Source organism: Periophthalmus magnuspinnatus, chromosome 7, assembly GCF_009829125.3.
Source record: "Periophthalmus magnuspinnatus isolate fPerMag1 chromosome 7, fPerMag1.2.pri, whole genome shotgun sequence".
Classification (NCBI taxonomy): domain Eukaryota; kingdom Metazoa; phylum Chordata; class Actinopteri; order Gobiiformes; family Gobiidae; genus Periophthalmus; species Periophthalmus magnuspinnatus.
This window is the reverse complement of record NC_047132.1, coordinates 18,889,215-19,010,162: the sequence shown is the minus strand read 5'-3', so window position 1 is coordinate 19,010,162 and position 120,948 is coordinate 18,889,215. Positions and strand designations below refer to the sequence as shown.

General features: G+C 38.9%; 8 protein-coding genes across 13 annotated transcripts; 1 reads left to right on the top strand and 7 right to left on the bottom strand.

Moving 5' to 3' along the window:
• The first annotated feature begins 5,909 nt into the window (after positions 1 to 5,909).
• tns2a (tensin 2a) lies at positions 5,910 to 54,613 on the top strand. Of its 4 annotated transcripts, none has more exons than XM_033970331.2 (28): positions 5,951 to 6,403; positions 24,867 to 24,972; positions 25,373 to 25,410; positions 39,768 to 39,806; positions 40,167 to 40,208; positions 40,638 to 40,687; positions 41,120 to 41,303; positions 41,713 to 41,763; positions 42,082 to 42,204; positions 43,337 to 43,401; positions 44,225 to 44,308; positions 44,645 to 44,757; positions 44,962 to 45,022; positions 45,296 to 45,371; positions 45,536 to 45,665; positions 46,573 to 46,638; positions 46,837 to 46,953; positions 47,032 to 48,495; positions 48,803 to 48,968; positions 49,043 to 49,968; positions 50,489 to 50,620; positions 50,738 to 50,833; positions 51,055 to 51,132; positions 51,319 to 51,396; positions 51,516 to 51,684; positions 51,821 to 51,889; positions 52,086 to 52,115; positions 52,800 to 54,613. In XM_033970331.2, the coding sequence occupies exons 1-28, from the start codon at positions 6,275 to 6,277 to the stop codon at positions 52,936 to 52,938; spliced, it is 4,821 nt and encodes a 1,606-aa protein (XP_033826222.1). In that variant the 5' UTR covers positions 5,951 to 6,274; the 3' UTR covers positions 52,939 to 54,613. The 4 variants fall into 4 exon arrangements, with proteins under 4 accessions (XP_055078910.1, XP_033826222.1, XP_055078912.1 ...); XM_055222937.1 differs by lacking the exon at positions 5,951 to 6,403 and adding an exon at positions 13,388 to 13,500; XM_055222936.1 differs by lacking the exon at positions 5,951 to 6,403 and adding an exon at positions 18,898 to 19,043.
• A 268-nt stretch (positions 54,614 to 54,881) lies between these two features.
• Positions 54,882 to 59,036, bottom strand: tmem106c (transmembrane protein 106C). The gene is made up of 8 exons (XM_033970332.2): positions 58,826 to 59,036; positions 58,346 to 58,577; positions 57,880 to 57,943; positions 57,640 to 57,799; positions 56,561 to 56,701; positions 56,429 to 56,478; positions 56,295 to 56,348; positions 54,882 to 55,960 (listed from the first exon to the last, which is right to left on the bottom strand). Exons 2-8 carry the CDS (start codon positions 58,557 to 58,559, stop codon positions 55,834 to 55,836), a joined length of 810 nt encoding a protein of 269 aa, XP_033826223.1. The 5' UTR covers positions 58,560 to 58,577; positions 58,826 to 59,036; the 3' UTR covers positions 54,882 to 55,833.
• An 85-nt stretch (positions 59,037 to 59,121) lies between these two features.
• On the bottom strand, positions 59,122 to 63,186 carry LOC117374152 (PTB domain-containing engulfment adapter protein 1-like). Its single transcript, XM_033970333.2, has 6 exons — positions 62,964 to 63,186; positions 62,822 to 62,893; positions 62,503 to 62,601; positions 62,276 to 62,413; positions 61,509 to 61,613; positions 59,122 to 59,242 (listed from the first exon to the last, which is right to left on the bottom strand). Exons 1-6 carry the CDS (start codon positions 63,009 to 63,011, stop codon positions 59,165 to 59,167), a joined length of 540 nt encoding a protein of 179 aa, XP_033826224.1. The 5' UTR covers positions 63,012 to 63,186; the 3' UTR covers positions 59,122 to 59,164.
• A 790-nt stretch (positions 63,187 to 63,976) lies between these two features.
• sars1 (seryl-tRNA synthetase 1) lies at positions 63,977 to 70,232 on the bottom strand. The gene is made up of 11 exons (XM_033969727.2): positions 69,976 to 70,232; positions 69,045 to 69,115; positions 68,897 to 68,977; positions 68,616 to 68,774; positions 67,620 to 67,763; positions 67,302 to 67,457; positions 65,914 to 66,135; positions 65,690 to 65,819; positions 65,452 to 65,609; positions 64,694 to 64,823; positions 63,977 to 64,605 (listed from the first exon to the last, which is right to left on the bottom strand). Exons 1-11 carry the CDS (start codon positions 70,109 to 70,111, stop codon positions 64,448 to 64,450), a joined length of 1,545 nt encoding a protein of 514 aa, XP_033825618.1. The 5' UTR covers positions 70,112 to 70,232; the 3' UTR covers positions 63,977 to 64,447.
• A 460-nt stretch (positions 70,233 to 70,692) lies between these two features.
• Positions 70,693 to 77,111, bottom strand: si:ch211-207e14.4 (interleukin-17 receptor D). Its single transcript, XM_033968854.2, has 12 exons — positions 76,937 to 77,111; positions 75,591 to 75,675; positions 74,933 to 75,091; positions 74,115 to 74,233; positions 73,409 to 73,532; positions 73,142 to 73,180; positions 72,613 to 72,767; positions 72,461 to 72,535; positions 72,199 to 72,253; positions 71,989 to 72,132; positions 71,739 to 71,917; positions 70,693 to 71,668 (listed from the first exon to the last, which is right to left on the bottom strand). The coding sequence occupies exons 1-12, from the start codon at positions 77,060 to 77,062 to the stop codon at positions 71,138 to 71,140; spliced, it is 1,791 nt and encodes a 596-aa protein (XP_033824745.1). The 5' UTR covers positions 77,063 to 77,111; the 3' UTR covers positions 70,693 to 71,137.
• A 229-nt stretch (positions 77,112 to 77,340) lies between these two features.
• Positions 77,341 to 87,230, bottom strand: fam50a (family with sequence similarity 50 member A). The gene is made up of 13 exons (XM_033969421.2): positions 87,006 to 87,230; positions 86,627 to 86,711; positions 85,411 to 85,510; positions 84,303 to 84,427; positions 84,155 to 84,231; positions 83,747 to 83,813; positions 81,951 to 82,012; positions 81,359 to 81,435; positions 78,959 to 79,013; positions 78,776 to 78,824; positions 78,623 to 78,693; positions 78,143 to 78,253; positions 77,341 to 77,487 (listed from the first exon to the last, which is right to left on the bottom strand). Exons 1-13 carry the CDS (start codon positions 87,114 to 87,116, stop codon positions 77,479 to 77,481), a joined length of 999 nt encoding a protein of 332 aa, XP_033825312.1. The 5' UTR covers positions 87,117 to 87,230; the 3' UTR covers positions 77,341 to 77,478.
• Positions 87,231 to 89,854: 2,624 nt separating this feature from the next.
• cav4b (caveolin 4b) lies at positions 89,855 to 91,869 on the bottom strand. The gene is made up of 4 exons (XM_033970361.2): positions 91,708 to 91,869; positions 91,156 to 91,370; positions 90,464 to 90,651; positions 89,855 to 90,098 (listed from the first exon to the last, which is right to left on the bottom strand). The coding sequence occupies exons 2-4, from the start codon at positions 91,363 to 91,365 to the stop codon at positions 89,912 to 89,914; spliced, it is 585 nt and encodes a 194-aa protein (XP_033826252.2). The 5' UTR covers positions 91,366 to 91,370; positions 91,708 to 91,869; the 3' UTR covers positions 89,855 to 89,911.
• Positions 91,870 to 91,982: 113 nt separating this feature from the next.
• arhgap4b (Rho GTPase activating protein 4b) lies at positions 91,983 to 120,559 on the bottom strand. 3 transcript variants are annotated; one of them, XR_008648731.1, is made up of 25 exons: positions 120,396 to 120,559; positions 111,067 to 111,342; positions 108,713 to 108,884; positions 107,530 to 107,692; positions 105,946 to 106,008; positions 105,694 to 105,867; positions 104,965 to 105,093; positions 104,304 to 104,525; positions 104,109 to 104,210; positions 103,789 to 103,974; positions 103,620 to 103,704; positions 102,943 to 102,970; positions 102,706 to 102,802; positions 101,153 to 101,213; positions 100,998 to 101,075; positions 98,474 to 98,602; positions 97,600 to 97,705; positions 97,150 to 97,377; positions 96,944 to 96,999; positions 96,281 to 96,452; positions 95,424 to 95,513; positions 94,683 to 94,787; positions 94,492 to 94,594; positions 93,447 to 93,864; positions 91,987 to 92,739 (listed from the first exon to the last, which is right to left on the bottom strand). XR_008648731.1 is itself a non-coding variant. In XM_033969566.2 (24 exons), the coding sequence occupies exons 2-24, from the start codon at positions 111,134 to 111,136 to the stop codon at positions 93,658 to 93,660; spliced, it is 2,826 nt and encodes a 941-aa protein (XP_033825457.1). In that variant the 5' UTR covers positions 111,137 to 111,342; positions 120,396 to 120,559; the 3' UTR covers positions 91,984 to 93,657. The 3 variants fall into 3 exon arrangements, 2 of the variants coding, with proteins under 2 accessions (XP_055078915.1, XP_033825457.1); XM_033969566.2 differs by having other exon boundaries at positions 91,984 to 93,864; XM_055222940.1 differs by lacking the exon at positions 120,396 to 120,559 and having other exon boundaries at positions 91,983 to 93,864; positions 111,067 to 111,160.
• Between the last annotated feature and the right edge of the window lie 389 nt (positions 120,560 to 120,948).

Genomic DNA, 120,948 nt, shown 5'->3' with positions numbered 1-120,948 from the left:
TTGATACTTAGATTAATTGATATTAAAATGAGCATGACATTTTCAGAAGTTTATCTAAGAGCATATATCAAGTATATCAAAGAAACAAACTGTCTGTTGTAAATGACATCACAGTGCCTAAAAAAAAACTTTGACTCGTGGTATCAAAATCAAGCCGTTCCCTTAGTATCACAATCGAGATTGAAATTTGCATCATAAGAACACTGCTGTACATTTTGTACACTGTACAAAGAAGGATATTCTCTCTCTAATACCAATGATATTCAGGCAGGACTAAGGAGAAGGAGCACTTAAACTATGTGTTTGTAGGGATGTACTGATATGATTACTCTTGCAGCATGAATCATAGCTGGTCCATTTTATGTCTTGCATCCACATTTGTACCTATCAAAAACTATTGGCAAAAAATCCAATCAAAATTTCACTTAACGGGTGTATTTTGTGTTGTGTGGTGGCTATTCTTTTCTACTGTCAACCTCTTTCAGTGATAGCTTCCTTACATATAAAACAACATAAAGTTATGACAAAGTTGTCAAAAATGTGAAATGTATTATAGTTTTAATGATTTGGACATAAAGTGCTCCAGTGTGGGGACACACCGTCCCATTGTCCAGTACTTTCCACAGGGATTGACTCTGTCCTCTCATTAACTCTCTTCCGTTTCACTGACTTTTTATGTCTGTTCCATGATGACTCCTGTGGAAGCAGACAGTGAGCTTCCTGCTTTTGTGTCAACATCGCTAACACATTTCACTCATTTGAGGTCATTTACAGTACTGTAAAAAGTGTTTCATACATTTTATTAGCCCCTACTCATTTCAGGATGGTAGAGAATAAAAATGATATAAACTGAAAGCTGAGGGTCTGTGTTTTTACTACAGTTACAAAATCATCTAATGTGTTCTAATTTGCACATATAAGTCCAGCATAATATGATGGAAAATGTATCTTTTAATGTTTAATTTATATTTTAAAAATACATTTTAAACTATTCATATGGGTTGGTTTTACACATAGGTTTGGTGATCATTTTTACCACTTTTTACTGAGGCTATGTACAAAAGTAAGAATAATAGTTCTTTTGTCTTCACAGTTTACTCAGTGAAGAAAAATGCTAGATTAGTATTTAATAAAGCAATTTCCAGTGGTTAATATGCACAAACTATTTAGACATTTTGAGAGTATATATTGATGGCCACCCTCTGGACAGTTTCTCAAATTACAACAAAAAATGTGTTTGAAAATACATCTCACAGACATTTAGATATGTGAAGCAGCTCAGGAATTTCAGGCCACAACTTTTGAGTAACCAAATTTCTGATTGTTAAGTCTTCAATGCAATCTCCTGTTTGTATTTTCTCCACAAATATGCATGTAGAAAAATGCACCACAATATGTTAATCGAAAGTATTTGTTTTGACTATATCATATATCACCATTAGAGGGCAGGCGGAGCTCAGATAAACTTCTGTGTAGTCAAGTCATGTTCCATCAGTGCAGTTAGTATATGGAATTCCAGTGCTCCATGCTGTTGCCCTCTAGTTGGCACTGTGCTTTTCCCTCTTGTTCGGTCTATGGTCTGTGGCTTCACACTGACTATAGCTGTTCACTATAAACTCCAGCTGCACTCGGAGTCTTGCCACAGAAACAGATGCTTGGCCTCACACAGGGGCCAAAAGCAGGGTAAGGACAGTTGTTTACTATAAAGGGATGCTAATGTGTATACAAGTTCACAAACTTCGAAAAAAAACATCCACTACAGAAGGTGCTGATAAAAAAATGAGGCCTTTATACAAACAACCAAAGCACTGTCCAGTCTATGCTATAATGGTATGGGATAAAGATCATTCATTTTTTTTATACTATACTATACTATATCTTTTTTAATCTGATCATTGGATAACTATAACCCAGCACATTTCACCTTGTTAACAAACCTTTCACAACTGCCTATATTCCTCTCAATATGAAACGTTATGTTATGTTATTTTCTCCCATTCAGCCTACTGTAACTAAAGATGTTTGTTACACATGGTATTTTTGAGTAAGTACACACATGCCTAAGTATGCTCCCTTTGGCTTCCACCATAATAATGGCATCCTTATAATGCAATACCTGTGATAATTCAGCAATAACAGTGTCTTATGGGGCTGGATAAAAATGCAATACAATAGACTATAATACAATCAAAGAAGAGACCAAAAATATGCAACAGCCCAAAATCTCCATCAGTGATAATAAACCAGAGTGCAGATGTACCAACACTAGGCACAAGGTAAGGGAGATGAGGTGCCCTGGTGTTCAAAATGGACACTGAAATATCACCCATCCAAACAATTCTGGAGGAAACAATCAAACAGAAAGAGCAGCTATTCAAGAATGTTGGCTCCTATAAGTTGTACACATCGTAGGTGAAGGGGTTCTAGAGAAATGTTTGGAGAAGAGTGAGAAGTACAGCAGGCCACAACCTCCACTGGCTCCCAGTCCCTCAGCGCATACACTTCAATATCCTTCTTATCACATTCAAAGCTCTCCACAACAGACCTGCTCCACCACCACACTCCATCTCGCTCCCTCCGCTCCTCCAGCTCCAACCTCCTGTCCCTGCCCTGTAGGACCAAGCTCCGAACCTGGGGGGACAGAGCCTTCTCCATCGCTGCCCCCTCCCTCTGGAACTCACTACCTAAACCCCTCCGTGACTGCTCTGACCTCCCCACCTTCAAGAAAGAACTCAAAACTCACCTGTTCAAAATCGCTTTTAATGTTTGATTTTATGTTTTGGGATATTTTATTATTGTATCTACTGTGAAGTGACTTTGAGAGTCCTGAAAAGCGCTATATAAATAAAATGTATTATTATTATTATTATTATTATTATTATTATTATTATTATTATTATTAGGCCACCAAGCTGAGGAGATGAGGAGGAGCAAAGGTGCCAACAACAAGAAAACTCCTTCAACCACCTACACGTATTTACTATAACATGAGTCGTTTTGGACAATAAAACAAAAAAGTGATTGTTTTAAGTATGTGTAGTGATGCAATAATGCAATGCAATAATTTAGGTTTTATCATCTATGGTTGCGTAGATCTCCGTTTCCATATGGGGACCCAATTGGCAAGGATGCATACTAAAATAACTATTTATTTTGAGCATTTTAACTTAATTCAATTCGATTCAAATTAATCTCAATTCTTCAGATTTCTTCAATTTCATGTCATTTCTGTGAACAAAAAGAAAAGACCTATTTACAAATACAGAAAGGTTTACAGAAAATTGCCATAGAACCACCCTAACCTCATCACCACTGGGGCAGTTCCTGTAGCTCATTGTTTTTTCTGGATTACACATCCCTCTGTTTCTCCCTTTGGCCATGTTTGGTCACACTTTATTTTGTCTTTCTCAGATCCTCTTGAGATGTTATCATTTCTAATCCGTTCTTACTCATTTAATCTCTCACTATTAACAGCCATCTTCAGGAAACGCTCTTTCCAAAATAAATCTGATCTTGCCAGGTCCACGAACTATATCAACCGCATTTGTTTGACCACAAGGACAAAAAAAAAAAAACTGTCCTAAAAACATTACATGGTTCAGTGACAAAAATTGGACAGGATTACTGTTTAAACACGATGCCAAAATATTTCTTTCTGAGGGAAAATACCTAAATCTGAGGATCCAAAACGGCATAGTTTGCATTGGAAATTTGAAGAAAGAACAATCTGAAACACATCAACCCACAGTACACTCCTGCACTGTTGGCCAATTTGATGTTGTTTTGCATTGTTTCACATAATAACATATAGTGATAGAAGACAACAAAGCAACCAACCAGCCTTTACCAGCAAAGTCCATTTTTGTCCATGAAAGATTCCCTATTGGAGAAATTATTGCTTATTCCAAAAAGCAGCATAACAGATCCAGATCCACATACCAAAGATGTCCTTGGCGAATTCACCTTGCTTTGAAAATATGACTACAAATTTAGGTTGTATTTCAACTTGAAAAACAACAAAACAAACAAACAAAAAAAACACAAGAAATAATATTTCTATTACCCATAAAAAAGTTGAAGATGCACTGTGTAACTTTATTTGTTGAACTAATACATTCACACTTATCACCTGTTTGTCTCAATGGAGATCTAAACAGCCTTTATTTGTCCCTGTAGGGAAATGGCTTTTGCACTTTCATACATGACACATAAAAAAAACAATGCAACACAGAATACAAGTTAAGCACAGTTATCGCACCAGGCTAAGTTACAGGTCAGCTCTGTGGAGATGAGACCCTGCTCCACAATAAGAATGCATGTTTTTCAATGTATTTTACAATTAATAGTGCAAGACAGATACCGTGGAACATTCTATTCAAAGCAATAACATCCCCATGGAGACAAGCATGTTGTGGACCCCCAACCATGCTACATAGTGGACCATAAAGCTTTGGAAATATTTTTGACTGACAAGCAAATAGCTGAAGGCTTCTGTGTTTTGCCTGGCCCTAGTTTGTCAGTCTGAGTTCACCTTTCTGCAGCCCTGAAGTGTGGCTCTTACATGTTCCAGGTTGATTAGAAAGAGTTAATTTCATGGCGTGTAAAGCAGGAGGGGGGGTGCATTGTAAACACCGCCTGTAGAGTGAGCTCATGTCTGCAAGTGGTACATATGGCACGCATCGAGTCCAAGAGAAAACAAGGTAAGGGCTGATCTGAGGGGCCCCGCGGACACGAGAGAGGGGCCGGTCTGAGCACGGCTTGGTTTGGGACAGCTGGAGCGTGGAGAAGCCAGCTAACAGCGTATAGGTGTGCTACAGAGGAAGGACACCTGGTAGGAGTCTGTCTGGGGCAGCATGCCTATAATAATACTCTGGCTGGGCTAAAAGAGAGAGAGAGAGAGACAGGCAGAAAAAGTGAAGAAAACAAAGGGAAAAGGGACCGTGATACAAAGAAGGGGAGGGGGCTCTCTGGAGGAATATCAAGAATTTGCCTTTTAAGGGGTACGGCCCCACTACTCTGAGTTTGAGCCACACTATAATGCCAAAGCACTCAGAAAGGAGAAATAAACAGAAGAAAGAATAGGATTTTTACAAAGCGTAGTAACTTAAGACAAAGTACATACTTTTAACATCACAAATAAAAAAAGTTAAAGCTGTAGTGTGGAGCATTCCAGGTTATACACTCCCAAAAACAAGAGCGCTACTACATAAACAACCACCCAAGCAATACCAAACATTTCTTAAGGCACTACTCACCAACAATAGTATATACAGACCAAGTTACAAGTTAGATTAGTGCAGAGACGAGCCAACTCACGGTAAAGATGCATATTTTTCAATGGTAAACAATACAATAGTCATTGTAGCACTTTTCAAAACACTTAATTTTCAATATAGAGCACTAATGTGCACCTCTCCAACCACTACAAAACACATTGATACATTGAGGGATCAAGGAATCAAACTGTGAACCTTACAAACAAAATTTTTCATCCCCAGAACAACCAATACTAACACATAATTTCTTATATGAAAAAGGGCATAATCAGGATCGACAGACTTATTCTAATCTCACAAGTATCCAGCTGTCACAATACAATATGAATGATTACAATATAAAACCCAGTCACCCTCCCTAGCTCCTCTCTTCTAGGTCACATATTATATTAGTTACAGCTGATAAATGAGCCAGTGTTTACCAGCTAACCAACTAGAGCTTTATAAAGAGGCACAGGTCTGGGGTTCTGACTCATCCTGTGCCGTCACTTGTTGTGGTAGTGTTTCATTTGTTTTGTGGACAATACAGAGCATGTGCTTAGGAGCCCGCTCTCAGGAAGCAGTGGAGGGGAGTTGGGGAGGAGAAATCCAAGAGGGGGGATAACAGAGGGGTGATTGTGTATGTTAAGAGTGAGGCAACCTAGAGCACAGAGAGGAAGGAGCAGGGTAGTAGGGACGGCAATGGACTGACTTGGAATGGGATGGAGAAAGTTAGGATCAAGTTTGTAGAAAGTGTTTTGCAAGTGAGAAAGAAGTTAAAGGGAATGTTGGAAGTGCAAGTTGTTATGGAGTTTTAAAGTTAAGTAAAGGGGGGCAGGGCAGCAGCGTGTATCCTTCCCTTCGAATCGAGGCTGAACCCAAGCCAGGAAAAGGGGCAGGGCTCCTTTGGGGCTTCCAGCTGACAAAAACAGCAGTCCGGAGAGGAGCTGGAGAACACAGGCAGCATAGAGCGTGTAGCCAGGCCAGAGGAGCACGCAGAGGGGAGGGAAGCTTCTCTGATGGGGTGCGTCCTGGGCTCCGACTGGTGCGGAGAGGAAGAGGTGCCGGTGGCCCCCGTGGTGCGCAGCTCGTCCCTGAAGAGAAGGAGCGTGGAGAGGAGTGAGAGTGGGAGGATGAGGCTGATGAAGGTGAGTGAGCGTGGGCTTAGTAACAAATATAGGCATTCTTAACATAACAGGGATTGCAAAGGTCCACTTGGTCTTTATGTTGTTGTATAGAATGGTGTTGTGCAAAAGACATCATATTTAATGTTGTCTCCTGTGTGAAGATGTCAATTATATGCCCCTGAGTAAACATGGAAGACATACCCCCATTCATACTTTATATGCAGTTATTTTAAAGAGTTAAGCGTTAAGAGTTGGTAATAATATACTTATTGGTTCAATGTTGCTTTGATACATGAAAGACTTTCTCTGTTTTAAAGGGTCAAAGGTTCCCTCAGATGTCAGATGACATGTGACATAACTGTGTGTAATTAGTCCACATACCACATTCAAGTGATCCAATAAACTGCATTTACAAATCTTAAAACTTAGCATCCTATATCAACATAGCAATAATATAACCGTTAACACATAGGTATTTTAAAGATTTTCGGGTCTGGAGGTCAAAGGTCAGGTCAGATTGAGGCCAGAGACATGACCATTACTAGAAGCACATGATGACTCAAATAAAATGTGAATAATATATGTGCAATAGAATAGTTGCTGCTTTGTAAAAGTCACTATAGGTCCAAGTTGCCAATGGAAACAGATGAGAATAGAATAGTTGCTGCTTTGTAAAAGTCACTATAGGTCCAAGTTGCCAATGGAAACAGATGAGAACAGTAGTAAAAAAAGGTAGATACAGAGACACAACATTAAACTAAACGCTAAAGCAATGATAACCTGATATATTTTTTATACAACCTATAGTCTATGCCTATGCCTATTAAAAATACACAGAAGTTTCTCCATTAAATTCCTCATCTGCTTTGTCATATGGCTCTGATGTGATGCACTACTGATGAAAAGAATCCTTGTTGCACCCAGCTGCAATAACAGATTCTATACTAAACAAGCCTTAGGGTCATTTAGTCTCTCCTTATCAGGTTTTAATTCTTGGGTTCTTTACATTCTCAACCCACTGCCTTCTCTATGAATCAAGCGCTTTCACGTTTGTCCATTGTTGACAGCATTTAGATATTAGGTCTATTCTTAATTCTATGCCATTAGGTGATGTTGATTTTATGGACTTATTCATGCTTGGCCTTGATTTTGGTTGGCTTTTGCACAGTATCATCACAACTGAAACACAACTGTTTCTTTGTTGATCTATGAATAATGGGGTGGTTGAGTATTTAAGTTGTACTGAGGCCATGGTGTTAAAAGTGATGTAGCTCCTCACAGCTAAGCTAGCTCCACAGCACTGATACAATGAGAGTGTTGTGCCCACTGTGCTCACACTGCAGACCAATTAACATAGTGTAAACAGAGGCTGGTGGCATCAGGAGAGACATTAAGAGACCTGACCTTTGACCCCAGCCTCAGATCACCTTTCAGATACTTCAATACCTGTACTCATTCCCAAGTGCTGCTATGCACTTTCACATAATGTGCCTATATTTGGAAAACATGCAACTGAGATGTACTCATAACAGCCAAATTTACAACTTTTAGCAAGGAGTCAGTCATCTGCACACCACATATTATTGTCCACTTCCACCAAGAAATGATCATCATCATAAAAATCCTTTGCCAATGATGCATACGGTACAACTGTATTACTTATACTGTAATTATTAGTATTGCTGACAATTATGCAGTCCTAGTCCCTGATGTGATGCCTGAGCTCAGTATCACATGTTGAGCAGCGTGGGAACACAGAGCCCTCTGGTCCGCGTCATCTACCACCAACTGACCCTCTACATGGGTGTGGGAACCACTCCAATCCCACTGGTTATGCAAGATGGTCCCATCTATTTATGGTCATTTTTAGAATCGTGTTTTCACATGTTGTTTATCACATTCCAGTTGTTCATTTCACTTATAGCACAGGGATGTGAGATGCTCTTAGTCACAGTTATTGTAGAAAGCTGCCTGTTATATGACTGTGACCTCATATATCAGGAACTAATAGCACATACACACCTGACCGGGGCCAAGCACTTACTGGAAAAAAAAAAAAAAATACAACTTGGCAACTAAAATTTATATTCCACGTGCAGCGCTCAGAGCCATTACATAATTTGTTTATGTCTGTATGAGAAACATGGAGAAGGGATGTTAGAGTGCAGTTTGAGCTGTTAGCTCTGTATATATATGTGTGCGTCTGTGTGTGTATATAACATAACTTTGAGGTTTGAGGAGTTTGAGAGTATAACTTTCAGCCAACTTAACAACTTAACTAACTTAAACTACTAGATAGGAGATGCAAAATAATGCAACTGGCAGTAATGACAAGAGTCTGATTGAACAAAAGGGGACAGGCAAATCTAATACAAGCTCATTCAGTGGCCTGTTTGTGTATCGATCAATTCGTGTTTTTAGTGCAAAAATAAATCCTTGATTTGCCTATAATGCCTTTGATGGGGATAGAAGATCAGGATTGCATGCAGAGAACAATTCCCTATTTGTAGGTTTCAACTTATTGTTTATACATGCCATTTTTTTAGCTTTCACAATTCAAAAGATCTAATATTTAGTTTAGCATTGTTAATTGCTGTAGCCGACGGTGCTAATTTACACTCTTAAACCCATAGATATATTAAATATATGCTGTAGAAACATCCTTAAATATCTTCCCAGCAGAGCATTGAATGTTGTATAAACAGTAAGCAGTACTTGTAAACTTTGATAACATTTATATGATGTGCTTGAGCTAGTGACTACTGCCTCATGTGATACTCATTGTTTTCTAACCCAAAACTGACACAAATGCCAACTGTATCATCTGACCAATGTCCACAACTTTGTCGTCGTCTATTCTGGATCAGTAAACAGACTTTTATTGAACAAAATTCCAGAAAGAGCAGTTCATCCCAGTGGAACTTTTAGATTGCACCTCATATGGTTCTTTTTAAAAAGGAAAGCGCCAAACTCTGAAGTATGAGGCTGAGTCCATGTGGGACGAATCAAGGCAGGCCAGTCTCAGATTGGAGTCATGAAACTGCCATCACTGCCATCATTAGTGTTGAGAAATATTTTTCTGATTACAGTTTGTGTGTCTAACCACCATCAATAAATGTGCTCAATGATCATTATTATTTAAACTACTAGAGTATATTTACACATTTGGCATGATGTTTATCTAAGGCTGTTTTCAAGCCCATTTTTAAAGGTGCACTATGTAACTTTTCTGGTGAAGGACACACAACAAGCTTATCTCCATGAAGATGTTATTGCTTTGCCTGGATTGTTCCAAAGTATGGCATTAAACATATCTGTCAAGCATTCATTTAATTACAGGTAGCGAGATCTGACCTGGAATTTGGCCTGGTAGCATCTCTGGCTTGTCTCCATTGAAAAAAAGTCACACTGTGGAACATTCCAGACTAAGAATTGCCAGAGACCAGATAGTGAGAAAACATCAACCAGAAAAGTTACATTGTGCACCTTTAACCAAACTGATGGAGTTCGGGACAAGTGACTGCTAGGCTCTCATGTTATTTTACCATCAGCCATAGCAAATGTAACTACAGGTTCACATGGTATGAAAATATAGTTTTTTGCACACAACCAAGTTTATATTGGCCATGACCAATCGAAACGCTCTGAACCACAGGCATTCTCTGTGAACACACACCCAGCACAGGAAACAACACTGACCGGTCAGGGTTAAAATTAGCAATCCTTTCAGAACTGAAAATAGATTTAAAAAATAAATAAGTAAAATGGTCTCAATTTCTCATTATGATTTCTACGAGTTTATTTGTCAGAGGAAATATGTTGAAGATCAGATCAGCGTGTTTGAGACATTGATAGCAGACATGACTAGTAGTTCTTGTTTTTCTGTAGTGGCGCATGAAAGCTGATCGAGGGACCAGGGAAAGACATAAACTATTTCCTCTCACAGCAAGTCTGCAATTCTCCAACAAATCCCAGTGACGCCCTTTAAAAAAAAGAACTGCTCGCTTACAAAGAATGCAGCACCATATTTTTCCCTTCAACGCAAAAATCTACTTGATGTTTATCCAAGTCACAAGAGGCCTGTCCAGGAAGTGTGTTTGGGATTTTGGATGGTACAGAGTTTATGAACAGCATTGCCTCTGTGCACTGGCAGCCTTACTCTTTCGCCCACCACTTTTCTACTCAGCCCCTACTCAAGCTACATGGCCCCCTCTCCTCACTTCCTCGCACTTCTCATTTACCTACCTCAGAGTGAGCCAATCCTTCTCATGTTGAGTTTCCTCTTCTCTGGATAAAAGCAGCACACCTGGTACCTGAACTTAGGGGGTGCAGCCTGGAGCCTACAACTACAAGGCAAGAGACAGTAACTTATGTGAAGTCAGACGTACACTGACTTAATAGAACTAAACTGATGACTGTTTGTGAAGCTTGTAATAAAGGAGTGACAAGATAACATTCACACCTTGAGTCATCACTACTATTATTACTACTATTGCTGCTGTCAGTCAATACAATATCCTTGCATATGTAGGTTTTGTACCTAGAGCCCATTGGTGCCACCCAAAAGCTGAAAGTCAGTCATTTTATTTTAATGATAACAAATCTCTCAAGTTTAGAAAGCTGGCCCTCAAAAGGCATCTTGCATTGCCCCCACAAAATTAAAAATGCCTCTTCTATCAATGGTAACTTGGCAATTTAACAATCTCGGAATGTTCCCAAGAATGACATTAAACGTATTTATCTCAATGAAGACAAGCTGACCAAGTTACAGGTGAGATCTGTGGAGAGAAAAGAGAGAAGCCCTCAGAGTAAGAATGAAAGTTTTAAGGTAGTTTTAAGCAATAAAAAATGAGTTCAATGCAATACTATGGAACATTCCAGGTAAAGCAATGACATTTCCATGGAGACAAATAGGTATAACTCTCCACCCAAAAATTGTATTTTACAACTGAAAAACTGTAAAAAAAAAAAAAAAAAAAAAAAAAAAAAAAGTCATTAACACATCAAATCTGTGCATCTGTGTTTCTTCTACATGTCACGTTGAACATCTGAACATACGTGACCCTCCCCCTGACTCCTTATTTCAGCCCCAAGCACCACTTCCTGTCTCTCATGGACCCTCACAATTTTTTTTTGTCTCACATGTGCCCCCTTTAGCCTATCCTATTACCTTTTCACCTTACCACTCCTTTTCTTCAACTTATTCCCCAAATCAGTGCTTTCTGTCTCCCGCATATCTGCCATCTGAAAAACACAGGCACGTGAGTCAACACATAATCAAACTGCCATTAGTCTAATCTACACATTTCATTACATCAGTTTTATGTTTCATGAGTCAGAAATTCCTCATTTAAAAGCACCAAAATTGGCAGCATTACCACACTTGCTGCTTGTGGAATTACTCATATAGTGAATATGTCATTGCTGAAGGTCTTAAGCACTGATTGATTCGACTATGTATATCCTTTGTTTTAGCCCTGTCTGTAACACATGGAACTAACTAAAAGATAATCTGCAGACTGTATTAGCAGACAGACAGGGATAAGTCTACTTGGAAGCTTTGAGACAAGGGAACATATCAGTCAGTAAATATATATAGAAAATATACAGAAATCACAACCATCCATGAGAACTTGGCAACTATTCAAACTTTTTGGCTGCTATGTAAAACAAAGGCCCTCGCTGCCTATTTAAATTATAATCAAGAGGTCTAGGCTGCTGTGTGGCTTGGCCTATGAAACCAAAACAATCAAGATTTGGATCTGCAGCCCCATCTGCTCCGTCAGGATAGTTTCATAGAATAGCTTTTTAAATCCCCAAAGACGCTGATTCCCGGGCTTTAACTCTGGGCTCTAAAGATTCACTACAGTGCATATATGATGTAAATGCAAAACATCTGCTGCAGGTCTAGTTTTTCACCACTAGGGACTGCTGCTGCTCTGCTCCAATGGCAGTGCAGATGTTCCCACAGTGTTCATAGGGAGGGTTTTTAACAAGCAGAGTTCCCCCAATACATGGTTCTGCTTACATGTCTTCTACTATTAGACCCCAAACGGTGATGTTGGCTTCAAGTACTTATATTTGGGTGGTAGTCATATATTTTTATGGCACCATCTTTTCAAATAGCAGCTTTATTTTCATCATAACTCAGGCATACATTGCTATACACTTACTTGGAAGAAGAAATTCATATTACTTGGTGGTCATGTCCATGTGCTGGTGAATAACTGCGAGATAATAAGCATATAATTAAATTTGTGACAATAAACAATATAATCTTACAATAGTTCAAATAGCATATATTAATTCTAACATAAAAAATCAAGACACAGGCCAAAAATATCAGTATCATACATTTTAGACCATGCAGTTATGCCCTATATGTGACTAGTGGTGTGTACTATATATATATACCTATCCATTTCAAAAGGATGAAAAATTTGGACCATTCCCAAAGCCATTACCAATTCAAAACTAAATATTAGCCTATATCTTTTGAAAGAGAAAAAGTTATTTAAAGTTGCATATAACAGGAGGCTGAAAGTCATGATTTGGGATTATATTAACAGCAATAAAATGGAAAAGTACATGATGTAATGTGATGTTAAACTTGATAATTCATTCAATCATCATCAGGGCTAGTCTACTTGTGGTCTGGGAAAATCTCCAGGCAATGCAGCTTTGGAATACACTGCCCAGCACGCTCAAGAGATCTTTAATGACTATGCTTATCTTACTATATCACATCATATATCCACCACCAATTCTGTGAGATATCCACGACCACAAAACCGGCTCGACGTTAATATGTTAAGGTTTTAGTGAGACCACTTCAATAAGACCAAATCCTACTTAGAATAACATTAAAACCGACCCAATCAGAGGTGAGTATGGCTACGCTCCCCTCTCAAAGGTGACCAATCAGAGCACTGTACTTCGAGTAACACTATTCCCCATGCTTTCGGCTGCGTGGAGCTCCACCCCACAGCCCCTGAGCCGAGGGTGGACCGGACTAAAGAAAACAAGTTATCTCATACGAGTCCTGGCCATGTTATTGATGTCTTTCTGAGAATGGGCAGCATTAACCCGGGGGAATGATAAGCGGGAAAATGAGTAAGGTAAGGGCAAAAACACTGGCCAGAAAGAAAAAGTTGTAGCTACTTTTTGTTACTTTTAAGCTGCTATAGAATTGCTTAGTAACTTAATAGTTTCTGTCTGAGTGGATTGAAATGGATGGATGCTGAGACTTCATGTTGCGCACTTTGCCAAATGTAGCTGTTAGCCAAAATACTCGCGTTTAGCGTTTAGCATTTAACGTATTTTCAATTTACTATTATACAGAAACTTATAAACTACCATGTTTTAGATAACCACACAACCCACTTTGTTTACTGTAAGGCGCTGCTCCTCTTAAGAGTTAATGTACTTGCTAGCTAAATGCGTAATGGGGCTTATCAACACGTGAGTCTGGGAATAAAAGTTTGACGGGACTTACTAGCTCTGTGGGAAGTTGCACGATACGTCGTAGTTGATTTCTTTGACGTAGCAGAGCGCTGTGAAAAGGGTCATATGATGCATTAAGCCTCTCCATCACCCGGTTAGAGCCCCCATAGCCCGCCCGCCGTCACTTCGGTTGACGTCGCAGAGTCACGCTGCTGAAAGAATGTTCCAGGTGGGCGCGCGCGATGCTCTGTCGTTGACGTTAGCTTTAGCATCAGGTGTTTAAATTAAAGAGCAACTACAAGGAATATGGTGTCTTGTAGCTAAAAGGATGAAAAATCTAGATAGGGAGTGGGTGTAACTTCTCATACATTACATTTTTTTTCATTTATTTATCCAGTCCATATAGTTGTGCACACTTGTAATCATCCTGGGAATGTATAGGAACTGTTGTTTTTACATTTTGGTCATATAGCCTTATCATACAATACAGTGAATATGATTTTTCAGTTTAGAGTCATTTACCAATCATCACACTATCCACTTACCACAGATGGATTTGTCCTCCACATGAATCATGATTTCTATAAAGATAAACATAGGTCTTAAAGTCTGGGTAATTTGGCCATTAATAAAAATCTTACCAACCACATATTAGGTTATTCCGCTCCACCTAGCTGTCTGACTCATGAGACCAAATATCTTATCACTGTTACACATTAAAGCATTATATTCATTGTTTACTCTATTTTGCCACTAGATTTCAGTTATTGTTTATAGTATTTTTGCATTGTACTGTGCAGTGCAGCTATATTTCACGCTCCTAGTCTGCACAGTTGGACTGTCAGTTATTACATTGTGGTTGTTACTACTTTATTCACAAAGTAGTTATTGTTGGCTCCACATCAGGCTGGCTTGTCAATGCTCGTATCCTGCTTCATAAAGTAAAATTAGAATCCATGCGTCAACAACGAGATAACATTGTCCAGTGGCCCCAACCTTTCCCTTCGTGATAAGTTTGTCCATTAAAGCAATTTCATCAGCGGCGGACATTTTTCATTGAGCCCAGATAAGCTGACTTCTTCTCACCCGAATATGACAGGCATTTGTAGTGATGGCTTTGGCATGGTGGGAAAGTGACTGCATAATACAAGCTAAGAATGGATTTCTTAGAAGAGAAATACTTAATTACCATTTAACAAGTGTTTCAGATCTCCAGTTAGAAACTGATTGGTCAATAACTCACAAATGTCTGCTGTGTTGCATAAACCAAGAAGCTCAATGAGGGACTGCGTCACATTCCTTTGTAACACATCAGGGGTCCCAAACATCTGGAACATCTGAAAGTTTAACTGTGGAAATTGGGAAGTGATTGTAATGTTTGACCTTGATCTGTGACCGCGACATATCTTCTTGAGATTCCCTGCAGGTGTTACTTTTGCAAATTTAATTATGAGTTTTATATATTGGAGTCAAACCGCCACTCCTCCATGTCCGGCTGAGGTAGCTCTAGCATCTGCTTCAGATGCCTCCGCTTGAAGCCTCCCTGGGAACACCTCGGGGTCCCCCGGGAGGAGCTGGAGAAATGACCGGGGTGCGGGAAGTCTGGGTGTCTCTGATTAGACTCCTGCCTCTGCGACCCAGCCCTGGATAAACAGAAGACGATGGATGAATTTTATATATTTGAATACGCATCTTTTCTATCACACAGGTCAACCAGATGCACAAGTCCTGTTTTTTATTTACAAATTAGATTATTACAAGGAGTGGACAATGTAAACATATACATATATTTTTGAAAGTTCCAATATTACACAAAATTGACTTAGCCATGTTAGAATGTTGTTACTTCATCAAAAAACATACAAGAAATTATGTTTTGTTTCAATCACACATGTTGGAGTAACCCTGTATTATTTGTTTGTCTACTTCTCCAAAGCTCAAAATACTCTGTTCCACCTTGGGATGTCTTGAAGCAGTAGTTTTCAAGTTAACAGCTATCTTTACCTTTGTTTAGTGGAGATTGGCAATTCCAGGGCTTAAAATTTCCAAATGATTCTAGTAAAGGTGTATGGAGTTTAAAAACACAGTAGAGCACCTTTCTGTATTACCATGTGACATCACAAGGTGGAACAGGGTGTTTTCAATTTAGTTTTTTTGTAAAGCCAAAAATCATAACAGCATTTATCTTCTAGGGTTTAGCAGGATTATTGATTTAATCAACAGAAAGTTAGAAAGTCAAACAGACATTGGTCAATAACAGACGAGCAGATTAATCAGATTAATAGAAAACAAGCAAATGGATAACCGTCCCAAAATATCTCCTGTTCTTAGACCCTCCTTCTCGACAAGGAAAAACTATTAAAAAAAAAGAAAAAACTGTAGGAAAACTCAAGAAGGACCACAGTAAAGGACAGATCCACTCCCCATGGATGAGCAGGCTGCAGATGGGTCCAGGACTAACTCACATGCATTTGCACATTAAGTTTTCTTTTTAAGAAAAGAACTCAGCCTAAATATGCAGGGTTTGTGTGTTAAACATGTATGAATGAAACAAAACACAACTCTATATATGTTTTTGATGAGGAAACAGCATTATAACATAGATCAGAAAATAACGTAATATAGGCCCTTTAATATGCCAGCCTTCTTATTTTTATCCATTTAGAATCCATAGAGCCATAGTTAGATGACTCAAAATCTCATACAAGCTCGCTTAATTATTTATATTGCCAGTAAATACATTTAAACTCAGGTTAGCCTAGGCACATGGACTTAACATTACAGTGGTACTGTTAAAGCCATAGCATTGAAACTACAATGATTCTCATGCCTTTCAGTTGTTTCAAAAGAGAACACAACAAGAGTTTCTAACTAACCATTACTTAATCAACAGCTGTATGATGTCATCCACTTAGTGAGGCCTATGCGATGGGTGTACTGACGCAAAACAGATGGGCTGTTTAACCAGTAAATATGAAAAACAGTGACAGGGCTGTGGGCGAGTGAGAGGTGCATATGTGGATGGGAGAGAGTTAAGAGCACAGCGAGGGAGCGGAAGTGCAGGACGGCGAGTGGCACTGACCTCAGTCCAGGAACAGGCGCACTGTGTTCTGTAACCTGTCCCACCCTTTGGACACATGTGAGCACAGAGCGGCCTTGGTCCACCGCTGAGGCAGGAACTCAGAGAGGAGGCTGGGGAGGTACAGACTGCTTTTATTTATGTTGAACATGTATAACATTTCCAAAGAAAAGCACATTACATTCACTGGTGGTAAAAAAAACAAAAAAAAAAAAACATACATAACTCCTGACCTTGGCCCTAGAGTGATTTGCATATTAATCTATTACAATAGTTTATCTTAAGTTAAAGCTTATAACAAGATGATAGGACAAGGCTGTGAAGAGCATCTCATCTGCTTAACATAACTCTTCAGGCAGTCATGCTATCACAACACTGAAACACATTCCTTGGTGATAATTTGCAGTAATCATGGCATCTGTGTGAGCCAATCGGAGGAGACTTTGAGGAAAACAGGAAAAATGTCAACTGTACGGCATGATAGACACATTATGTAGGTGTTGTCATGAGGGTGGTTGGTGATTAAGGATGTTTTGCAAATGTCTCAGTAGTGTCTGTAGGAAATGCAAGATATGTCTTAGTGTAAAAGATTGTTTCTTGTTTTTTAATTTTTCTTTTTTTTCCAGACTCTTTATTAGTCATCATTATTAATTTTATTACAATGAATTTATACTAATACGATGCAGCTGTTATGTTGGCCATACAAATATCTTTATCACACCTTCTGAGCATTTAGGTATCTCCAGGGACTGTAAATTCCACAGTGAGACTGATCCTTGGAACAACCTGTTTTACTATCTTTGGACTCCAGATGTGGTTAGTCTGTTATCAACCAGCACCCTGTCCAGTGGAGTGCTGAGGAAAAGATACCTTAGGGTCCAAGTGCCTTGTCTGTCCACACTAATACATTTTATTTTTATTTTCAAATGCAAAACGTCATATACACACTACTGTCAATGTAAAGAATGTGCTGCTATCAAGAGTTGGAAGGGTGTTACTTCAGCACAATGGATGTGCACTTGACTTTCTGACCGTTCCCAAATATTTGTGCGCTCCATGCACAACTCGGCCCTCATCATGTTTCAATGTACTTTTCAAAGATGCTCCTGGTCTGTTTAGAATTCCACAAATACCAAGAGCGGGATCCAAGTCACTGTATCTTCAGCAGTGGACCCTCTTCGACATTTCCCCTATAATGTGTAGAAAGTATAGACTTCACAAGTCTTCTACAGAAGTCAATATGAGCCCCTTAATGGTATTGCAACTAAAATTACTATGTGCTTATGATTTTTTATTTTTTGAACACCTTAGCTTCTGAATTCAATTTTTTGTGTATGTAAAATATTCACCTTTTGGTTTCAGACAGAGGAGTTAAATGAACCTCAAAAACAGTTGTGTAGAAACTTTGACAGGTCAAATAATCAGAATGAGTTTGGTGAAGGTCTTTGGACTTTCAAAGCACAGTGGAGCACCTCAGTTTCCTCCAAATGACATCACAAAGTAGAACCAAATGTTTTAGCTCTGAACAGGTAATTTAGCATAATGCAGAACCTTTAATACGCCAGGAGTATTTAAGGACACTTAAGGCCTCTGTCCCATTCGACCATCTGCACCAAACTGGGGTCAGCAAGTCCACTATAACTGTCCCTCTCCCACACAGAGCCCATCATTGTCCAAATATCAACTCTATTTATAGACCACATTAAGACTCGGGGTTTCCACAGCTCTACGCATATGTTACAGCACACAGACCAATCCCTCTGTTTCTGTCAATTTGTTTTTACATTTGTAAGTGTGTGCAACCCCTCCCGCGCTCAATCTAGCCTCTGTTTGGGACGGCTGGCAGGCGGGATGCTAGTAAAGGGGAGGGTCTCTGCACAGAAAGCAGCTCTTTGACTGGAACGAACCTCCGCGATGAGTTCTGCCAGCAGGGTTGAGCTGGGGCAGAAAAGGCCTTCTTGTGTGTGACAGATGTTCCAGGGAGGAGGGTTCAGCAGAAGTGGACCTACACGTGTGCAAGTGCGTGAGTGCAGAGCAGAGACACAGGTAGCTGTTTACTACGACTGACAGGAGAGTGGAGAGAGGCTGGACCAGGTTTGTTGTGGGCTGCCAGGAAAGATGGACGTGAAACAAAATGAGGTAAAGGTTTTTTTGTTGTAAGGGGAAAGTTATGATTTGGCTAATTATAAAGTGGACAGGCTGGTGCTGGTCAGTGGAACAACCTATGGAATTGTCATGTGGTCAGTGATCTGTTATGGGCACTTGTATTGGTTGTATAATAGAAAAAAGGCTATTCTTATAGGCTAAAAGAAGACAATCTAGTGAAGTGTCTTGCGTAGGGACAATGTTATGGCATATGCTGTAGGTATGATAACATTTATAAGAGATAGTGAATGCATCTCCACTATTCACATTTGCAAAAGGGTGGAGACCTCTTTATATGAAAACTTCTTGAACTTTTCCTACTCAAGTCCTACTCAATAACAGATCATGGTTTTTGTAATGGTTCCTCAGCTAGACTGTTGGATGTGTTTGTGCATAGCTCCAGAGATTGTTTACCAATAGTTCTATGCTCTGTTTTCTGATGGATGTTTTTCAAACTCCATTTATATGTAATATGGTCATTTGCTTCAGCCCTTCACACAATGTGTATCATGCTCTTTGCTTTTGTAATGATGAAATGTGTCATGTTGATTAGACAATGTGTCCTGTAATGAGATCATTAGAATTTAAGCACTAGTCATGTTTCTGTTTTGGCATACTTTATATCTTTCTACACTTTCTTCATAGCACATTCTCTTGTCGGTGGACAGAAGTTTTGCCAGAAAGATTTTTGTGTTGATCACGTTGGAGACAGTAATTACTATCCAGGGACAGGCTCAGTGCTGTCAGACTCAGACCAGCTGTTCTGTGCTCTGCTGTAAACCCAGACCTCCAAGTGGAGCTGCCTCCATAAAAGTGACATGGCATATTTGTGTGATCAAGGACCTGTCGAGGGTCACAGTAGATCGTATTCAGGGAATACTATTAATAAGAACAAATGTTCATGTTATATAACATAGTTAAAAGACTTTTTTAAATGTTCCATCCTTTTCAGTAATTGTGGTCTCTGACTCATTTTATCTGGGTCTGATGAGTTGGTATTTTAAAGCACCCACAGTGCTGCAATGCTAGTATATCTGTCTACAATCTCTGTCTGATTGGATGAAGGCAGCATCATGGCTGAGTGGATAGCCCTCAAACTTCACAGCAAGAAAGTCCTAGCTAGGTTTGACTCCTGGACTATAGGTTGTGCCTTTAAATATGGAGTTTGCAATATTGTTCTCCACAGTTTGGGGATGGCCTCCTCTGGCTTCCCACATCCACCTAAAAAATACCAAACAGACAAAATCCTCTAGCTAAGTAGTTCTGACCAAGCCATGCTCAAGATCTAGTGATGTATCCTTCTACTGACAGGTTGCACCAGTGCTACAGAAGGATGGGTCAGTGCCGAGGACAAATGGGAAGACTGGCACAATAAATTTGAATTGTGATTTGATCCCTGTCACAATCTTCTATCTTGGTAATATTTTGTGTTGTGAACTCTCAGAAAAAGCAGATGACCTCAAAGGCAATATAAAGATACCATAGTGTACATGAACTGTTATAAAATTTAAATTGTTACTTGGCTAAAGTTAGGAACGTTAAAAATTAGGAACGTTGCTATAGCATCCTGAAAATAACACCACATAACAGGAAGCTGGAATCCATGAATACCTAATCAATCAGCAATAGCTCAGAGGAGATCCTCCATTTATACACAGCCAATTGCCATACTGTACTTTCAATAGCGGCTTGTCTGTGCTATTATGTATAATCATAGACACTAAATTAGTAATGACAATGACACAGAAGGTTATGACAACCTTCTCACAGGAGATTTTAAGATTTTGAACTCCCATCCCAAGCCTTGTAACTGTCTTGGGGCTTCACTGACAATGTCCAATGTCAATCACTGTTTGTGGCTTGTTGCAACAGGAGCAGACAACAATGTAAAAACTTGCTCAATTACTTTACTATTGACCTACCGTTACAACCACATTATACTTACTCTTGTCTTACTTCTTCTCATTCTCACCTCATTCTGTTGTGTTAGTTCACCTCACCCAGAGCGCTGTACGAGTCTTGCAGTGCTGTCTGACCATGATTGGCTGTGGTCGCTTTGTATAATGCTCTTAATTGTGTCTGGACCAGGAAGAATGTGGCAGTACCTCCTTCATATGTTTATCTCTGGGCCCACATCACCACTGCGGTTAGCTCAGCAGCTTTTTTAGGTTCACACAACATGGGCTGCTCTCCTGTGACCAGTATAACCTACTCATGCATGCTGTAGAATGGATGTTACTAGGGACATTTAAGGACAGGGGCTAAAGCTGCTACTGTTTGCTGTTCTATTGTTTATTTGCAGAACCAGGGCATTTGGTGCACTCTTGGATAGAGCTGTGGGCCAAGATAATTAGGGATGTCAATTAGACGTGTCAGATTAAAAGGTATATCTGGTAGAAAATTGTGGTTCAAGTCCCATTAGTGGTAGATGGTGGGCATCTTTTTGTTCCTGTTTTGGGGTTTTGGTTACAGTACATTACAGAGACCTAGATCTCTTGTGGTCCTTCTCCTTGTTCTGTCTTGTTTTGACCTGGTCCAGTTGTTGTTTTTATAAGGTCTCTCATATATTTTTTAATGGGGTATACTATGTAAATGGACTTTTATGAGGTTTTTACACATGTTATAACGGTGTTCCCTCATCATTAACTTACTTATAATTTGATTGATTCATACATATTTGAATAATCCTGTATTATCCCGTACCCTCACCTCCTATTCTGTAATGCCTTCTGTGATTATTTTAAAAAAAAAAACTGACTCTGTTTACAATGATACTTTATTCTATGTCGGTTATAGTTGCATGTTTCAATGTGGACTTCTCTGACAGGATACATGTTTAGTACTGGTGTCTGTGGTTTGATAATGACTTTCTTTAAGCCAACTGTTTCCTCTGTGAATGAGCTGAAATGACAGGGCAAACACAACTTTATGAGGCACTACACCATGATGAGCACTTGGCTTTACTGGTGTGCGTTTCCACTACATGTTACTCCTGTACATTTTCAGGGCTCCTGTGTCCAATGAAGATTCTCCTACATTTGAATATCATGTAGAGTTTTATCATACTTTCATTTCAATTTCATGATATTAGGTTTTCAACTCAACTTTGATACTAAAGAAGAGGCTTGATCCTTAACTGGATACACTTCAAATTGAGTCCCCACTTATTTTTTCTTGGTTGTTGCAAGTACATATAAAAAAGTCGCATTGGTCATTTGAACAGATTTAGACAGTGATAAAAAATACTTCTAATACGGCTATGTGATATCTACTACGATAGTATAGTGATCTTCTGGGCAGAACTGTAGGTCCTTGCAAGTTTGGGCAGAGAGTGTGAAGCTAAAGAAGCAGCATATTAGTCCATTAGTCCTGGTTTACTATTACAACAATAAACCAGGATATGTTATATTTGGGGTCTAGTACAAGGTTAGCCCAACACACAGAAGCCAAATCAGACATTCATCAATATCAAGAACTCATAATGCACCCAGAGGAATTCAAAGTGTAAGAAAACCAGAGCCTGGATAGCCAAGTCAAACTTAATGGATTTTATTAAAAAAACATACTCACTATTGTACAGTAATGACAGTTATGTTCAATATCAAACTTCCTAACCAATGAAGATTACATCATAGTTCGACACCCACACAGTGACATCTTTGCTACCTACTTGGAGTATGTTAGGTCCCGTGGGTGGGTGCAGAGTGGTCGCCCTGCTCTTCTTGTACATGGGTGCTGTGGTTGGCAGAGGCACCAGCTGAACAAACAGTGTCCATTTTGAGTCCATGTGGAGAGTGTGCAAACAGACCAGAGCTTTGTGATGAAAAAAACGCAGAGAAAGAAAAGACATCTGCATGTATCTGTTTAATTATGTGGAGCTGTGTAAACATAAGCCTCCAGTGCACTCAGATGTGAGAGGTGATCACAGGTTTACAGGTAGATCCTAAAGAGGTTTGTGTTTGGGCTGTGGGACAGAGGTAGTGGGATATCCATTTTGTATTATTTGATAATACATCTCAAGTAAATAATAGTAAGCTGTCAAAAATAGAAACAAGAAAGAAAATAACAGCTGGCAAAATTATATAGAATGTTAGGGGTTCGATCTCCAATCTCCGGTTCTTAAAGCGCACACAGCTGCTGTCATTTATAGGTTAAAGAAAAATGGGACTCTGAATGGGAAAATGGTCTTATAGAGAATACAGTAACTAAAATTCCTTCTATTAGATCAGAAGGTGAAAGTTAGGTTTTCAGGACTCAAATTTTGCTGCCTGGCCTCTTTCTGTCACAGTCTCCCTCTTATCTTGTGGAAAGATTAGACATACCTATCTGAACAGACATTTGGATGGAGATATTTGTGATAATAGGTTTGGATCTAACTTTTAACATGTCAGTCTACAGTCTGGGATGTGTATCAGAAGAAATGACATTCTAAAAGTCTTGTTGTCAGTTGCCAGAAAAATGAAAAAGTACGAATGGAAAAGTACTTTACCTTCTACAGTAAAACAGCAGGTGCCGCTTACAGGACAATTACAATATGGTGGAACCGGGGCTGGAAAAAGGCACTTTTATGCTATGGTGGTCATGGGAGATATCTGTAAAGGAGGTGAATAATGATGGCTTTGTTTAGACAAATGTGGATGAGATTATTGTATTTGTGAAGTACAGTTTACAAGATGTGCATCTGGGTGAAATAACACTTATTGGTTATCCTCAATTGCGCATTCTATTTTAGTGTTTTCTGGAAACACATATGGTTTTGAGTCTATGCTATTGAACAAATAAGGAATGCTATAAAAACAGATACAACATATAAAGTACTAAATAGGTACATCCGGAATATCAAACGTGACATGTGTCTTTGTTCCATTTATCAACCCTGTTTCCCCCTTGCCTAACATATGCATGACAACACTAAAGTGGTGCCCCTTTTGCTCAAAGTCCGCGCTTTTCAGACTTCTCATGTTCAAAGCCCTCTGAGTCACGACAGGCTCAAGGATCTGCCAGCCTGATCCGTGTTGGGAAACAAAGAATGGGATTGGGCGGGAATTCTTCTCCCACACTAAACAACTCATGCAATTCCACACATTACAGCACTCGAGATACCACCAGCAAACCAGAACACAAGACACAGTTATAAAATTTGATGTCTCTTTTTAAGACTTTGAAACAGTGGGAATAGGGAGGGAACCACATAGTTGGGTTGCAATATATATCAATATACAATTTCCACACTCGCAATTAGTACACCACAAAGATTACAATTATAACACTTACAAAATTTCCTCTACAGACAACAAAATATCCCATTTTGTTCTGAAATGCAAGTGGTTCTTGTTTAGCAGTTTGCATTTCAGTGTTGTCTCAAATGTTAATGCTCCTTGACATGTTTAAAATGCCAACTTTGAATTTAATCCTAGTATTAAAATGTGCAATTCCAAGCCTTGTCTGAAAATTTGAAAGCAGATATTTTTCTAAAATCTTTTAGCCCTACCACACAAATTATGGCTGTAAGACAGTTACACAATTTAGTTTCACGGTAAAGTGAGCAAAGGAGCGATGTAGCCACCTGCGGATTTGCTCTGCTCTGTCAGACATAAAGGATGGACTTGACAGTTTAAGCTCGTGTCTGCTTTATGATCCCATACCACCCACGTTAAAATTGTCCCACTTTATTATGTAACAGAAGCCTTGGTTAGGCAGTGTTTTGGACCTGTCGTCTGTGTGATATATAAGTGTGGTAGGTAGGGTCTTGTTTGAAACGAGCACCACTTAGAGTCTTGTATCATGTTTCCAATTGTTATTTTTCTCTTTGTGCAGGCAGGTAAAGGAGAGCCCCACGTTTTCAAGGAGAAGAGCTTTAAGAAGAAGAGGCAATGCAATGTGTGCCGGCAGACTGTGGACAATGTGGGATCCTTCTGCAGAGGTATGTATGTCATTTGAAGAACACATATTATACAAATTTGACTTTTTGAGCTTTTAACATTGTTATGCTGTTGTCCTCTCATCAAAAACCTAAAATACCTGGAGTTGGATTTCATTTTGTTAATCCATTAATCCAAAGTTGTCTTTTCTGACCTCTCATGCAAAACTGCTCCGTTCACATATCAGTCATTCCATCACAAATATAACTACAGAGTTCTCCTATCCAGTATATTTTCCAAACGTAGACATTATTTTAAGTTAGAGACTCTGAAATACTTATCCCAAGCATGTTTCAATGGGAAGAAGGCATAATATGTGTTCTTAAAACACATTTTGACTCTATTGGCCTATTATTTAAATATATTGTCCTAACTGTTTTTGTTTTGTTTTTTTCATTTTAGTATGCAAGACAGCTACACACAGGAAATGTGAAGCGAAGGTAAGGACGTTCCTTACTTATCAAACAGTGGTAATGCAAAAGAAATCAGATTCTTTACTGTTTTCATTACTATGTTTTCCTGTCAATGGGTGAAATGAGAACAATCCCCCTCATACATCAGGTGGTTTTATCCTACATACAATAGACTATACAGGATGTGCCGGTGTTATCAAAAGTATTTTTCTTTGGAACTGCTGTCGCAAAGATTCAAATGTTCTAGATGTTCACTGTTAATTGTTAGGTCATGAGGCAAACTTTAAAAGTGAAAACAGTGAAAGTGAAAAACGTATGTGGTCTATTAATATCTGGTTTCAAGCACCAACATGCTTATTTACGCAAGCAGGGGTAACCACTGATGACAGTAGGGCAATATAATTTCTTGGAAAGATGATTAAGGTAGATAGCCCACTTAAATCTTGTATCTTATTTTTCAAGGCCACACCATCTAAATGATAAATAATTGTCTAAACAGGATTATGTTCATGTGATACTGCCGACTATCAGAGACTATAAAAGTATAGACAGAAGTAGGCTATGCCTATCCTGAATCCAGGTTAAATGGCATTTCCATAGCAACAACCAGTCAACAGCACCCACCGAATCTGGGTTAGGCACAAATACTGACCTGCTAATCCTTCTTTACAAGTCATGTCCTGGGAAACTACTTCCACTTTTAGGTTATTACTATTACTTCTAATACTAATACTTTTATGACTACTATTATTAGTTGAGTAATAGGTAAAGGAAGAAACTTGTAATTAGACCTGTCATGATAATTACTACATTGGCTTATTGTTCAATACATCATAAGTGGAACAATACTTTTTGGGGGCAATATTTATCATGAGTATTTTTCTTTGAGCAAGTGCGGAATCTTTCGGCTTTTTTATGTACTATGATAAGGTTTAATCTGTAGAGGGTTGAATAAATATCTTCTATGAATTATTACAGATACAAACTAACTAAATGTATTTATTGCAGCTCATGTCTGTTAATGATATTGTACATTTTATACTGTTTTTGGCATAATAGTATTAGTTTTAGTATTATAAATTATGGTCTATATTTTCTTCAGACAAAATGAAGTTGTAATTGTTAAAGGATGAAACTTGTATTGACTCGTATTATTATGAAACACTCCTAAAAATGATTATGCTGTTTGCACTTAATAAGAGGTGAATGAGGTGTATACGTGCGGCAGTGTGGGCTGGTGTCAGTATCCCCAGTGGAATGTGGCCTGCTGCCTCTCTATGCCCTCTGCTCTCAAAGGCGCATTGATACAGGATGGCGCGATGAATGCACAGAGAGACGGTGAGGCACAGGGCCAGCCGTGGGCACCCTGAGTCAGCAGCACCAGGTCTGAGGACAAGCCCCGGGAGGAGACATGTGGCCTGGCTAAGCTCTGCTCCAACACTGCATGCTCCAACACTGTGTGCTCCTGCTCTGAAGAAAGCCCTTCAGGGAAGTTCTGGAGAAAAAGATTCTTTGATAGTGATTTTATGCAGAATTTGTAAGCGTCTGCCTCAAACTACCCCATAGTTACTGTTGCTATTTCAGGAAAACAAACTGACAATTGATAAGTTGTGGCGTCTGACAAATTTGTGCGAAACAAACACAGGGAGAAAAACTGTGATACAAAACCTGCTGTATATTAGCTTTTCATTTTGACAATTTCTGAGCCCTAATTCAATATATTATTTAGCATTAAGGATGGGAAGACAATTGGTATTAAGTTTTGCACAGTATCATATATCGAGCATGGGCTTCTGATGGTATTGGTAGTAGGGATGTCAAAAGTATTGAAAATCAGATATTAAATTATACTAAAACTAGTATCGAAACTAGATACTCATTTGAGCAGGTACCGATACTAGAAAAGTCAATATTCACAGGACAGAAATGACCACAGAGACTAGTATACACCCATGGACCACTATGGGATCTACTTGGATGACTGGGGGATTACACAGATAAGGTAAAATAGAATTAATTATTACAATTTAATGTTGCAAATGACATTGTATTCGCTATAGAAAGTATCGGTATCAGTATTGAGAATGGATTTTATTTCTTAGTATCGAAATCGAGTTTGAAATTTTTGTAACGTGACAATACTAATTGACAGAGCTCATTTATTTCACTGGGTCTGCGCAATGTGTGGTTATTATTTATGTCCATCATACCGTAATTAGTATAAATCAAATAATAGTCTAAAATTTCGTTCAGTCATTCCTAGTAGTAAATAGACCATATCAGTGTGACCATGTCAGTGAAGGCTACTTGCGCTGCCCTGAAAATTGATCTGTGTGTGCCTAATCTCTGCACAGGAAAGTAGGGCATAACCAAGAAGCATGTGCTCTCTGGTTTTAGTTTTTTTTGTCCGTAGTATACCATCATACCAGGGCATTTTTGGACATGGTTATCATGCAATATAAATTTCATCCTCCCCATCTCAATGTGGGATATATGTGCTACCCAGCATAAGTTATAGAGAACTTTAGAGCCGCTAGGGCATCTGTACCTTTCATTACAATTAAATAAACATTCATACACACAAGTGCAAAATGCTGTTATGAGCGCAAGGTTTGTCTAAAACTAGTTTTAAATTGCTAATAGATAATCTGATAGTGTTTAAGGATTAAGACAGCAAAACAGTCAGTAGGTTAATGCTACATTTCTTAAAGGGCATATGTTGCACTATTTTTTATCTATGTTATAATTTTGCTTCCTCATCACAAACATACCTGGAGTTGTGTTTTGTTATTTCAGCTCTGGAATTGCCCATCGCTACTAAACAAAGTTAAAAGGCAGCTATTAACTTGAAAACTACCAGTACATTACATCACTAGGTGGAACAGAGCATTTTGTAATTCAGAGACATAGACAGACAAATAAACCAGGTTTGCTCAAACATATGTGAATGAAACAAAACACAACTCCAGGTATCTTATAAGGAAGTAACAGCATTATGACTTGTCTTAAAGCTCACAAGAAACCATGTTGTATAATATATAACCTTTAAGATTCTAAATGGGTTTATTATTGCAATTGCAGTCAATATTTATCATTAAAATCTGGTTTGAGGAAATCCAAGTGGATTGTGAAATAGCCTTATCAGTTACAATTTTGGCTTGAATATTCAGAGGAAATTTCAAACTGTGGTGCACTCAGCAGTTGTGGTTTTGATCCTATCTTTGTTTATGTTTCCAAATAAATTGAACTTTGCACTTGACTCTCTGTTCAGCATAACTTTGAGGCCACAAGTATCCAGTAAGTATTCAGTTATGACCAGTTCAGCTCTATTTGTGGGTACTGACGGTTTTCTGTTTGTGAATCTTGGGACACAAACAAGCGGATGTCGTACATTAAGTTTGTGATGGGAGGTTGATATTGATGGAGCTACAGGAAGCAGAGGGGAGATAAGAGATGGGTGTGGGGTCCTGGTCATCACACATTTATCAAACTATGTTCTCGAGACGATTATCCCAAAAGAATCCTGACTTTGGGATGAGAGAAGTTTGAAATACTTTTATTTGTGTTATGTGTTATGAGTTGGTTTTGCTGATGTTGGAGTCATGTTTTTACTTGTTAAAACTATCATCTGAAGGAAATGAATCTATAGCTCTCAGTCAGGGGCAAGCCTGTACAAAGCAAAAATGCATGTTTACATGTATAAAATTGAAAAATACGTTTAGTGCCATACTGTGAACTTTTCCAGGCAAAGCATCAGCAATATCCATGGAAACAAGCAGGTGGCGAATTCTCCACTAGAAAAGTTGGCACCTTAAACGTTACCTTTCACCTCCATGGCATATTTGAGGCAGCATGTTCTCTCAAATAATTGTCGTCATATGTTTTTGGCTGATTAGCTGTTATTATTTGCTCTGGAGTTCAAGGTGTCCTCTCGTTGGCACGTCGGTCACATTTGGCAGCCATTATTCCTCCCAGATCAGCTCTGAACATGCGTATTTACACATGTGTTTACCACATCTGGAGCATGTCATGTGTTAGCCATCCTGTTCCAATCTGCTTCTATTTGTGTCACCGCTAGCTTTACCGTAAATGGGTGACAAATCACGAAGCACCAGTTTCCTGTCTGCGCCAGTTCTTTGGAAAAACCCCTAGTCATACTGACGCAGTTTGGAGAAAAGAAAGTAAAGATGATTGCGGGTGTTAGAAAATTGGAAAAATAATAAACAATGGCAAAATTTAAATAACACAACCCACACGTATACCTGCAACTTGTTAACCAAAGGGGGGGTGTGTTTTATTTCTATTGGGTATTAACCTGCTAATGTATAACATAATTAAATCAAGATAATCATTTTACCTTTTATTGTTTTGAAAATGCTACATTGACCGAAAACACCTTATTAACATGTATTCACAAGTTTCACTTTCCTTTTTGATGCTCTGAGATTCTCCTTCTATTGCTCTCCATGCTAAGTCCCTCCTGCTTCAGTGCGCTGTCACAACACAATCATCGTGCATCCCAATAATGAAACTGCTGTACATCTCATCAGATTTGTGAATTTGTTTTGTACAGTTTTGTATCATGCTTTTGTATATTTATGGAGAATTGTTGGTGAGTTAAGCATTGAACAGAATCTTAAAGCTGGTGGTGGGCCTCTTTAGGTATGATGAGTGAACAGCAAACATGGTAGCATTTTTCCCTATCTTGAATGTGTCATAGTCCTAATACTAATAAAATCCTTTTGAGTTATGGAGGATGCATGCATATATATATAGAGAGAGAGACCAGACTATAACACCTCACTCAGACTGTACCCGGTCCATCTGCGACTCCTGTGTCGCACTGGACTCCGGTTTAGTTGCAGTGTGACACTCACATGAGAACCGGAGGCTCTGCTGTGCTGTCGCGGTCACCACCTTTGAAACTTCAAGCTCGAGACCACGTATTCATGCAATAACTATTTACTCATTAAGGGGAAAGGCTTGTGGTCTGTCCCGGCAAAAATAGAATGAAACGGATTTGATGCAAAGCTCCGCGGCACCTCCACTGGCACCATTGGACTGCACAGTGTGCTGTCTGAGCTCCTCTCATATTTTGTACAATACAGAATATTTGAGGCCACCAGCCCAGGATAACAATACAAAAACAGATGTAAATAAAAAAAACTGGAGATTACTTGAAATACAATCTTTGAAAATCACTAAAGTAAATGACAGTGTATTAAAAGTGGTCTTCATCACAACCTGGGAATTATAATAGTATAATGCAGTCTTTCTCAAACTGTGATACTGGGCTCCTTTATTTGTTTATTTAAGGATCCCCATTAGTCCATACATGTGCAAAGACTATTCTTTCTGGGTTCCACTCTCAAAATAAAAGCACATTGACAGTTCATTGACAGTAAAGCACACTGAGCCATCAACTTGGAGTTGGTACTTGGACAGCTCTTCAGTTGGGAAGTTTGCCACATTTAGTGTCCATTTTATCTACTTTTTGTCCTCCTTTGAATAATTTCTTGTTTATAATTACTGTAATAGAAATGACGTAGGCCAGTGGTCCCCAACCACCGGGCCGTGGACCGGTACCGGTCCGTGGATCAATTGGTACCGTAGGCCACTTTTAGATCTGGTTTAGCCCTAGATTAGACCTAGAATAGTTCTTAAATAGACATGGTTTAAATCAGGTGGTACTCAGAAAGCCAAATCTTTTCTTTGCGGTACTTAGTGTGAAAGGGCTGAGAGCCACTCGTATAAAAAAACTCTTAAATCATGAGGCAAGAAGCTATGTCCAAGTATATTGTTTGGATAAATGCCACTGGAATACCTTCTATTTTTACCTTTTATTTGTTGGTAACTGCTGATTTACTTATATAATTTTTCTAGTGTCACATTTGTTCCCTCTTCTTATCAACAAGGTCAACAAACTGCAGCAACACAAACTCCAAATACCAAGAAACATGCTCCCAGAATAGTCTAGTTTCAGCATGTTCTCCACTAATAGAACAGTTTACTTTATCTGCAATGGAAATCATCCAGTCCCCAGGGAGCAGTGGGACAGAGGGAGGAGGATTAAATACATGATTACGACGAGTGGAGTGCAGCCCATGTCGAGCGGACCTGTCTGGTGCAGTAATTAGACAGAGGAGGTATTTCCGCTGGAACCCCCTCACATGGATGGGGCTGGCATCGCTCTCATGTTTCATTTGGATGTTGATTTGTTGATGTTTGAACCTAGTAGGTTGAGAGTCTAGTGTAAAAATGTAAGGCTAGTTTGTAAGGTCTTGATAAATGAAACAACATTGCAACAGAGGTCAGTTACAATTTAGTTAAAAAGTATCATGGGTCAGTATACTTTTTTGTTTCAAGATTGAGATAGTCGTAACATTAATGCTGCACTCAAGTCACAATTCATTCCAAGACATTTTCACATTATTATTGGTTTAGAACATGTCCAGTATTTCTGCAAATCCCATCCACTGCCTGCTGCAATATCATTTTAAATTTATTTCACTGAAATCGTTTGTATTTTCACTTAAATTTGCACTTACGAAATATAACATTAAAGATGTCAAACTAAATAACATCTCCTCACTGAACGGAGCAGGCAACAAAAAGTAGCAGAGAACCTGTTTATGATCCAAACCACTGCTGAAGATAAGTCCTTCCACAGATGGTGCATGTCGGAAATATCAGAACTACTACATCCCCCATGCCCCCCTTTGTGTCCACAGGAACCCTGCTGTCAGAACCCTTATCCACTGAACAGATCCGAGGAGGTTTTGAGAGCAGGGCCAGACAGTGAGCGGTGGGCTGGTCCATGGAGAGGAGGTGGAGGGCACGTACTGATAGAGCGGAAACAGTGGAGGATACAGGAGCAGAGGAAGGCCAACATTACCCCTCCCAAAACACAACCTTTCATCAGGACAGTTTGGTTAGAGCAGGGTTTCCGAATGCACTTTTCCTCTTATCACAACTGATTAGAATAGACTTCAATAGTTTTGGTTCAGTTTTGAGTAAATGTTGGTTGTGTATTATTTAGCAGTAGATTAATTTCCCAGTACAGTTGACCCGGCCTTGACATACTTCCTCTTCAGTTCCTCTTCAGTTCCTCTTCAGTGTTTTCCTGATAGAAAAGATAAAATTGTTTGGAAGTTGTCACTCACTGTTGAGGTCTTTGTCTTAATCCATTATGTAACACATATGTTCTATTCGGTTTCAAGTGCCATGTGAATACATATAGGTGATTTGGTGACTGTATATATAAACAAAGGTAAAATTCTAGGAGAACCCTAGTATTTATTTCTGCATTTAATTTCTATTTCTACAACAAGAACAACTGGGCACCAAGACTGTAAAGTAGAATCTCTTGGTTTTATCAAATTTGGTTATTGACAAGTTAATCAAATGAGTAGTGGAGTCAATGGTGTTCGGTGAGCTAGTTATATTTAGAAAGGTTTTGCTATGATTGAAACATATAGTAGGCATACAGTGTGTTGGTTTTACTTAAGAACTTTAAGGATTTCTATTTGTGGAAATCATTGTGCCCCATGGAGCAGATGGAGAGTGAAGCTTGGGAAGATATTGCATTGGAATTAAGTAATTAGGCTAGTGTTAAATTTCTTAAGCACAATGTTGGTTTTATCAAATGAACCAACTATGAGCTGAATATACATTATAGTTTTATCTCTCACAGCTGGTGCAGAAAGACCTCTGAGGTAGCCTACAGTCATGTGCTGTGGACAGTCGAATTGCTGGTTGGGATCGGGCCAGAGCTGTCTGCAGTTTGTGTGGTCGGACATCACCCTTAATAATTGGCCGCTGGGTTAGAGGTGGTTGTATATGATAAAACAGAAACAGTCTCCACTAGACCAGACATTCACTGACAGTCATATCAAGACTCTTAAAGTTTTTAGCACAAATTATAATTGTACAAATGACGACAATTGAGTTGAGATTACTTAATTGCAGTTATTTGCAATAGTTTCTAGAGACAAATGATAGGACATGTTTACAATACGCCATAAACAGTAAAGGTCATTGATGACAAATTGTATTCATTCTATATGTGGTGGAACATGCTCAGAGTAGACAATTCTTGTTGCTCCATCTACCCTGCCTATGTCTGCAACATTGTTCTTTTAGCCACATATATTTTTGGTTTGTCCTGGGAGGAGGTGGAAGATGCACTTTTCCATTCAAAACTTCCATCCACATTCCTGTGTTTAGTGTCGACATAACTTTTTGGTGTATTTTTGTTGACTTGCAGCTCCATAACAGGGAATAGCAACCCACTTGATCATTCCTCATGTGACTGTGCGGGCCCCAGCCTCCTCTCAGCTGTCCGACAAAACAGAGGAGAGCTTGATTTCCGGTCTCTGTCAGCTGGAAGTGTGGGAAAGGAGTTTATTGCCTAGAAATTCTTGTTTGACTAAAGACTGTCAAAAGCTTTCAAAATTATTACACCTATGCAGACAAAAATATATAGCATCTTTATAAGTCAAAAACTGTCCAGTCACCTCTAAAACTCCACCTAGCTCGCTCTGCATTCTTCTTTCTGCTGTGGTCCTTGTAAATCCAGAGATTTTGAATAAAAATAAGTAGTTGACTAATAAAAAAAAAAAAAGGCTATTGGCCGATTAATTGGCTAGAAATCTAAAAGACTGCAGTCCTAGAGGAGTCAGTGATGTTTGGTGAGCTGGTTCTATTTAGAGAGGCTTTGATATGATGATAGAGAACGTGTTAGTTTTACTTAAATAATTTTGAAAGTTATAGTGCATTGGAGTTAAGTTTGTCCCCTTTGAGATGGTATTTCTTTACCTAGAATGTCCCACTGTATGGCATTAAACTTATCTATCTTGTATATATTATATTACAGATATCTTACTACTCTACAGTCCCTTGAAAAACATCCATTCTTATTGTGAACGGGGTGACCTGCCTCCCCTCTGATTTGACCTGTAACATGGTCTGGTGGCAAATGCTTAACTTCATGGACATACTATGGAACATTCCAGGCAAAGCAATAACATCTCCATGGAGGTCCATGGTGCAAAAAAATTACTTAGTTTAAGATGCACGATACAATTAACTGTACTGAGTTTGCTTGATAATATTTGCACTAATTAACATTTATTGGTGAAATGGTGAAAATTAACAAGTCTAATCATTACTACACTTTATGTGCCTCCGCTCTGAATGTACCAGGGCCCCCAGGTACTTCCTGTCTGGGGCCCCTCAGTCTCTTGAACACAGGTGTAAAACATCAACAGTGAAGTGACTACTTTAAACTAAGGAATGTTCAGGCCTTGTCTGGGTAATGCAGTTGGCATCTTGTAAATATTTTACCTAAATTTTAGAGAAAAAGGGTAAACATTTTGAAAATCTTTTCACCTTTCCATTTGCATATTTGAATTATATTTTGTTTTGTATTATTATTCCTCTTTTTCTTGCTTTTTGTTTGAGCAGTTGAAGCCAGAAGTTAAACTCAATTCTGTGTCCATGTTTTGAAAATGACCACACCACTTCTAAGTGATGTGATTGGACAAAAACATATCCTATGAGCTTTCAAGGGCTTATTTTCCCATCATTCTCTTGAAGGAAAACTCATGATACATTCTGGTTAGGCCTCTTCTGGTTGCTATGGCGTTGTGTTTGTTGTCCACCTGTTGCATCACTAGTGCTAATCCCCTGGCCTCCTGTGTAATGATCCACTGTTAGCCTGTAGCCTTGTTGTCTCTGCCTCGTTTATGGAGTGTAATGAGCCTGAAGAGTCTTGATGAGATGCAGCTTTCATCACTGTGGCCTCTTAACAGTATTCCATTGAGAGTCAGAGGTATGGTGGCCTAGGGCTGACCCGTGGAGACCTAATCTTATCGGTGAAGGTGGATCAGATGATTGCTGTGTTCATACTTGATTTCCATTGATTGTATTGCAGGAGTTGTGCAACCTTGGATTTGGAAAACTGACAGAGGAGCACAACAGGAACAATGATATTACCAATAACTTGTTTGGGAAAACTATATTGAAAGGAAATAATTTTGAAGCTAGTTCAGTGTAACTGCACTGAACTTTGCCATGCAAATGTCCAGCTTTGTTGCAGGAATAACCCATCTGTGTTCGTGTTTGACTGTTGTACATAAGACTTCAGGGATTCCCCCAAGTTTCCCCGAGTTCCTCACAAACACGCAAAAATGGTTGAGGCTCAGAACTTATCTTGGGCTAAACCAGGACTAAACCAAAACTAGAACGATGCCAAACCAAGTTTACATCAGGACTAATCTCTGCTCAAACCAGGACCAAACCAGAACAAATGTGAATGCACACCTTAACAAGAAAGTGCGTATACATGACTTTATATACTTGAAACATTGAACTGGGAGTTTCTGTTTAATTTGACTTGACTTTATTGGTCCATAGGGGAAATTATTTGATTACCTTTTGCGGTGTTTTTACAGTTCTTATGGGTGATTTTACAATTTTCATAAGTGATATACTCAAATTTTGCATATTTTCAAACAGAGTTTTAATATATTATGATGTATTGCACCTCTTCCAGCTCCACAAAAGGTGACATTCAAAGGGCAGATTGCTTAACCCTTCTCATTGCTACATTCTCCAATTCATTTTCCCACATGTGTGCTCAAACACGGGGGCCGTTCTCACAGTAATAACATACCACAGGGGCTAGCTCATGAGTTAGCCCCTTCAGCCTCTGCTCTTAAGCCATGCGTTGAGAGGCGAGAGCTGGGTCCATTAGCCGTGCCCCTGCATGGGCTTTGATGGCTCAAAGAAAAGGTAAAAGAGTAAAGGAGGATCTAGTCCGGGCAGAGAGGAGCAGGGCAGGGAACACTTTAGAGGTGTAGACATGCTAGGTGGGGTCAGTGAGGGTCACCGCTACTGTGGTACTCACCTGAGAGGAGATGGGAAGTTGAGATTGTGTTTTTGAGCGGAGTAACTATCGATCACTAATTTTGGAATAGTTAGCATATTCACTCAGCTTCGGTTGCTTTTTTACAAGTCCATTTAAAATCCGATAGGTGCATTGTGAAACTTTTCTGGTAGATTGTATACCACCTCCATTGAGATGTTATTGCTTTGCCTACAATGTTCCACAGGCTGACATTATCTTGCATTGTTCAATTTTAGATGTTTGTATTGCTCAAAATACCTCAAAATAACACATTTTACTGTGAACAAGGTCCTTTCTCCACAGATCTGACTTTGCTTGCTGCTGTCTCCATGGAAACAGATATGTTTACTATCATACTGGATATCATTTGATCATTCTAAGCAACACCTACATGAAGGCAAGCTGATCAGAAAGGTGCACTTTAACATCAAATTATGATAAACGAGTTAAACAATATAAGGGCAAATAACAGAAAGGGGCAAATAGAGAAGTAGTGTGAAAGCAAATGATAAAAACATTTACAGTATAAGGGACTGCTAAAATTATGTATGATATTAGTTGTTGTGTCCAGAGCATTTTACCCATAAAAAAATGCAATCATGTTTTGTGTAGCCACCATTAATTAACATTCCTCAGCTATTAAATATAAGGGTAAATGTTCTATTTAAAGAGTTCTAATATTTTAAATGCAATTAGTCGGTCATTTGGTTTTACAACAACACCCATTTTCACTTTCCATCATAGTTAAAAAAACATTAGGAAGCAACACTTCACTTTTCTCTATGCAAACAACAATCTTGACATTCAGATTAGCAGTTTCTGAAGTCATTTATTGTTATTTTAAACCATAACACATCCAGGCTGGCAGTATAAATAAATCCTGAAATCTAAATGGTAGCCGTAAAAATTATATTGGTGGAAGGAGCAAAATAAACCATACTATTGTAAGGGCACTCAGTTGACATGGTAACAGAAGCCCATCAGATATAACGTGTGAAAGATTAGACGTGGTTTGATCAGTTGTTGCCAAGTGTTACCGAGTGGAACAGAGGAAAGGCAGGGTGGAGGCTGTAGCTACAGGAAGGCGGTGCGTCACTGTTGGCCCAAGCACATGGAATCTGTGTGTTTGTGCTGGCTCTGTGGCTCTTCTAGCGGGCACTGTGAGGGGCTGAGGAGAAGAAGAGAGAGAAAGTGGAGGAGAGGGAAAGGCTGACCAAAAGTTATATGTCAGTTTAAATGGTCTACAGAAGTGGTTCTCAAATTTTTCACAATCTGCACTGGAAGGTACTAGGCTTTGTAAGAATCACTGTTATAGTGTCAGACTAAAACAACGTTTAGTCAACCAATGCTGAACAATATTAGGGAAAACTACGAACTAACCCAGGGCTTAACCACATCTAAATCACAGCTATACCTGGAAGATCGGAATTAAAGATCAACTACATAACTTTCCTAGTAGAGAGTCTGCCACCCGTTTGTATCCCCCGCTCACAGTAAGAATGCATGTTTTCAAGGTAGTTGTTTGGCAATAAAAATGTGTAATTGAATGAATGATTAAAAGATGTGTTTAATGCCATGCAAAACAATAAGATCACCATAAAAAGCAGGTGACAGACTCCCCACCAAAAGCTACAATACACCGGGTCTAAAGGACTAGCCGCACAATACAATGGGAATAAACCTGATTGTAAAAGATACTTGATTTTGGTAGTTATGAATTGGTATGGAATTTTCTTCATGGGCTTGCAGTTTTAGTAAACATAGCAAATCTTTATCTGTAGTTGCTGTAGTCATAACAAAGACTAAGGCGCATCTGGACTCCTTCAAGACTGCCCTTATCCAAGAAGTTCCAGAACGTTCACATTTTCTGGTTGCATTTTCCTACAATAGAACCACATCCATTATGAGTTATATGGGCTAGCTTTCAGTGAGCACTGCACAAACCGAGGACCACAGCTACAAAGAGGCATTTGCTGTCAGTCCGAATCCAAATGTGCGGTTTTCCCAGGATTTTCTCAATGACTCCAAGATGCCTTCAGGGCTGTAAACTACACTGTACATTTCAACATCAGGAGATATTTGGGGAAAGTACAAGTTTATGCAAGAGACGTTTTTATTGATTTGTTACTCAAACGAAAGTTATTATTCCTGTCTTCAATTTTTAATCTCATTGTTTTGAAAAAATAGCTGGTAATGTAGAGGAAGTAGATTGTAGCTTAGATCATTGAAATTGCCTCATCCCTTTGTGTATGGTGCCAGACATGTCACTCAATCACTACATTAGCTATTATTTAATAGTTTAATACTTTTAATAGTGCCATGTTGTTACATCATTTTCATACTGTATTTCAATACTGAGGAAATGGTTAAAATAGCAGTTTTATTATGTTACTAGTTAGATTATTCTAAACCTATTCAGTAAAGGTCCATCTTTGTCCTATAGATGTGTTTGTACAAATATCTAGTTTGGATATTAGTTTCCGTTAGATTTTTATCTGTTTATCAATTTTGTCACAACCCTAAGTGTCATTTTAATCAGTTAATCAGTAGTATTCAGGCTCTAAAACAAGACAAAAGACATATAAATAACTAAATCAATACAAAATGTTATACAGTACAACTATTTTCTCCAAAGCATGTGTGCAGCTTGTATCCTTTAGGGCGCTGTGTACTTCCTGTTTTCGTCTAAACAACATACACATGCTGAGGAACACTGGTGCATGCACATGTGTGTTGAGTTATCAGATATTCACTTCCTCTGGACACAGTTCACTGCCCTGTGCCACCAGCCAATATGAGAATCAGCTGTAGGTCTGTCCACTGCACATGTGGATGACCATTTTTCAACTTTCCATTTTAAAGTTCAGCTGGATTTGCACTTACTCTCCACCGGTTTGAGTACTTTTACAGATAAAGGTTTATGTATTTCTCATTCTGCAGCTCTTAAAGATGCCATTATCAAGGTTTAGCCCCATTATGGACACAAAAAGCTGCTTCACTAAACTGTGTGAATTATTATCCTAATCTTGGATTGACAGCTTGCCCAGAAGACGGTGACCAATTGAGCTAACATTTTATGCACTTCTCTATATACAGTTCTTTATCCAAAAGTTTACAATTTATAAATGAGAAAAGATTATTACTTATTAGCAAATAAGTAATGCAAATAATTATTTATAATACATTGCAACAAAATAGTGTAACAAATACTGTAACATGGCTTAAGTAGTTACCAAGATTTACAAGACAATTGTGTTCATTGACATTAAAATAGCAAGAATATACAGAATACTCCATCCACAGTACAGACAGTTCCAATCTTATGAACTTACTGTCCTTTTGTTAGAGTCCAGAAAGCATTTTGTACACCAAATATACTGTCTATGTTGTTTACCGCCTCCGAATACTAAATACAAAATCACAGAAATGAGCACATTATCTCATGTTTTTATTGTCTGCCTCTTGTGTGTTACAGGTGACCTCAGGTTGCATCCCTGCTCCATCCAATGACTTGGTGAGCTTATTTTCCTCAACAGTCTTCAGTACAAACAGACTTCCCCGTGTTTATCCAAAGTGTTAATTCCCAAACAGCAATGTGGTTCCTTCCTGGTGAATTGTTCCGGAAAGCCGAGCCTTCAGCTGTGGCTTGTCTCCTGGAGTTTTGCTGGACCTCATGCATGTTTCTGTTGCCATATAAAGTTGCCATGTTTGTTATAGTGTGTGTTGAATTAACTGCTCTTCCATTGCTTCCTCTTCATCTCTGAACTCTTGCACTCTTGCTCACCTTTGACCTACTGATCTTCCTGTTGTCATACACTGAATATTTTATTTATATTTAATATTATTTCCTTTTTCATGTTTTCTGTTTCTGCAGCAACGAAGAGGAACTGCTCCTTCTCGACAAATCCAGCACATGGTGAGCACGACATTTACAGCAGTATACATAGTAAATGCTGAAGATTTTGTCATATAATGAACTAAATTTAATAAATATTTAAGTACACAACTCCTGTAGCATAATAGAAAGTTACTGTGAGACTACAAAGATATTACAATAATGTAGCATTGTTAGATTATTAATAATTGGTGGCACGGTGGCTGAGTGCTCATTCTTCACAGCAAGAAGGTTCCATGTTCAGGTCACCCGGGCCTTCCTGTGTGCATGTTCTCTCCTGGTTTGGGGTTTCCTCTGGGCATTCCTCTGGGATAATAAAAGTGTATCTTATGTTATATTAGTGTAGTGTATGTCACTTTGAAACACTATTATTTTAGAGGCATAACGTGATACTGATGAATCCAGTTAGTACATACTCTGCAGTTTCTTATTATTGTATTTTTATTGCAGGGGTCCACCAAGTCTCTGACCTATACCAAACAGAGGAACACTCTGCCGAGGTAAAGGCCACCTCAGTCACACACTTATCCCTCTAATATATAAGCATTATACATCTCTTGATGGCATAATTATCGTAATAACATTTAAAGCGCATATCACGCCTTATTCCTGTTTATAATCCAATGTGTTCTCACAGTCCATGGTCATCTCTTTTTTGCTGTTTCTACCAGATTTAGAATTGACCATGTGACGGATCAAGTTAATTTATAATCTGACCTACTTGTCACGCATATCTAAACTTATATTATTTTAATTTATTTTTATTGTACATTTGATTTCTTTTTCTTTTTATTAATGTAAAACCCCACAGTGGCTACACAGTTGTCTAGAATTACTTGTTCGTCAAACTACATTTTCCACCTTGCTGTGACTTTGCGTGATTGAATGACCTATATGCACTTATCCCTTCTGCCTCATTGCTCCCTGTGTAGGAGCTTTAGTGTGGACCGTGTGATGGAGAGGGTCATGGAACGCCACTATGATTTCGACCTGACATACATCACCGAGCGGATCATCTCGGTGTTTTTCCCGCCAAAGCTGGAGGAGCAGAGGTACCGCCTGAACCTAAAGGAGGTGGCAGCCATGTTGAAGTCCAAACACCAGGACAAGTTCTTGGTAAGAGCAGACAAACAGTAATTAGTGCAGCTTTCACAACACACTCCTGTTTATTTAAAGATGTGTTGCACAAGTGAGTGGAAGAATTGTGTAGCATTGAAACCACATGTAAGTATGGAGACATAATAAGCGGGTGTTTTTTTGGTTTTGGACACGCCTTGAAAGAGCGAGGTTAAAGGGTGGCTCTTACTGTAATCTGTCACTTTGTGTTGGGCCCCTGTCAGATCTTCCATTTAGATTAAGATGATTTGCATTGTTTAAGGCTTACAAGACCTTATCCTGACTCTTTGTGAGTTCAAATGGAAATTGTTGTTGAAATTGATAATTTAAACGTTGCTCCTACTGTCTATGTTTAGAATTTATACTTAAAAATAGCAGAATATGATAAAATGACTTATTTTCATTCTAGTTGCTGAATCTCTCTGAAAGACGCCATGATATCAGCCGCATCAACCCAAAGGTACACGCTTCTACTCTCTGTCCAGATCACACTTTTGGTCTTTAACTTTTAGACTATTTTAAAACAAATATCATCGGCCACATCAGATGACATAATAACCACAGTGCGAAACATACAACATTGCATTACGATATCATTAAACTTTATTAACTTTATTATTAGCCTTAAAAATATTGAGGTGTCAACAGACATGCCTATGAAATAAACTAAATATACAAAATCATAGTTCAAGCTTGAGTCCAGTGATGACAATGTAGTAAAATGATACAGAAATGTATTATCAATAAAGATATGATTATGTCTTTTGTCTTCCGCTAGGTGCATGACTTTGGCTGGCCCGACCTGCACGCTCCCCCTCTGGATAAGATCTGTGCCATATGTAAAGCCATGGAGATGTGGCTGACCTCTGACCCCCAGCATGTGGTGGTCCTGCACTGCAAGGTCAGATTTCACACAATTTACCCATTCACTTTTACAATGTGGCACAGTATATGGAAATGCTGTATGTTGTGCCAAATATGTTACTCACTTACCCAATCTATTCCGAGCATCCTAATTATTCACTGTTTATAAGTTTGTAAGGGTGTTTCACAACAGGCTAGAGTGGAATTTTGCTGTCACAACGCTGCTATTAACAACTAGCATATTAACAGCGTTTTTCAACAAACGACAACAAAAATACTTTATAATTGGATAAAGAAAGTGCACATCAGTTCTATTTTGACCCTAAGTGCTGCTTTTTCAATATATCTGTACAGGGGCAAGATAAGATTATTACCTAACAGAAAATGAGTTACAGCCCCTTTAACAATGCAGTTGAACCACTTTTGCAAAGTAAGCAAAGATAATACAATATTTTTTCTTAATTTATAGATTTGATTAAGGATAAAATATATAAAATCAATATGCATTCAAAAACCCTCATTGCCAAAATCTTAAGTTATGAAACATGTCAAAAATTGCAGTCAATTGCTTTATTATTCATGCATTTAACCCACAGATTACAAAGTTATAAAAACATTAGCATTTCCAATTGCTGTCACACTATAACCATCAAACACTGCATCTCAGCTCTCATTCCTTTGTGGATGTATTATTTATTGTTTTGAGGGTTTGGGGGATTTAAATACTAAAGCAGACTTCTGTGGTGGACTTGGCTTCCAACACATTCCAGCTTGACCAGTACTTTCCCAGCTGCGGGTCGCGCAAGCAAAGGAATAAACATGAATGGGGACTCTATTAGGGGTAATACAAGCTGTAATTTGTGCTTAGTGCGCCTGCTAAGAGCTAACTGGGATCCTATTGGGAAGCAGAGGCTGGAATGTCTTAGGAATGTGTCAGGAAGTTTAGGGAAAAACACCAAAGGGAATTTCTTAATTCGCTCCATGCACTCACATGTTTATCTGCATTGTGTGATTGTATAATAAAAATAAAAAATGAAACCTACTGTGCCCACAGAACTATCAACTTTCAAGCATTAGTGTGTTCCTTCAAATACAGAGCCTGAGGAGGAAACCAAAGCCAATTTCATGGTCTCTTATATGCGTTTTGTGATGTCATGTTTTCCTTTCAGGGTAACAAAGGTAAAACAGGAGTGATCATCGCTGCCTACATGCACTACAGCAAGATCTCTGCTGGGTGAGTGTTCAAGACCACTTGTCCATAGGACTAAGATTTGTTTGCAGATGGTTTAAAGGTGCACAATGTAACATTTCTGGTGGAGAGTATGGGACTTCTATCCCAAACATTAATTTATTCAAATCTAAATACCTAAATATGCTAAAAGATACCTTGAAAAACATGCATAATTACTGTGCATAGGCTTACCTTTTCACAGATCTGACCTGTAAGTTGGCCTGGTGGCGTGGGCTACTGGTATCACCTGCTCCTGCTTGTCTCTTGGAGACAGAGAATTTTAACAAGTTTAACAGTAACACAGAAACAAGCAAATTAAATTATTTGTCATTATTTTCAATTAGAACTTGGTTGTGGACAGTAACAGCTCAATGTGAAGACTGTAATAAATAAAATGAATGATTATTTTTATTAAATTAACCATATGGTGCTCCGAGAGTGAGGGCGGAAGATTGATGTGGACAAAACTAATTATATAATGCCATTATCTTTTACCAAACAAATCAATGTTAATGTATGCCTTAACCCACCCATACTACCCCAGGCTGCACGCCTCAATATTAAAAATTACCTAGTTATTCCCTCGGGCTCAATAAAGTATCTATGTATTTATTCATCTATTTGATAATGGTATGAAAGTATTATGTTCCCAGTTGCTATTATCAACACAGATTTTTGCTTAGACTTAGATGGGCTGAGTTCCCTGGAGTTTGCCAGAATCCTGGTCTATCCTCCTGTCACACAGCAGCTATATCCTCGCACTGTACAGGCATACACAAAGGGCTATCCTTGCTTTATAAATGTGTGTGTTTGTTTTGATTCACAGGGCAGACCAGGCACTCACTACTCTGGCCATGAGGAAGTTCTGTGAAGATAAAGTGTCCTCCTCACTACAGCCGTCCCAAAACAGGTACAGTATGCTGTCAGGCATTGGCTCATGCATATTACATAATCCCTTTTACCATGCAATTGCTTATATTTTTCATAAATCTGAAAATCTTGAGTGGGGAATTTACATAAACAATTTTAAATTGAATATTATATCTTTCACATGGTGAAAAGTACTCAAAATAGCACCTATAAACAGAAAGTTCAAACTAATGGATAATATTTTATCTGTTATCCAAAGTTCATGAGTTATGTTTAGTTGATATTATCCAACCTCCACAAACAACATACAAAACTGAAACTATAGAAAACTAATCATTAGCTTTCTATTTACTAATGCTATGGTTTGTTTCATCAGATACATATATTATTTTGGAGGTCTTTTGTCTGGAGCCATTAAGATGAACAGCAGCCCTCTCTTCCTCCACCAAGTCCTCATCCCCTCTTTGCCCAACTTCCAGGGAGAAGGAGGTCGGTCCAAAATTGCTATGCAAACAATATGCGCCTTTCTTTTGGCTGATAAATATGTATAAGACTCTATGTTTCCCTCCTCGTCTCACAGCTGACCCAGTGCCTTTGCCAACACAATCGCTCTGTTTATCTTTAATCTGCTGATCGGGGGCAGTCAGCGCATTCCTCCACATGCCCTCAATGTCTGTCCATGTTTCTCTCCAGGTTACTTCCCGTTCCTGAAGATCTACCAGTCAATGCAGTTGGTCTACACTTCAGGCATTTAGTAAGTCCTCCCTCTAAAGATGGATGTCCCAGAGGCTGTGGGTTTTTTGGCTATGACAAAGTCTAATTTACAAGGAGTAATGGGCGGAGAAGCATGATACAATGAAAGCTTTATCCACTAGAGAGTATTCAGTTTGATAAAGTCATCCTTATATTTAACCATTTGATATCAGAAATCACTAGAAATTGCAATCAAGAGTATGTCAGTGTGTTCCTGTAATACATCCTATCATTCCATAAGCTTATCTGATCTTGTTCGTTCTTGTCTGTGCAGTAACCTTCACGGCACTGGCGGCAGGAGGCTGTGTGTGACTGTGGAGCCAGCTTTGTTACTGAAGGGAGACATCTTGGTCAGTTCACATCAGATGGATGGATAATGGATAATGATTGCATAATCCAAGGACATTTACTGAATTCATCATTTCAAATACTAGACAAATATTATTTGGATAATTTTATTTGAGATAAATGGTTTTTAATATGTGTTGTTGTTCTCCTTTGCTGCCCCCTGTAGGTGAAGTGCTACCACCGCAGAGCACACACTCCGGACAGAGACACAGTTTTCAGGCTGCAGTTCCACACATGCACCATTCACGGGTCACAGCTGTGGTTCGGCAAAGGGGAGTTGGATGAGGCTTGTACGGGTAAGTTTTGGAGTTAGAATATTTTTTGCTTGGACTTAGTTATTTGATAAGTTTGTTTTTTTTTCAACAAAAATTTGCAAAAAAAATGTGCTTGAGTGTCTTTGTATCAGATACTAAGTAAATGCACTATAAAACTGTCTAACCACAAAAAGGCAGAAATATTACTTTAAACCTTGCTTTGAAATGTGATTTGATTCTTAATGAGTTCTTATTGTAGCTTGAGAATTGGTTTATATTTTGAGTGCATCTAGTCTTTTTCTTTTACAGTGGATCGTAAATGACATTGCTATGATTTATAGTGCCACTTAAACATTTAATTGTGATAATGACAATGGCTGCTTGATGATATGTACTGAAATGTAATGAGAGGAGGCTGCCTTCATAACAGTGTGTCCCCTGGCTCTCTGGACAAATTAAATCTCCCTCTGCTGCAGCTAAATCTGCACTCCTTGGACATAATGAGTGCCCTCCGGGGGTTAGCATAGAGAAAAAGACTTATACTGTATTTATAATACAACTGTCCCAAAGAGACTCTCCAGTGATGGTCTCAAGTTTAACACTGTAATAGATGTGTTCATTACCTCATTTCCTTGTTGGTTTCACTTTCTGCAAACCACCATTGCCAGCTGGATGGCAAATACAGTTGTGTGCAGCGAGTAATGCACAGATCAGACCTTCTCCAAACATCTGTGGAAGACATTAGAGTTTGTTTGAAATATTGTAATAGAAACTACATGTGATGTCTTTGTCGGGGATGTAACTTAAACACAGGGTGGTCACCTTTAAATCTACATTTTACTGTATGTAGTGTTTTACATAGAAAGTGTACCAGATCATCTTACATGGGAGTCTTTGAGGAAAGCTAATGTCCAAATGATTTAAAAATGTTAAATTATTGTGTGAACAGATGAGCGTTTTCCATCTGACGCCACAGTGGAGTTTGTCTTCTCCTCTGGACCAGAAAAGACCAAAGGTGATTTCACTTGTACTTTATATTTATATTGACTCAAACTACATACAGTTTAAAAACACAACCAGCAGTTTCCGTAGGTGAACCTGCGGAAAGATCATTACCGGTTCGGTCTTGCCCTCCGGGTTATCTTGACCGTTACAAGACCCCGTTTCATTTTTTTTCACCTCTGTGTTGTTAATTATAATCTATTTTGAGCAGGCCGTGAGTACCATAAGAACGACCCAGCAGTGACAGTGGACTACAACACTGGAGACCCTGTGGTCAGGTGGGATTCTTATGAGAACTTCAATGAACGCTACCAGGACAGTTTGGAGGGTAAAAACTGACTCCTGCACATTCAGTTTATTTGCTTAGTAATATAAATAGCTTAAACGTACATTATTTTTTTCCCAGATATTGCCCACACCAGAGGTCCTCTTGACGGCAGCCTGTATGCCCAGATTAAGAAGCGAAAAGGGGCGGAGTCTGGATCTCTCATCTCAACCAATGGCAGCAGTCCAGGGGCGGGTATTATTGACGAACGAACCAGTCATCTCATCTCCCACAGCTCTGACTCTGGCCTCTCCGCACACTCCAGCCATTTGAATCAGTCTTGCCTGCACCAAGAAGACCCCGTGCCCCACTCTCCTCCACCCCCCACCCGTCAGGAACAGGAGGAGCTGGAGAGGCTGTTGGGAGGGATCGAGGGGCGAGATGGCGAGCGTGAGACAGCCATTTTGGACGATGGAGACTCTTTACCCCCCTCAGAGAGGAATGGCACTCTGTTGAGTCGCTCTTGTTCTTGTCGGGATGGGTACCGCTCGCAGCGCTGTGCCGAACCGGGCTGTGACCGTACCCTGCTCATGCCAAACGGATACTGTCTGGACCGAGCACCTGGGACCAATGGCCATCTTGGAGCCACCCCCTCAGCTAGCTCTCCTTCCTACATGGATCTATATCAGCACTACTCCCCCCACACACACCAGTCCTTACCACCTCCTGACCTGGTCTGGGACAGGCAGACTGGGCAGCATTACAAACACAGATCGTGTTCTGAAACATCTCGTCACATGTGCTGCCCTGCTCCAGATCTGGCCCCTCATCACCATAACTATTCACATCACCGTCCCTGTTGTCCAGACGACCAATACTCACCCTACCACCACGCCCCTTCGCCACACAGCCACCCACACCATTCCAAAATCAGTCCAACGTACCATGATTTGATACTCATGGATGGCCCATCACATGCTAACTGTCCGTGTCGGGATTGTGCAGTGAGGAGAGAGGATTCATACCACACAATGAGGATGGAACGTGGAGATAGTTTTCACTGGGACAGGGAGGCGGAGCTGCAACAGAGAGAGGTGGGGCTTAGGAGGACAAGGGAGGCTGATATTCAGAGAGGGTCCGATCTCCGCTGGGACAGAGACCCACGGCGAGCACGGGACATGTCTTTTCACTGGGACAGAGACACAGAATGGGAGCGAGATAGAGAAGCAGAGTACTGGCATAGGAGGGCCACCGTAGCCTCTTATGGCCCACAGTCCCATGATCTACCTGCGTTTTCATTTGACCCGCTGCCGTCCGGTCACCCTGCTTACCCTGAGGCGTCCCGCTCTCACGCACACTCCCACCTGGACATGAAGTACAGCAGCAGTAGCAGTGGGTACCAGACACCCCGCCAGGTGTGCCTGTGCTCACCCTACCAGCCCTCCCCATCAGAAAGCAGGGGGTACGCCTCCGGGTACCAGTCTGAATCCACATCCCCGCTTCCCCCTTCCTCCTCTGTAACAGGACATTGTAATCACCATGGTAATGGGACACATCACTGCCCTGAGTCCCAGCACCAGACATACCCATCTGAGTCACACACTGGTGAGTCACGCTAAACAGGCTGAATTTTTAACAATGGGACCTTTTAGATCAGATCACTATCTGCATGTAAAGGTTAAAAGCCCTTTGTTTTTGCCAAGAGCCGGGACACAGAATACAGAATGTGACATCCTGGGACAAGGCTTCCAATAACAATCAAATAGTCAAAATTGGTATTTGCTGTTCTCCAGATACATCACATTGATTGATTTAAAAGTTCTGTATATCTTTGATATGGGTTATGTAATACATTCTATATTATATCACTCCCACTGTCCATCAATTCTTCTAAACACTTTGTACTTTGCAGATGGCTTGCGTAGTTCCAGTGAGAGTGTGGGCTGGAGGGAACATCTTTCTCATGGCTCCTTTAAAAGGGTTCACAGAGATGCCCATCCTGCCTGCTCTACTCCATCCGACATGTCAGGGCCTTCTACACCTGTCCACACCAGCAGTCCACTACGCAACCAAGAGAGGTAAATATTAGATTGGAAGTGGCCTTTTTATACCCAGTGGATCTTCATAGTAAAAATCACTTTATTTTTCTCAGTCCCAGCAGTAGAGAGTATGAGATTCGGACCACAGACATCATTGGCAGTGATTGTGAGAGCTCTAGCCCCCACGATGAGCCTCACAGCGGGGACAACACTCCAGCGGAACCTCCGCTTAATCAGGGAAACAGCACAGAACCTTCACATAGCCAGGAGAACAGCACCAGCCCCTCCTTTACAGAGCAAATTAAAGACTGTACTACACCAGCTGTGTCCACACACACAGAAAGCCAAATCACAGAATTGAACCCACCAAACAGCCCACCCTCTCCGGTCCATGCTTCCCCTGCCCCAGATATAACCCCTTCCCCACCAACTGAGGCCGCTGTGCAAACTCAGCCTCAAAGCCAAAATCATACTAGATTCGTGAATGGAGTGAACAGCTCTTCTTCAATCCTAGATTCCCAAAAACCCACTACTCCCAATTCTCCCATATCTAACCATTCCAATAGTATGGAGGGCTCCCCTATTTCTGAAAGTCCTGTCCCTGGTTTTGCCACGTTAGGTCGAAAACTCATGCTCTCTGAGCCCCACCACCACCCAAACCACGGGTCCCCTCCCCATCACCATCATCCTGGTACTTTAGACCGACGACCATACTACCCCAACCACAGTCAACAACAGCACCATTCCAACTACTCCACCATCTCCATACCCCTGCCCCACCCTCAGCCTCCTCTGCCCGAGAAGAGGCACACTCCAGCCCAAACCAGTCCCCTGAGCGATGGTGGAGTGGGTGGTGGTCCCAGGCAGTCAGTTGGGAGCCAGCACCATGTGACTTTTTCGCCCACTGTAGGGGAAATAGCGCCACCTACAGGACAAAATGAAGGATCTGCAGAGATGGAGAACAGCACCAGGGTCAGTGTGAAGTTCGTTCAGGACAGTTCACGGTTTTGGTACAAGCCGGGAATCTCCAGAGAACAAGGTATCATTCTGCATGAACTCATTGTAGATTCTGATAAATAGTATCTGTAAAACTTAAAGGAGACATATTATGCAAAATCAAATTTAATGAGCTTTGATCCTTGTTATATATCCCTCATCATTAGCTTACTCAAAGTTGAATTTTGTTTAATTCATGAATGTTTGAGTAATCCTGTATTGTCCTGCATTTGGGGCTCAATTGAAGAAAATCTGTTTTCATCTGCCCATAATCTGTTCACATTCCTCTTTTTAGGTGTAATTTTCTTTTAAAGACTCTTTTAAAGACATTTTGGTTATTTTTTGAGAGTTCAGATTTTTAGTTCAGCAGTTTTGAACACAAAATCGTGGTTTCACTTCTATTATTAGAATTGTTCTGTTTATCAATGTTACAGTTTACATTGAACAAACCAAATTGTGATCTACTTATGTTATAGTTCAATACCAAGTACCAGGAAAAAGCATGTTTTCTTTAAGGAAATAGAAAAGACCTGCATCTAAATAGTAACTTTCGACTCTTGCAGCAATTGCAGCTTTGAAGGAGAAAGAGCCTGGAACCTTCCTGATCCGGGACAGTAACTCTTTCCAGGGCGCATACGGACTGGCCCTGAAGGTGGCCACACCTCCAGCCAATATCAACAACCACAGCAGCAAAGGTGCACATACTGTTAAGCCTTATACTTTTACTCACTTGCACAGTAAAGTTACGGAGTGTACTTTGTATATATCTTTGATGACTTCTGAAATGATTTTGAAATCTTGAATGTGTGCAGTGGGTGACCCCCTGGAGCAGTTGGTCAGGCACTTTCTCATAGAGACCGGGCCACGAGGAGTCAAGATTAAAGGCTGTCAGAATGAACCATATTTTGGTAAACCACATTTATAGATTTTCATTTCTTTTCAGTTTCAAATTTTTGGGCCTTTGTGGACCTCTTGTGGTTCATTTGTTAATTGTAATTTTAGACAAATTATTTTTATATTCTTAAATATTCTTTTATATTCTTTAAGCATGTGGACTAAATAAATACACAATTAAAATAGAAATGTGAACAATGTAATATGTACACCTACTCATGTGTACATGTTTCAGGGAGTCTTTCTGCATTGGTGTACCAGCACGTCATCACTCCCATCTCTCTGCCCTGCGCTCTCCAGATCCCAGAGAAGGGTCTGTATATGACACTTTGAAAATAATAACAAGATCAATAGAACAACAAATAGTGACTTTGAAAGGCCCTGTTCTGCTATTATAGTATTATTAATGATAACTACTAATTTGTTTTGGATATCGTAATTTCATCATATTTATATAGTTTAAGCCTTAAATTTAAAGCTTTTTACTCTGTGTTGTCAGAACTCACTGGAGAGTTACAGGAGGCGCCCCCAGTGGCTAACATCAGCACTGCAGCCGACCTGCTCAAACAGGGAGCCGGTAAGAACTGAAGAAGACCTGCATATAAAATACATTTTTAGCTAATGAGACTTAGAGGTATCAAGAACTGTGTTAAAACACGCAAAAATATGCTAAGTTAAAATGATGTTTCTCTTCAGCCTGTAATGTGCTATACCTGAACTCGGTGGAGACCGAATCTCTTACTGGCCCCCAGGCCATCGCCAAGGCAACTGACTCCACTCTGAGTCGAGCTCCCCGACCCCCTGCCACAGTGGTCCAGTTCAAAGTGACATCCCAAGGCATCACTCTCACCGACAGCCAGAGGCGGTATGAGACCAAAACATCCCTACCTCACAACTCATCTCTATGCATCAGCTAATGCTCCATCCAAATCATATTTACTGTATAATCAAAAGTCCAGGATAAGTCATAACTTCTTTTGCTTCTATTGTTTCTGCTGTAGAGTGTTCTTTCGACGACATTACCCAGTCAACAGTGTGACATTCAGCAGCCTTGACCCCAAAGACAGACGGTATGTGGGTACAAAAGAGACAGAGCCATGACTAACCCCGGCCCAGTGAATGCACCCCTAGTGCATCAGCTGCTGTCAGCATGTCTGAATGTTGTGAATATATGATATGATTGTTTATAGTGAGTGAGTTCTGTTCTGAAGCATGTTGGCTGCTGCTGCACGTGTCTGAGCCTGTCTGTTCTCTCTCTGGCTGTAGGTGGACTAACTCCGACAACACTACTGTTAAGTAAGTGCTCCCAGTTTAGTGACTTAATTTGAAGAATAGACATGGGCTATAGAACAGTATGAGTCTGTGCATGGCTTTGGACAAAATAGAAGATAGTAATGTCTATATCCTCTTGAGACATGGAATAATATCAAACTCTCAGAGTACTTGAATGTGGGGAAACAAGGTTCTTTTTAAGGCATGTAGGCTTTATTTGACAAGACAGTTCAGCATGAAAAGGGGGTGAAGTCCAGGGAGTGACAGGAGGCTGCAATCAAACCTCTTGTCCAAAGTACAGGACCAACATTGGAAATTGGTGGATTGTTGCAGTTTGCTCTGAAGAGAAGACTCTATTCTAGACAAGTTAAGCACCATGTGATAAGGGAAGTCTGGTCTTTGTTGGAGAAAGTGCAATGTATCTTTAGGCGTGTTTGTACATAGATTAAATATGATGTTCATATTTTAGTATTAAAGATAATGAGTTGGATAATGGCGATTAAGATAGACCAGATGTGTATCCTTGCAATTAGAGATATGAGCAAGTACAACATGTTCACTATAGAGGACAAAAGTTCACTTCTGTGTCTCTAGGAGGATATTAGACTTATTACATAACTCCTCTGCAGCTATATTTATCCCCAGACTGTCAGATACAGACAGTGTGGGACTAAATGTATACTTTTGTTATCTACACTTCCTCCACAGAGTTTTTGGATTTGTTGCCCGTAAGCCGGGAAGCCAAGGGGAAAACGTGTGCCACCTGTTCGCAGAGCTGGACCCGGAGCAGCCCGCTACCGCCATCGTCAACTTCATCAACAAAGTCATGCTCGCTCAGAGGAGATAGAACCAAACAGACAGACATGCAGCATCGTATGTCAGTAAAATGTAAAATGTGTGCTACAGAAGAGCACAATCAGAAGGTCAATATGTCATGTATAAAAACCACACTGCAGTGCATTATATAATATTTAAAGACACGTCAGTTTTTGTCAGCTGTCCCTAGTTTGGAGAAGCAGAAAGCTAGCAAAGATACAGGCTTGCTTCAGGTTGTGTGTGGTTACCAATAGAGCCACAGATATGTATTGCAATCCCAAGTATTTATTTGTGATTATACCTTTTCTCATAAAACACTAAAAACAGATTATGGGTTATTATAATCAGATGATTAAATTATCAAAGGTATACAGTAGTGTCACGATGCTATTTTTTTTTTCCCCCCGATTACTCAATTTCAATACTAATGAATAGGCTCAATACCGATTTTCTCGCATTATCATTTTAAAACCTTTTTTAAGACAATAGATTATACCATGTGGTCTTACACTAGCGTTGAAAAAAACTCAAGATGAAACTGTTCAAGAAAGGTCAGGTTTTATCCAGTTATGTGACTTTTTTCAATACTTGTTTAACTGAGTATTTAGTTTCAATACTAGTTTTAGTATTGATTAGTATCTAATATTCGATTCTTTTGACAACCCTAATGTACAGTAGTAAATCTAATTATATCAAACCGGTAGAAGAAAAAGTACCATAAAAATATATCAGTTATCCAGATTAAAAGTAAAACGATGTTTTGTTCAAATTTGCTTTTTTACTTGCTGGATTTGCAGTATCTCGAGTTCACTTAGTATCCATGTTCCTGTCTGCTTCTCTAAAAACAGGCTGTACTCAACTGTTCAAGTATTCACTATTCACAATTAACTGTGAACCATACCTTTTAGTTACTGTAAAAGATAATCCATGTTGTTTATAGTTCTTCCAGTCTACCTAGTCTACTCATGGAAGCTGTTATGATGTTGGTTCAATGCACTGTTTAAAGACAAGTCTCAAAAACTCAAAGATTCTGACAGCACCAAACACGTGTAAGAAATCTGAGTTTGTTGGAGCTGATGATGTAATTTCTATATTCTCTCTTTTTCTCTCATTCCTAACACTGCCAAACAGAAAAGACAATCCTCTTTATATTGGCTACCAACAAAAGTTGAAACTAGATCCTGGAAATGTTCAAGGACTGCGAATAACCAGTTTTATCTGACCATACATTATTGGTGTGGAGGGAATTTCTGTACAGATGAAGTAAGCTTTTGTTACGTCCATTTGCAGGGTATAAACAGGTGATTTAAATAAAAGGCAAGTGTATGAGGACAGACATACATGCTTTACTAGAGCAGAACCTGAAGGCCCAACAGAAACGTGTGTACTTACCAAAGACAAAGCACTATTGTGATATTAATAAGCTTATATTCAGCTATATTTTTGTACTTATGCTTATATGTGACTATGCATTTAGTGGATGAGCCCTAGACAGACTAGTATCACAGCCATAATATATTAAGTTGTATCTGCGCCATTATAATAACGTTAGTAATATATTTCACATGCAGCTATAGAAGTTTATATGTCGAGTCATAAAGGAAGTATTCGAAGAGTATGATATTTTGTATGCAACTATGAAGACATGTATTAAAATGAAAAAAAATATGGTACCACATGTTTAAGAGTCTGTCATTGCAAATAAGATTACATATACACTGGTGGTTCTAGTTTTATTATCAGCCCTTTAATGAAAACAAAATAAAATTAAATATATATATATATATATATATACATATATACATATATATATATGTTAATATTCACAAGTTAAAGAATCATTCCTAATAAAAGCAATTAAGGTCACTCCCTGAAAACATTTTAAGATAAGCAACAATTACTATTTGCACACAGAATTATCAATAAATCAAAGTTGAAATAATATTTTCTAAAAACACTCAATCATATACTTGGCATTCAACTTACAATTATGGCACTGTATACAGTGTGCGATTGTGACATCACAACTCGTGATTTTCAGTGAGCCTAATGTTAAACCAATGGAGATTTTTAAGATGTGAAATACTGACTTTAGTGGCCATTCAAAAGTATTCTAATACTATAGAATGATGTGTGTATTTACCAGTAGTGACACACCCAGTGCTTTTTTTTTTTTTTTTTTTTTACTTTTTAACACTGCTTTGGCTAATGGACATTTTGCTCTACTGCTACAAACATGGTGGATTTCCATGGTATAAAAAGTATTCTGATACTATAGAATGATGTGTGTATTTACCAGTAGTGACACACCCAGTGTTTTGTTTTTGTTTTTTTTACTTTTTAACACTGCTTTGGCTAATGGACATTTTGCTCTACTGCTACAAACATGGTGGATTTCCATGGTAACAGACATTTTTTGCTCAAGCTCTATTGTTTTGTATGGAATCCTAGAAACTGATGCAACAGCAGAATTCTCCAGTAATTTGTTCTCCCCTTTTGAGTAATCTTAGTGGCCCAGTTGTACCAAATAATTCACTGATGCAACCTCAGCATTAGACTAATATCCTGTGGTCATGTGACAGCAGGAAAACCTTGACTTTGGCAGACAAGCACTTGACTAGTTCATTGTCAGCTGAATGCCATCTATTCTCATTAAAAGAAAAGCGCATTATCTTCTCCAATGCTGCTTAGTCTAGCCAGAAGCAGCCCAAACAACACAGATAAGCATAGACTGCGGCTAAGCTAATATCAGCAGGTCTTCACCATTACATTCTTTAAACATTTGTGTAAACATGATAATGCCGCTCAATAGCACCTTACAGAAACCTCCCCAAGCTAAGCTGTCAAAAAAACAACCTGTGCATTCAAACCGCAGGTAAACTCCAGATAAGCACCCCTACATTTAGTAATGCTTGTTTCTTAGAGTTTAGGAGGGGTCCCAGTGCTGCCTGGTCCTGTGGGGAAATGTGCTATTGGCTCCACAGTCTATATATGGGTAAGACTCCAGGTTGTTCTGAGAAGTCCTCACCATGTATGAGGTCTTCACCGACGTCCTGAAGACATAGCAAAGGAAACCAATATGGGTCATTCACGTATCTACCAACTACTGAGTTTTTTTAAATGCCAGATGCCCTTTAAGTCATACTCAGATATACTGTAAAAGGCAAAAGAACTAGTCTTGCATAAAACATGAAGTATACAACAGGTTACACCAACTACTGATATAAAGGCAAACACATTTAATTAAAATCACCAACCTGTATTATAGTACTACAGTTTAAAATATGTATTTAAAAACAAGATCAACAAATGTTCAGAAAGCAATATGGTCAGTCTGTAGTGTTAGTGATAGTAGTATAGTAGTATTTGAAAAAAAGCAATACGTACTGCATGAATATTACGATGTTATGAACCTTGATACTTGGCATGGTGCAGAATGTACTGAAATAAACAAAAAATAACACTGCATGTAATTTATAACTTAAGCACAATAAATATAAAATATATTTTATTTGACTCACTAGACATAAGGTGAATTCCTGCCAATTTCCACATTCACCGTATAGTTCACCTGAGCGCAGTAAACTAGTTAAGCACTCAATGATAAGGAAATGTGGAAACAATTTTAAAAAACAACTTTTTTTTTCTTGTACCTGAGATTGGCTGAGAGGCTGGATGGTGGTCACATTGTCCATTTGAGTAAACCCCACTACGGTCTTCATGTACAGGACCTGACAGCTGAGGCTTTGCACCAGCACAGAGAAGAAGTTGGGGTTGCTGAAGTTGAGAGAGCTCTGTTGAGAAGACACGGTCACCATAGATTATTCAATAGTGTGATTTAGGGCTGAACAAAATATTGCAAAAAGATAGATATTTCAGTACTGACTAATGCAATCAAATAATGCAAGAGAGTACTGGTATATCGCAACAACACAGTTCTCCATTTTACTGGATTTTCCTCATGAAGTCCTATTTTAGCCTTGTTTTGTTCCTGGTTTAGACTGTTATTCACTTGTAAATTAAGGCATATACATTGTTGTTTTAACTTAACTTGTGTCAAATCGTATTGTAAAATATCTCAATGTAAAACATAGTTATCAACTGTTGCATCTTTTTCTCATATGACTAAAATGGAACATTAAAAAAAACAAATTATTTGGCAATGCAGCCAAGGTCAATATTTAGATAACCCTGTGTACCATGAACACCTTCAGAATGACATTGCTCTGTATTTTTTTTACACAGATTGATCTCAGTCTTGTCCCCACGTCCTCCATCGTGTCTCAAGCATGGTTAAACGTGCAATCAGTGCAATTATAATTTTTTCAGTGACACATATGAAAGGAAGGAGTTCATTGGTCACCTATGATTTACAAATAAAATCAAATTTATCTGACCTCAGATTAACAGAGTTTAGTCCTTCTCTCATTGAGTCTGGAGAAATCCGAAATGTTTATCAGCCCTGTATGGTATTTTTTTTCCTCCTGTTTAATTTTTTTTCGATACAGATGGACCATTCATGTATCTGATTGGTCAATCTACCTGACCATCAAGCCCATTTGAAAACAGTGAGATTGACCGGTGACCAGACTTAGTGTGTATTTTGGATCCCAGGCAAATGAACACCCTGTTTTAATATAAACCACCTTATACTATGTTTTGATGACATTTAGACAGTACAATAAACAATCACACATTGTAAAGTTAGAGGAAATTCAGAATTAGCACTCACAGTGAGCTTCATCTGAACCATCTGATTAGTCTCGTCAAAGTGGATAATTACAGAGTGCACCCCGTCATACACTACAATGACAGGTCGAGGGAAGAGGAAGAAGGCCACGAGACCGGAGGTGAGGAGGCACAGCACCACGGACAGCACCACGTACAGCTTACTGCATAAAACAAAAAAATTATATTTCACATACTTAATTAGAGTCTATCAGCTTTCTATGTAACTGAGATTTTTACTCACGTTCTTTGGGGACGTAGCCGTTGGTCACTGTATGGAATCAGAGCCACAAGTTCATTCACTTGCTCTGTGGAGAAAATGAAATAATAATTAGACATTTGGATTTTGCCCTGTCTTTACAGAAGTGCAACAGCAAACTAATTGCACAGCAATTTAGTGAATAGAAAAAAACAAATCCCAAATAATATCTTTTAGTTGTTTATCTACATTAACATTATCAGTAGTACTTTTTTTTTTTTATAGATGAACACTGATTTAAGCCGTATTGATGTATGAAGGTTATCAAAATGCATGATTTTGGAAGCCAGTGTGGTCTTGTGAATAAAGGCAATGTTCCTTCATTCTACATATGCCCAAGTTTATCAGTTTAGTTTCAGGGAAAATAGGTTGGACACACTTCAATTAAGCTTTTTCATTTGTCACAATCTGTTCTAAAATTATTGACTGTTGGTATTTCCATTGAACTGACCTGAGGGGATGCGACCCGTGCCCTGGCAGGTGGGACAGGTAATACTGTCCCTCCCGGTGAACTCCACGTATGGGAACTGGGCTATGTCCTCCCTGCGGTCCACCCCGTCCAGAGAGTCGGTGTCGGGCAGTGACTCTTCTCCCCGCCGTGTGTCGTGGCTCTTTTCCGGGAGCAGGGACTGGCGGCTGCCTCTGCGGGACATCCTGATCCCCATGAAGCGGAATCAACACGTCTGTGAGTGGTAAAGTTTGTCATACGATCAGAGGAAGTTTCAAAGACAAAATAGACAGAAAAACGGAAAAGCTCAAGTTGAGATAAAACGTGCGGAGTTAGAAGTGTTTACGTAGCGGAAGTATAGACTACATACAGCGGAACACTAACTTAATGATTATAATTATCGGCAGTGGCAATTAAAGCTAAGTTAAACCCTCTATAAGCTTTGACAGCGGTACTGAAAATTAAAAATGCTGAAAAGTTTACTTCAGACATGAGCGCGCCCATCACTGCTGTCCCTGCTGAGATGAACCGTGACGTCATCAGCCAAAATGCACTGATGCCTTCAAGGACAGCTCGGAAGTTTGACTACTGTGTAGATTCCAGTAGTGGCCATTTATTTTTACAGCGCAGTTTACACAGTAGGCCTAGTTCCCCTTTTGGTGGATAAGAAATCATACTCCTTTTTATTACTATGCGGTTTCTGTGATCGTATGCCAATTTTATGCGGACTCATAAATATATAATTACGGTCATTCATAAAGGTGACACAGAGCCATCAATGAAAAACAGTGTTTATTTTGTTTCATGGCGAATGTCATCAATTTAGAAAGACTGAGAGGTGTCAGTTTGTGCCGCCAGCTTCCTCTTCAGCTCAGTGTTCTCTCTCTGCAGTATTTTATTCTGAGGGAAAGGAAACAAGAGAACATTATTTGTTTGTTTTAAAGGTGTGCTATATAACTTTTAGTGGAGGTTCTGCCACTTGCTTGTTCTCTCCTAGATGTTATTGCTTTACTTGGTATGGTCCACAATATAGCTTTAAACTTTCCATGGATGTAAATGCACCAGCTCAGATCTGTGGTGAGGTGAAACTGCTCAATGCAAGAATGGATGTTTGGATTTTTAAGCTGCAAAAACAACTGTATTCGAATCGATGCAAGATGAATCTGCTAATTGCCATACTGTTGACAGTTACAGGCAAAGCAATAACAACTTCGTGGAGACAGTTGAGTGGTGAGACACTACAGGTGATATCAATTTGAAACTTCTTCTGTTGTTTACTCACAGAAACAATGTATTATAAGTTTGTCATGTAATGTTTTCATACAAAAAGAAGGCAAATAAATATTTGAACACCCTGTGATTTTGCAAGTTCTCTCACTTAGAAATCATGGCGGGGTCTGAAATTTTCAATTTAGGTTCATGTCCACTGTGAGAGACATAATCTAAAAAAATCTGGAAATCGCATTGTATGATTTTAAAAATAATTTATTTGTATGTTACTGCTGCAAATAAGTATTTGAACACCTGAGAAAATCAATGTTAATATTTGGTGCAGTAGCCTTTGTTTGCAGTTGCAGAGGTCAAACGTTTCCTGTAGTTTTTCACCAGGTTTGCACACACTGCAGGAGGGATTTTGACCCACTCCTCCACACAGATCTTATTTAGATCAGTCAGGATTCTGGGCTGTCACTGAGAAACACGGAGTTTGAGGTCCCTCCAAAGATTTTCTATTGGGTTTAGGTCTGGAGACTGGCTAGGCCACTCCAGAACCTTGATATGCTTCTTACAGAGCCACTCCTTGCTTGTCCTGGCTGTGAGCTTTGGGTCATTGTCATGTTGGAAGACCCAGCCACGACCCATCTTTAATGCTCTAACCGGGGGAAGGGGGTTGTTCCCCAAAATCTCGCAATACATGGCCTTGGTCATCCTCTCCTTAATACAGTGCAGTTGTCCTGTCCCATGTGCAGAAAAAAAGCATCACGTTTCCACCCCCATGCTTCACAGTAGGGATGGTGTTCTTTGGATGGTACTCATCATTCTTCTTCCTCCTAACACGGCGAGTGGAAAAAGTTCTATTTTGGTCTCATCTGACCGCATGACTTTCTCCCATGACTCCTCTGGATCATCCAAATGGTCATCGGCAAACTTAAGACGGACCTGGACATGTGCTGGTTTAAGCAGGGAAACCTTCTGTGCCACGCATGATTTTAAACCATGACGTCTTAGTGTATTACTAACAGTAACCTTGGTGGTCCCAGCTCTTTTCAGGTCATTGACCAGCTCCTCCCGTGTAGTTCTGGGTTGATTTCTCACCTTTCTTAGAATCATTGAGACCACACGAGGTGAGATCTTGCATGGAGCCCCAGTCTGAGGGAGATTGACAGTCATGTTTAGCTTCTACCATTTTCTAATAATTGCTCCAACAGTGGAGGGGAGGTGGACTTTTTAAAGGTGGACTAACAGGTCTTTGAGAGTCAGATTTCTAGCTGATAGACAGGTGTTCAAATACTTATTTGCAGCAGTAACATACAAATACATTATTTTAAAAATCATGTAATGTGATATCCAGATGTTTTTTTAGATTATGTCTCTCACAGTGGACATGCACCTAAGATGAAAATGTCAGACGCCTCCATGATTTCTAAGTGGGAGAACTTGCAAAATCACAGGGTGTTCAAATAATTATTTGCCACACTGTAGTTAAGATTGAAGTTAACAGTTGGTGTATGTATGTGCTATTTTAAGGGGTGAGCCTTATGTCCTTATGGTGAGAAAATGCATTTTGAGAAAACGGCCTTAAAATTGCAATGTCCCTTATAACTCTATGGCTGCGAGTTGATTGAATTAAACAGTAAAACATCTTTCTGTGCAGAGTGGACAATTTTGTTGTTTTCACATGAAAGCTTGTGTGCTAAGAGACCAAAATGACCAAAAAAATTAAAATTTGAATAAAAAAAGTTTTGCCTGTAGTGTCTTCCCTTTAAAAAGTCATGGGTTTTTTTTTTGCAAACCTTGAACACCAAATAAAAGCCTAAAAGAAGCATGCAATGGTAAAACTGCACTCAAAATCAAGTTCTTTACAAATTAGATTAAAAAACTCTATCTTATTTAATCTGTAAATAACAAGGCTGTACACTAAAAGTTATAAGTGTGTACACGTGTGTACTTTGTGTCTGAGAGCCTCCACGATCAGGTCCTTCCCGCCCTGAACTCTGCTCTCCTTCTGTGAGGCCCTGAATGCATCTCCAATCACAGACACCAACACATGAGACTGAAAAACAAGATGAAAAATGGTTAAAACAGTTAGTACAACCGAAACAGATTGTAACATCAGGTTTACACTATAAAGAAATGCTTAATACTAATAAAAATGCCTTAGATTTATCAAGTTCTTTTAAAGATACCCAAAACAGTCCGCACTTGGGGTAAAATACTCCTGTAGTCACAACTGCCCTGGGGCTGACTCACAGAAATGTGGCTGCCAATCTGCCACCATAGATCGCTTACTGAAAACCCACATTCATTCTTAGGCAAGATGGGTGAAGTGTCTTGCCCAACGACACAGTAACTATAGTCAATGCGATTTCGATTACTAACTCTATATCCCAGTTATGTTAATTTCCCCATCTCTAAGACTGCTTGAATCAATCAGAGCTGGAATATCAGTGTTTTATCTTTAATCTTTTTGTGACAGTTTTAGTAACGATTGGCCTCTGGGATTGTGAAAGTGTCACAGAATACAACTGTTTAAGTAAGGTGTGTTCTTGACGCTTTGATAGGTGGGGCTGATTGTGTTTTTATGAGTCAGACAATTTGTTAGTGATTTTCAAACCGTCTTTTTACTATTTACTTTTATCGCCCTGAGTCATTTTTACACCTATTACATATAATCCATTTCAATAAGTGATAAATAGTTGAAATATCAGTACTCACAAACTTCTTGCTCTGAAAGAGATAGCAGTGGTACGTGTCTACGGCTGGGTGCTTGGCCACAAACCCAAAGACTTTGGGTGAAGATGTCAGCACAGCGCAGAACGACACAGTGGACAGAGGGCACGAGTATAAAAGGAACTAAAGGAGGCAGACAAGGATGTTTTGAATCTGTGCTGTAATAGTATTTATAATCAACAATTAATTAGAATAGTATGTTAGGTCCTCACCTTGGTTTTGTTTTCCAGGATGTCAATCCCACTCAGAGACAGGAACAGGTGAACTTTACTGTTCTTTGCTGCTTTCTCTGTAGAAGTTGAATCAGCTGTCTGTGGAGTAACAAAATAAACACGTTTACTCTTATGATCAAATAAAAATTGCACAAAAAAACTTCATAAGTTTTTCACCCTACAGTGTCCTCACTTAGAAGATCTATTGGCTATTGGGGTGTGTTTTGTTTTTTTACAATGATGGAGGCCAGCTGATTGTTTTGCACATTAAAGAGGAATTCTTTTATAAGAGTTACTTTCAAATACCATAATAGCTGACCTTGAGACTTAGTGCTGCCTCGTCCAGGATCTGTAGTCCTTCAGACCGTAGCACCTCCACACGACCAAGGAACTATAGGAAATGTACAGGAAATCTAGTAAATCAGTGTAGTCTAATGTTTTTAGTCATGCACTACACATACCTTGACTCTAAACGTGATCTCGTGGTCGTCTTCCGAAATGTCACTCATTTTCCAGCCCAGACTAAACTCTTCAGTTAATGAAGAAAATACACAAAGGCCCAAAACTGCCTTAATGCTGTAGTAAAAAATAATCCTAAATGAATACAGTACTCCAACATAAGCTTCTGTCCAAGCTGTAGATTAAGTGTTGCTGTTGTAAAGGTTTGTATTGTTGACTAGTCAATCATTCACATGGCAGGTCTTCCTTATTGCTACTTATCAGAAGTTTCTATTATATATAGAGCGGATTTCATCACAACAACAAGAGTGAACATAATGCGGCTTTGTTTGTAGTGCTATACTAGCCTCTCTATTTATATTAATAATTTCATAACTAAATTTAAAGAATTTCTACTCAAAATGGCAATTCTTATGTTTGGTAGCTCATATTTGCCTCTATCCATCTTGTGTTAATGCTTCTATTTATCAGTGGTTCCCAAAATGGGTTCATGAGAAGGCGGTCGTTCAGGATATAACTTACTCATTATGGCACTGCATTTAGTCTTTAATACTGTAATGATCTGATATTTTGTGTTTAGTACAGAGTTGACGCCTTTTGTTGTTCTTGTAACAGTTTACGTGTTGTTAATGTATCGGGTAACTGCTTTTGTATGACACTTTGTTCTATGCCAACAAGATGTGAAGGTTCTATACATCAGTTACTGGCCTGTTTTTGGAGACAGGCTCCAGTGAGTTAAGACTGCTGCTGTTTTGGTCATGTTTTGGTGTGGGTTTCCTTACACCAGAATGCTACAATACATTAAGTGAAATTAGGTCAAATTCCACAAACTATTCAAATTACCAGTTTTAGCTGAATTTAACAACTTCTTCAGGTAAGGATGAAATACTGGCACAAATATTTCCATTTGCATTCCACATTGCGTTTCACAAGTCATTTGTATGGTCATTTTGGGGGTTCCGGTCTACAAGAAACAGCTAGTCATCTAAAACCTTTAAAATGAACACCAACTACTCAACTTTTTAATCTGATTTAATATTTATATAGCCTGATCAATTTGATGTACTTCATGTGCATACAGACACTATCAATGTCAAACCTTAAACATATTAGAAACATATAAAGAAAAATATGTATTTAAAGCCTAGAACAGACAATTCATGACCAGTCAATAAAAACTGATCCAAATAGTCCCATTACAGATGACTTGCTGTGACAATCCCAGAAGAGAAAAGCATAACAGAATGCACCAAAACAATCAGCGAATAGTGAAAACTGACACTGTATCATAATGGTAAACTGGGACAGCATACATCTTTTTTGGGCTCAGTGTTGTGAATTAATGGCAGACAAGTAGATGAAGATAGATCCCTTTATATGTGCATGTTGAATGTGGAGATGTACAGCCTCACAGATGATTATACATTTGAGGCCCGGTTCAGTCCATGTGGATGCTTTCAGCTGGAGGGTCCCTTTATGTGCAGACCTATGAGTCGTTAACAGACATACTCTCCATAGCATTGGGCAGCTCTCCTCCTCCCTGTTTCTTCTTCTTGCCTCCTCCATCTTGCTGCTTCTTAGCTTTCTTGTTCATTTCTTGGTCAATAGGAGCAGGTTTAACAAACTTGATTATTTCAGTTAGACCTAAAAGAAACAACATGTTAAAGTGGTAATTGTCATGTTTAGTTTTGCCTTCACAAAATGTATAGGTCACTCTTGTAGGGAGACTTACCAGGAGGCATGAAGTCCCTGAGCACCTCTGGAATAATAATTCCTTCATCAGTTTGATAGTTCTCCAGGATAGCACAAATCACACGAGTGGTGGCACACATGGTGGCATTCAACATGTGCACAAACTCAGTCTGAAAAATAACGCATGAAAAAATATTTATTGTTTTTATTTTTTAGAAAATAGGAACACGGGAAACCTGAACAAATTGGGGTTACAAAGTTAATTCAATTTCAAATCCCAACACTCTAAAACGACATAACAAAAGAAACAAGTCCACTGACTTCCGCATTAGAAAACTGCTGTGCCCAATAGGAGCTGACAATGAGCAGTGTAGCTGTCGGCCAATCTTATGGATAGCTGCACGTCACAGCAAGTGGCTGATTTTTTGTTTCATCTACACCAAAATGACTATATAATGCTGCTGAATCCTACGCATATCATCGATTAAGAAAATTGAAGCACAAAGTAAGTACAGAGTAGAGGACATATGCCAGAGGCACTGAAAACAGGGATTGATATGGCATCTTGAAAGTGGGGGATTAAAGATAGTTCAAAAATGCATGAACCACTCCAAAAATAACTTTGAGAGGGTAAATGAGAAGGGAAACAACTATAACCTGGTTAAAAGCTCTGAAAAGGTGATTTTGCATAATAGGTCTGCTTTAAGTAATGAAGACTAATGTACGTAGTAATGATAAGCTAATGATGCAGCTGGGGGGAAAAGGCTTCTAGTCTGCTCTTGTGCATGTTGCACTCACCTTGTCCATCATCTTCTTGGTCTGTCCATAGCGGATGCGAAGGCGTCTTGCCTGGTAATCTGTGCAGTTTGAACAGGAGACCAACTCTCTGAAAGCTCCTGATCCAGGGAACCAGGCTTCAAGGTCCAACTTTTTACTGGCTGCATGGTTCAGAGCACCTGGGGAATTTAGCATTTAATTTTAATAAAAGATGTCAAGCAGCCTTTACCAATTATCACACAAGAAGATATGGTTCTACCAGAGACAATGTTCACAATGCGGTAAGGAATTCCTAAAGACTGATAGAACTCCTCTGCTGTCCCAATCATTTCATCAAACATCTCCCAGGATTTACCATCATGAGGAGAGGCATACACAAACTGCTCGATCTAACTCGGGAGAACGGAGACATTAAGGTAGGATTTAAATATGCACAATTATTTATGGTAATGACTAACTAGCTTGCATCCGTCTGCATCGTACCTTCTCAAATTGGTGCACCCTGAAGATGCCACGCGTGTCCCGGCCGTGAGAGCCCACCTCCTGTCGAAAGCAGGTGGAGAAACCAGCAAAGCGTATGGGCAGGTCCTCAGGTTTGAGCCACTCGTCTCGGAGGAAGGCTGCGATGGGCTGCTCTGAGGTGGCAATCAGGTACTTCTCATCAATGGAGCCATCATCTGAGCGTTCACTACCTTTCCCGATCACCTGAGGGATAAAAGTGAACATCTCTATGAGGGAAAAATGGAAATGCAAAGAAAATGGATCCTGCTTGGACACATTTAATACAAAATGAGCTGCCTGCATTTTCAGCTGACACCAATTGGGGGCAGTATAGGTTCAGCCATGCATTTCTCTTTCATTTTCAAATGAATAGCATAAGACATGATTAACAAAGGAGCACAATTTACAAGTTAGATGCAGGTTAGAAATTTTAACTAGTCTACTGTATAAAACATTGACCAACAGCAAAGCTAACAACTATAGCTTTATTTGCCGACAATTTATCTTATCACTATAACGTGGTCAGTGACCTATAAAGAATGGAACCTATAAAGAAGGGAATGTGCTGATGTTTTGCCAATCATTCAGTGGAGCCATCTCTCATACTTGTTTGATGCAACTGTAGCATTCACTGCCAACACAAAGTTTATATTTCTCTAGCATAAATCACTCGTTTAACAAAGTTTCTATTGGTGGTTGAGTGAAGGTTACAACACAAAACTGTTATTGTTATGCTTGTTGCCATGTCTCTCCATAGAAAACACTTTGAACTACCAAGCCCCTATATGCTCATATGGCCATTACTTCTTTAAGAATTGTAAAATAAGACATTTACAAGATAAGTGATAGTAATGGGTAATACCAGACTTGAATACCAGATTTGAAATAGTCCATCCATGTAAGACAGCCATAAATTCATCCAGTTTTCCAATAGAGGACCCTGAATATGTGCTGTCTAGAAACAAAAACGAGTCTAAATTTATTTGTTCATGTGTAAGGCGCCCTTTAAGGCCCATTTTTACTGGGGAATAACAAGAAACAGGTACTTACGACTGTATCACTCCCAGTTCAAGACATAAAACAAACTGTGTGCAACAACCTAACTTCCAGAGAAAACACTGGTATGGCAATGGTCCTAGAAGCAATTCAATTATTTCTTGGCACATGGTGGGACAGTAGACTATTACAGTCCTGATTTCCAACATTAGTCATTATTTGGTGGATATAATACACCTAATTAAAGTATTACACTGAAACCTAGTTAATGATTTGGCCAGTACACACCCAATCAACTCTCTGCTGTTTGTTTTTGGGGTTTCATATCGAAGGTCTACATACATCTTGCTGGTCATGAGAACTATTGTAGGTACCTTATAAAGCTCCTCATCAAACTGGCTGAGCTGGGCCACCTCCTGCATCACCTCCTTCCTCATAAAGAAAGGAGTGTACAGCATTGTGTAGTTCTTCTGATACAGGATCCTTAGGGCGTAGTTGATCAGCGCTTGCTCTAGGAATACCAATGGGCCCTGAACATAACAGACGCCAACACAAACAAAAACAAGTCAATGGTTGTGACTTACATGAGCAGCTGCCAATTACTAAATGTAATAAATTATATACAGGAGCAACAGCAAAAGAATGCAGGCCTGTTGGTGCTTGCAAGTGTGCGTCACATGACCAGAAGTTACCTTGAGGAAGTATCCTCGGCTTCCTGCCACCACGGCTCCTTTTTCCCCTTCAAAGCCATCCACCATCACCACCAGGTCCACATGGGAGTACTTCTTCTGGACAGTAGTGTCGCCCCATGTGCGCTCCACTTTATTGTCTACATCCTGTGAAATAGGTCATTTTAGTTTTTAAAGATTAATTAAAAGGGCCTTTATTAGACTAGTTTTCTGGCCTAGTATTGTTTTGTTTCATTCACACATGTTAAACACACACCTTGCATATATAGGCCGAGTTCTTCTTTTAAACAGAAAACACTCAAATTGCAACGTCATGTAATGTTACATGGAGTGCTCCAGTGTGATTTTAAACTGCATACACTTTCACTGGCATTGCCAATCTCTACTGAAGTAAAGCAAGCAGCTTTTAACTTGATAACTATCGCTTCGTGACATCACAATCTGGAACAGCATTTTGAGATTTGGAGATGGAGATTAATAATGCAGGATGGCTCACACATGTGTAAATGACTTGAGATTGCTGTTTGTGATGTTTCTTACAATTCTCATAATCAATCACTTTATTGAATGATTTACCACATTACAATGATATGATTAATACAATACTAGAATGGTATTATAAGGAAATGCTCAATTGTTCTAAGTAGTAATAGTAGTATAAAATATTTTAGTTTAAATAAATATTTACTTCTTCACATGGGGATATGTACCACTTGACTGTTTATGCAAATATAATATTGTGCCACATTTTTATGTTACTACTTATTTTATGCTACCACTTATTGCAGTCTATCAATGTACTGTACAAATGTGTAACAAACTTACAATTTAATAGAATGCTGCATGCATTATAAGCCATGTTACATTGAATACCACAATATCAGAATTCAACTTTGTATCAGTATTATACAGTTTCAACAACAAGCACGCCCCAATTAAATTAAACATTATTTTAATTAAACAAAATTGGGAGTGCAAACCCTTATCCTTGACCCCCACCTCATCGTTGCTGACTGGTACTGATGGATGCAGAAGATTCCCGATCTCCCTCAGATACTCAAAGCGCTCTGCCTCCAGTCGGGCCCGGTCTTTGTCAGTTGTCTCTACAGCCTCATCCACCAGCACACGCACCTTTTTAATCTGAGTAACTGTTAGACCCTGTCAAAAAAGAAAACAAAGGAATAATAATAATAATAATAATAATAATAATTCTATAATTGAATGTGTTAGTCAAATGTCACTATTTGGATGGAAGACTTGGAGCAGTGGAGTAGTCATACCGATAAGACTTCAGCTGTGAGAGACTCCACGTTCTGAGCCTCGTCAGGTAAAGAGTCGTCATCTCCAACAGGCTCTTTTTTCTGTAGACAACAAAGTGGAATGTTGAAATACTGTAGTACACAAAAAAATATGATGTGAGACTTTTACCTTCATTTTCTCGCCAATGCTCTTGCTGCATAGGTTCTTGGCTTTGTTGAGGTTGTCTGCAGTAAATCGACCTATAAATTAAATTGTACATTACAGTTAGGTTCCCAAATACATGGCTCATGTAAAAATAAGACTTAAACATGACAATATTTATATTTAATAAAAGCCATTTTTGTAGTTTTTTAATCTTCTTCTTTTCTTTTTTTTTTACTCATTTCGTTTTTGTATCATTGGGGCAGAATGGTTTAGCAGAAGGTAGGATAACAGCAGCACCACCGCAGGGCGAGGGCTGGTTTGGCTGGGATTGCATCAGATTTCTCATCAAACTTGCTGGCTAGGCTAACCGGCTAAACACAAACAGCAAAGCATCTCTAATGAAACTAAGACCAAGAGGACACTTTTTTGGACTAACCAGTTTATACGCATGCTGTTGAGATTTTAAGACAAATCGGGGGTTAAGGTTGGTGGGTGTGGTGTTTCATTTTCAAAACTGTCTAATGAAAGGTTCTAATAGTATAATATTAATACGCCAACAATGGTAACTGTCAATAACATATTTAATCGATATGTATTGGAAATGATTACACTGACTGACCATTGTCCATGTTGAAGTCAGTAAATTAAAGTAAGATGTAGTTAGTGAAGTTGGAAATCATCAAGTAGGCAAAACAATTCTAACAATATCGATGCCAGCTGTCAAACGGTTCTTCTCAATGGACAACAATAGTTAGTTTATACACTGCAATCATTATACCAACAAATAATGTAAAATACGCCAACAAGTCAAACGCTGAATACTCCTTTTTGTTGAGAAAATGATACAGAAACATTGAATGATCTAAGGCTACACACGCCGCTAACACTAGCATCAATAGCTAAAGCGTTAGCATTAGCTAGCTGGAAGAAACCGGCTAGTGTTAAAAACACTCACATTTCCTCCATTCTTTGTCTGCTGCCACTAGTTTATCAACTAACGTGACGTCTTTGAATCGTTTCCTCTGAGTTTCCCGAACAATTTCGGGGTCGCCTCCTTTATCGGTCCTAAATAAGTCTAGATCGAGCACCATGTCTGCTGCTGCACGCTGCCTGTGTCAGAGAAAGGCTGTCAGCTCACGCACGCTCACGTCCACTCAGGCACGCACACGCACGCTCGATGCACCAGCAGCTCCACGCCGCTCTGCTGCACCCACACACCTAACTGGACTGGAGCTACATCACGCCATCGCTGGATAGGGCAGGTGACACGTTATCATTTATTTATTAAGCCATATGACGACCACATGTGAACTATGACAATCAATCGTGGCTTATTAATATTAAGCCTACTGGTATTATTTTATTTGAGCATTCGTTTAACCATTATGGCAAAAGATCAAAATGCCACGGCCAATTAATTTGTTTATTATTCCACAAATATAATTAAACAGTGCACAATATGAAAAAACACAATATGAACAAAGACAAAGGCATGTAATATTACACTGAAATTAGATAGATATTACAAAATGCAATACAAGAGACAATATTACTGTATTTTTAATATAGCCTATGTTGTTTGTTTGTTTTTTTTTGTTGTTGTTTTTTTTTTTTTTATTGGCCTAGACCTGTTTCTAGTATAAATAATACGTCAATAACTTATTTTGTACATTTCTGTTTAATAATGCAACTAATGATATTTGTTCTTCCAAACCTCATTTGCAAGATGCCAATACATGCAGTAATAGGCTAGATAAATACACAGTATTTAGATACAATCTTAAACTTTAAACGTAATACTTCAGGGTACTTTACTCACTTTTATTAACACTTACATCCTTTAACATAACATTAACATTAAACATACTTGACATGCAAGTGATAAATACTACATTCATTGTGTTTTTATATATAATCCTTCCTGTGAATCACAGTGCGTATACCTCAAAGGTCAAAAGTGTAGTTGTCAGAGTAACTGAATGCTGGCTAGGCTTTCATACACCTCTAATGCTACACTTCTGTAGCATTGTTTTTCATTATTGCAGGTATCCATTCATACACCGTAAAAGTGCTGTGCTCTGACAACTACTGAGAAATGTTTAGAAAGATTCAAACATTTAGTGCACAGGTACTATTCTTCTTGCCTTCATTACCTCTCCAGCCTCACAGATGGCGCTCTGCAGAGCTACCCCAGCTGGTAGTTTCGTGAAGCCTTCCTCTGAAATGTGGCTGATCTTCAGGTAGCCCCCAGGCCTGTGCAAAGACACTCCGTGTAGGTGGGAGAAGAGCAGAGGTAAGTCACTGGTCAGAGTGTAGTGAGATACAAGGCTCAACTCTGTGGGAATGTCTGTCTCTTCTGAGTACTCAAAAATGGCAGCCATGTATTTGGACAGATCCTGGCCCCTGGCTTTAGCACGGCCCACTTCAGCTCCAATCAGACTGATGGCTGCATCTGCAGTGAAGTTATCGGTCTCCCAGCTGGACTCCTCCTCTTCTGAGTTTTCTTTGAACTCTGTAGTGGCCAGTCTGTGACTAAGTCCAGGAGAACACATGACCAACACAAAGTCACAGTCCCGGATCTGGCGGCTGTGCCAGGCCAAACTACCCTCCTGCGCCACACTCAGGGAGTCCCACAGGTCAAGACAAACCTGCCAATATAATTTATAATAGTAAACCAAAATGAGCCCAGCACAGACAGATGCATGACTCATACCATACCTGTGTGGCCATGTGCTGCTGAATGAAGGATCCTAACTTCATGACCGCCTTGATGTGAGCAGGGCCATCAGAACTGCTATAGCAGATCAGTAGCCTGGGTGGGGATGCTCTGGTCTTGGGCCATGATATCACTTCTTCCTGGGTCTTACTCTCCTGATGCTCATTTATGATGTCAGAATCTGAAAAAACAACTGCATTAATTTGGCTATTCATTGACTTGGCATAACATTTGTATTATGATTTTTTGCACCTGGTACAATGTGCAGTTTCAACAACTTCATCTTGGCTTTTGTCAAAGTAAAAGCCACCACTATGACTATGATTACTGCAGCAAGAGCTAGAGCCAATGGGAGTAGAAGAACCACAGGGGAGGTGGAAAGTGAAGAGTCTGGTTCTATGAAGATGAAGATATCAGAATCAGTCAAATGCGGCTGGACTCCAGTGCTTAAAAAGACTGTACCTTTAATGTGGATAGTAAATGTTTTCCTCACAGCGTCAACTACATCTGCTGCGATCTGCAGTACAAAACATATCAAATAATAATAATAATAATAGTAAATATAGCTGCAAGCAGCAATGATCTGCCCTCACTCATGCCTATGCAGAGCTCCGCAAGGGGAGGGAGCGCTATTGCGCCCTCAAAAGTTTACAACTTTTGCACGGCCTTGCTATGCTAATAGGCACTTCACCAGATTCTGGTGCTCAGGCCTAATGTGTTGTACCTCACAAGTGTAGTTGGTTCCCTCTTGAAGGTCTTGGAGCTTGAATGTGTGGTGGGTTTTATTGGTGCTCAGATTCTGTTTGTGACATCAGTGAGAAGTTTTAAGCATATTACTCAATAGAGGGAAAAAAACGTAGATAGTAAAAGGCTCACCGGTGTGATATCCACTTTGTTTGTTTGCTTTTTAATGCTATTTATGTAACAAACTGAGAAGTAGCTCCTAATGTGTAGGTTCTCTGGGGCCAGGTTAAAGGTAACTGCAGCAGTAGTCCCATTCTGTTCAATGGTGACATGCTGAGGATACCAATCTACAATCACAATTACTATGTAAATAAAAAAGCATTTCCACACATCATTTCATAAGATAAGCTTGTATAAGTGCCTGACAGGACACCAATCAACTCACCAGGGAAACCAGAATAGATAATAGAGTAGTTTAGTACATAATACGTTAAAATAAAAACAATTAAAAAAAGCAGTAAACTCTGTTTCAGATTTAATTTTGTTAACTCTGTTTCGGATGATAAAATAATTCTTAGTGTGTATTTAACTATTGTGAGTTAAGTCCAAACTGCTTCTGAAATCGAGATATTTACAGTAAAATACCCAAAGTGGAGACATGCAGAGTTGCTATTATTGTTAATGAGCATAAAAAGTAAATAGATTAATTATATATACTGACCTCTTTTGCACTTATCAAACCCATTCTTCTCTGCACAAGCTGTAAATACATGGCAATATAACTTGTAAAAGTTTATAGATAAATATGAAACTTGCAATGAACTAATAAAGCATTAGCCCCCTCAAAGATGAGATATACATAGTGTTAGATTAGATTCATGTATTACACCATTTATGGAGGCACCTATATTCCCTGGTTATAACATGGTAGGTTCAAATGTGTATATAGTCATCTAATATCCAGGAGACTGGATATTAGGAGACTTACAACGTGTACAGAAGGTGGTACTGTGATAGAACCGGTCCCACTGCTCTGGCACCGGCAGAGCCATGACTGTAACTGCATACTGAGAGCCCAGGGGCAGGCCTCGGAAAGGGTCTGACTTATACACCTGAAAAACACAAAACAGGTTATGTCAATCATATTTAAAAGAAAAAGAATATTTGAAAGAAATTAAGTTCCTCCCTCTTGTGTTCATTTTGGGTTAGTCCTCTTGTATTTAAACACCTTTCTTCTTTTGTTTGGTTGGGTTAGTTTTAGTTCTGTTCTTTTCTCGTTAAGTTGACCCCAGCTTTTTGTTAATATTATTTGCATTATTTTGAGCTTTTATTAAATTACATTTTTTACTTTATTCAATTTAAACTTATTTTACACCTTTGTCCCAGCCTTTCCGCTTGGTCCATTATAGTCACCAATAGTAAATCAAATATTTGCAATAAAATATTGTAGATATTATAATTCCTTTTGCTATTTATTAAACTTTTATACCTATTATAATTCAAAAAAATTGAATAGTGTTACGTGAAACTAGATTACTGTATTTTTTTGTTTGTTTGTTTTTATGAGAACAGCAGGTAAAAAGATTTTAGATATTTTAGATTAATACTATGCTATGAGACCTACTTCTCTCCTGAGAGAGGGAGATCAAAGCACAGAAAAAATAACCCAATTCTTTTCTTTGCTCCTTGTTTACCTTTTGAGCATGTGACGAAGGGAGGGACAAGTTACGGTGGAAGAGAAAGAGCTGACAGGAGACACTGGAGCCTCCCAGAACCTGCAGGGACACCTGAAAGCCTCGCAGGAAGGCGATGCCTGCACATAGCACACAGAAAAAGACATTCCTCACTGGCACACTCTGCACACATGCTGGATCTATAGCACCACTTGGACTTTACGTCAAATTCAACCAAGCACTAGATCAGTTTATCAGATCTCAGTAAGCATTTGCTTTTAATTAAGTTCTTTCATTTCTGCTCCTTGTTTCTTTGACACAAGATCAGACTGTGTAATATATAGGCTACATATCATATACACAAAAAATAGATTAGATACAGAGACAATATATTAGGTTCATTTTATTAAGTAATATCTTTTTTTCTTTCTAGAAGTAACTTAAAAAATGGCAAAAGACTCATCAATAGTAGTAATAAATAAAATAACTGATTTCTATATATTTTTGTTATAAAATATCCCATCCATTCTAACAAGCAGACTGCCTGCATTCTAATGTTCTTATGTAGAATTTAAAAGTCTTCTTGGCTGGAAAAGAAAAATTGCATTACGCTCCCACCCCCATTTTGGGACAGAAGACTACTCCCGTTCTCCTGCACATGCAATTGTAACTGTATCTTAGTCTTGTTGGTGACCTATAGCTTTTATCCAGATGAGGTTTATATTACCTGTGGTGACAATACCTGTCACTAAGCTCCTGTATCTATAATCTCTGTTTGTGTCCACGGAACAGTTGGACCCAAACTAGTCATGATCATGTCACACTTAACAATTCCTTACCATAGGGACTGGGCCTCCAGGCGACAACCACAGTGTCAGAGCTGAGGTCTGGATCCTCCAGGGTCTCCACTGTCACATTGTTGGGTGAGTGGACGTAGTGCTGGCAGATGTCTGGGTCCTCATTGCCCATCAGCTCAAAACATGGCCACGGAATACAACCTGAGGACAGACATGTTACCTATGTCACAATTCATTCACACAAAATAAACAAATGCCGTGTTGTCAACAAATACATGGAAGGAGCCCATTTCAATGCTTTACAGTATGGGTTGTTTGTTTTGAAGGCTAGGCTATATTCTAAGTAAATAGAGCATATATAGAATTACTTTACCGAGGGGATTGTTTCTACATTTAGTTTTGGGAATACTCAATTTAACATATTAATATAAAAAACAAACATATAAGACAAAATATTTAAAATAAATATACATATTCTATATACTGGATATTCTGCAATTTTTAGTTTTCACAAATAAAAGTCTCTCTCCGGTCTCATCTGTTTTTCCTGCTCAATCCCATTTATCTATAGAGTGAAAGGTTAATATTAAGCTCACTTTTATTCACATTTAGGCTTAAAATGAAAAATATATTTCTAATCAATTGCGTACTCACCTAAACTCTTTTGGGGATATTGGTAATATATGGAAGTTCCACTTACTTCCAAGTGTTTTCAGTCCTTTGGAGCCAAGAGCCTTTTGCACATCACCTGGGGTAATTCGGCAATATTTACAGTCAGGGTCTCCCTAAGACGACACATTATAGAAACATTAACATGAGGACCCACAGTGATAGTGCATTAGGCTACTTGATTAAAACCATAATTCATGTCATTAAAGGTGTAAAAGCAGAGCACCAGAGCTGCCCTACAGGTTTGGAGACTGTATACTTAGCAGCAAAAAGAACCAAGAGGAATGTATGCCCCAGGCACTAAAGGGAGTGAAGAGGTCCAAAAGTACTGGAGTTCACACAACAGTTAAGCTGTCAGAAGAGATAATGGCTCTTAGCATGTCAATAGAATGTAAATACTTACTTGCACGCTATATATTCATCCAGCATATATAAAAAGCAGGAGTAAATAAATAAAATAAATAAATACATAAAAGATAAATAAAAGTGTGCTGTCACAAGTAAAATGGTTTATTAATGGTCATAATAAAATGTGTTAATTTTTTTTTCCAAGTGGTATTGGCATTTTTACTGGTGAAACAGACAAACAGTTGTATAGTAGGACTGTATCACCATTTAAAGCCACTGGTAACAGTTTGGTCAACTTCAAGTTCTCCACAGACCTGACTGATTGTCTACATGCCAATAATATTGCATTGTCTGGAACTTAAAATTTTGGCTTTATCTCCATGGAGCCAAGATGTTTTGCAGTAGAGCTAACACCAACTGTTGAACTTAAGTCACTGTTAGCACCTACCAATCTACCATGTTTAATTCTGCATGAACCATATATTAACAAATTTACTTTAGTCAACACCTAGTTTAATACTTGGTTCAGTATTTATCTACATTTATATCTGGTGGCCTTTAGGATCTGTAAATTTTGAGTTGACAATGGGAAAACTTTAGATTTTAAATAAAGACTATGCAAATGTATATATCCAATTTATATACTGTAAGTGCATAGATTAAAATCTGAAATGAAAGCTTAATTGTGTGTCTTATAGACTGTATATATAACACTTGTACAATTTATACGAGATGACACTCAGATGAACTTTGACATTAGATGTTTCATACACGAGGTATTATACAGCATCTACAATTTACAATGTATTTTAACAACTGAAAGTGCCTAAAGTATGATTTAAACTGAAGCAAATATACAAGCAGGCTGGTTGAGTCCAGATGACTTTTTGTACTACTGACTTTTAGTAAAAAGAAAAAAATGTAACCATATGACATACAACCTGTCAAGTGTCAGCAATACAATTATAAAATGTGTACTTAAAATGAAAAAGGAAGAGCAGTAGTGTGGGTAAGAGTGTGTGTGTGTACCTGACGGAGACACTCCAAGCTACAGTCCTGAGGAGTGAAGGCATCTACGTTGGCATCCTCCACAGCCCAAAGTATCTTCACCTCTGTCAGAAGCAGGTACAACACAAAAGCTCCCTGACAAAACATTATCGAATGATCGTTCCCATAGATTGGTGCGTATGTGTGGACGGTGACAGAGCAATGTGAAGAGTAACAAAGATTGGGAGGGGAGTGGTGTCTTAAGGCTATGGGAGGTACAGCTAAGAGAGGGCTGCTGCCAGACCAGTTCTCTCCTCGGTGAAACACACAAATGTATTTGGCTCCAGATCATAGTTACATGGAGCAAAACCAGACTCTTTAATTAACCTAATACTGAATAGACACAAAGGGAACAAATCCAAGAGACATTAGACAATACTTCCCAGACCACAGGTTTGTTTTATTGGCCACAAAAAGGGTATTTACATAAGAATTACAATTATACAATTACAAGTGTAAATGAGATGGTTGAATAATGTTTCTTTTTTTCAACAGGATAACTGACTCCAGGAGAGCGACAGCTTTTACCGGATCTGGAGGAAGAAAAATAAAAAGCATTCCAAATCAAACTGACTAAATCAGCCAGGTCTATAATTAAACAAACTTGTCTACATTTACTGACTTTTACATAAGCCAGGAAAATATCAAATCCCTGGTCCAACATTACCAAAAACATTAAGGAATTGTCCACAATTGTAATGTTTTCCATCTTGATTTCAGGGGCATTCACTTTGGAATTTGGAAACTGGAAACTGATTACTGGAAATTTAAATAACCTGGAATTGGTTAGTTTAGTGATAAACTGGCTTTCAAGTTCAGTTCATGTTCAAAGCTTAGGTTTGTACGTTTGGATTTTTACCAAAAAGTAATTTAAACAAATCAAGATTTGGGAATAAAATGAACAATGTTGTGGTCATGTTTTCCATCTGTACTTGGGAATTGAAGTCCGATCAACAGCAAATTTATGATCTTGTATGTCAAAGAGGCTTTTGCGCTTTTCACAGTTCAACCCCTTGGAATACAATCTGCAATGCCTTGTCTGTCTTCACTTTTTATTTGTTTTAAGTATCAGTTGTCATCGGAAACTTTAATAGAGCCTCAGGGGCATCTTAACATTTCAGATTTTTCTCCTCAAAATCTCTCAGCCAAACAGGCTTTGTCAAAACTATAATTAAACAAAAAACTCACTGTGTATTTGTCCCATTTTTTCTCAGGATCATAGGGCTCCCAGCGGCTGGCGGGAAAGATGTGCTTGTTCTTCTCATACCAGCTCCGCAGTACCACTTTTCCAGCATGTGACTGTGTAGAAGGAACAAGGATAGGTTAGTTCAGATATAATTAGATATTACTTCACACAGAACTAGTATTATATTGTTACTCTGATGTTTTTCTTTCTACTATGAACAATTCTGTCTTCTGCCATATTTATCAGGAACTATGTAGTTTCTGTTTTCACTTAGCATAACCAACACTTTTATTCTGTTTTTGATCATAACCCTTTCTTCAAAGTGATAATTTATTATTTCTTTTGAGTACAAATGGGTTCTTCGTCTTAAAAATCAGGTCTGGGCCTGGTTTGTGTCTAAAACTGACATTAAAGTTCAAAGATTGCACTGTTCCATCGGTTATATATTAGAATTTGTCTCCCAGTCATAAAGCCATCCTCACCTCATCCTTCTCCACGGTGGCGTCGTTCACTAACCGTATGTCATCGTGGACATCAAAGCTGAAGAGGGGTCCTGTGGAGGAAGCGCACAAACACGTCCCCGTATTAAAGTCAGTTCTACATGTGCATCTGTGGAACACAAAGGTGGAACCAACCTGATTTGCCCCTGGCTTTGGTAACAATAAAATCGTAAAAACTGTGATGCTAAAAGGAGCAAAAGATTAAATATATTTTAAACACATTTTAAAATACTGAATAAGATATGATTTGGTGCACCGCTGGGACAAAAAAACATCTCATTATCATTTTTTATTAAGAGCAAGAGAAGGTGCACTTACATGTGGGATTATCAGATCCTCTTTTATGTACATCAGCTGCTCCACACCGGCAGATCTGACAACATAAGACACATTTGCGACTACAGCTCTAGAAGTATGCTTTTTAACACTTTGAAATCTCTTGTAAATCCTTGTAACACAAATATTGTACTGCCATCACCAACGCTTTGTGAACGTTTCTTGTCATTTTTCACCGATAAAGTCTCAGTGCTTAGGTCAACACTGACACCTGATGTGGTTCCTGTAGTTTCAACAGTTTGTAATTCGGTCTTTGAGCATTTTGATCCAGTATCTTTTTGTAACTTGAAGAAAATTGTCCAACAGCTAAAACCTTCCTCTTGTCCTCTAGACATTATTCCAAGTCGTCTTTTCAAAAATGTCTTTGATTCTATTGGACCTTTTATGGTTAAAATTGTAAATTCATCTTTGTTGTCAGGTTGTTTCCCAACTTCTCTGAAACATGCTGTTGTCCAGTCTCTCATCAAAAAGTCAAATCTTGACTCAAATGTTCTGTCTAACTTTAGACCGATTTCTAAGTTGCCCTTTATATCCAAAGTTTTAGAGAAGGTTGTGTATGATCAGCTGCAGGCCTATCTCAGTTCTAATGAAATTGGTGAAAAATTCCAGTCTGGTTTTAAATCACAGCACAGTACCGAAACTGCCCTCTTAAGAGTTTTTAATGACCTGCTTTTAACAGTGGACTCAGGACAGTCTGCTGTTCTTTTGCTTTTAGACTTATCGGCAGCCTTTGACACGGTGGACCACAGCATTCTTTTAGCCCGCTTAGAGTCATGTGTGGGCATGAAGGGTACAGTTCTCAGATGGTTCCAATCATATTTGTCTAATAGGAGCTTTTCTGTTAACTTAGGATCATATTCTTCTTCTGTGTAATCCTTAAATTATGGTGTACCCCAGGGTTCTACATTAGCGCCTGCTCTTTTTGCTTTATATATGCTTCCCCTGGGTGCTGTTTTTAAAAAACACAAAGTGTCTTTTCATTGTTTTGCAGATGACATTCAAATTTATCTGCCTATGACGGCGGCTGATAGTCAGACCACAATTAAAACACTGCAGGACTGTCTCAGTGATGTACAAAATTGGATGAGCAGTAACTTTTTAAACTTAAACCAAAGTAAAACTGAGATTGTGTTTTTTGGTCAAACTGAGCTACTCACTGGACATGACAGTGTGATTGGGTCACTGTCTTCCTTCTGTCGTCCTTCAGTGAGGAATCTAGGAGTGATTGTGGACTCCATGCTCAAACTCGACAAACATATCAGCTCAGTTATAAGAACTAGCTTTTGTCAGCTCCGGATTCTGGCTAAACTTAAGCCTTACTTGCCTCTGGCTGATTTTGAAAAAGCTATACATGCTTTTGTCACATCGCGCCTGGATTATTGTAACTCTTTGTATCTAGGTCTGGACCAGGGCTCTATACAGCGTCTGCAGACTGTTCAAAATGCTGCAGCTCGGCTTCGGACCAAAACTAAGAGACGGGAGCACATTCTGCCTCTTCTGTGCACTTTACATTGGCTCCCTATTGCTTTTCGGGTGAAATTCAAAGTGTTACTGATTGTCTTTAAATGTCTTAACTTCATGGGCACAGCCTATCTTAGGGAGCTGCTGCAGCCTTATACTCCTCCCAGAGCTCTGAGGTCAGCTGACCAGCTTCTGCTTGCTGTGCCTAAAGCTCGGCTCAAAACTAGGGGTGACAGGGCCTTTTCTGTGGCAGCGCCCAAATTGTGGAACAGTCTCCCTTTGTCTGTCCGATTATCTCTTACTCAGTTTAAGTCTCGGCTCAAAACTCATCTTTTCTCCCTGGCTTTTAATACTGTCTAGATAGAATGTCTTGGTACTTGCACTGTTATTGTATTTTATGCTCTTTTGAATAATGTAATTATACCTCATTGTGTGATGTTTTATGCGTTTAGTTATTTTGTGTGAAGCACTTTGGTCAGCTGAGGTTGTTTTTAAATGTGCTATATAAATAAACTTGAACTGAATTGAAGTATCATTACACAGTGACTAGGGACAAGCAATTTTGTAACATTTATCAGACAAAATTTTGTAATCTATCTGAAATTATCAGTGTTTTGACTTTTTATTGTTATTTAGACTATATTGTATACTATACTATTTCATATCTTCAAAACTAGTGTTTTGATAACATGTAGACAATATATTTCTCAGCCCACCTCTCACAGTGGGTAAGTAGTATTTTAGTAGTAAATTGTGTTTGCATGGATTGTGTTTATGCATTGAGGATATACAACACAGATTGACATTACGTGCTTCACCTCAAACCTGTGATGATCTACAGACCTAGTGAAACTATGTACTTTTTATTTACTAAATAATAATTACCAACTTACTTAATAAGTAAAGTGAGTGCATGTTTACCGTAGTTCACTGAAGTCCTTCCTAAGAACCTCAAGAGCTTTTTGTAGAAAGTTCTGGATGGTGTTTCCTTTCTTCATCTGTTAAGTACAAATAATAATGTACAGTTTAGAGTGCACTAGAGGACTGCTACATTTTAGGCCTGTCAATAAATGATTTAAAAAAACATACAGGGCCACATGATTTTGGATATATATCAAATTTTGATAGTAAAAGCCAAAGTTAAATCTCTCAACTGGACAAAACGTTGTAGGAGTGAAGAAGCAGCTTGGATGAGCAGTGAACTCCTACAACATTCTGTCCAGTTGAGAGATTTAACTTTGGCTACTGCTACGGATCAGACCTGGATAACTGAGGGATTACACAGATCTCATTTTGATTTTAAAGCATTGCAACTGCATTTTTTTTCCTTAAGATTTATTGACAATACACATTTTTTATATGAACTACTAATAAAGATTCAGGACATTTCAGTTTAAGGAAGTTTTTTTTTGTTTTGTTATTTTCAGAAGATATTATATTCTGATTAAATTAATCTTGCAGCCCTAAATATCAGTATGGTTTGTGTATTGGCAGGTCAAGATACTGTACTTACTTTGACAGTTTTTCGATGTCCAGACCCATCCCAGTAACTAAAGGTGATTTCTATCTCCTCATCTAAAGACAAAAGCAAATTAATTGCCGGTTAATGAAAAAAACCCTCACAATGGTCACAGAAATAACTTGAATCTGACAAAAGTAATAATAAATAAAAATTCTGTGAACTTTAACCAATAAAAGTCAGACATTGCTTTTCAACCATGCTTCAACAGAATTACTTAAAAAAAATACACTCATGAAACAGGCCTGGACAAAAATGATGGTACCCCTAGAAAAGACTGAAAATAATGTGACCAAAGGGACATGTTAATCCAAGGTGTGTCCACTAATTAGCATCACAAGTGTCTACAACCTTGTAATCAGTCAGTGGGTCTATATTTAGGGCTGCAGGTCGTCACTGTGCTGTTTGGTGACATGGTGTGTACCACAATCAACATGGACCAGAGGAAGGAGAAAAAAGAGTTGTCTCAGGAGATTAGAAAGAAAATTATAGACAAGCATGTTAAAGGTAAAGGCTATAAAACCATCTCCAAGCAGCTTGATATTCCTGTGACTACATATTAAGAAATTTAAGATCCATGGGACTGTAGCCAGCCACTCTGGATGTGGCTGCAGGAGGAAAATTGATGCCAAATCAAAGAGACGGATAATTTGTTGTTTGAGCCAAAGTGGACTTAATGGAGACGACCAAGGAGGACACCATTGTTGAAAACAAATAATAAAAAAGCCACATTGGAATTTGCCAAACTACATGTTGACCAGCCACAAAGCTTCTGGGAGAATGTCCTATGGACAGATGAGACAAAAATGGAACTTTTTGCCAAGCCACATCAGCTCTATGTTCACACATGGAAAAATGAAGCATATCAAGAAAAGAACACTGTCCCTACTGTGAAACATGGAGGAGGCTCTGTTATGTTCTGGGGCTGATTTGCTGCATCTGGCACAGGGTGTTTTGAATCTGTGCATGGTACAATGAAATCTCAAGACTATCAAGGGATTCTAGAGAGAAATGTGCAGGCCAGTGTCAGAAAGCCTGGTCTCAGTCGCAGGTCATGGGTCTTGCAACAGGACAATGACCCAAAACACACAGCTAAAAACACCCAAGAATGGCTAAGAGGAAAACACTGGACTATTCTGAAGTGGCCTTCTATGAACCCTGACCTAAATCCTATTGAGCATCTTTGAAAGGAGCTGAAACATGTCATCTGGAAAAGGCATCCTTCAAACCTGAGACAACTGGAGCAGATTGCTCATTGGGACAAAATACCTGCTGAGAGGTGCAGAAGACTCATTGACAGTTACAGGAATCGTTTCATTGCAGTGATTGCCTCAAAAGGTTGTGCAACAAAATATTAAGTTAAGGGTACCATCATTTTTGTCCAGGCATGTTTCATGAGTTTTTTTGTGTTTTTTTATATTTCTGTTGAAGCATGGTTGAAGAGCAATGTCTGACTTTCATTGGTTAAATTTCATAGAATTTGTATTTATTATTACTTTTGTCAGATTCAAGTTATTTCTGTGACCATTGTGAGTTTTTCTTTCATTGACCGACGGGTACCAACAATTTTGTCCGTGTGTACAGTACTTTCATACTATGCAATGTTGCGAAAGGACACAAAGATGATTTTTGCCATTGGTGCCCCACTGTGGCACCTGATATTTCTAGTGGTCACCCATCTGGGTCCTAACTAGGCTCAGCCTTGCTAAGCTTGTGAGATCTGACAAGATCAGGCTTTGAAAGGTGGTATGGCCAATTAATGTGTGCCATAAACACATCATTACACTCACTTTTGATTTTCTCTTGCTTGAGCTCCCACTCCTGCCTTAGCTCCTCTCTCAGGCGATTCTCCTCCTCCTAAAAAACATATTTTGTTACATTAGATGTAGGGACTTTAAAATGCCATTTAGGCATGGTCCTAAGAGCCTAAAATTAAAACATGCCAGTGTAAAATACAGCACATTTCATATTGTGGGAACATTTCTCCAGAGAGCATTGCTGGGGGTGTTCTGCTGACAACAATATAATTTAACTACACAATTTGTCATCATTTACCAACAATAAAATCTCCAACGGAATAATCGTTTCCTGACCACAGGTGAATTAGTGCATGTACATGAGATTATAAATATGAACCACAGTCAGCTCCCAGAGCGCAAAGTCATAAAAAGTGTCTTAAACACAGTTATTGGTCTCACCTCTCTGTCTCGATCTGGCAGAAAACTGGTGTCCACATCTGGATTTTTCCCCAGTTTTTTCTTCTTGGCTGGAAAATCTTTGTCATCAGAATCATTATTAAAAGTAGGTTTTCTTAAACTGTGGGCTTATTGTTTCATACATTCTTACCCTCCAGCTCCTCCTCCTCCCCTTCTTCTTCTTCATCCTCCTCATCTTCGGGGTTAAAAGACAAACTGGCAATCTTTCTTTTCTGCTCCTCTTTTCTTTTCTTCTCTTTCTGCTTCTCGAGTTTGCTGTAAACAAAAGGTAATGCCATAAATAACAAGAAATCGCAGGAAAGATGGAAACCAAAACTAAATCATTATCAACAGGGTAATAATGTTTTGTTTTTAGTGGAAGAACACTGGAGTCAGAGCTTCCTGTGCCAGCTGAACAGGTGCCTAGAGAAACATTGCTGTATATCTCGGCTTCTGGTGTCCAATGAAGACCTGCCGTTTTGACCTCAGTCATTGAGGCAATTAAAGATTGGCAACTGAAATGGCAAATTCTTACCAAAACGGCATCAAGCAAACATAAACTAAATCCTGAATTAGCTCTCGTTGTAGTTTCCGACCATAAGTTCAGTGTTTCAAGAGCTACAATGCAATGGTTTGGCCACACTTTTAGCCCCAATAAAGTGAAATAAAACTCAAGCACCTAAAAAGACAGGACAGATGTAGAAAACAGGTTGTAATAAATATCTTCTATATTGCTCAGCAACGTAGTCATCCTCCATTAAAAAGAACATTGAAGGCCTTAGGCTGAAATGAAATGTCTCAGTTGTTATGTATTGGCCACATATGGCAGAAGAAAGAGAAGGAGAGAGTTATTAGATAAGAAGCAGGGAAACTGCCAGTGCTACAGGGCTGCCTCATGTATGTGATTTACGGTTTTACTGCTATGACCAAAAATATATGAAAATAATAATAGCTTTTAAATGTTAACACTAAAGATCTCGTGGGATTGAACTGACAACTGCTGCTTTTAATTGCTGTTGCGTGACATAAAGCGTTTTGTAGTTTATATCAAACAAAGTATTTTGTTTTGTATTTTAGTTTAACTTTGGGAGCCCCCATCACTTGATAGAAGTTTGAGGATCAATGTGGGTTGGAGGGTCAGAGCTATTCTGATCTGTGTCACGTTCCTCTCAGATATATCACTTTGTTTGTTGTGATCTCTGCCCTCTGGCCTGACACTGAGGCTGGGGCATGTAGCACTAAGAGCACATCTGACTCACAGCTGGAGCTCCTTGGACTGCTCCTTCTTGGCAAGCTGCTTCTCCCTCTCTTTGACCAGAGCCTCCTGTTTGGCCTTCATATCGTTCAGTGTCACCAGACCTGTTTAACACATCATTCAACAGCTTTGTCAATTCATCTTTATGCTCCATACAATTCAAACCATGTGGAAAAATAGTGCACAGAATAAGTATTTTACTCAAATAATGCTTATAATGTTTAAAGAGATACACATATTTGTGGTGATACCGGTTTGTCAGATCTCAGAAGTTAAGAAAGACTGGGCCTGATTAGTACTTGGATGGGATACGGCTGTGAATATCAGGCGCCACAATGTGGCAAAACTTTAATTGTGTCCTGTGGCTGCAATAATAGCTTACCACCTCGAGCGTGGAGTGATTGAACAATGTACTATAAAGCATTTTGGATGTCTTTAAAGGCACAATATAAATCCAATGGTTAATTAACATATACAAATGCATGTATATATTTGACTATTTATACATTTTCATTACTCTTTCTTTTCCATGTTTTTTGTGTAAAAAGGGATTTGCATTCCTCCTCAAGTTTAGTACTCACTCATCTCAATAAGCTCATGGCTTAAGATAGTATGTGTTCACTAATAACATATAAGCATTATTATTTCTTGAGAAATACAACAAAAAAAAATTATCAGATGTAAAGTAAAATGTAAAACACGTTACAGGTTGTGTTTAGGGGTGGGCAATATGGCCAAAAGCTAATAAAAATCACAAAAGTCCTTCCACCTTCAATCACTCACACCATGACTGAGGGTGACAGTGAAACTGGGTGAGGGTTCCAAATGTGCAATTTGTCATAGGATGAGATCACAATTTAATGTGCTATTATTATGTTCAAACAGAGACAGTTTTCCCCACCGTTTCTTCATATGGTCAGTCTCTGTCATGCTCTGAGTGAGTGGAAGGTAAATTTAACAACAATAAAACAGGAACATTAAAAAAAAGCACATATCTTTTAAGTACCCCTGAAAAGTTTGAGTATATGATAAAATGGCAACAACAAAATTAAGTATCTGTATCCCGCTATAAGGAAAATGTTCTTTCTGGTATATCACCCACCCCTATTATAATAGAGAAAAACTTGTAGAAAATGCCCCAGCCCCCAACCAACAATATAAAAAATAATAATATAATTTTGAATATATTTATTTAGATTTTTTGTTACATAAATACTTACCAACTGTGCTGGACTTGAGCTCTGCCTCCACAGCATCATAATGAGCTGAGAATTTCTTATCGATGTTGGACTTGACCATGTTGTCCTGAGAGAACACACAATGTAGGCTAAGTGGTTGCATTATAATCATAATAAAGGTGAAGTAGGATGAATAAATAGTATTATTCAATGCTGCTACATTTTTATTTTATTTTTTATTTTATATTAAGAAATCATGAGGTGGCAGCTATTCTTTATACACAACTTTTATTCCAACCCACATTCAATTTCCACCGTAATAAAGTTTAAACTCAGTACTTGAAATGTACTAAAAGCAGCGTGACACATTATAAACAGATAAATAACTGTAACATGTTAAGAACAGTGCGATGCTTCGTACTTCAGCTATTTTCTGCTTGAGCTGCTCGAGTTGTTCTCGCTCCTTCTCTCTCTTCTTCATGAGCTGCATGGCTCTTCCAGCCTCACTGGCCGCTCCTTTGTACTGCGCCATGGCACCCACTCCTGACCTTCACTTACTCAAAATCAAACGTAAAATTAGGAAAATAACACCGATTTTGAAGTGAAATAGGCTCTCTGCAGCGACCACAACAACAAAGATGGCGGTGAAGAACAGCATGCTGGGTAATGTGAGTGTGTTGTTTGGCTCCCCCTTCAGGTAGTTTACTTCGTGATGAAAACCAATAATGTTGGTCTAGTTTTGAACAAACCACTATTATTCTACTGTTCCATAGATTTTCTGGACTAATGTTTGATATTAACTCCTTCAGCAGCAGAATGAGACATCTTCAGCCGGAAGAAGGATCTGTATCTCCACAGGCCCCACTTTATTCTGCTGTGCAATAACCTTTCATAACATACTGTACAATACCTGACACCTGTGGCAGGAAGTAGCTTCTCTACTACCAATATGTATTAACTGGACTGAAAAAACAAAGTAGCCTATTATGTGCACACAGATTTGACTATAAGCCTCTTATCTTTTATTTCTTTATAGCAAACAACAAAGTTAAATCTGTCAACTGAGTGAAGACGTTTCGCTGCTCATCCAAGCCAGTGGGTACAAGAAGAAAATCATAGACTGCTTATAGAAGCTGGAGAAGGAGGAAGTCATTGATAGACAGCTGTATTACAGACTCTATCTTGATGATTCCATTCCTTGTATCTATGGCCTCCCTAAGATACACAAAGAAGGAGTACCCCTCAGACCCATTGTATGTAGTGTTGATTCTATCACATGCAATGTGGCCAAACATCTGAAGACCATCCTGGCTCCTCTGGTGGGCAACACGGAGCACCATATTGAGAACACAGCTGAATTTGTGAGCAAAATCAAGAATCTTCAATTTGATTCAGATGAGACCATGGTTTCATTTGATGTGACCTCTCTTTTCACTTGTATCCCCACATCAGTAGCGGTGGAGACAGCAAAGAAGAGGCTATTGCAGGATACTAAGCTAGAAGAGAGAACTAAAGTGACACCGGACCAAATCTGCAAACTGCTGGAAATTTGTCTTAATACCACATATTTCCAGTTTAGAGGAAACTTCTACAGGCAAATCCACGGCTGTGCCATGGGCTCACCGGTCTCTCCTATCATGGCTAATTTATACATGGAAAAATTTGAACAGGAGGCTTTGGCCTCATTTCCAGGTACTCCACCCACACAATGGTTTCGATATGTGGATGACAACTGGACCAAAATCAAAATTCAGGATCTGGAGCCTTTTACTGCACATATTAATGCTGTGGATCCAAACATCAAGTTGACATGGGAAGAAGCCAAAGAGAACAAATTGGCCTTTTTAGATTGTGCAGTAACAATAGGAGAGGACAGGCGACTCCAGGTAGAAGTTTACAGGAAGCCTATACATACGGATCAATACCTGCTGTTTGATTCACACCATCCACTGCAGCACAAACCCGGAATGATCTGGAGACTACAACACAGAGCTCAAGTGGTGCCTACAAACACAGAGGGAAAAGTGAAGGAGGAGCAACATGTGGAGAAAGCCCTCTCTGCTTATGGATATCCAAAATGGGCCTTCAATAGATCAAAGAGCTAAAAAAACAGGACAAAGAGGGAATCGGAACCTAGAAGGAGAGGGGTTACTATCCCTTACACAGCGGGTGTGTCTGAAAAACTTCAGAAAATTTTCAGACAGTATGAGATTCTTGTCTTTTTCAAACCCACAAACACTTTAAGGCAAAAATTGGTTTACTCTAAGGACAAAACCCCGAGCCATAAACAAAGTAATGTAGTCTACTCAATTCAGTGTAGTGAAGAGGGCAGTGAGCGTTACATTGGAGAAACTAAACAGCTGCTCCACAAGAGGATGTACCAACACCGGCGGGAGAGTTCCTCTGGACCCCAGTCCGCCGTGCATCTCCATCTCAAAGCCACTAACCACTCCTTTGAAGATAGTGAAGTTCAGATCTGAGAGAGGAGTTAAAGAAGCTATTTTTGTTAGGAAAGAGAATCCTTCCTTAAACAGAAATGGGGGCCTGAGACATAATCTCTCCCCCATCTACAACTCCATCCTCAGACCCAGAACAATGAGAACAATAGCAGGGTCATTAAGCGCTGAATAGGTTAGTCTCATCTGAAACTGGAGACAATAGTTGTTTACAGTTTCAGTGTAGTTAGCCCCTCCCCTCAGATACATTTAAAGGCAGTGGCCACCAGCATTCTGACCAGAACTGAAGAAGTGGCTTGGATGAGCGGCGAAACGTCTTCACTCCTACAAGATTTGTCCAGTTGACAGATTTAACTTTGTTGTTTGCTATGGATCAGACCTGGACAACTGAGGGTCTACACAGACATCTTTATTTATTTATGTTAAAATCATAGTTTTATTGCATTTATTGAATTCTTACTATCTGCACTTGCTGTTTATCAAGAATTTCTTTAACAGTGCATTTCTTACTGTAAAATTAATTTTATCATGCTCTCGTAGGTATAAATACCACTCTTCATTTATCCCCCCAAAAATCTTTTATTTCATTTGGACATTTCATTTTAAAAACGTTTCAAACAGAGCATTGGTCTGCCAGTGCTTGAATATGGATGACCGTGGTTGGTCAAAAATACTGACACTTGGGACTTAAACTCTTAGATTAAACTGGCTACGATAAATGATTCTATTCTGAATCACATAATTAAATACATAATTTACAGTTACAGGTAAAAAAAAAAAAGTATAATAAGCAAATATAAAACAAAATGTGCTTGGATCAGATCAAACAAAAAATACATTATAAAAGTCAATCATCCGTGCTCTGCCCCATTCACACCCCCTCTTTGTCTGCTTTTAGAGGCTGCCAGTCCTTATTGGAAAGGATGATGGCAACATGACTGCAGCAGAGAGCCAGGCTGGTGCACACAGGTGAGATGAGGACATTGACAGCACACACCCACACAGAGCGGACACATGGGAGGAAAGTGTGGGTGAGCTGACCCAATGGGATCACAAACCTGCACCAAGAGAGGATCAGGAGCATTAGAGCAATGAAAACAAGTCATTGAATCATCCGACATCATACCTGAGCCCTTAATCCACTAAATCTGTAGAAACATCTGAAAATGTTTGTTTAACATATTCTTTGCATAATGTAATGTGTTGGAGAGTTACATGGTGCACCTTTATGATATATAGATAATTCCCATACTGTATTATTGTTTGTAACTGGCAACTCCTTTTCTTCCTGTATACCCATGAACAATTTAGTCAGCAATTAATTTTTTCTCTGCATTGTGGGGTGAAAAAGGTAGGCTGGTTTGACTCAATCCCAGTGGATATCAGTATGTTATGTTTCTTCTTGAGATTGATGAGGACGTACCAGACATGTAAACAGGCCAGAAGTCCCAGGGAGACCCCACAGAGAAGAGCAAAGGGGACAGCCAGTAACAGAGACAAGATCCTGTAGCTCCAAACACGAGTCTTCTCAAAGCTATGCAAACTGTAAAACCAGACCTGGTCTATGCTGTGAGGAGAGGCAGGTTCAGCCAGCACATCACTCACCTCCACCTGCCCATGAGAGAAGACACAGATAAAGGCTTCATTATAACACATCAACACAGCACAACCTTAGTATATTTATATGCACATATTCATATGTACAGTATATGTAAGCATTTGGGTGCTACTCATTCAAAATGAGCAATAAATTTAAATATCAGAGCTGTTCATTGGCCCTGCCCAGTAGCACCACCATGTGGCTGAATACATCAATGCAGGTAGATAGAAACTTACACTATCTCCCAGGAAAGTTTGTTGGTGGGTGAAATTTATAGCAACAGCAAAGGACCTTAGGCAGACACTGACATTTTGTCAGTAGGTTTTAATCCTGATGTCTAAAAATTAAAAAAAAATCTAATGATTAGCTGTAAAGAGGACATCATGTTTTCTTAGGCATTCGGAGTAAGCCTTATATAGATTATTTAGCATTTTATGTATGTATGTTTCATAAAATAATTAAAGAAAGACAAGTAATTGCAATTCAAACTTGAAGTAAACTAACTAATAATAAACCTTTAGATGCTGGTTGATGCCGAATGGGTCCCTGCTCACTGGAGGGGCCAGAGGACTGGGAGCAGGTGTGGCAGGCGCTGTTGGTGGTTTGGGCGAAGGGGTGGGTGCTTTGGACGCAAACTCAGGAGGGGGAGGAGCTGAAAAGGCAAGCTGCACTTCATCTTCATCATCATCAATGGGACATTCCACCAGACACTCATCACTGATCATTGTAACTGCACACAGAAGTAGCATCAACAGATACACACATATTAGCCACACGTATGCTGAGGAGGACCAACATGGGGACAGAGAGACAGATGAGAACACCTGATCCTTAGACCAAAGATTGGAAACCTTCTAAATTAAATTTGCATAATGAAATACAAGATTTTAAAAGAACTGAGCAATCACTGTCAGACATACTAACCACTGATGAAAGTAGCAAAATAAACTTACTAATAAAAGCATGGCTAAGTATAAACTAATTATATAGCAGCTAATGAAATGGCACCCTGCAGCTGCACAAGATTGTCACTTATAAAAATCAAAGTCCAGTTACATTGCACTTACCGTATTTAAAGTTCTGGGTTAATCTGCTATCATTGAGAGTGCCAGACAAACAGAAAATCTCGGAAATGTGCAATAATCTCCAGTGTCAACGAGATCACTTCATCAGAGTGTCCCTGTTGCAACACACACACACAAGCACACACAAAACACCTGCACCTCTCAAACCTGGACCTGCTGGTGCTAACCCCACTAATGGGGCTAAGTCCTTGGACTTCTGTGGCTGTGGAAAAGAGGTTATTTTAGGCAGTGCAGTGGACGGCTCTTGGATCACATTACAGTAGTGGGCTAGTCTCTCAACACTGGCATCAGGACAAAGAAAGGCAGAGGTTTAGCAACATTTCTTTACATCGTTCATTTATTCGTTTGCACATACAGTTGTTGGACACAGTACATTTGTTGACATCAGCAAAGAGTGATGCAGAAAACATGTTACTTTTGTCATAGAAGCAGAATCATTACAAAAGAATGTCTTATTTCTATGCTCTTGAGATTAAACACAACAAAACAATATGTGTAAAACAGTTCAAATGCTCTCCAAGTTATAGTTTGGAATGAGAACCACTGTAAAAACTTAAATAAATGCAGTGTTAGAAGGATGAATTTAAAGACCAATGGCTGCATATAGGGAACTCCAAATGAGAATAGTTGGTTCAAAATGTAACCACTTTCGAAATAATTGTACGTAGTGCCCCCTTTTCATATTTGTAAAAGTAAAAGAAGTCAATTAACAACAAAAAAATAATAATACAAATTCAAAGTCAGATGTTTAACTCCTTACAGTGGTTCTATTCCTTTCCTGTTAAAGTCACAGTATGAACACACCTCCAGTGAAAATGCTCACACTTCAGAAATAGACTCGCAGATGAGTTAGGCAGAAAGATAATCCGAGGGCCAGGATGTAAAAATGAAGAGATTACTTCAGTCAGAATTCACAGTTAAACACAGAGGATGGCTCATGGCTGTCCTCTCTGACACGGGGGCCATTTTGGCTCTGGAGGCGCGGGCACAGTTTCCAGTGAGTGGACCAAAGCCCTGAGTGAAGAGAAACTCGTTCATCCTTCAGTAACCACACCTGAGTCAGCTAGTCTCTAACTCTAAAGCCCTGAGTTCTGGCCTTTCACCAGGCCGACGCTCACATACGACGGGGAATGAATGCTCTATACAGAACTGTGTAAACAATGGGAATAGAAATGCTGTGACATAAAAATGCCTTCATAGATCTTAAGAAATTATTATTTTTAGGTTTGTAAACAATGTGTTAAAATGGGATAAAAATTGAATGTTTCCTCAGCAGTTGATTCCTATCTATGCATTTAGTACCTTTAAAAGTAGATCCACTCACTACACCTGGTAAATTATATCTGTTTACTAAATGTATTTCAGCTGCCCTGAAGCGTATTGGCTGAAAAGCGGCTGGCAATAAAAACAACAACAGTCTTTGACTATTTGATGCTGCATGGGTGCCTTTCATGAGAGCATTGTAACAGCATTTCCACACCCCCGTCTTCACATTTTACATAGTAATGGATGATCGTATGTGTTTTCTGAAGCTGCATGCTTTTGAACACTTCCAGTCTTAAAATCACATAAAATTATTAAGCACAGTTTTTACACAGAAGTTACATAAAGGTGAGAATGTGAAGGCACTCCTAGACACAGGCCCCAGATCAGTGTTCTTCTTTTAAATAAAACTATTGGTGAGCTGATCTCAGACCTGCCACTAGGGAGCAGCGCAATACCTTCAAGTTAAGTTTGACGTCCACTCTTCAGTTCAGTCTGATGAGGCCTTTACATGGTTCTCCGAAAAGATGTAAAAAAGTCCACAGAGCAAAATTATGACCACCTGGACACAACAAGAAGAACTCGACAAGATGGCACAGATATTCTACACGTGTTAAAGAATCTTCAACCTCTTGAGTTGAACCAATGTCAAAAAGCAAGTGTGTGCTGTCAGTCAACAGGTCTGAAGAGGACCCGGCCTCGGAGCCCAAAACCTCCTTTCTTAGTGACGGGCTGAGGCAGAGGAGGGGAGGTGGTGGAGCCGGAGGAGGCAGGGGGTGCTGCAGCAGGCGGGACAGGCAGAGCAGACGGCTGCACTGCAGGCTGGCGGGACAGAAGCTCTTTGAACACTGAGTTCATCTGACGACTGATCATCTCCTGTACAGCAGTAAAACATTACACTATAATACAGTGGTTCAGATGTGACAAATATTACAAGAAATTTTGTCATCACATTTCAGTTTCCCCACTATTTCACAGATATCTACAGCAATAAATTAATTATATGACTAATAAAACTGTTTCAGACACATCCAGATTAAGTGGATTTACATGTTGGATTTTGTTCCTGATGTAAATCTATCCAGGGATTGGTGTAAAACATTTATGCTATGTTATTTTCTATCCTCAACCCAAGGGCCATTGTGTGGCATTGACCATCATTGTGTAATTGATAGATCAGTGGGCAGTGAATCAATAATATACTTCATTGACTACCCTATTCTGGCCGTCTCTTGTTCTCTGCTGATAAATTATTAAAATAACAATACCAGGGCACCTTAAATAGCCTTTTCTACTGATCATTGTAAGTTAGCAACACAGCAACAGTCCATTCAGGCAGACAAGATTACACGATTTTAGTTTATAATTTCAAGATATGTTCAGTTAACAAATAGCAAGTCAGGCTATATGTACCTATGGCCCAGAGTTAATCAATACGTCCATTGTTTTGTTCATTTATTTGTATTCTGACTTTAATGTAAGTTAAATTAAAATGTCTGTAACCTTGTCAATTGCAGTCTTGTCAGGCTGAACAAAGCCCGGTCTGTCTGTTGGTCTGAAGCCTCCTTGTCGCAGAGTGTCCAGGGTGTGCCTCCTTTCCTGGGACCTTTATTTAAACAAAGAAGATGTATTTGTATCACACATTAACAACTTCTTCTTTTTTCTTTTAACTCTATAACAAATTGTACACTTACACTGGAAAATGTCTTGTAGCTGGAGAAGTGGGTTGCTTGTTTGGGCTGATTTCACTTCCTCTCTGTCGTCCCGGCAACGATGCACTGTCACTGTTCACACGCATCCTAATACAACACAACAACAAGAGAAACAGTACTTATAAATAAAATAATATATTCATGAAAACTATGTGATACAGTCTTATAATTTTGAGTAGCCTGCTTTTTTCAATTTCAGAGTAAACATCCCCTTAAAATATAATAACATTTTTACGCAGAAACTGTATGCATAAACATACTGGTACTTTGTGCCCTGGTCTACATGTAAGCAAGTACTTAAAAAAAATACATTTCCATCATCTTTGACACTTAGATACTTCATTCATCTCAAAAGTGGTTGGTGAGTGAGCATTCAAAGTAGATTCTGAAGTGAAATAATTCTTTAAAAAGTAAAAAATGATTTAACTTAATTACAGAGCTCAATCGATTACAAATACTTAAATTATTTTTAAGTATCTCATCTCTCAATATCAGCCATGAGAAGGACAATTAGCATCTTACACACTATTGTTGCAGATAATTTGGAATATTCTGGTAATGTGTGTCATGCAGTTGAGATTTGTTGAAAATCTTACATAACTGTTTCACGCCTCATATGTTGTCTCATCCTGATCTCCATACAGTAATTATATCATTTTGAACAACAACTATTTCAGATTTACACACAGACTTTGAAGTAATGTTTGAGTTACAAGTTTATACCTTGTTGGGTTCTCCATTGGATCTTCGACTGTCAGATTCCCGGTGCTGCCTCCCCCTCCTCCTACTTCATCCCTCTTTCCTCGCTCCATCCTGGAATAACATAGTAACATGGAAATACAGTATTTTAGGGAAATTTATTAGGAAGTTAGGAAAAAAGAAACAAGACATTAAGTAGGAGACAGCAGTGTACATAACGAAATAAACATTTACACATAAAAAAACAATACATTAGTGAATATACAAATTTGGAAGAGAGGGGAAATTGCAGAAGATTACTTTTGTAAGAGGTGAAATTCAAAACGTCAGATAAGACATTTTTGTCTGACCTACTGTAGGAGTATATCTGGCAACAACGACACCAGTGAATTATTTTAAGACGTTCTCTAAATGTGCTAATGTTGACTGGAGTGTTAGCTCTTTCAATGTGTCGGATCTTTTTTCTGCTGAATCACTCCTGCTGCTATTTCTAACTGCTGCAAAACTCTAAGCATTTTAAACCTTATGAAATTAATGTATATCTTGTGTATTGTATATCTGTTATCTTGTGGATTTCAGTATGTGATTTATGGGAGACAGAGCATTTTGTTTATTAGTGAATTGATTAGGTCATTATAGTTGAACAGTGCACGTAACATTGTACAGCTTTCCATTCTTCTGTATTATTTAAACCCACTAAACAATGAAAAAGTAAAATTCCTTTCAACTGATGAGATTCTAAAATGGAAGAAGCTGATGTCACCACTTGTTTGCTGTACATTTCAGATTTTCAAATGAAGCTATAAAAACCTCAAAAAAGTGTCCTCTTCTCTTCAGTTGAAGGGAATACATCGATTGAATATAATGTAAATTATTATTACCCATCCAACAGGCTGATGTATTTGTGCGGGATGAGTCCCTTGACTCCACCCACTTCTCCTCTCCACCAATCACAGGAGGCTTTGCTGTGGAGTATCAAAAGCTCTCCCTGCTTGAAGGACAGTTCTGCTGGTGATCTGGCCACATAGTCAAACATGGCCACAGCCTCCAGTTCTGAACACAGCATGTATACATTATGGTTAAAAAGACATAAATAACCAATGACAGTACATGTTATCAACAGAATCTATTCATCTAACTCAATCTACACCACAGCACTACTGTTATTAATGTAGACTGCACTCTTACTGGTTTAAAACAACAACCACAACAACTGAACCTGGATAGCCCGTACCTTAACCTGCATGAAGACACTGGGTGTGTTTACATAGTCAGCAAAATCAGATTTCTATCCGATTTCTGGACTTTAAACATTATTTAAATGCCATGTAAACCACAATGAATGTAAGTAATCAGAAGGATCATGACAGAGAGATATCAGATGATTTTGACATTTATGACATTTTAATAGTTTTATAACTCCAAAAATCTCCAAAAAATAATCATTTGCATGTGCATGTAACCACAGACCCTGTCTCATTTGAAAGCTTAGAATTTCCAGAACACCAAAACATATATGCAAATACAGTGCTTTTTTTCTTCACCTTCTTCACTAGGCAGATGTTCTGTCTCCCCATCTCCTTCTTCAGTTATTGGTTCACTAATAGAGAAAAAATTGTTACTAGTTGAACAAGATTTTATTTATTTATTTATTTATTCCACATTTATGTAAACAAAAATAAAGCTTTACCACAGTGATTTCCATAGCAAGTATGATTTCAATTGTATATCTCAAAATGCACTCTCTCACCAGTATTCCTGCTCCAGCGTCATGTGCTTTTCGTAGACTGGCCCGGGCACCTCTGATTGGCTGGGGAAGATGACATCGTGCTGGAGAATCATGGTCTTGACCAGCTCATTGACCTGTGGCTGCTGAGCGACTGCATCATCGGAGTCCACCCCTCGGAGCAGACTGGGCCCGAAGCACACAGCCAGATTATAGGGCTGCATCATGTTCTCATCACTGTACTGGGACACACTGAAAAAATGCATGACACAGTCTGTTTTAATATGACTGTTAATCTTAATATATTAGGCAGGTGGAATTTTTCAGAACAACACATCAACATGCTGCTAATATCACAGATATATTATTATACTATAGCCTACTGTAAGACTACTAATTGTGCCTCTCACTACCTTTTACAATATATTAGTGTCTTACCACTTTGTTTTTGTTGGAAAAAAAGTGTTGACTTACTGATTCAGAAAAGCAAAAAGGTAGCGCATCACGATGAGCAGTGGTCGAGGAAATGAGGAGACAATGGCTTTAATCTGAGCAGCTTTTTCAGTCACCGACTCAATTTCTGGAACAAAAACAAGAACAGGCAAACACATTTATTTGAAACATGAATTTGGAAATGTTCTTCACTGGTGAAAAAACTTACACCAAACATAAAGAATTATAGTACTTCAGTACAGTTAAATTAAAAGGGGCTGTCAGGTTACAATGTGTTTCTTATGCAAATGCAGTGGATTTTGAAAAACAGAAAACACAACGATCATCAGAGCGTGACAGAAGAACCAGAGCCAGTTTCACAGTCTTGCATCAACAGCAGCCATAGCTTGGAACAATATCCATAAACAAGTTTCACATGAGGTGATGGAGAACTTATTAGTGTGAATGGTTTATTTATTATAAAACAACTGTAGTGGAATTAATGCTATAGTATATATTGACTGAAAGTAAAATTAATGAATAAATGCTTTTTAAAACAACAAACTGACTTTCATCAGAGAAATGTGATACATGTGCCCCATACCTGCACTACCTGCACTATTACGTACTACTGGGTAGTTAAAATGATATTGTATTTAAACTCTTAAAGGCAGTGACCCATTGTATTAAATATGCAGTTATACTTGTGCATTAAGTATGGACACAGAGCAAATAGAATGGGTAACCAAGATACAATAGTGACATCAATAGTCATATAACTTTGACCTAGAGCTGGGCAACTAAACAAATTTTGTTTTAAATCTGTCATTTTGAAGCGTAAATGATCAGCGTGGGTCTTTTAAAGACATAGCATTTTATTTGCTCTGTATTCACATATAAGGAGAGGTAGACTTACGGACGCAATCGAGCAGCTGGTTGTAGGAGTCATAAGGAAACAGAGGAGGCTCCAGGCCTCTGAAATACAGCTTCAATACCCCGGCCACTGAGTCAAGGTCACACTCACTGTCCGACAGAGGGTCCTCTCCTGAAACACAGCATATAGCTAACTGATCACATGTCTTTATTGATTCAAAAACATTTTATAAACAAGGACTGTCTAAATTTACTTCTGCTCTGAACACATGACAATTTGGTCTATATTATATTTAAAAAAATGGGAGCAACAGATGAACTGGTGATCTGGAAACTGTTTTGTGAATCTATACTTGAGATGTTGCAGTCCAGTTAATAAATATTGCATGGTTAGGTTTAAAATTGTAAATGCCTAATAAGGGTTTTAGTTATTATAGGTGTTTAGAATCTACTTAATTTAACTACAAAGCAGCGGATAGCTTCAACACATTTCTGACATGTTTAAACTAGCTATAAATGTCTGCCTAAAGTCCTCTCAGGTAAGTGTCAATGTTCTTTTACCTAGATTAGATAAAAAAAAAAAAAAAACTCTTTTACATCTGCCTGTTCCTTGTACACTGTGTTCACTCACTGAGTTCTAAAAGCCTGACTCTCACGCACTTAACCTCTGAAAAGACATGCAAACAGTGAGCCAAAGGGAAAAAATAGCTGTCACAATTAAACTTTAATGTTCCCCGTGTATTCACTGAAAAGAGTGATGCCTGAAACAGAGACAGGTCTGTTACTTTTCACAAAGAAGCCATGACAAAGACAAACTGCAAGAATACATGTACAAGTGTACTGTGCACTGTGTGTACCATAAACAAACTGGGGAACACTTTATAATAACTACACCATAACGAGCCATAATAAAGCAACAAGAAAGAATAGTTTATATAATAGCTAGTTAAGAATGATTCGAACTTAGTAACTATTAATGAAGAAATCAATAGTCAGTTCCTAAACTGAATGCTTCTTACTTATGACATATTGGTTTCTTTAGTCCCCCTTTTTAAACAGAGGGCTCACCACCCCAGTCTGGAAATCCAGAAGTACTGTCCCCAACCGCCATGCAATGTTACAGAGGTGTGTCAGCCAAGACAGCCCCACAACATTCAGAGACTTAAAATACTCAGGGCGGATCTCGTGCACCGGGGGAGTCTTGCCACCGAGGAGCTTGCCAACCACCTCAGTGACTTCAGCCAAGGTGATGGATGAGTCCGTCTCCAAGTCCTCGGTCTTTGCTTCCTCCTTGGAAGAAATGATGGTGGGATTGAGGAGATCCTCAAAGTATTTTTTCCATCATCCTACAACATCCCCAGTCAGTGTTGGTGAAGCACTGCTTCCACCACTTGAGATGTCCGATGGTTTACCAGAAGTTCTTTGAGGCCGACTGATACGCCTCCTCCATGGCCTCCCCAAATTCCTCCAGACCCCAAGTTTTTGCCTCTGAGACCGCACAAGCTGCGACACACTTGGCCTGCTGGTACCCGTCAACTGCCTCAGGAGTCCCACAAGCCAACAAGGCTCGATAGGACTCCTTTTTCACATTATCCCTTACTTCTGGGGTCTGCCATCGGGTTCAGGGATTGCCACCAGGACAGGCAGTACAGAGCTTACCAAAGCGGCCACATCTACAATAGAGGTGGAGAACATGGTTCACTCAGACTATCCCCAACCTCCCTCAGGACCTAGAAGAAGCTGTCCCTGTGAGTAGGACAGAAGTCCAATAATGAAACACAGCTTGGGTTGAGATCAGAGAGGTCTTTCTTCCTGATCACCCCTCTCCAAGTGTCACTGTCATTGGCAACGTGGGCATTTAAGTCCCCCAGTAGAACAAGTCCCCCGTCAATGCACTGTGTAGCCCCCAGGAAGGCTGTGCTGATGTTCGGCCCATAGGCTAGCACAGCAGTGAGAGACCTGTCCCCGACCCAAAGACACAGGATGAACTCTAACTCGTTGCAGCTGAGCTGTGGGGCAAAAAGAAAGCCCACACCAGCCTGCTGCCTCTACCCACGCAACGTCAGCAAAGTTGAGCGGGGACGTTCCATGTCCCCAGAGCCAGTTTCCATATCCGGAGATCTGGTTGTCACGGCCCCCATCTTCGAGTGATTCAGATCCCTCTGCACCGGCCCCTTACAGATCCTCCTGGGAAGATGGCCCCATATTGCTCCTTTGGGCTGTGCCCAGCCACCCCATGGGGGAAGGCCTGGCCACCAGACGCTCGAGGTCAAGTACCCACACCAGGCTAGGTCTCAGTGATGCCAGTCCGGGTGACGTAACTGTCGTTGATTTTTTACTTATCACAAGAGGCTTTTGAACCGCTCTTAGTCTGACAAGTCACCCAGGAACTGTTTGCTATAGGTGACACTACCAAGAGCATGAAGCCCCCAATAACATAGCTCCCAGGATCATTAAGGTGCTCAAACCCCTCCACCAAGTTAAAGTGGTGGTTCATACTCTTTACACACATTGGAATTTCTAACACAACCCTCTAACCCTCATTATGGTGTTTAGAGTGACTATACCTCTCTCGAAAGCATCTCTAATAAGGTTGACTTCCCTCTGAGAGCCAGGGACTCGGAATATCCCCTCATGATGCAGACCTGAGCGAAGAGCAAAGCCACTGTAAGTGCCCCACAAAAGCTTACCAACTGTCTACAACTCCACAGCACTGACTCACCGTGAAGGTTTATGAAACGAATGCAGCTTTCAACCACCACAGGGATCTGCTGCCCAGAGCTCTGCACATGGAGAGGACACACAGATTAGAATGAGAGCTCAGAAAGATATGAGCACACAACAGTTCATGAATAGCTACACAAAAGTGATGCTGACTCAAAAAGGCTTAAGGGCCACGTCTACTCAGATACCCCAGAGTGGGCGCTCAATCGCAAATGCCATTTAACAAAAGCAGTCTGTGGGTGAACTGCAAATGATATTCTAAACAGAACCAATACACACATGGGTAAGATAGTCATCTACGAAGTAAAAAGTTCATTAAGTAAAAAGTAAGTAATATGCATGGATATAACATGCAAAGGGTGCAAGGAATCCACTGGCACTGTACTGAGGAGTGAAGTAGTTGGTTATTTAAGTACTGATCAAATCAAAATGACTATGGTGGTGGTGTATGGACATTCAGGACTTCCTAGATTACCACTTGATGACATCATGCAGTGTGCCCAAGCAATTATGGTACAATTTCTTGCAGTTCTTGTCACATTCATATCTCTGAAACTGTGTAGAAATATCAATGGGATAACTCTGCTTTTTGAACACACTTTGGACATGCTACTCACATACTGATCTTACATTTTACATATGGACATACAAATATCTATGTAGACCAGGCCCAAAAGCAATGAGGATAAAACATATTTTGCTGCATGCAGAGGAAAAGGGGACAGCTGGGTGTGATACCTGAGTCCGGGACATTCTCCTCCTCCTCCTGCACCAAGCCAAAAACAGAGTGGCAGGGACAGATAAGAAGAGAGGGGAGCGTAAAAAATAAGGGTATAGAGATTCAGCAGCAAAAGGGGGGACACAAGGAGAGAGGAGAGAGCGGAGGCCAGAGCAGTAATCCCTTCAGAGAGGGCACATGAAAGGGACTGAGGAAGGGAAGAAGCCGCAGTAAGCACCAGCAAACAGAGAAATGCCAAATACCCCAGAGCATGGACAATTTGAGAATCCCAGGTCTATTCTACTGCCCCCCTTTGACAGAAGTGTTCTCTGTGAGGTCTAGAGGGAGGTGAACAGCAGTAGAGCTAGTGATGTAGTCGCTGGATCACTTTTAGGTCACAACTTGAACTCATCATTGCTTAATCTCTTCATATAAAAGATTAAGAACAAGGCATCATACCAGTAGCAATGACAAAGTACTTAGCTCAGAGACTAGATTTGTGCACAACTCACAACAATGATCCATATGTTATCATGCATATGTGTTGTAGTTTTAACCACATTAAGCCATATAATACAATTCACATGCTAAAAGTGTTCATAAATTGAAATGTAAACAACTATAAATGAATATATAAATTAATAATATCAGAGTTCCAGTGTTTGCTAACAGGATTGTGCATTTACAGCAATCTTTTCTATCACAAATGGCAAAAAAGGACAATTTCAGATATTGTTTAGTGTGAATTTAGTCCTTGTTTTTAGTGGTCCCGGCTACATCATTAGCAGAAGCAGAGCAGACGTATTAAAGAGACCCTGTTAGTTCAGTGTTACCTGTATGTAGGAGAGAATGTCTGTGCTGAAGAGTGAGTGGCAGAACTGAGAGACAGGCCTGGACTTCCGCACGCGCACTGACCGAGCACATTGACTTCTGGGAAATATACAATATAGTACATACATGTGGGTGAGACTCAGATAGTGGATTATCGTGTATGCCAAGCACATGTATGGGACCGTCCTCTGCTCTCCTCTCTCCATGTGTCAGATCAATTCTAATACAAAAGTCATTACCTGGAAGGGTCACTATTGACGGCTTCAGCTATGAAAAATAAAACAAAACAGAAAGTAAATACACAAGTACTAGAATATGAATCCTACATGTGCATTTTCAACCTCTGTAATTGAGTGGCGTTTAAGAGCTTAGAATTTAGAAAAGTGTGATTGAATGCATTTCAAAGTGTGTGCTGCAGAGAGATCTGGGTTAGTTGGCAGGAAGACTGTTTTTCAACATATGCTTGTGTATGCTGCCAAAAGAGACGATAGCTAAAGGGGAGAAAGCAGTAGCAACAAATGCCCTATATTTTGTTTTACTAAAGCATTGGTTGTTGCCCTAAACATGGTAGGAAAGGTTTCAAAGAGTTTCCCCACTTTTCAGTTAGATAAAATGATAAAGGTTAACCATTATGTATTTTGTAACTTTCATCATAAAATTACAACAACAAAAATAGACATGAAGGGCCAATAGTGACCTCTATTGCCTCTATTGACCTCTATAGTTTATTGAGATATAAAACGGCAAGACATTTTTAATTAGATTTAGGACAAAAGTAGGCCTTAAAATGAGATATCAAAAGGAAACTGGAAATGTAAAATAACTACATGCAGCTAGTGAATCATGGTAATTAAATACTTAAGGTTATTTAAATTGAGCTATTAAATTAATTCAAATACTACTTGATCCAATGTACCTTTTTGTATGGCATCTTGTAGAAGATCATGTTTGGCTTGAAGTTTGGAGGACAGGGAGCTGCTGGTGAGGAACTCCTTAACTTTCTAGAGATGAAAAATGGACAGATGTAATCATAAACTTACATGCATTTACTTGAAATTTGCATCAAATTTAGGGAATGATTGTACTGTAAAATAGAAGGTCTCTGTCTCCTGCTGATTGGCTCTGCGCTTGGCGAGAGCAAGTTTGGGGGCAGTGCTTCCACCAGGCGGCTCATGGGATTGGTTGCTTGGCACATCAGGGGCAGGATTGCTGTCACTGTCACCCATATTATCCAGCAAAGCAGTAAGTGTAGCTTTGAGGGTTTTACTGATCTGAAAAAAAAAACAAAAAAAAAAACAGGCCCAGATAAAAGCCCAATTCTAGACAGTGTTAGATAACATCAACACTGAGTCAGTGAGAGTGCCACACTGAAACTTTGAAAGATTCATAATCACATGATACTGACCTCTTCTGTTTCCAGGGTAACAGCAGCGAGTCGAGACTGGAGCTGTTGGAAGCGGGTCTCAAGCTCGTACCTGACCTGGCTCTCCGCACTGACCTCGCACACCTGGAACAAACAAAAACAATACAACAATACAATAATTTATGAGGCTTTGGCCAAAACCCAGCTGTAAGTTAAGTCTTCAAATATTATTGTTACCTGATCTCCTTCATGCGGGTGATAGTTGAATCTAAACGGCAAGCAGAAGGCAGTGTCGTGCTGCTGCAGAAGTGCATCTCTGTCTCCACTCTGATCCAGGGAGGTCACAGCCGTCTCCAGCTGCTTTAGACCAGACTCCTCTGTCTTAAGAATGCGCCATCTATTGGTCAGGTAGCACTTCATCACCCTTTCCACAGACTGGTGGAAACCCAGGTCACAGCACTAATTCAGGAAATAACAAGGACAAAAAACAAATCTGGATGTTGATGAATGTTGATACTTAAAGGTTCTGTACCTGATTTTGGAAAATGTTGGCTCAGTTTGAACAGTTAGCCCTGTGCCCTTACCGCTTTCTCACTATTGAATCATCACAGTTAATGCCTTATGGTTCTCAATCAACAAAATGCCTGAATGGCCAAAAGTGTAGTTATTTGTAGTTGTTTTTATGATTCTTATCCAACAAAATGTTTTTTATTCAATTAGTCTCTTTATTCATTTGGTCTCTTTATTCGCAAATAACAGCTTTTAGAGGAAAAAAGTTAAGTCCAGGACCTTTAAAGCTAAAGTATCAATATCCAAATAAGATGGATAGCTACGTTTCCAGTTAGGACACCAGAATGAAATGTATGTTTAGTATCCTGGATCTGAGGTAGCTCCTTACATCAATGAGCGTGCTGACGTCCTGCAGGTAGTACTTGTTCATGGCTGCGTTGGCTGCTGCCAGATTCAGCAGGTAGTCATTGCGAGCTTTAGTGCACTTGAGCTGGGTCTCCTGCACTCGGCCATGTCTCTGTCAAGTGCACATAAAACAACATTATGTAAGAGTCCAGGGTGGCATGGTTGTTGAAATATTTAACCAGAAATTATGATTAGAATCTAGCGCTAAATTGCAATACATTATGCAAAATAGACATACTCTATGCAGCTGTACAACTTATAATAGATGACCTTCCATAAAGCCTATGCAGCTTTAGTCATCTCTCACACTGCATTTTCTTATATCATCTCTTGCACTGTATATGTATTGTCTATAATATAGTATTCATGGTCATATGCCACTTGTTTATATGCAAATCTGTATATTGTTCCCATTACTACGTTTAACTTATACACATATTGTTTTTAACAAATATGTATTTTTTTTAAAATTACAATTATACTACTACTTTTTGCTTTTCATTTTCATTAGTCCATAATCAGTCAGAGTTATATTAACCAGGCCAAACAATGCATGGCCTGTTTTTAATACAGTCTACACAATACATAGCATACTGCAGGCACTTTTGCAATACTCTTTCAGGTGTGTGCACAGACACAGGAAGTGGTTGACTCTTGAGTGCAGATAGTTGAACACTTCCTCTGCCGCATTCAGGGCCATTAGCTCTGTCACCTTCTCCATTAATCTCTCCATCTTCTTGACGGAGCTCCGCCTCTGGCTTCCTGATTGGCCGATGCCGAGCTCAGCTGACTTGCCAGTCTGCCTCTCCTCCAATCGCTCTGCCTCTTTGAGCTTCCCCTCAGCAATCAGACAGTCTGTGTGGTACTGGTTGTATGTCTTTAAGGCCTGCAGAGGAGTACAAAGTGTGTGTCTTAGTGACAGAATTATTTAATGCTGTTTTCATTGTGAGTTCAAATGACTCACAGTCTGAAGCTCAGTGGTGACCTTTAGCAGCTCATCTTGCATCTGGGTCCCCACTTCTTTACTCTGGAATGCACAAAGGTAGAGGGCATTAGCCATTAGCATAATATCTCACAATGTAAAAGTTAAAGCAAAAATTACTACAATATCAGAACCATTTATATCACACCAACCTACTCACAGTATATCTAAAATTCAAAACTCCATTTCAACACTAAGGAAAAGGTCACTACTCTATGCAGTATAAAATATGTTACTTCAAGAGAAACAAATTGCATAAACATATTTTCTACATTATGGACTTTCACAAGTTGAAATATTGTACTGAAGGATAGTGAAGCTAAAAGCGCATTAAAGATTTAGGTTGTACACCTCTAATTAAGATTCTGCTCACTTTTCCTCCATGACAAAGTACAAACTGTGTCTGACACCCGTTAATCTCAGCAACCGAGTCCAGGTACTTCATTTCCCTTTAAAATGAAGACACCACAGATGCCAGAGTGGTACAAGACAGATATAGTAGTGTATTAAGCAGAGGACATTTGAAGTAGTGGGTTTGATTTGAACAGAACTAATTTGAAACACTGGATTAGATTTGCTATTCAAAGATATTTGGAGATTTGGTACAATCAAACAGGTAAAATCAAGATACAACAAATGCATGCATTTTTATGGGTACTTGGTATTAAACTGTAAAAAATGTATATCACAATTTAGCATTTTGTTAATTGTAAACCACAGTATTAATCTAAAACAACTTAAACCGTTGAGCTCACACTCTCACACACCTCTCATCACCGGTGCAAGTATTCAGTATAATTAAAAGTAATGAGAGGAGTTCAGACCACACACCATGCAGTCCAGTAGTGTCAGAGGAAGAGCTCTCCAGATTTATACCATTTGGAGTCTATTTTTGACAGAGGTTAGAGCCCTTGAATAAGTAAATAGTTATCGTGTGAACATGTGGTCTCGTGCATGCCACAAAGGCAGTGACCACAACAGCACAGCTGAGCATCACCGCTCTGTGTGAGTGTCACACCTTAACAAAATCGCTCCAACACTGGACCAGATGCAGTTTGAGCGAGGTTTAATAAAACCAGGTCTATCCACTTCCTGTTCAAAAAAATCAGGAATCATGAAAACCAGCTGACAATAATGTTTAAAGATGACTTTTCACTGATGAATCACAGTTCCACAGTGTATTCAGACAGATTTTTTTGTCTTCCCAGGTAATGGCAACCACACAAATGGGAAAACTCACCTACTCACTTTTATATAAAAATAAAAAGTTACAGTATTTTTTCCCAAATTTTAAAGTGCAATATGTTGCTACAGAAAAAAAATCACAATAAATTTTATTATTAAACCTATTCCATACCACTGACAAAGGAACCCTATCACACAGCCCTAATACTACTTAAAAATAAGGAACACACGATAAATATTGTGCCTGAAAATATATTGTTCTTTAGTATATACTAATTATTGTGGCAGGTCTCCCTTGAAACAAGATATTTAGGCTTAACTTGTGCAGCAGACTGTGAAGCTCCCATACCACACAGAACTTGAGTGGAGTTGAGTCTTTACCCTCTTGTGCAGGCGGTGTGTGTCCTCAGTGCTGTGTGTTAGCCTCTGGGTCAGAGTGTTACAGCAGGTGTCCCCCAGAGAGGCATGCTCCCGGCTCATCAACCGTGTCTGTGTAAGGAGGACGGTCCAAACCTGGCACACAGACTGGCCCCACTGCTCCTTCCTGCACAAACAGTTGTCTGATGATGCTGCTCAAATTATTGACCATGGAACACCAAGAAGGTAGCTATCAAAATGTTAACAATTAGAAAAGAAATACTAACTGCAATATGAATGTTTCCCTAAATAAAAATGCATACACCTTAAAATAGTATTCTCACAAAAACAAAGATTTTAGTTTTTCCCCACTTCTCTTTTTAATTAGCAAATTTTCAAACATACTAAACTGGTCTTTTTCTCATAAAAAGATATTACTGGCAGGTTTAACAGCTGTGAAAAAACTCCTGGCCTTTCGCTGGATATATATATATATATATATATATATATATATATATATATATATATATATATATATATATATATATATATATATATATATATATATATATATATATATATATATATATATATATATATATATATATATATATATATATATATATATATATATATATATATATATATATATATATATAGCAGCAGCATCATATATATTTATTTATTTATTTATTTATTTATTTCAATCTGACTACATAACTTATCCTGATGTATAAAATTACTAACCGGTTTGTAGCAGTGCCAACCACCCACCTTACTCCAGCTGACGAACAAAGCAGAGCTTATCATCCATACAAGTATTGGACCTTAAAGCTACCATCCATTGGTTTATATGATTTTTTTGTCCTCCTTTGTCAAAGCTTGCACACTATCAAACTGCAGCAATGTGAGAATGCAGCATGGCCGGGTTAGCCAGTTTAATTACAGATGGTAGCTTTAAGACCCAACTACTCACCAGCTACCAACTGAAGTCATTTTAAGTCCAACTTTGGACACCTTTTAAAGTCTGCTGACGAAACTGTACAATCACACACTCACAGTCTCCTTTCATTGGCAAGACAAACAATTGGAGTTTGTTGATTAATGAACCAGAATCAGAACTCAAGATTAGAGAGTCAAAAGTCAAATAAAGTGGCAAAGAGTGGCTTTTCTCCATGTTCCTGTGATGTGGATGGCTGGCACTCACTTCTTGGTCTTGTGGGTGAACCTCTCGGTGAGTTTGTCCAGAGCGCGGGCGTATTCCGACTCGATGTCTCCACGGCGACGGAGGAACTCTGAGAGGTCTGAGAGCTGCTGCTGTTTCACCTCCACCTGGGAGTCCAGGATCTTCATCTGCTCTCCCAGTTGAGCCCGCAGGTCTAATGCATGAATGGAAAAAATACATCAAAGGGATGGGTAATATTGCAAATATATATTTTGTCACTATCCATTTAAAAATCTTTTAGAATGGGGCTGTCTTTTATTTTATGATAGCTTTTAGCAATGAGTTTCAGAAATAGTTGCATCCACATCTATTTGTCAGTTGATTTAAAACCTGGAAATTCAACTTAAATAGGTCCATACTCACTTAATATAAGATGGAAATAAATACTTCGCCTTTACTCTAGCCACAACAACTGTGACATAACAACAGCCTTATTCGTTGCATAGCAATTGCTAGGTAAAATCTTCTTTTCTATGGCTGTGCCTGATGTCCTGAGCTAAACTGTCAGATTGGTAAACCTGCTGCAGTTAAACATGACCATGAGAAACAAGCCGGTCTCATGTGTTCCTTACAGTCCCATGCACACGGTCACATTAGTACAGTGGAGCAGACGACATGAGGGCAGTCCAGAAGTAATGTGCTACAGAGGATTATGAGATATAGGTCTATAGAACTATTTATATCCAGATTCCTGACATAACCTCTGTGTACACATGAAAACATCTGTGCTGACGCTGTGACAGGCTAGCTCTAGCACAAACATGGTAAGGGCTAAAGGAAATTGCTAAGTGGTAGTGATAAAAAAAATTTAAAAAAAGTATTCCAAATTCAATAGACAAATGTAGTTTTAACAATATCTTCTGAGGTAAATATCTGTATTGCTCTCCTAAATCTGTATGTCAGTGTTATCAATCTGCAGTAATCTGCAATACTGCATTACGATGTGAATCACCACAAGTTTAATGATAAGATTAGTGATCTACCTATATTGTACATGCCCAATGACACTTGCTTTCTACAGTAGTTTTCATAACATTTTAGCTTTTATGTTACTAGTGTTCGTAGCATTTAAGCTTTTATGTTACTTAGATTGTATTTTAGAGTATATTTTAATATTTCATCATCATTTTATCATCATTGTTACGATCACTGATGTGTCTCAATTACAATTCTCCCTTTGTCATCCTATATTTTATAAGAGTGAGTTTGGAACTGGCAACCCTTTAGTTAAAGCTTAAACAATTCTGAATTTTTGATCTTTGTGTTTGCAGCTTCTTTTCTCTTTTGTGTGAGTTGGTGCGTACACAGCTCGGGGGTGAGTGGATGTGAGGAGACAACATCACTACTTCTGCTATAAATACATTCTTGTAGTACAGTACACTGAGCTAGACACAGCAGAGCAGCACATGACCCGCACACTGCTGCCATGGCCAAATGTTATTAGTGCATGCTTAATTATTACACTTTGATCTCATAATTTATCAGAACATGGGGTGAAAACACGCATAGTATTACTGTGGAAGCAACAAAAAGTTCATTGACTTGCTGTTTCGTGTGTGTCTCCCATTGAAAAGATATCTCATTTTGTAAAAATGAGCCTCTAATGAAGGGTTGAACCTCTTTAAAATACTTTCAAACTACCACTCCAACTATTTACATAATTACAGTATACAATATCATTTTAGACAAGAATATAATAATAAGCATTTTATTTCTGATACAGTGTTGGTTGTAATTTTTTGTACATGCACTTCTAAATAAGGAACAATCTGCTCACATTAAAGGAGGAAACTACCTTTTTCCAGCTTCATATTTTTGCATATATAGCAAGCATGTTGTCTTGTCTTGCCCAAAAAAACAATTTCAGAATAAGGTGAGGTTCCAATGCATATGATGAGTAAGAGTTTTTATATATATATATATATATATATATATACACACACACACACACACACACACACACACACACACACACAGCTGGGGTACTGGGGTACTGGATTTTCAAACCAAAGGAGAAGTCATCTCAAAGGGTCATATAGTGACTTACATACATGGCTATTTCTTACAAGGTCTGATTTTTTGATTTTTGTCACAGAGTTCTCATTTAATGATACAGTTTGTGATACATCCAAAACATCGGTAGACAATCGCAGAAACATACACATTATATGCATTTGTATGCATAGGAGCTGAAAAGCTCTGTGACTCTATGGTTGGTTGAGTGCGGAAACTGTGCCCATCCATGTGCATCCATGCATGTATTAACACACACATCCACAAATATACATACAACACAAATAGAATAAACCTAGCCACCCAGTGGTCCAGGCACCCACCTTTCATCTGCGACTCATACTCGGCCAGACTGCCCTTCTCCCTCCTCAGCTTGCCGTGTGATGTCATCATGGTTGACCCCGAGACCTTGGCTTGTCACTGTCCTCGCCGGTTCCCTCTCTCAACCTGGGAGAGTGTAAGTCTGTGACCTTTGACCTGGGTGATTCGTCTCCCGCGTGACCCTGCAACCTCTACAGTGTCATGTAGGTCTGTGATGAGATGTCAGTGCATATGCTGTGTCCATGAGGTCCTGCAGGCAGATCCATAGGTGAAGTGACCTGAGCAGAAGGAGAGATAAGACAAGGCAATTTCGATATCAATACTGCATACTTTCTTCTGGCTCAAATTTCGACTCTACTTATTGATTACTGAAAATCGTATTCATCCATTTTATGCTTGCCTTTTCTTGTGTCTTGCTGCAATGCAATGTGACTATGGCTGAGATGCAGAGTAAGGCAATTAGTGATGTCCACAAAGTAAAAAAAACCTTCATGGGGAGTTCTATACAATGCAATAATTGTTAGTTAGTAACAATTAATTACTGACAATGAAAGGAAAAGAAAAACAAAGAAACAACAACAAAATGAATAAATACATTAAATTAAATAAAAATAAATAAATAAAGATACTGGCCAGAGTTTAGATCAGAGATAACGTTTCTAATGCCCAATGTCACAAAAGGGCAGTATATTCAAAATTACAATCATTTATGTATCAATGTTAAGTTAATCTATTTTTGTTATTTTGCAATGAGGTGAGTAAGAACCACAAAACTTTCCCTTTCTTACATAATTCACAGCATAGACCTGGGTCAACAGTCAATGTGCTTGCACTACATTTTAATGCACCTGTAATTGACTACGGTAAAGCTCATCCCTGCTCTAAACTACATGAGGACCCTGGAGAGGACAGTGGGGCCAAAGGACAGTGAGATTTATGTAGAGTGATATGAGAGAATAAGAGAGCGAGGGAGCCCTAAGACAAATGAGGTCAGGCCAGTCAAGAGGAGACACTGACACCAGAGGAGATTGGACATGAAGGACAGTGTGCAGCGGACAGCGGATAGGAACCACGGTGGTGGGTGCTTGAAGGGGGAGGGGTCAGAGAGGACAGAGGGGGGGTGGGGGGAAAACTGCAGTAACAAAGGGCACACAGAGGCTCGAGGTCGGACCATTACATATCAATACAAGACGTGGTGAGGTCTTATAAAATGCTACTTGCATTTATTTGCAATGGAATGGATGCTCATTGCCCACCATAACACTGTTACTACAATTACAGATGCCATATTTGTGAAAATATATTTAGGTCACTTTCTGGTAACAGCTGGCTAAAATTACTGCTAGCAGAACTAGTATGCGTAACCTTTCCCTTAATACCAGTTAGGAGTAGGGCTGCTTGATTATGGCACTAATCACAATCATGATTATTTGGTTTATAATTGACACCATTAGCTTAAACCACTACTTCTATATTGTCAGCATTAACCTGTAGAAATGTAGAGACATGACATATTTCATTTATAATGTTCTTTTCACATTGTGTTTTCCAATCTAGATTAGAAAAATAGCTCAGCTCTAAGTTTTAATGGGCAGAACATTTGCACAAATAATACTGAACAGAAGTTCAATAATTGTATTTAGTAATTAAATACATTAATAAATCAAATTGAAAATCTGATTAACTGCAGAGCCCTAAGAGCTGACTTAAAGGTAACCAGTCGAAAAAAAGAAACAAAAGAGATTTGCAACATATGTGACCATCATTTCCTAGCCTTTTGCAACATAAATTTAATATATAGATCAAATATCAACTGGATGCATTTGTCTGTTACGAGTGGAGCTCTCGGTAGCTGTGCATTGTGCAGAAAAGAGTTTCTTCACACAGACAGTGATGTCATTGTCTTGCCCATTTTGCTAACTTATTTATTTGTCTTTATTTATAATATTTGTGATCTCATCTCATTGTAATTCAGGTACTTCATGAGGGTACATTTTAAAGAGTGAATTTTTAGTTCTGACAGTTCAATACTTTTACCTGAATGAAAGCAGTCCTCCAATTTAAGCCACAGTTTATCTTGCTATTGAGTTTCAACCTTGAATGCAAACACAGACAGAAGCAACTGCCCACATCCGGTGACAATATCTCAACCAACACAGAGCAACAAGTGCCAGTTTGCTGCTTAAATCATTTTCCCATCCACTTTGAAGAAACCAGAGAGTTCAGTTGACAGACCACAAAGAGTATTGCTTCAGTATATTCTCAACAATCTGAAATTTTGAAAAACTCAACCTTTTTTTTTTACACAAAATATAATGTCAAATTCTTATGGTGTGCTAAATTTGTTCTAGTTTTGAAATGGAAGGATCATCAAGAAAAAAAACAACAACAACATGGCATTTTGTTTGTTTGTTTGTTGTTGTCAAGGAAAGCTGACTGGAGCAATCGCATTATCTGGTTGGTGGCTATATACCTGTAGTTCCAAAAGAAACACACTTTGTTTAACAGAGTGAATTCAACACTATGAACTATCTTTTCTTATTATTATATACTATATAATAGATAATTTGATATTTGATATGATATATCTGATATTTATTTGGAGGTCTAAACAATACTTTGATGGTACTATCTTTGTTGTTCTATTATACCACAGATATAACTGGTTTCTTCTTTTTACATTTGAGAAAAACACGTACTCCAAAAGTGATGACTTTCTCAACAGTTTCAGATAACTGTGATTGTATTCCTTAAAGGTTGAAATGAATAATAATAATAATAATAATAATAATAATAATAATAATAATAATAATAATAATAATAATAATAATAATAATAATAATAATAATAATAATAATAATAATAATAATAATAATTCAATTCATTTATTTTTGTAACGCCCAAAATCACAACAACAGTTGTCTCGAAGGGCGTTCATGTTTTGGTTGATGGGGGAAACCGGAGTACCCGGAGGAAACCCATCCAGACACGGGGAGAAACATGAAAAACTCCACACAGAAAGGCCTGTTATAATAATAATAATAATAATAATAATAATAATAATAATAATAATAATAATAATAATAATAATAATAATAATAATAATAATAATAATAATAATAATAATAATAATAATAATAATGTCCCACCGGGAGGAGGCCCCCGGGGGAAGACCCAGGACACACTGGAGGGACTATGTCTCTCGGCTGGCCTGGGAATGCCTTGGGGTCCCACTGGAGCTGGAGGACGTGTCTGGGGTGGGGAAGTCTGGGAGTCCCTGCTTAGACTGCTGCCCCCGCGACCCGGCCCTGGATAAGCGGAAGAATATGGATGGATAATAATAATAATAATAATAATAATAATAATAATAATAATAATAATAATAATAATAATAATAATAATAATAATAATAATAATAATAATAATAATAATAATGCCATGCACTTGTAATATGCTTTACAGGATTGTCGAAGCCTCTCAAAGCGCAACACTATTTAATCATTCTCTCCACACTCGGTGGTGGTAACTACTATTTTAGCAACAGCTGCCCTGGGGCAGACTGACAGAAGACTGGTTGTTATCATCTGTGCCAAAGCCGCTCCATCTACCACCAATCACACCACTTTGAAACTAGAGAAGATAAGTGAAGTGTCTTGCCTGAGGACACAAAAACAGAACTAGGTCTGAGCAACCTCTGGATTGGAGGACCACAGCTCTAACCACTGAGCCACTGATGCACAAAAATGCACAAAAGGGGAGAAAAATGCATGTACAACTTTCCATGAAATCACCAGCAGTTGCCAAAAAAAGGTCAGTGGAACGTATATACATTTAGAACAAATTTGGAGGTGGTTTCCCAGCAGTCATAGTACATTTGACCTAAAACAACTTCTTCTCAAGGCTCAGAACTGAAAGATAATTGAATAATAGCATTTCAGTGCATGCATAATCATCATTATAACCCGCTCCCTTAAATAACACAACTACAAAGGCAGTAAAATAGCTCCCAGATTAAAGCAGTTTCATTTTCTCCCAACCCAGCATAGAGCAAATGAAGAAATATAGAAAAGAAGATTTAAGTCACTTCTACAGGGCCCTGAGACCTTGGAGGCTCCAGAGGCCCTCATCAGCCAATGACCTTAATCTGCACAGAACAAAGCCCATGTAAATGATCTGAGGAGCTGCTCAGGGGGGGAGGAATTCACAGAAAGAGTTCAGTTAGAGAGAGCGAGAGAGAAGGAGAGAGGGAGGGGGAGAGAGGGAACAGCCAGGGAGGACAGGAGGGATCACACACACTCAAGGTCACAAAGGAGCTGAATCAAATGAGGAAATCTACACGGAATCCCCATACACCCAAATACAAGAAGTTACATAATATAGTAAATGACAAAATAACAATAATTTAGGCAGTGATTTAAATATAAGGTGTATATATTTGAAATGTGAGGGTGTCAAACTATGCCAGGTTCAAACCAGGCTATTCATTAATAAGAAAGTGGCAAAATTAAGTGCTTCTTTCTACTTAGAAAATCTAAATCTGATGTGTACAATTAATTCAACTAATCAACGCCTTGAGATAATTATCTGCCTTTCCTTCAAAAATACCACCATTCTGGCCATAGTTTCTAGCCTATAAGTACAAAGATAACCCATAGTGTTGACATGCTCTACAGTATAAGTACTTGCATGTACTAGGCAGAGTTTCACAAAAGATGCTCCTCCTGTACCACACAGTTTAATTATATGAGGTCAAAGTTAGCACTAAATGCACCCTAAATACAAATCACTATAACATGGAAATTATTATGAACTAGTCCAATAAGCAAGTCAAATGTCATGATACATTTGTGCTGCATACTATCCAGTACAGCAAACAAATCAACTACTGTGTTTTGAAAGTCTATGGGGAATAGGACTTATTACAGAATACAAGCTGTACATTGTCTGTGTTGGCTACATGGGAATTTCCTCACACCACTCAAAGCCACTTTCAAACACTGTTAGCTGCAGCCTGACCCCTTACTGTTGACAACTTCATGTTTTGTCCCTAAGTGTACGCCCATAATCTGTCAGGACCGCAGCTGTTTTCTAGGCACCGAACAACATCTCAGGAGGACACTGCAGAACTGTTACAGATCTGTACTCAAATGAGAAAAATATGGATGACTTCAGACTGAGCTCACTTCCTCCAAACTTTAAGGAACATTTGACATTTGGTGCATTTGATTCAACTGCTTTGCCTGAGCTCATAGTCTTGTGTCAGCCCTGATGTGCAGCTGCGAGGCTTTCATAGAAGATGCTCCTTTCTAAGTCATGAGCCATCAAATGGAAGTTTTTACAGAGTGACTGAAGGCACAGAGCCATCACTACAATGACCGAGAGACACTGTAGCAAAAAAGTTGTTGTGTAGGGCGTTAGTTTTATACAGAAAAAGTACTAGGAGACAATGCATTTATGTAAAAACAGATTAAACTTGTGAATCATGAGTTTAATTTACCTGTTTACATATAAATACCAAACAAGGCCTAATCTTTAGCTAACACACTCATTTGCCAACTTCTCCTTTTTACTAATGTTTCATACAAATTCTTAATATAAATAAAATGATACAAATTTTGGTCGACTAAGACACCATCAGCCAATTAATTGACTAAACGATTAAAGGCCTACAGCCCTAGAATTTGTATGTCTGTGTTTTTATTGAACTTATGACAAAACTGTAAATGCAGTTTGATTCTGTCAGATAAACATGCACTCGGGTTTTGTGTACTTATTTTCATAGATTTTGTTAGCTATTGCATTTTCTCATGGACTTAGTGAAATAATAATAATACCAGTATTTATTTGAATCAGTTGTGTAAGAAGGAAAGTAAGAAAGTTCTTTACAGGCTTGGTATAGATACTGCACAGGGACATTACTATCTTATTAATCAATCAAGTCACTAAAAAGTAAGACTTTCTTGTAAACAACCTGACCAGAGCAAACTAGAAATCTGTGTGAGTGATGCTGCAGCAGAGGGCACTTAAATATGTAACACAAGTCCAGAAAGCAGCGGAGAGCGTTCATCTGTATGTGTGGAGAGTGGTGTGGAGAAGTGGTGTAGCCCTGACATGAAATATAATGGAATTAGCCTATTAAATCAGAGGCAGACAGCAGAGGTTCTGTCAGCTTAGGGCTTATAGTAGCATCCTCTGCAGGTGATTAAAACCCGCTGGAATTAATGCGAGCCAACAGCTGCTGTCAACCATTTTTGTCTTTTTTGAGGGAAATGACTTATAACTGGGTATGTTAATCTAATAGGCTGACACAAGCAAACCATTCGATCATTTCATTAAGATAACCGTGCGAAGCTTTCTGCAACAAGTAGAGCTGTGATGAGATTTAGGCCGATGAGAGATTAGCCATGCAAACGAGTCAAATCCTAATTCAGAGAAAAGTTTCCCCCAAGCTACACTCGTTAGGAATCTCACACATCCTTTTTGTGACTGCAGCAGCACGGGAAATTATATCTGATGGAGAGAATAATCCACAAAATCTCACTAGAAATGTCTTAGCACTACTTAAAGGGCCTATATTTACTCTATTTTCTGATCTATGTTATAATGTTGTTTCCTCATCAAAAACAGGAGGTTTCATTACACATTTTTAACACACAAATCTTGCATATTTAGGCTGAGTTCTTCTCTCAAACAGAAAACAGAAAACACCCTATTCCACCTTGTCATATGGTAGTACAGAAAGTGCTCTACTGTGTTTTTAAACTCCATACACCTTCACTAGAATCATGATTTCAGCACTGGCTGGAACTGCCTATCTCTACTGAACTAAAGGTAAAAGATAGCTATAAAATTGAAAACTACCACTTCATGATATCACAAGGTGAAACAAAGCATTTTGAGATTTGGAGATGTAGACAGACTAATAATAATGAAGGATTACTCGAACATGTGTGAATGAAACAAAACACAACTCCAGATATGCTTTTGATGAGGTATCAGCATTCTAACATGAATCACATCACACAAATCCATTTTTTGTAATAGAGGACCTTTAAAAACTGACAAAACAGCTACTCCTACTTTTTTGTTTTTACCTAATCCAAGCAAATTTATATATATATATATATATATATATATATATATATATATATATATATATATATATATATATATATATATATATATATATATATATATATATATATATATATATATATATATATATATATATATATATATATATATATATATATATATATATATATATATATATATATATATATATATATATATATATATATATATATATTTATTTATTTATTTATTTATTTTTTTTTTTTTTTACACCAATTTAATTAATTATCTGCATTTTTATTCAACACAATTGATCAAAATGTATAGCTCAACACTGATTTATAGGTGACGGGAATTCTGTGTCTCATAAAGTATACTGGAGGTTGATGAAGTGTGAAAAAAACACACTAGCAAGGTTCGAACTGGCAATCTTCCGGTGAGTAGGGTGAATAGATCACTGACTCACTTATTTAATTTTAGTACTCAAGCCTCAAAATGAAAGGATTAAGCTCAATAAGGCGAAACACACTTAGAAAGTTAAGGAGCCATCTTTCAGATTGTGTATTATGTTAAAGAGTCTCTCCCCCATTCCCTTTAGATATTAGCCACAACTTCCTTTACAGAATGCATACATATTGGCAGTAAAAAAAAGTGAAATGAAAACAGTCTGACAGTTGAGTGAGAGAGGCCACATCCGCAGTGCTTGGTTTCCTAGGAACCTTTAGTTTGTGGCAACTCATTCATTTCCCTGTCTGTGTTATGATTCTACATACACATACACAGCAGCATTTCTGAAGGTCTCTCACCAAGTTATTGACATTTGGAAAGTTTTTCTTTTTCTTCCACTTTCATAAGTGGAAATGTGTGCTGTATTGGTTTACTGCTGGTGGGTCTTGTACTCAGATTTATAACGTAGATTTATATACTTATGCATAGTTTCTGCTTCTCAATCACTGTTGTACGTTAAATGTAACCCCCTGAAAAGAACTGGCTGTTGCCCAATGTGTCACCCTACTGCAGGCCAAAGAAGCTGGAGTAGGAGATCACATTAAAAAAAAAGAAAAAAGGACCATGTTGCAGTGCAGTTAATAGTATTGATATTTCCCTCACAAACAAGAAATACAATTTTAAAAATTATAATTATCACAACTATATTTTTACGATTCAGTACAATATACCAAGGGCTTCTCCACTGACAATCTCAAGTAGAATTTCACCATTATACCACTGCAGTGAGTTTGCGTCTCAAAATAAAGAGGATATCATTCATGACATGTGATATTTTTGTAGCTATTTGTAGTTATTTCTACTCTTATATAATGCTGATTTATACATTACATGCATCCCTGCTCACAAAAGCATTCAAATGATACAAATGACAAACACCTGTGAGAGTGTCCTCCGGTTCCAAAAGGCTACTCAATATATAGCCACTGCAGCAGTGACAAAAACTTTTGTAACCCACCAATCCAAGATTAAACCAATCAGCTATATAAACTAAACATGGTATATGTTCCTACTGTTCTAAAGAAATTTACTACCATCACGACATGGGTAATGCTGTTTTTTCATGCAGGCATTGCAAAAACCAGCAACCTTTTCTATTTATGGTAGTACAGTACGTGATGTGAACACTGTTCCTGTCTGCTTCTCAGAAGTGGAAGGTTGCTGACATTTCTATTGTATGGAATAATACCTAAATATTGACGAAATATCTTTCAAAGACATTTTTGTCTCTCAGATTTATTTATGGCTTTTGTATTTGCGTGACTATTTTACAATTATTGTCTAGTTATTAGTATGCAAGCTTTCTGTATATACACCACTGTAAGAGCCACTTAAGGACAGCAAACAAACCTCTGTCCACTTTGGTATTTCTGTACTACTACATGCATTTCATTCCCATTGCTTAATGGTCAGTATAAATTAGACATGTGAGAACCTCAGAGGACATCTAAACAGAGAGTCGATTTATATCTATGAATGGTCATAAATCACTGGTATGGTCAAGAAGGTGCCCCACACAACGGCCACACAAATACTCACAACACAACAGCCTGCGAGCCTGGCTGAAAATGGTGCACACATATTACATAATTGATACCTCTTCAGTGAATCTGCAGCCTACATCCATTTGTCCACTTCAGAGGCAGCAGCAGAGGAAGTGAATGTAAGGTTAAACACGCACCCTCCAAACTCCTGACTTTTGCATGAAGACATCACTTGTGCATGTAAACAAATGACATGACAGCCCTACCTTCCTCACATACTTGTCCTCTTCCGTCGTATCTGTCTATCTTCTCTCTTCTGCGCTCATCCCTCCATCTCCCTGTGGCACACGAGACAGAACAGTGTTTGAATGTGACAGATTTCTCTTACACACACACGCTCTCATCAAAAACAGCCCTCCCCTCTCGCTGGCTCCCTTTCTTCCTTCCCTCCTAAGCCTCTCTCTCTCCCCCTCTCCTAGTCGATCGCTCAGTTGAAGCCCCGCCCCCCACTCCATCCTCTCCTCCGGGCGCCTATAAATACGGCTGCTGCTATGAATATACCATCTTTTCCTCCTGCTCCTCTATCCATCCGTTGATACCCCCCGCCTTCCTCCCTCCTCACTCCATCCCTCTCTCGCTCCAAATGCTTTCCTGATGACCTTGTGTTATTCGCCCTAACAACACAGTCACATGACTGCATCCTGCGATTGCAAGGTGCAGGCTGACAGAACAAGGCATTTCCTCACGCTGACATAAGCTTACTCAAAATATTACCCATGTTCTGGACCACAACGATCATGGTTTCTACTCTAGCGCTTC

Bases quoted from the DNA above. Each gene is read 5' to 3' on its own strand.
- tns2a (XM_033970331.2), top strand. From the start codon at position 6,275: ATGGGGTGCGTCCTGGGCTCCGACTGGTGCGGAGAGGAAGAGGTGCCG. The intron at 25,411-39,767 runs GTAAGGACGTTC...TGTGTGTTACAG, and splicing joins ACAGGAAATGTGAAGCGAAG to GTGACCTCAGGTTGCATCCC. The intron at 48,496-48,802 runs GTGAGTCACGCT...TGTACTTTGCAG, and splicing joins CCCATCTGAGTCACACACTG to ATGGCTTGCGTAGTTCCAGT.
- tmem106c (XM_033970332.2), bottom strand. From the start codon at position 58,559: ATGGGGATCAGGATGTCCCGCAGAGGCAGCCGCCAGTCCCTGCTCCCG. The intron at 57,944-58,345 runs GTCAGTTCAATG...TTTTCTCCACAG, and splicing joins CACGGGTCGCATCCCCTCAG to AGCAAGTGAATGAACTTGTG. The intron at 56,702-57,639 runs GTGAGTGCTAAT...TCTTCTCAACAG, and splicing joins TGGTTCAGATGAAGCTCACT to AGCTCTCTCAACTTCAGCAA.
- LOC117374152 (XM_033970333.2), bottom strand. From the start codon at position 63,011: ATGAGTGACATTTCGGAAGACGACCACGAGATCACGTTTAGAGTCAAG. The intron at 61,614-62,275 runs GTGAGTACTGAT...CTTGTTTTTCAG, and splicing joins TCTTTCAGAGCAAGAAGTTT to TCTCATGTGTTGGTGTCTGT. The intron at 59,243-61,508 runs GTACACACGTGT...CCTTTCCCTCAG, and splicing joins TGGAGGCTCTCAGACACAAA to AATAAAATACTGCAGAGAGA.
- sars1 (XM_033969727.2), bottom strand. From the start codon at position 70,111: ATGGTGCTCGATCTAGACTTATTTAGGACCGATAAAGGAGGCGACCCC. The intron at 68,775-68,896 runs GTATGACTACTC...CTTTTTTGACAG, and splicing joins TCACAGCTGAAGTCTTATCG to GGTCTAACAGTTACTCAGAT. The intron at 67,458-67,619 runs GTAACTTCTGGT...TGTTATGTTCAG, and splicing joins GCCGAGGATACTTCCTCAAG to GGCCCATTGGTATTCCTAGA.
- si:ch211-207e14.4 (XM_033968854.2), bottom strand. From the start codon at position 77,062: ATGTTTTGTCAGGGAGCTTTTGTGTTGTACCTGCTTCTGACAGAGGTG. The intron at 72,536-72,612 runs GTGAGCCTTTTA...TGTCACAAACAG, and splicing joins ACAAAGTGGATATCACACCG to AATCTGAGCACCAATAAAAC. The intron at 71,669-71,738 runs GTATGGTATGAG...TTATATTGGCAG, and splicing joins AGCAGCACATGGCCACACAG to GTTTGTCTTGACCTGTGGGA.
- fam50a (XM_033969421.2), bottom strand. From the start codon at position 87,116: ATGGCGCAGTACAAAGGAGCGGCCAGTGAGGCTGGAAGAGCCATGCAG. The intron at 78,694-78,775 runs GTTGGTTCCACC...CTTCCTCCACAG, and splicing joins CAAAGCCAGGGGCAAATCAG to GACCCCTCTTCAGCTTTGAT. The intron at 78,254-78,622 runs GTGAGGATGGCT...CCTTCTACACAG, and splicing joins CCACCGTGGAGAAGGATGAG to TCACATGCTGGAAAAGTGGT.
- cav4b (XM_033970361.2), bottom strand. From the start codon at position 91,365: ATGATCAGTGATGAGTGTCTGGTGGAATGTCCCATTGATGATGATGAA. The intron at 90,652-91,155 runs GTTTATTATTAG...TCTCATGGGCAG, and splicing joins GCATCAACCAGCATCTAAAG to GTGGAGGTGAGTGATGTGCT. The intron at 90,099-90,463 runs GTACGTCCTCAT...CTCTTGGTGCAG, and splicing joins CTGGCCTGTTTACATGTCTG to GTTTGTGATCCCATTGGGTC.
- arhgap4b (XM_033969566.2), bottom strand. From the start codon at position 111,136: ATGATGACATCACACGGCAAGCTGAGGAGGGAGAAGGGCAGTCTGGCC. The intron at 102,803-102,942 runs GTAATGACTTTT...TATATTTCCCAG, and splicing joins GTCAATAGTGACCCTTCCAG to AAGTCAATGTGCTCGGTCAG. The intron at 101,076-101,152 runs GTGAGTCAGTGC...CTCTTCGCTCAG, and splicing joins TCGTTTCATAAACCTTCACG to GTCTGCATCATGAGGGGATA.